We start from the raw sequence: 144,179 nt of genomic DNA, 5'->3' as shown, positions 1-144,179 counted from the left end.
GTCACCGACTGGCTGGTTGTCAGATTCTCCAGTAGTTGGGGGAACCTGATAATCAGCTGTTGGTGACCTGTTAACAAAAGTATTCAAAGGCATCTTTTAAGAGAAAATATTTAAATTCCTTCTTCAATTTCTGATAGGATGATTCCACCCTCAGATACTGTGGTAGGTTGTTCCCTAAGGAAGGGTCCATGACACTGAAAATGACACTATGAATAAAGTCTGGCTTATATGTCTAAATGATTGCACCAATAATAGAGTTTGTAATGAAGAACAAAAACTTTGGGAGGGGACAGCAGACCAAATTAATTTATCTTATATACAAGGGTTAGTGTTTTGAATATGATCCTATGCCTAACTGGAAGCCAGTGCTCCTCTTTCAAAAGAGGAGTAACGTGGTCCCATTTTCTTGCTCCTAAGATCAGTTTTACCACTGCATTTTGAAGCAATTGAAGACGTTGGAGATCAACCGATCGAAGACCTTTGAGTAACGAGTTACAATAGTCAAGATTACTAATCACAGTAGAGTGGATCACAGTTCTGAATGCTTTGCTGGACAGTAAAGGCCATACTGAGTGGATTAGATTCATTTTAAAGAAACATTTTTAAAACAATAAATGCCACATTATTTAAATGAGAATTCATCATTTAGGAGCCACTCCTAGTATTTTTTTTAAGTGCAAGTATTTTTTTTATTGATAATAAAAATGAAAAAGGTAACAGAACAGGCAGGAAAACTTATGTATTCCAAGATGGCCGCGACCTCTGGGCTCACGCTGTAGTTAGCTCCGACAACAGTTAGATTGAAAATTAGCTGAAAACGTGTTACGCAACCCTCAACCCCCTTCAATCCATTCAGAACTCTGCTGCACGTCTTATATTCCACCTGAACCGTTATACTCATATCACCCCTCTCCTCAGGTCACTTCACTGGCTTACGATCAGATACCGCATACAGTTCAAGCTTCTCCTTCTTACCTACAAATGCACTCAGTCTGCAGCCCCTCATTACCTCTTTACCCTCATCTCCCCTTATGTTCCTGCCCGAAACCTCCGCTCACAGGACAAATCCCTCCTCTCAGTACCCTTCTCCACCACCGCCAACTCCAGGCTCCGCCCATTCTGCCTCGCCTCACCCTATGCTTGGAATAAACTTCCTGAGCCCTTACGCCAAGCCCCCTCCCTACCCATCTTCAAATCCTTACTCAAAGCCCACCTCTTCTATGTTGCTTTCAGAACCTAACCTTTATACCTTTCAGGAAATCCTGACTGCCCCAATCTGACGACCCCTACTTGACTATTTGTACATTTGTCCATTAGATTGTAAGCTCTTTGAGCAGGGACTGTCCTTCTATGTTAAATTGTACAGCACTGCGTAACCCTAGTAGCGCTTTAGAAATGTCAAATAGTAATTCAACTGATCCTAGGTCAGTAGAATTAATATCAATTAGAATCTTGATCTGTTGTATGATCTCTGAGAGGTTGAGCACTCTTTTATCGCCAACCGTCTAAATCGCTGTGTTCCACCGAAGGACGTTAACGTCCGCCTCGCATGATCTAAACAGACAGAGAATATCGGTAGATAGCGACTGTTGCTAGACCGACTGACCAATCAATAGTTAAATCTGGAGAATAGTCTGACTGCAGTCACTTGACCAATTGGGTTGTTAAAAACCACGACCTCCTCTGCGGTGAGCGTTTAACCACCTGCTGGGCCTTCATTCCCATTGACGCCATTACCATCGAGTCTATTACTGACCTACCTGTAGGGCTAACCTGTAAACTGGAAGAATAATTCAACAAGCAGATATTCAGAGCAATTCCCTTCGTTGGATCATCATATGTAGCCGCATTCTGCCACAGTTCCTCTGCCTCAGGTATCGTTTCATTGAATCTGACGCTTACATCTATCTCAAAAGCGACAACTGGTTTGCCCACTTTATAAGGATCAGTGAGACTCAGCAGGTTACCGCTATATCGTGTTAAGGGCGATTTTGCCAGTGAGAGGAGTGGGAATTTAATTGAGAACATCATCGGAGCTGCACATAGTTAATGCTGTCTGGTTGCCACTTTTTATCCACCTTTTACCTCTCTCCGTTTTCCCAGCTTCCATGTCTGTCCTGTTTATAACCATACAATTGAATAGCCATATCGTGCTAAGGGCGATTTTGTCAGCGAGAGGAGTGGGAATTTAATTGAGAACATCATCGGAGCTGCACATAGTTAATGCTGTCTGGTTGCCACTTTTTATCCACCTTTTACCTCTCTCCGTTTTCCCAGCTTCCATGTCTGTCCTGTTTATAACCATACAATTGAATAGCCATATCGTGCTAAGGGCGATTTTGTCAGCGAGAGGAGTGGGAATCTAATTGAGAACATCGTCGGAGCTGCACAGAGTTAATGCTGTCTGGAGTGGGAATTTAACCGAGAACATCATTCTGAGCTGCACACAGTTAATGTTGTCTAGTTGCCGCTTTCTATCCACCATTTACCTCTCTCCATTTTCCCAGCTTCCATGTCTGTCCTGTTCATAACCATACAATTGAATAGCCATATCGTGTTAAGTGCGATTTTGCCACCGAGAGGATTGGGATCTTGACTGAGCACATTATCGTAAATACACACAGTTAATGTTGACTGGCTGCTGCTTTCTATCCATTATTTACATCTCACCCTTATCCTAGCTCCCATAATTATCCTGTTTATAGCCATATAACTGAACAGTAAGGAGATCATTAACTTTTATTGCTCTTATTTTTAGTCCTTTGACTTTTTATCAACTCTTACTGTCTTATATTGCTGGTAACTGTCTCTTAACTGCTTCTACTGCATCACATTGCATTATACTGAATCGTATTACTGATTGTTAAAGTCCATCAGCTACTACTGCTTCTATTGCATTATACTGCATTTTACTAAATTGTACTACTGACTGTAAGTTTTCACCAGTTCTACTACTTTGCACTGTTAACCACTGATTTCCATCAGCCCTACTGTATTATACAAAATCAACGCCAAAATGAATATTACCAAATTTCTCTTAATAATCTATTCCCTAGCCCTGATCTCCCACGTACTGACCATCACTCCCACAGACAACAATATATCCACAGTACTTAAACCTTGCAGATTACCTAAATACAATACACCTCACCAGAAGAATAACAGCCAATTAAAAGGAAAATCTACTGCATACGGTTACAATCATCTTAAAGGAAAGAAAGGTTACAATAAGCCAGATTCCAAGAGGACAGACAACTAATAAAAATTAATAGATCTTCGATCCCAACCGAATCCTACCAATCAATCCAACTGGGATATATAAATGCCAGATCGGTAGTCAATAAAACAACAACAATAACAGACTGGATCGCAACAGATAATCTTGATCTTCTTTTTATTAGCGAGACCTGGATTCATGATCTTAAAGACCCCATAATTTTAGACCTTTGCCCCCCAGGGTACAAAATTACCCACTGGACAAGGAATGGAAAAAGAGGAGGAGGTATAGCTGTAATTCACAGATCCCACTTCACTGTTACAACTATAGCCGAATCCATACTCCCCCAACTTGAAATTGCCTCAGTCAGAATTAATCATATAAATCTGCTTGACCACCTAAATGTAGTCCTGTTTTATAGACCACCAGGAAACTGGCTTGATTGTCAAACACACTTTATGGACTTTATATCGAACACATGTATTTCTGTCTCCAACCTTATTATAGTAGGGGATATTAATCTTCACCTTGAAGACCCTAACTCTATAAACGTGCGTGAATGTAGGAACTCTTCCTACTTTGGGATCTTCACTGGCCAAATATGGAATCAACCCACATTAAAGGACATACACTTGACATTATTACATATAAACATTTTAGACAACATAGCACCATTACAAATTAGAACCTCAAGTAGAAAGAACTCAATACCATGGTTTAATGAAGAACTGAAAAACCTAAAAACACAAGTTAGAAGGTTAGAACGAGCATGGAATAAAAAGAAAGACGACTCCACACTCAACGCTTGGAAACATCTACAAAGAAAATACAAATATACTATCAGACAAACCAAAAGATCATACTACAAAACTAAAATTGGGCCAGATTACAAGGATACACATAAACTGTTCCAACTTGTGAGCAAATTATTAGATACCACACTGATTACCTCTAACAGCACAGATACCCCTTCAGCAGATAATCTTGCGAAATACTTCAAAGAGAAAATTGTTAAATTACGACTCACGTTACCAATTAATTCCACAGACTACATAAAATTTCTTGATTGTTTAGATCCAACTTCTGGTGAACATCCAGCAGACTGAACCTGGACTAACTTTGACATACTTTTAGATGATTCCATTTCCCAAGCGCTCAAAAGGTTTGGCAAGTCCCACTGCAAACTAGATATATGCCCTAACAACCTTATAAAATTTGCCCCTCAACAATTCATATCAGACCTCACATTGCATTTGAATTATATGTTACAAAATGGCCTATTCCCAAAGGATAAAGGAAATATTTTACTCACTCCTATACCCAAGGACTCAAAGAAAGGTACAAATGACTTAACCAACTATCGTCCAGTAGCATCTATCCCTCTGGTAACCAAACTAATGGAAGGTATGGTGACCAAACAACTTACTGAATACTTAAATAAATTCTCAATTCTTCATGACTCTCAATCAGGATTTCGGTCTAACCACAGCACCGAAACAGTACTAATTACTCTTCTAACTAAATTTAAACGAGCTGTTGCAACTGGCAACAACATACTCCTCCTACAATTTGACATGTCCAGTGCATTCGACATGATATGCCATAAAATATTATTAAACATTCTTGAATACTTCGGAGTTGGAGGAAACATTCTTAATTGGTTTAGAGGCTTCCTAACTACAAGATCATACCACGTGAAATCTAATTAGAATACGTCAGTTCCATGGATACCAGAATGCGGAGTCCCCCAAGGATCTCCACTTTTCCTGACCCTCTTTAACCTTATTTTTATTTATTTATTTATTTATAGTATTTCAAACATTATACAAGATATACCTTGCAAAAGAAACAGAGATAATATCTAAATTAACAAAAGAAATATTCTAATATAAAGTAACTACAGCTCTCTTCATAGACCACAAATTAAACTAGGGGGGTCAATTAAGTTGAGGAGAACATACATCTTATTAATTCAAACTAAGAAACAAGGCCTGGATTCAATCCACGGGTTATTTCAAAAAATATATCTCAACACTAACCCTGAGAGTTATTTGATAATTCTCTTTAATTCAATAAAACTTTTTAACTGGTCCAGATCATAAAAAATATACTTATTGTCCAAGTATCTTATCAGGCATTTACACGGGTATGCCAGTAAAAAAACTGGCTCCTAGTGACTAGGTTTCTTCCCTCAATGCAAGAAATTTTTTCCGTTTTTCCTGAACCGTTTTTGTAACGTCCGGATAAATCCAGATTCGTGCTCCTAGATATTCTTTTGCAGCATTTTTAAAATACAACTTCATTATTGAATTAACATCTTGCTTGAAGACTAAGGAAACAATCAAAGCGGATCGGGTTTTAATTTCAGTTGTAGATTGTTCTAAGAACGCAGGCTTCAGTAAATGCTTCATTAGATGCTTCAGTAAAGTCCCTGGAAAAGCCGAGATGGATTTTATCTTAATTTTTCAAATAAAAGACATTGAACAACAAGAGTTTTGTTTCCATAATTAGATTGTGTGTTTCTTATAGATTTTAGGATGGTGATCACAATTTTTCTATAATATATATTTTTTCAGAAATGTACAGAAATGTATTAATGCACATAACAATACACAACATCACTAATAAATGAACACGCACAGTTCAGTTTAAATGTATTATGATGTCTTTTAGCAATATTTTTATGTATTGCTTCAGTGCAAAGTTGATGACAAGCTAGTTAGTGCATGAACTGATGATTAATTAATCATGTTACAGAAATGTATTAATAATGCTGATACTTTCTGTTACATTTGAGTTGAGTCCTGTTTGAAGGCACAAAGAAGAGCCATGACTCCACTGATGAAAAAGGATTATGAACTGTATTTTGGACAATCAAGACAAAAGCTGGGCTTCTCATATTTGTTATGCATCATGTGCAGTTAACCTGAGATCTTGGATCAAAGGTTCGTGGCCAGCTATACCATTTTAGCACTCCTTATTCAATCTTTTGGAATTCACTCTTATTCCTATGCAGATGATTTTGCAGTCATTCATTATACAAATCTGCATCAAATTGACTTAAAACCAATTCAGGAGTGTCTCCATGCGGTTGCCTGGTGGCTTAATGACCATTGTCTTGTTCTTAATCCATACAAAATAACTGCTATCTGGATTGCAGGTCCTTTGCCAACACCCTCCTTAAATCCAATTTTATTTGATAGGGAGATGGATCCAGTAGCCTCATTCAAATATATGAAGATTATAATCAGCTCTGCCCTTTCTTTTGGCCCCCAGGTTTCTTTAGTCCTGAAGGTGTCGCGTGCTCGAGGACCTTGGCATACTGTCAGGCTTCTTCCCCGGGAGCACTGGGTTCGTGAGTCCTTGGGCCACTACCGTGGAGCGGCATTGGCAGACAAGATCACCTTCAAGGTAGAGATGAGACAAGACTGGACCGGAACCCCGGACTGGAGTTCTACACAGGAATACACAGAACTGGAACGCACCGGACGGGTGCGCACTGGAGTGGAGCCCGCTGGACTGGAACACACTGGAGCGGAACCCACGGGACCGGAACCCGCTGGACTGGAACACACTGGACCTAGGCTTCACCTACGCTTAGCCGCCTTTCCCCGAGGGTTAAGCCCCCAGGTTCGGGCAGCCGGCAGGACTTACAGGAAAGACTGGAACTGGAACTTGCAATCAGGAACAGCAGGAATAAGGATCCAGAAGTGCCCCCAGGCACCTAGGCGAAAGCAAGGCAGACAGGCAGAGAATGTCCGGGTTCCGGCCGCAGGCAGGTTCAAAGCAATGGTCAGGTCAAGGAACAAGACTATGGCTGGAGCCTCAGTATCAAGGAGTACTGGCAACAGATTGAACAAGGGCTGAAGCTCCAGAAGCAAAAGAAAACACACACGGAAAACCAGCAGGCTAAACACAAGAAGACTAGTCAACTGTACATAAGCTAGTAGGAAAGCTATGCCCAAGCAAACCAGTCATACACAAGAAACATACACTAAGCAAACACAGGAAAGCTGCACACAGGCTGACAAACAAAGCTGTGCCCAAGCTAACAAGTCATACACTGGAAACATACACAGAGCAATCTCAGGAGAACTAGTAAAGCTGTACACAGGCTAACAAGCAAAGCTGTGCCCAAGCTAGCTAGTCAAACACTAGGAACATACACAGAGCAATCTCAAGAGAACTAGTAAAGCTGCACACAGGCTGACAAACAAAGCTGTGCCCAAGCTAATAAGTCATACACTGGAAACATACACAGAGCAAACTCAGGAGAACTAGTAAAGCTGTACACAAGCTAACAAACAAAGCTGTGCCCAAGCTAATAAGTCATACACTGGAAACATACACAGAGCAAACTCAGGAGAACTAGTAAAGCTGTACACAGGCTAACAAGCAAAGCTGTGCCCAAGCTAACAAGTCATACACTAGGAACATACACAGAGAACTAGTAAAGCTGTACACAGGCTAACAAGCAAAGCTGTGCCCAAGCTAGCTAGTCAAACACTAGGAACATACACAGAGCAATCTCAGGAGAACTAGTAAACTGTACACAGGCTAACAAGCAAAGCTGTGCCCAAGCTAGCTAGACAAACATAGAAACTCACACAGAGCAAACAATGTAGCAGTGTACAGAGCACTCTACATACCAGGGCCCTTAGACGAAATGCAAAGGCAAGGGCTGTAGTCTCTAAGTGATTAATAAAGCCCTTCCACACCAGAGGCACAGCTGCAGCAATCACCTTGCATCCAAACAGAGGCTTGACACACAGAGAAGTCACTCCACAGGAAGAACAAGTGGGAGCCATCTTGGATACTGGCATAGAGGAGTCGGCAGCCATCTTGGAAGGGGCAGAGCCCACACAGGTGAGGTTCAGTAGGGCAATCAGCACACAGAGCCAGAGAGAAACTAAGACAGAGACAGACACAGAGACAAGCAGAAGCCAGCACAACCACTGACTCCCAGAAACAGGGTAAGAATGAGGGTGGGCACGGCCACAGACGTGACAATAGGTGGGATAATGTGGGGGTACAAATGCAATAAAATAAATAAATAAATAAATAAATAAATAAAATTTCTGTCAGCAGAGTAGGTTTATCGAGAAATATAGTCTGCTCTTTTGATCATTTAATTTGGGAAGAAACAAAACCCCCTTCCATCAAAATTATAGACATTATAGAATTAATTCTATATATATGGCACCTAAAAAAATTTGGCTCTGAAAAAATCCCCACTTAAGTGATATTCTATAAGCTATGCCTAAAGTTAGGTGTGGTTTATTCATTCATTTATTTGGGTTTACTGCCTTCTTGAAGGAATTCACTCAAGGTGGTATACAGTAAGAATAAGTCAAACATAAGAAATAGACAATTACAGCAGTAAAAATATTCAAACAGCAATACAAAATATGTCGTGTATACTACATTGCAAAAAACAGAGGAAGCCAGTCTTCGCAAAACCGTAAACAGAAAACAAAAAACAGCGAAGATGACCAAAAATTGTATAAAATAGACGACGCTTCAATTAAAAATCCAATGAAACAATTTAATAAACAAAAAATTAAGTTAAAATGAAATACAATAAAATGAACGGTGAGCAAGACTCGACACAGCTGTGTTTCGGCCTATTTGGCCTGCATCAGGAGTCTTTTTGCCATCCAAAGGGTCACTTTTGTGATCTTTCACAGTATAATGTGATAAATATTTTCATCTTCTTAAGGTTCAGCTTGTAGTTGTGCTGTAGCGTGGCTACGAGCAACTTCTTGGATTTCTCTTATCTGGAGTCTAACCACGAGTGTTAGCCTGGATTAATGAATTACATAAGGAAGGTGCCTGTTTGATTCTAGTTGGGCAAAATTGGGGCCAGGCAAAATGAGGCAGTGATTGTTTATAGAGTGGAGAAAACAAGTGGGTGAGTATGGAATGGTAAGAAAGGATAAGTATTGAGGGTGGCCAGTCCTGTGGGCTTTAAATGTGTGTGTCAATAATTTGAAGATTACATGTTGTTGAATGGGAAGCCAATGTTATTTTTGGAGCAATGGAGAGGCATGATCATAGCATTGGGCATGACACAGCAGTCAAATGGCCATGTTTTGCAAAGATTGAAGTCTCTTAATATTGAATCAAGTGCAGCCTAAATAGACAATGTTACAATAGTCTAGTCTAGTTGTTAGTAGTGACAGGATCAGGAAATGAAAGTTGTCAGGGTTGAAATAATGGAGAATCAAAAGAAGCTGGTGGTGAATAAAGAACCCAGTTTTGCACACATTTGAAATTTGGGGTATGAATGTAAGGTGTGAGTCGAGGATAACATTCAAGTACTGGAATGAGTCTATAGGTTCGATAGAGGAACCAAAGAAATTCAGGGCGCTAACTGGTGAACAAAGACCCCCTGTGAACCAGCACCCAACATTTTTTTGTTTTTTGAGGACCAGCCTGTGCCCAATCAACCAATCTGAAATAAGTTTCAAACAATCATGTAGTGGGCCAAGAAAAGGGTTGAACAAATTAGTGGGGAAGAATAATAATATGTCATCCACATAGAAATGGAATGACACATCAGTGGACTGAATCAGTGTGGCAAGAGGGCTGAGGAATAAATTAAAGAGAAGAGGCGAAAGGACATTATAATACCTCTGTATCGCACCTTGAGTATTGCATTCAATTCTAGTTGCTGTATCTCAAAAAAGATATAGCAGAATTAAAAAAGGTTTAAAGAAGCGTGACCAAAATGATAAAGGGGATGGAACTCCTCCCATATGAGGAAAGGCTAACGAGGTTAGGGCTCTTCAGCTTGGAAAAGAGATGGCTGAGGGGGGATATGATTGAGGTCTATAAAATCCTGAGTGGTATAGAATGAGTAGTAGTGAATCGATTATTCACTCTTTCAAAAAGTACAAAGACCATGGGATACTCAATGAAATTACATGGAACTATTTTTAAAACAAATAGGAGGAAATATTTTTTCACTCAAAGAATAGTTAAGCCCTGGAACTCACTGCTGGAGGATGTGGTAACAGCTGTTAGCGTATTTGGGTTTTAAAAAGGTTTGGACAAGTTTCTAGAGGAAAAGTCCATAGGCTGTTATTGAGATGGACATTGGGGAAACCACTGCTTGTCCCAGGATTGGTAGCATAGAATGTTGCTACTAATTGGATTTCTGCCAGGTGCTTGTGACCTGGATTGGCCACTGTTGAAAGCAGGATACTGGGCTAGATGGACCATTGGTCTGACCCAGTATGGCTATTCTTATGACACAGCCTTGGGGCAGGGGCGTAGCCAGCCTTCCATGGGGGAGGGGTCCAGAGCCCGGGGGGAGGGGCACATTTTAGCCCCCCCCCGGCGCCGCCCCCCTCCCCGCCGACATTGCCGCCCCCCCTCCCGCCGCGAACCCGCCGCCGCCTACCTTTACTTTTGCTGGCGGGGGATCCCACTCCCCGCCAGCCGACGTCTTCTTCTCAGTCGCTTCCTGCTCTTCAAACAAACAAATTGAAGAGCAGGAAGGACTGAGAAGAAGACGTCGGCTGGCGGGGAGTGGGATCCCCTGCCAGCAAAAGTAAAGGTAGGTTGCGGCGGGTTCGCCGGGAGGGGGGTCCGGGGGTGAATCTGCCGGGGCCCCGGCCCCCTCAGGCCCCACGTAGCTACGCCACTGCTTGGGGGACCCCACAGGTCATAGGTCAGAGGGGAGCTTTGGAGGAAGGGGTGACTACCGTGTAGGAGTGGTCGGTAAGAAAGGAGGAGAACCAAGGTAGAACTGACCCAGTAAGACCAAGTGAGATGAGAAATTAAGAGATAGTGATCCACTAGGTCACAGGTAGCCGAGAAGTCTAGGAAGATGGCTAGGACTATGTTGTGTTTATCTAAATGAGTGTAGATCTGGAAATAGTGTGCACTACTACAGGTAAATGAATGTAAGCCTTGGCCTGTTGGAGGTCACTCTAAGCAGTCACCTAGTGTTCTCTTCAGAGTGTGAGAGGGCCAGGTACATAATATTTGTTTTCTGGGGTATGAGCCAGGACCAGAGACTCTTCCAGGAGACCAAAAAAGGATGGTAATCTGCACACAGTTCACACACTCTCCTCTTTAAATAACAGATGTGCTCTGAACCACTTCCTTTTTGCTCATATATTTAAATCAAGTCAAACTGGTATTTCTTCAGCAGATGCTGGCATCCAATTTATTTACAAACACAAGAAGAGCTTTTTTCCTTGGTTCAGTCATTAGTAGTTCCGTGTGTTAATGAGGACAGGTTTTAGCTGACATTTTCAGACCAAAATTCTTCTATTTTGCAATTCTTCCATTGAATGTGACAGATTCTAGTTCTAATATAGAGTGAGTTGAACTTTGGACTGAATCCCAGTCTGTGGAATCGCAGCAATCAGGGTAATTCGGGCACTTAATAATTCTTTTTGTGCTCTGGATTCATGTTCTACTGTGATATTTAAGGCTTTGAGATCAGATATTGCAGACTCTATGGTTCTGGTTATTTATCAGATGTTGGCTGAGGCTATTGTTCTTCAGACTTTGAAGAAAGCAGTTGTGCATCCTTTATTGAAGAAGCCATTGTTGTGTATGGATCGGGTTGATAACTTTTGACCTATTTCTAGTTTGAGTTTTCTTGCAAAGTTGCTTGAGAAGATTGTGTTACTTCAGCTCAATGATTTTGTAGAGCAACGTTTTTGTTGGATTCATGCCAGTTTGACTTTCGATCTACGCATAATACAGAAACTTTACGTTTTACAATGACTGATGAAATTCATCTTGGTTTTGAGCAGGGGCAACAGTATTTGATGATATTATTGGATATTGCAGCTGGATATGTTCAATCATTCTATGCTGTTAGAAAGTTCGTTCTTTTGGGATGGCAGTTGGTACAAATGGCTGCATCTAAAGTTATACTAAATATCATAGAAAAGGAGGAGGCAAAAAAGTCCACATCAACAAGCCCAGCTCCACTAAATATTTCTCGCCAATAATCAATTTATAATTACATTACAGAATTACTGTTGGATCCACCAGATATGCATGCTTCAACCATTAGGCTAAATTATTTGAGTCAAGCAAGAATAAGGATCGTCATATAATCATCATTGATCCTTTATCTATATATTTTTTTCATTTTCTTCCCAATTTGTAATATATATCAAGTACTTAGCTTTACTTCTTAAATACTTCATTATGGGATGCATGTAAAATCTTAGGAGACACATCAGACCGACATGAATTCACATTTTGCCGATGGTTGTCTCAAGGTCAGTCTCCTAGGATAATAAAAAGCAGTTATACAACATAATCTTCCTTAAAAATACTCATATATCCAACAGTATAGGCACCAATCATATAGGTTCTCATTCATTGAGTTTGTAAAATGGCTGCCGCGTTTTTTAAGCATTTATAATCAATTAAATCACATGAGTAAATGAGCACCAATCTGAACCTGGGGGTAGGTCAATTTCATCCAATCTTAAGGCAGAATTAAATTAAATCTATTTCACATTTAATCCCCCAGGCATGACAGCATTCAAAGTACAGATCCAGTACTGCTCTCTATAGTTAACTAATTTTTCAATACTTCTACCCTCCCACCCTTCTGTAATATGTTCGATGGTCCACCACTGAAAATCTGAAATTTGATGTACATATTGAATCTAATGCTGGACTAGCGGTGCCTCAATTTTGCCAGTCATAATCTGCGATTTAATGCTCTGTAAGACATACTTTGACAGCTCGTTTACTTCTTCTTACATAGATTTTAACACATGGGTATTGTATTATATATATCACCATTGAAGTGGAGCAATCTGAAACAACATGTGATTTATTTGCTTATTGAGTTTGCGGATCCTCCCATGTAGGTCCTATCATAGATAGAGAACACCATTGGCAATGTCCACAGCTACCATGTTGTGGAGAATCCACTGTCCCAGCATCACATCTTTTTCTCTTAGATAATAATTCACCACTATTTTTTGCTCTTGAGAATGCTATAATGGATTTATTGTTAAAAATCTGGTCCATTTGTAAAATATGCCAGTGAGCCATAACAGAGCGTACTATATACTTAGATAAGGAGGAATATGGTAGCAAACATACTAATTTTTCTTCCTCTTCCTTATAATCCAGCAATAATTCACGTTGAGAAAAGCGTGCTGCTAATTAAGTCTTTCGCATAATTGCTGGAGGATATCCCCGCTCTAAAAATTTCATCGTTAAAACATCTGCTTGATATTTAAACTCATCTAAGGAGGAACATAACCTCCTCAAGCGCAAAAATTGTTCAATATGCTATTTTTCAACTGATATGGATAGAAACTGTTAAAAGTGGAAATAATTATTGTGATCAGTAACTTTTTGATATAAAGTAGTAGTGATCTTATCATCTGATTTTTCAATATGAATATCCAAAAAATTAATGAAGTTTTGATGAAAAGTAGCTGTAAACTTTAAATTCAGATCCAGAGCATTTAACCATTTGGTGAATTCAATCAAAGACTCTTTCAAGTTAGTCGAGAAAAAAATATATATATCATCCAGGAACCACCTTCATACCAAGTGAAACCTGGTGTAAATCCTCGTACCTAAATTAGATACTGATCGTTCTTATTCTGTAACACTGCGCACAAATTCCAAGAACCAGGGGCGTAGCCACGGGTGGGCCTGGGTGGGCCTAGGCCCACCCAGTTTGGGTTCAGGCCCACCCAGCAGTGGAGGCAGCGGAGCGGAAGGAGCAGGCTGAGCTCCGTTCCTGCATCTGCCTCCCTCTCCCAGACGCTGCCTACCGCCGCCATGAACGCAGGATCTACCTCCCTCCGTCTCTCAGCACTGCCACTCATCATCAGCAGCAGCGTCGGTAGCGAATCATACACGCTGCTTTCTTCTAACCCGGAAGCGTCTTCTCTGCCGCGTCCAGCCCCAGCAGAAACAGGAAGTTCTGATAATGGGGGCGGAACGCAGCAGAGAAGACGCTTCCGGGTTAGAAGAAGGCAGCCTTTATGATTCGCTACCGGCGCTGCTCCTGATGAGTGCTGAGAGACGGAGGGAGGTAGATCCTGTGATCATGGCGGCGGTAGGCAGCGTCTGGGAGAGGGAGGCAGATGCAGGAGCTCAGCCTGCTCCCACTGTAAATTTTGGAGGGGAGAAGAGGGCGGGCAGGTGGAATTGAATGGGAGGGAAGGATGGAGCCCAGAGGGAATTGCAGGGGAGAGAGGAGACTCGCTGATGGCTGGAGGGAGGGGACAGGGGAGAAAATAGAATTGCTGGGTATGGATAGATAGAGGGGGGCAGGGGCAAGAACAGAATTGCTGGGTATGGATGGAAAGAAGGGGGCAGGGGCAAGAACAGAAATGCTGGGTATGAATGGATAGGGGCAGGGCAGAGATGAGAATTGTTGGGTATGGATGGATGGAGGGAAGAGGAGAGTTGCTGGACATGGGTGGATAGACGGAAGGGCAGGGGAGAGGAGCGTTGCTGGCATGGATGGATGAAGGGGAGGAAAGAGGAGATAGGAAGGTTGCTGGACATGGGTGGATGGAGGGCAGGGGAGAGGAGGGTTGCTGGACATGGATGGATGGACGAAAGGGCAGGGGAGAGGAGGGTTGCTGGCATGGATGGATGGAGGGAAGGGCAGAGGAGAGGAGGGTTGCTGGACATGGATGGAGGAGAGGGAAGGGAGAGAGAAGAAATGCTGGACATGGATGGAGGGGATGGAAGAGTGAGGAAGGCGAATAGAAGAGATGAGGGAAAAGGAAGAGAGGAGAAAAACTGCACATAGATGAAGAAAATAGGCAGAAGCTGGATCCACTGGACAGTCGTCTGCAGAGGACCCAGCATTTACTTAAGGATGTAGGGCAAGAAATGAAGAAGAAAGGCGGAAAGTAAAGAAATAAATGGAAAGGAAGCCCTGGAAACGGAGTTAAGAGGACAGATAGCAGCAGAATCGGATACTGGGCCAGCATGATCAGAAAAACAGTCACCAGACAACAAAGGTAGAAAAAAAAATCAATTTATTTTCATTTTAGTGTTTGGAATATGTCCATTTTGAGAATCAGGTGCTCAACATTAAAAGTTTATATTTATTTACTTATTTATGGCATTTTATCCCACAATAAACATGAATTAGATTGGAACCTGGGATCATTTAATTTGTTTTTCCTGGAGAGAGTAATGCATTGCCTCCCCCCCCCCCCCCAGGCTCTCTCCCCAGCTATAGCCAGCTCTGCAATTTTGAGGGGAGGTGCACAGGGGGGGGGGGGGGGTGCAGAGGTGGACCGGGGAGAGAGCCTGTTGTTAAACATTTACCAGCACACCACTGTCTAGTGCCCACCCATCCAACCTGTTGGCCCACCCAAAAATTGACTTCTGGCTACGCCACTGCCAAGAACACCCCTGACCCGCCCATGCTGCTCCCATGGCCACACCCCCTTTTTTGAATCCATGCATAAAAATTTATGCAGGCATATTTGTAGAATAGCGACTATACAGATGCATGCATAAATTCTAATTATTGCCAATCAGCGCCGATAAATGATTGTTAGCCACCAACTATCGGTGCTAATTGGCTTGTTATGTAATTAAATTGTGTGCACAATTTTTAGTGCCATATATATAATTAGGGGATGGTGACTGATTATAAACTCTTTCCACATCTGGACTAGCTTGCTACACACATGGGGCTAGATTGTATATATGGTGCCTGAAAAATCTGCGCAGTAAAAAAATATGCCCAGGCGTATTCTCTAAAGTCCACCTAAACTTTATAGAATAGGCTTAAATTTCCACATGGTATATAAAGAGGCATATTTTCAAAGCACTTTGGGAGGCTAAGTTCCATAGGTTTCTATGGAACTTTGGGAGGCTAAGTGCTTTGAAAATGAGCCTGAAAGTACGCCAAGCGCGTCTCCACATGACCCAATTTGGTTGTCTCCCTATAGGCCATGTTTTACTTGGTGTAAATCCTGACGCCTAAATTAGGCGCAAAGTGGGCGTATTCTATGATAATGTGCTTAGATTGTAGAAATGCCCATGACCCACCCATTCCACACCCCCTTTTCAACTATATGATTTGGAATTTATGCACACCACATTACAGAACACACTTAGTAACTTGTGTGCGTAAATCTTAATTAGTGCAAATTAGTGCGATAATTGTTTGTTAACATCCAATTGACAGTGCTGATTAGTTAAACAATTACATTACGCGCATTGTTCTAGAATATGCTACAGTTTCCGCATGGAAATTAGGGCGTAATATATAGAATTTGGGGGATTGTAACTTAGACCAGTCATTTTTATCTGTACAAAGAACTTTCCTTGAGTTTAGCCAACCATCTATTTATCCCAACTGACTCTGTACTACCCATCTTGTCACCATCTATATAAACTGCACATTAATTTATAATCAAAGAATAGCAGGAGGAATATATACAATCGCCATCAAATTCAAATAGACATGAAGGACTATCAGATAAGAAGAAAACAGCTATCAAACCAGTTTTCAAACTGTTCAATTATAACCATTCACACAATTGATTTCCAAAATCACCATCATCAGTCATTTCACACTGCTGTATGATTGTTTCCCAAACATAACTCAACAAACGTGCAATTTATCTGTTCATTATATAAGAAATATATTATTTTGTCCATACGCCCTACTCTAATCTAAATACGGCAACATCACTGAACAAATAATTATCTGCAAACAATGACTCACATTCTTATGCAACAGTCCATAGTACTTATGTTCCCTTATAAAAATATAAAAACAAAAAAGAAAATGCCAAACAAACTACCCATTCAAGGTATTTTAGCAACAATCAAACGTAACATAAACGAGAATGTAATTAGATTAAAAACAAAAAATAAAAAGGAAGGAAAAAGCCTCAGAAAAATAATCAGGCACCCGTCTCACAGTGCTCACTGGCTTTTAATCACAGGCTAAAAATCTCATTTAAAACATCATTTTAGATGATCTTCTTTGTAAAAAAAAAATTCAAATTTTAAAGACTGGACTTATTTTAGCAGGTTGGGTAAAGCACCCCAAATACTTCCAGAGCGATCATAGGAGATAAGAGGAGAGAGATCCATAAGCACAGCTCAGGAGAAAGGCTGTGGGGTGGGGATGGGATGACTTCCATATGAGGAAAGGCTGAAATGGCTTGGGCTATTCAGTTTGGGGAAAAGATAGCTGAGGGGAACTATGATAGAGGTATACAAAATACTGAATGGAGTGGTTTTTATGACTAGCGGTTTTGGTGCCCTTTTAACCTTATGTTTGTAGTTCCTGGATTCACTTTTTTACACTTTTATACATTTTCATACATTCCTTACCTTGTAGCTGCGGTCAAGCTTAGCAATGACCGGTGCCCTCCTTTTAGATGGTCTGTTCATTTTGAATTTAGCAGTTATGTTGACTTACCGGTTATATTCATACTGGTTTGCTCCTGGGTTCATTTTTATACACTTTTTTATACATTTATATATTCCTGATCTACGTAGCTGTGGTCAAGCCTTGCAACGACTAGGAGCCTTCCTTTAGATGGCTATGTTTTAAGTAATTTTCTTTTTGTTTTCTGACGTTTTTGTCTTTAACCGGCCATGTTTATAGCTGCTCACCGGGATAACCAACTTTGGTGACTTAAGCTGCCGGTTTTTGTTTGTAGTTTTTAAAGAGTAGGTTTTTATGTAGTCACAAGGAATGACCTCATGCCTAGTTTTCTTGTTTATAGCAGGACTATTTGTATAGCATCTGGTAGCGCTATACAAATGCTAATAATAATAATATATCTCTTTCCAGCACCAGAATCAACACATAGGTGGATAATCACTCATCACTTTGCATTACAGTCACGTGGCTTTGTGTCCCTCTAATAACCATTGTAAATAATTATCAATATTTACATTTATCCATAAGTTCCCAACTCATATGCGTTTTATGTTCCAGCACTACATGCATATTTTAATCAGTCAGTGCCTGATTTTTATTGATGTTTTTATTGATGTATTTATATGAATCATTGATTCCTACTTTGTATTGTGTTTTATTTGTATTTCTTAATTTTGTGTTAATTTTAAATTTGTACAGTGTGTGTATCAGACCCCTGATGCAGGCGGACTGGCTACTGAAACATGGCCCCGAATCAGGTCTTTATTCGATGCTTCAATAAAGACCTTCTGTTCTCTAAGCACGTGTGGAAGTTGTGAGTCATCCTCTATTTTTTTAGACATTCCCTTTGGACTTACGTAGAGGTTTTTCTTGCTTTCCCTTTGGACTCTATGACAGATGCAGGTATTATGGCCACTCCTAAAGAGCAGCAAGTAAGTGTTAAGAAGTAGCCCAGTGGTCAGTGAAATGAACTTTGAACAATGGGACCTAAATGTAACTCCCAATTTAACTCTTTTATATCTGTACAAATGTGTGACTCCTGAATTTATAAGATACCTGTAAATGTGATGGCTATTGTAGTGATGTACCTTTAGGTACAGTAGATTTTTATCTGTTCCAGGAGGGCTCACAATAACATATAAAGTGGATTTGTATCTCATTGTTTAAAGTCCACTGCACTGACCGGTGGCTGCCCCTCTGTTCTGCAAGGATGTCTGTGTGGTCATTTTTGTACAAATGCTGCCAGACAGATGTTTTTGTGCCTGCTTTTTTGGCGTTCATATTTTGGACGGGTTCAGTGCAAGAACATCCTTCTTATTTAGTTTCAAACAAGAAATCCTGATGTTTTTCCTGTTCAAAAAATGGCTGTGAGAAGGACATCTTTCTGGATGTCCCAATTCTGACCTAGATGTTCTTTTGAAAATGCCACTTCACGTGTCTTTGTAAAATAGGCACATACTTTCTGTTTGAAAATTACCCCATGGAAAATATACACACTTATTTATTTGACTGCTATTCAAACATATGACTTCAGATTTCTATCCAGTCTATTATGGAATATCTTATTTTTTTAAACTTTATTTATGTATTGCAGAAAACACAATAAAACATATATAATCTCAAAAAACATATAACATACTGTAACCCTTCAGCATGTAACATATCGAAAGCAACACCTCCATCCCTCTGAACCCCCTCCCCTCCCTAGAAAAACCCGTCCCCCCAACCCCCCAGCATATAATCTATCCAAACACAGAGAAGGTCACCATCCATCCCAATAACATCAGGGCAGAGCAATTGTGACTCTAGCGGGTAATGTTGTCTTTAACCATGTAGTATAACGATCCCATGTACATTGAAAAGCCAGGAGTTTATTTCTCTTAAGTTCCATCAATTTGGACATCAAATAGATATGATTCAATTTCGCCAATAAGACGGTGCATACCAGGATCTCATGCTGTTTCCACGCTGATGCCAAGACCAGAGGCCCAGCTGTAATAACCTGTTGGCCAAATTTCTGCTTATGAAGTGACAAAGTGGGTGGTCCAAAATTGAGCAAACATCCTGCGCATAATTTCTGACACCAACTGCAGAACTTGATCCCAAAAAACCTGGGCCATGGGACATGTCCAGACATGTCTACCATATATGAAGTGGAGGAGTAGCCTAGATTGGGAACCATCCCGGGACAGAGAAATGCCCAGTATACCCAAATGTAACTCACCTAGGATAAATCAAGGTCAGGTATACATTTAAAGTAGCACATATGAGTTTATCTTGTTGGGCAGACTGGATGGACCATACAGGTCTTTATCTGCCGTCATCTACTATGTTACTATCCAACTCATTTTCGAAAGAGAAGGGTAGCCAAAATGCGACACAAAAGGCACATGGGCGTCCCCGTGAAAAAAGGTCGGCCAAATCCAATAATCAAAACCGGGCCGTAACAGCATCCTCAACGCAAGGACGCCCATCTATGGTTGCCCCCACAGGGGGTGTATTATGGGCGGTGTTATGTGATGTGCGCCCCCAGCATATAACGGCTTGCGAAATGGTTTTGCATGGGTCGGAACATGGGCATTTTTAATTAGACCTGAAATAAAAGCGACCAGAGTAAGGGGGAAGTCGTCTTTAGACCCATTAGCGATTTTGTGGAGTTGGAGCGTGGCGAGATCGTTGTTGGGAAAGAAAGCTAAATTGTTGTTTGCAGAGAAAGCTGAGAGTTTGTTGAGTACCTGTTACCTCTAGCGCCGGCGTTTGCTTTTGATCATCTGCCTATCTGTGTGTTGTGGTTGGAACGTTTTCACCCTCACCTGCCTCATTTGTGTTTTACCTTTTCACTTTTCCCTACCTACCCCTTCTAGCCCCCAAACCCAGACACCACTACTCCTTCCTCTATCTCCCCCATCCCCTCCCCCTATCCCTCTCCATTCACTGTCCCCAAGTTCATATTTCATTCCCTTACCTATTTGTAGTTTCTGTTTGTCTCTTTGTTGTGTGTACTACTGCACCGTGTTTGTGAAGACTGCTTGGAGAGTGATTGGCTAGAGGGTGTGGCAGGAGTGCTTGCAGTGTGGCCAGTGTTGCCAGGTGGGCGGTTTTACCGCCCAATTGGGCGGTTTTCCGCGCCCCGCTGCGGGAAATTTTTGCCCGCGGCGGGTTGCGGTTTTTTGGGCGGTTTTTTAGGCTTCCGGGCGGCTTTTTGGGCGGCTTTTTGATTTTTTTCGGCCGCGGGGGGCGGGGTTAGTGACGTTTTTGGGCGGGGTTAGTGACGTTTTGGGCGGGGCCGATGACGTGGGAGGCGGGGCCGATGACGTGGGAGGCGGGGCCGATGACGGGGAGGCGGGGCTGATGACGGGGAGGCGGGCCCGATGACGTGGGAGGCGGGGCTGATGACAGGGAGGCGGGCCCGATGACGTGGGAGGCAGGGCCGGTGACGGCGGGGGCGGGGCCGGTGACGCGGGGGTGGGGGTGTCAGGGGCGGGGTTTGTGTTTGGGCGGGTTTTGGGCTGGTTTCTGGCCCGGATTGGGCTGGAAAAAAAATTTCTACCTGGCAACCCTGAGTGTGGCTCTGCTGTGTGTGACTGCATAGTTTGTCGGTGGTGGGAGAGTGAGTGTCAGCTTCTGTTTGTTGCTGCTCTGTGGGGAAATGGAGGCACTAAATGCACAGGTGGCTTACATGTTGGAGGAAGAGGGGAGACACCACAGGAGGTACGCATGCCCCAGAGTTTTCAGGCCCCGTAGCAGTTTCCTAGACCTCACTGACCTGCAGAGGTACCGCTTTGGTAGGGCTGCCATTCAGCACCTTTGTGACCTGCTACAACCCGTCCTGCAGCCCAGGACCCATAGGAACAATCCCATCCCTGTGCACCTAAAGATCAATGCTTCTCTCTCTTTTCTGGCCACTGGGAGTTTCCAGTCTGTCCTAGCTGTGAACACGGGTCTCACCCAGCCTTCCATTTCTAACTGCCTCACCCAGTTCCTTGATGCCTTCCTTACCCACACCTCTGAGTACATCACCTTCCCCACCACCCCCCAGGCCCTGCAGAAAAACATGGCTGACTTCTCTGCCATAGCTCGCTTCCCCTCAGTCAAAGGTGCCATTGACTGCACACATGTCGCACTCAGAACCCCCCGGGCACAAGAGGCCACTTATAGGAACAGGAAAGCATTCCACTCCATGAATATCCAAGTTGTGTGTGACGCCCAGGGGGAGATTCTAGACATGTGTGCCCGATACCCAGGTTCCACACATGGATGGCCATGACGCATGGATATTCATGGACTGTCGTCACGCGTGCAGGGCCTACGTGCACAGTTTTCCTTATATGGGAGTTTTCCTTATATGGATCATTATCAAGTGTGCAAAATTCATATATACACAATAAAATATGTATGTTCCTTATATTTCCCATAGCTGCATGTTCTGCAAGTACAGTGCATGTAGTTGCGGACATCCAGGTATGGGGAAAATATAAGGAACATTGAGAAGTATAGTAACAAGGACGCATTTCTCACATAACTGCCATATTTTTCGTATACTTTGGGCGTCTCTGATTTGGGCGTTTTCAACTGCGATACTGGAATGTCTAAGGGCGTCCATATTATTTTTCGATTATACCTACCTGATTTTAGCCAACTTCATGAGGGCGCCCAAATTCAGATTTGGACGACCTTTCGAAAATGCCCCTCCATGAGGCTCATTTTCAAAGCACTTAGCCTTACAAAGTTCTGTAGGTTACAATCAGGCTTATTTTCGAAAGTGATCGCCGGCCATTTTCTGACATAAATTGGGAGATGGCTGGTGATTTCGCAAAAGCAGCAAAATCGGTATAATCGAAAACCGCGTTTTTGACACCATCGCTGCTTTCCCATCGCCGCGCTGGTGAAAGTGCAAGGGGGCGTGTCGGCAGTGAAGCAAAGGCGGGCATGGGCATGGCTACCAGATGGCCGGCTTTCACGGCTAATGAAAAAAAAAGCGGCGTTAAGCAGTATTTCGCCGGGTTTACTTGGTCTGTTAATTTTCACGACCAAGCCTCAAAACGGTGCCCCAATTGACCAGATGACCACCGGAGGGAATGGGGGATGACCTCCCCATACTCCCCCAGTGGTCACCAACCCCCTCCCACACTAAAAAAATAAAAATAAAACACTTTTTCGCCAGCCTGTATGCCAGCCTCAAATGTCATATCCAGCTCCCTGGAGCAGTTTTTAATGGGTGCAGTGCACTTCAGGCAGGCAGACCCAGGTCCATCCCCCCCTACCTGTTACACTTATGGTGCTAAGTGTTGAGCCCTCCAAACCCCCCCAAAACCCACTGTACCCACATGTAGGTGCCCCCCTTCAACCATAAGGGCTATGGTAATGGTGTAGAGTTGTGGGGAGTGGGTTTTGGGGGGATTTGGGGGGCTCAGCACCCAAGGTAAGGGAGCTATGGACCTGGGAGCTATTTGTATATATTTTTTTAATTTTTAGAAGTGCCCCCTAGGGTGCCCGGTTGGTGTCCTGGCATGTCAGGGAGACCAGTGCACTACAAATGCTAGTTCCTCCCATGACCAAATGCCTTGTATTTCGCCGGGTTTGAGATGGCCGGCATTTTTTTTCCATTATCGCTGAAAAACAAAACCGGCCATCTCAAACCCAGCGAACTCTGGCATTTGGCCGGCCTAAACCGTATTATTGAAAAAAAAGATGACCGGCCATCTTTTTTGAAAATACGGTTCCGGCCAGCTGTTGCGCCGCCGCCAAAATAGATCGCCAGCGACCTATTTCGCTGGCGATGTTCGATTATGCACCTCAGTGTAACTTTGTAAGTCTAAGTGCTTTGAAAATACGCCTTATATGTTACCTTGAGCTGCTACTGAAAAAAGGTGTGAGCAAAATCTAAAATAAAAAAATAAATATGTGCAAAAGAGTCCCCTGTTCTCCACAGCCTCACCAACATAAATCATCTCCCCTAATCATACATAGCTTTAAGACAAGTAGATTATAATACCATTGGTACAGCATTTTATAACCATTCTCTACCATACTGGATGCTATAGAAACTCGCAACAGGTGGCATAAATTCTTCTCCCAATCTTTAATCCCAAAATAGTTCCAAAATGTCCTCACAGACTACTGGTAAGGGAATCTGAAGCAATAGGGCTCAACAGAATCTAGTAATACTCCCTCTGTACTGCTCATTCAAGGAGTGTTTCTTCTAATAACAGATCTTTACTGGCCCTATGTTGTACAAAATCTATCACTTGTCTATACGGGAAAAAAAATCCCTCTACGTAAGACCAGATTCCTCCCTTAACTCATAAGGCACTAACACCCCATCTTCAACCAACTGACCCAAGGTACAAAGGCTCCTCCCCACCCAAGTATTATAAGTCTTATCCTGTTGTCCTATTATGGAATTTCTAAGTGGTATACAGAACCATAAAAATATCAGAAGAGAGCGTACAATACTCACTACTGAATGGTGAAAAGGAAGGAGTATAGCACAACCTAAGAAACCCAGATAGGAACAAACAACTGCAATTTTCTCAGTTTATTTTGCACTCATATAAACTTACTTTAAGAAAGTAGAACAGCAATTAGGAATGTACATTCTGCCACCACCTATGTTAAAAAAAAAAGTAGAACGGTAATTAAGGTTGTGTATCCCAAAGTAAAACAGCAATTAGAGATGCATATTCTGACGTACACAAATTTAAAGAAAGTAGAATGGCAATTAGGGATGCACAGTCTGTCAGAGAAAACATAAACAACATTTACCTTAAATATTGTCATTACATTTCAGATTTTATTCACAGTGTAAATAGTTATTAGGCACAAACCTACCTTGAAACTATGACGCTTAGATTAGGAGACAGAGCTGCCTTTAAGGAGGAGATATGCCTGCCTTTGGAAGTCTGGCTGTAGCCAGCCCATTCCTCGCTGTGTCTTGTGTTTCTGGGGGTTCCGGTACTCTTAGTTCCCGTTTCCTGATTGGCCCACCAGGCACCAGCCCAGTGCTTGTTTCCTGTTGCTTCAGTGTTATTTTCTTGTCCAATTGTACATAAAATTCTTGCTTTTGCCTTGCTTCCTGAGAGCACAGGATTTCAGCATTTTGTAGTTTCAGTAATCCTTGTTTGTCCTTTTGTGTTGGATACACAGACATCAAAACTTACCTTGAGCAGTCCTAGTTTTTCTCTTGTTCTAGTCCAATATTCAAGTCTCGGGAGTCCCTACTATGGACTCAGTGACGTGAATGAACCAGCCAAAGTAAATGTACTGAAAGATTGATGCAGTCACCTAAATAAAAAAAGTGACAGAAGAACTCAGTTATACGGATGTGAAAAAATTTCCCCCCCTCCTGATTTCCCCTATTATGCCATATATGTCACACTAACTGATTTCTGATCTTTAGACAAAATGTAATATTAGTCAAAGGAAAATTGAGTAAACACTTTTTAAATTATTACTTCATTTATTTAAGGTACAAAGTTATCTAACACCCAGATCACCCATGTGAAAAAGTAACTGCCCCCTTAGTTACTCAACCAATTGACCAAATTTAATTGCTAATTAGATTCAGCTGATTGAAAATAGCCAGGCTTGAATGCAGCTATATACTGAACTTTACCATGAAAGTGAAGTAGCACAAAATTTCTACAAGAATAATATGCCAAAATCAAAGAAAATTCCAAAGGAAATGAGAAAAAAAGTTGTTAAAATACTGTGACAGAGCAACTGCCTTAATTCTTGAAGAGTTTGACCAGCAGGTAGTGCATGTTTATGCTTAAAGCTGTTACAGAAAAAAAAGACTTGCAGTAATGTGGCCAGTTTTTTTTTTACTTGTTCTAGGCTCTGATTGGCCCAGGAGTTCAAGTTCATTTAGAATGTACTGGCATCACGGTTGCCAGTTGGGCGATTTTCCGCGACCCGCTGCGAGAAATTTTTGCCTGCTGCGGGTCGCGTTTTTTTGGGCTTGTTTTTGTTTTCGCGTTTTTTGTGCGGTTTTTCGGGCCGCGGGGGCGGGGCTAGTGACGTTTTGGGTGGGGCTAGCGACGTTTTGGGTGGGGTTAGATGACATTTTGGGCGGGGCTGATGATGTTTTGGGCGGGGCGATGACGGAGGAGGCGGGGTCGATGGCAGAAGAGGCGGGGCCGATGGCGGCGGGGTTGATGGCGGCGGGGGTGGGGGTGTGAACTTTTTGGGCGGGTTTGGCGACCGGGTACCTGGCAACACTGACTGGCATTTGCCCTAGTCTTAGCCAGGGAGAAGAGAGAGACAGATCTCTTTGCTGAGGACCTGTGATCAGTTATATTTGATAATCTGCGAGCAGCATATTTCATGATCTCCCCAGGTACCTTTTAGAAAGTGTCATGATTGTGACTGTATTCCATGCCTACACTCACCTTGCCCCCGGGTGACCGGGCCCCGTGGTTGCTGTGGACTGTTTTTTTCCTGTTTCTCAGACATCTTCCAGGTTCAATTCCGGTCCTGCTGTTCCAGCACTCCAGACTTGCCCCGGTGTTTCTGCTGCCAAGCCTCACCTGTGACCTCATCTGTAATTGCCTTTATTAAGCTCCTGAGAATTGTCAGACTTGCCTTTGCAACAGAGGTCTTCAGATGTGCTTTCGTCTGTGAGTGCTTGTTGCTGTTCTAGCTCTGCTAGTGCTTATCTTGTGTGTCTTTAGCTTCAGTTCCTTACTGTTTGTATCTGCCTTGTTTGTCTTCTGTCCTAACTTCCGTACTGCTGTCTCTGCCCTGTGTGTCTTTGGCTTTAGTTCCCTTCCTGCTTGTATCACCCTGTCTGTCCTTGCTTCTGCCCTACCCTGCTTATGTCTGCCTTGTCTGGGAATCCTGAATCCAGTCCGGCCAAGCCAAGTCTGTTCCAGCCTTGAGTTCCAGTATAGCCAAGCCAAGTCTGTTCCAGCCTTTGGCTCCAGTCCAGCCAAGCCAAGTCTGTTCCAGCCTTTGGTTCCACTCCAGCCAAGCCAAGTTTGTTCCAGCCTTTGGTTCCAGTCCAGCCAAGCCAAGTCTGTTCCAGCCTTAGCTTCCAGTCCAGCCAAGCCAAGTCTGTTCCAGCCTTTGGTTCAAGTCCACTTCAGAGTGCTGTCCAGCCAAACCTGGTTGAGTCTCGCTTCCAGTTTGGGAGGTTCTCCTGCTGTTGCCGGTCTCTGGCAGCAGCCCTAGGGCTCACTACTCTGGCTCACCCGCAATGGCGTGACAGAAAGTAAACAAATGTTAAGATAGTTTTATAATTGATCCATATTTCAGTTACCTGTTATTGTTTGCTGATTGTACATTTTCTGTTCACTGTTCAAGTTGTGACAATAACATAACATAAATAAACCTTGTTTAGTTTATTTACTCTGCTGTCTGGACTGATAAGGATTGTATTGTAATGTGATCAAACACATTACAATACATTCTATCAAAACCCATATGATAAGGAAAATAAATATGTTTTAAGAGCCTTCTGAACATAGAGTGATGACATAGATCTAATAAATAATGGAAGTTCATTCCAAATTTTGGCTATTTGATACCTATATGAATTTTCATGAAAAGTTTTAGATCGAACCTGCCTTATAGAGGGTAAGCTAATTTCATTTAAATAGTTGAATGTGATCTGGACAGGGGTGTGAAATGTTCAAGTGTTTCTGAGAGAGGGGAAGCTGTCATTTCATCAAAAGATTTGAAAACAGTACAATTAATCTTAAATTGAATATGTGCTCTTATCAGCAACCAATCTAACTCTTTCAGCAGAGGCAAGGCTCTTTCAAATTTATTTTTCCTAAATATCAATCTGGTGGCTGTATTCTGCAGCAACTGTAGATTTACAAGTGGTATTTAGAATACGCTTAGGGGTAATTGCCTAACGCATGTTAATTTCAGGTGCCATATATAGAAAATCGGGCCCTTAGTTCCCTGCATTTTGCCTTTATTTTGGCACCTATTTTTTTGGCACTCTATATTGAGTCAAACCCCTAGAGGACACACAAAAATTTACAGCTGCTTCGGAGCAAGTACAAATTTGTGTGCTGGCCTTTGTTTGTTATTGATGCTGGCTCCAGAATCCTATTTTATAACAGCACATAGGCAGCCATGTTGCCATTATAAAATAGGTACCATATTATACTTCTCGCATAGGCACCCAGTTATAAAATCGGACCTAAGATACAAATAATATCCTCCGATCAATAACTCCCAATGAAAACAACCCTTGTCTCCACCCGAAAAGCATAGAGTTCAATACATCAAAGGCCATAGTGAACAGTCATATTTACACAGCTTTTGATAAGAAGCTTAGTCCATTATGATTTAACTCTAGGGGTCAAATCATTCCACGGTGCTGGGCCTATGCCAGAGAACACTCATATTGGCATCCTTTAATCTGGCTATCCATACAGAGTCAAACAAAGGAAACGTCAATGAACACAGTGTATACTCAGGAACATCATAGCTTAAATTGTATTGCAAAATAGTCCAGTCCACCATTATTCACTGCTTGAAATACTAAGCAACTGTTTCTTAGGTTGGTAGCGGTGTTCAACAGTTGCGTAATGACAACAGCAAAATCCACAAAGTTATGTGGATGTTATGAGGATGTTATAATGCCTTTGTATCGCTCCATGGTGTGACCGCACATTGAATACTGTGTGTAATTCTGGTCACCGCATCTCAAAAAAGATATAGTAGAATTAGAAAAGGTACAGAGAAGAGCGACGAAAATGAAAAAGGGGATGGGACAACATCCCTATGAGGAAAGACTGAAACAGCTTGGGCTCTTCAGCTTGGAGAAAAAACAGCTGAGGGGAGATATGATAGAGGTATATAAAATACTGGGTAGAGTGGAACGGGTAGACATGAATCACTTGTTTACTCTTTCAAAAATACTAGGACTAGGGGGCATGCAATGAAGCTACAAAGTAGTAAATTTAAAATGAATTGGAGAAAATATTTCTTCACTCAACATGTGGTTAAACTTTGGAATTCATTGCTAGAGAACGTGGTAAAAGCGGTTAGCATAGTGGAGTTTAAAAAAGGTTTGGCTGGCTTCCTAAAAGTCCATAAGCCATTATTAAAATGGACTTGGGAAAATCCACTGCTTATTTCTGGGATAAGCAGCATAAAATGTATGGACTGTTTTGGGATCTTGTCAGGTACTTGGAAACAGGATACTGGCTTGATGGACCTTCGGTCTGTCCCAGTATGGCAACATGTACTTATGTCTATCAGTGTATTATTTTCAATCCATAAGGCCAATATGCTAGGGCTTTCCCTTTCTCTCTCTTTCTCTACCATAACATAATCAAATGTACTTTAGTAATGCTGAGGTCAAGATGATTTCCACTCCCCGTTCCCATGATGTCTTCTGGTCTTTCTCCAGGTGACCTCTCTTTTTGTTGGTGCTGCCACTCACTGTGTTTACCAAACAGAATGTTCTAGATGCAGGAGGATGTAATTGTGTTTCTCCAGCTCCTAACATTCCCTCTAGGCATTGGATTCCTTTTTGCAATTGTTCAATCCTAATGGAGATCATCTCTCCTGCTCCTTGCAGCATGAGATTCTATTCTGTTCTATTCAGATACTTATATCCGGCCCAATTTCTTTCAGATTTTGAGCAGTTTACAACCAAGAGTCAACACAATATGTTGAGAATTACAATAAAAGAAACAATTTCCATAATGTCAAATTAAACTTCGTAGTATTTAAAAAATAAAAAAGATTTCAGATTTTTTTTTTTGAAAAAGAACATAAGAAGATGCAGTTCTGATCTGTTCTGAAGTGCATTCCAAATTTTATCCCAGACCTCTCAACATCTTATAAATAATATGTACAGTTTTAAACTCAACACACACCAAAAATGGCAGCCAATGAAGCTAAATCATTAATGGTGTAGCACTACTGAATTTACTACACCTACAGTAAAAATCAATCTGGCCATGTTTTTCTGTAATAGAAAAATTCTGTATTGTAATCTAAAGGAAATTCCTGTATATAACAAATTACAGTAATCAAACTGTGCTAATATAATGGCCTGAGCAAAAACCCTGACATGTTGCATATGAAACAATGACCATATAGAAAGAAATTGTTTTAATCTGGAAAAAAAAACCCTTTTAATTAAACTATTTATTTGAGGCTCTTAAGATAGTGTTGTGTCAAGGTTCACTCCTTATATCCTATTTACTTATTTAAAATATTCATAGACTGCATTATCTCAAGAATCTAAGTGGGTTATACTATAAAGCATACATGAAATAATAGACATAAAATTACATAAAACAACATAAGCAAAGCATTTATATATCATAAAAGTGCAATGTTAATCATTCAGTCACTGGGATGCAGGAAGCTTCAACTCCTGCTCTTAAACTCATACTAACACAGGGACCCTTTTACAAAGGCGCGGTAGGCTCTACGCGCATACAGAGTGCGCCAAAACAAGACTTCCACCAGGATAGCGCGCCCTCTGGTGGTAATTTCGGATTTGGCGCGTGCCCATACCACGGGACAAATTTTAAAAAAATTTACTCCTGCGTACAGCATTTCTGGCATTAATTGGCAGTTGGCATTGTCACGTTTTCAAGGCAGAAACTAGGTTCGTGAGCCCTTGGGCCACTGCCGTGGAGCAGCAGTGGCAAGCAAAACCACCGCACACCATAGACAAGGCAGAACTCTGACAGAACCAGCTAGAATTCACCTGCGCTTGACCGCCCTTCCCCAGGAGTTGAGCCCCTGGGTGCAGGCGGCCAGCAGGACTTACCAGACAGGGCAGGCACTGGATACCAACTAGGCTGAACAGGGACTGAGGGTCAGAGGGGAAAGGAATATACATGGGCAGCAAGGCAGGAAACTGGGCTAGGACTCACAGACAGACAATACTACACAAAGCAGGAAATGGACAAGCTAAAGGACAGGAACTGAAAGCTGCCACGCAACCACTGAAGCAGAGTACAAATACTGACAGACAAGAGACAGGACTGAAAGCTGCAGAGCAGCCACTAAAACAGGTTACACATACTGACAGATAAGAGACAGGACTGAAAGCTGCAGAGCAGCCACTAAGCAAGAGACACAGACTAACAGAAACTAAACAAGGAATACAGACCAGAAACAAGACTAGGGAAATAAACAAATAAACCTAAGCTAAACTCCACACAGACTAACTAGAATCAGACAAGGAACTATACAAGAAACCAGACTAGGCAGAAGTGCAACAAAGCACCAACAAACCAGGGACCTTAGATGATGCAAAGGCAAATTCAGAAGGTTTCCAGGTGGTAATAAACCCATCAGCAGCTGAAACTCAGCTGCAGCAATCATGAGGCAGCTTCGGGTGAGGCTAGCTGCCAAACTTCAAACCAAGTCTGGAGGGCTGGAATATCTGGACCGGACTGGAAAGAAAGTCTGGAAAGTCTATGGCAGCCACCAGTTCTGGCCACCAGAGGGCGAGAGGAACACAAACCAAGACACAGGCAGAAAGCATACTGAAGCACAGAGAGGCTTAACACACACAGATGCAGTATAGTGGAGTAATCAGAGCCATACTGGAAGCAGCCAGCACACAGAGACAGAGACAGAAATAACTCAGAAAGAACAGATAGAAGCCAGCTCAGAAGCTGACTGCTGGAAATAAGGTGAGTCTGAGAGGGGTCACGACCACAGTCGTGACAGGCATACACTGACCGGTAACCACATGTGAGCCCTTACCGCTAGATCAATGGGTGGCGTTAAGGGCTCAGGCTGTAAATAGGCATGGAACAACAAAGAGAGTCCAAATCTCCTGCAAAAAAACACAAAAACAACAAAACAAAGCAGAAGAAATCCAGAAAGACCAGACTGAAACCACAGAGGGTAAGAGCACCAAAAAAGTTTTATTGGGACCCAACACGGACTGTGTAGGGTCCCAATAAAACTTTTTTGGTGCTCTTACCATCTGTGGTTTCAGTCTGGTCTTTCTGGATTTCTTCCACTTTGTTTTGTTGTTTTTGTAAATAGGCATGCTTTGGTTTCAATTTTATCACAGGCCCTTTTCCTGGCCCATTGAAAAAAAAAAACTTTTCCCAGACACGGTAAAAAGTGGCCTGGCGCATGCCAAAAATACGTGTCCACAATACCGCAGGCCACTTTTAGTCACGGCTTAGTAAAAGGACCCCACAGTAATTAATGGCTGATAAAGACCAAAATTGCCCAACTGGGCTCTCCACTTGCACCAACTCCCCTCTCACCCATAGTTTTCTATCTAAAAAAAAAGGGTTATTAACTTGGTTAAAATCACCAGCAAGGATAATATTAGTAAGTAACAGTTGAAAAGCCTCAGTATGTAGTTTCTGAAAAAATTCCATGTCACCCGATGTGGTGCATAAATGTTAATGATAGAGTATTTTGTTTGACCAATTTGGATATTTGGACTTGAGTCTCTGATTCCTGCAATGATTTTACTGCATATTTTGCCAACAAAATTGAAAGTCTCCACCAGGATCTACAGGCAATCCCACCCAGTCCCCAACCAGGGGTGCACAAACTCGTCCCCTCCTGACAGAGACCGGTGGGACACTTTTAACCCAATGACAGAGAGCCTTGACAAAATCCTAAGGGGTCCTTTTACTAAGGTAGGCTGAAAAATGGCCTGTGGTAGTGTAGGCCCATGTTTTGGGCATGCGCAAAATCATTTTTCAGCGCACCTGTAAAAAATGCCTTTTTTTAAATTGCCAAAAATGGACATGCGGCAAAATCAATTACCACCCGGTTAGCACCATGTGGTAGAAAATGAAAAATATTTTGTGCCTTGCATATCGGATGCGTGTAAAAAATGAAATTACCGCCCGGTGCTCGAGTAGCCGGGCTGTAGTTCCAAATTGACGTGCATTGGATGCGTGTAGGCACCTAAGCGCCTTAGTAAAAGGGCCCCTGAGTTAAAATTGGCGTGTGTTCATTTTGGGTCTGAGACCTTACCACCATCCACTGACTTAACGGTAAGGTCTCACGCATTAATCAGGCGGTAATTGTCAGTGCAATGCCAATTACCGTCCGGTTAGCGCTGCGCATTGGAAAATAAAAATTTTTTTGGCATGCGTATCAGACGCATGTAAAAAATGGAATTACCGCCTGGACGACGTGATAGCCGGGTGGTAGTTCCAAATTGGCATGCGTTGGATGCACGAAGGCGCCTACGTGGTTTAGTAAAAGGGCATCTGAGTGTCTGAAGTCTTTCCCTCCCATTTTAGAAAATACTCAGTGGAGTTAAATACATTTATTTACTTGCAGCTTTAAGTTTGGATGTAAATGAATTGGAACCCATCTGCCCCAGCATCACAATAATGTTCATCAATAATCAAAATAGCTGTTTTATTAATCAATATTGCTACTCCTCTTTTTTTGTAATTACATAATATTTTAACTTTGCGTCATTCCATCTTTTAATAAGAAAGGTGATGAGCTTTGGCAAGTATTTTCAACGCTTGCAGGAAGTATAGTATTTCTAAGATGAAAGAGAATGGGCCTCTTTCTTCTCTGAGCAATGAGAGGGGATCCAGTGTGCTCTCTCTACCTCAAATGGATGAATAAAAGTGATATTGAGCAGTTTTGGTATAAAATCTTCAATAAAAGCTACTGGGGCCTGACTCTCAATTCCTTCAGGGAGTACTAGAATCCTTACATTGCATCTGCAACTCCTGTTATTTAGCTTCTTCCAAATCTCTTTGCAGCAACTGATAGGTTCAATGTGGCTTACAATCATCTAAGAGTACAATAGATTATAGGTATTAATGTTCTGTGAGGGTTACATTTATCTTGTAGTAAGCTGGTTGCCATGTGGTTTACAGCTACAGTTATCATTAGAATGAACATTTTACTTGACTTAGAGCCTTCTAGATTGACACAGGCTTGGTTCAGTTCTGTCCATTTTCGTGATGATGGAGTGTATATCAGTGATCTGCTTGTCTACGTTGGGTTGTCTGAGAGGAATTGTCAGAATAAGTGGGCTTTCAGGTGTTTTTGAAAGGATAGTTGTCCATGAATTTTATGTTTTTTTTGATAGTGTTCCAGAGTTTGGTGCATATATAAGAGAAGCCAGTGGTGTATGTGGATTTGTATTTTAGGCCCTTGCATCTAGAGGAATGGAGGGTAAGGTATGACCTCACGCTTTTGGTTGTATTCCGAATTGGAAGGTCTGTATATGGCGCCTGAAAAATCGGCGCCAAAAATATTTCTGCCTAGGTGTATTTCGTAAACCGTGCCTAGATTTAGGCACAATTTATAGAATACGCCTAGCCAGTTTATAGGATACGTCAAATGGCCATGCCTGTGCCTATCTCTAGGCACATCCATTTACAACAAGTGGAACGTGGTGTAAACTACTGGAACCTAAGTTAGGCAAGGAGCAGATGTATTCTATAACCATGCAATTAGATTTTCAGAATACCCACGGTCTGCCCGTGGCCATGCCCCTTTTGGCAGTGCACATGAGAATTTACATGCACCACTTTACAGAATATGCCTAGCTTCAAATGTCAGGTGGGCTTCATCATTAGTCTTCAAAACGTCCTATTAATTTTTCATTATTTGAAGTGTTTTTAGTTAAGCTTTTTAAAATTATTTTTAAAAACTTTTATTCTTTTTTCTGTACCATTTAATTAAAATATGTATGAATGTTTACCCTTTCAGGAACACTATAGCTTAAGGACACTTATCTTAATTTGGTATGGCGTAATGGGTTCGGAAGTTTCAAAAGCGGGTAGGAAATTCATGGAGGTTTCACTTTTAAACCCCTGTTTTTATTCCATTGAGGACATATTATGCAAAGGGATGGTGGTTTGACTCTTGAAGAAGCGAGCCATGAAACAGGCGCTCTGTTGAGCAAACCGAAGAGACCATACCCACATTAAGATAAGTGTCCTTAAGCTATAACATTCCTGAAAGGGAAGACATTCATACATATTTTTAATAAATGGAACAGAAAAAAGAATAAAAGTTAAAAATAATAATAATAATAAAAAAAGATTAACTAAAACTGTAAAAAATGATAAATTAATAGGAGATTTTTAAGACTAATGAGGAAGCCCGCCCGGCGTTTACAGTTGAGAACATACAACAATAAGCCAAGCATCTGAAGTTTTTTCCTCCATCAAGCTGAATGAGAAGTTCAAGTGGGGTAAATTGTACTTGCTCTTTATAGTGATTAAGAGTTTTCTCAACAGCAAGTTTGAGTCATATCATTGATTTAAGAATATGCCTAGCAAATTCTGTGCATAAATTCTAATTAATGACAATTAGTATCAATAATTGCTTGTTAAGTAGCAACTATTGGCAATAATTGGCTTAAGTAATTAAACTGCACGCACAAATACGACCGGATTTTGTGTGCACAATTTCAGTCTCGCTATATAGAATCCGAGGAAAAGCGGTTCATACGGGTCTCTCAGACTACCTAGTATCACTAACCATCCCCTATACACCAACTCGTTGTTGCTTACATTCCTTAAACAACCATAGGCTTGCCCTACCAAATCCCAGGCAAGCCTATTGGAAAGTCATACATAAAAGTGCTTGCAATTTCATGGCTCCACTTCTCTGGAATAATCTTCCTTTTTATTTTAGATTAGAACCTCTTCTAAAAACATTTAAGGCTATCTTAAAAACTTACTTTTTCACCAGACTCTCTTCATAATGGGTTCCTGTGGTGGTGTTTTTTCTTTGATTTGTTTCTGGTGTGAGTGGTTCCTTCCATTTTTAGTAACTGCACTTTTTTTTTTTTTACTGTACATCACTTTGATTTTTATGTTTAAACAAAAGCAATTCATCAAGTTTTAATAAATATAAACATTTCTCATTTTTATTCAAGCTCTGGGTTCTCAAAATCTTTCGTCTCTTTGCGGATGATACCAAATTCTGTAATAAGGTTGACACCCCAGAGGGTGTGACTAGCATGCGGAGAGATTTGGTGAAACTGGAAGAATGGTTGATTGGCAATTCTGATTAAATGCAAAACAAAATGTAGGGTCATGCACTTAGGTTGCAAAACCCCAAGGGAATGGTATAGTATAGGGGTGAAGTACTTCTGTGTACGAAAGAAGAGCGTGACTTGGGGGTGATTGTGTCGGATGATCTCAAGGTGGCCAAACAGGTAGAAAAGGTGACGGTCAAAGCCAGAATGATGCTCGGGTACATAGGGAGAGGAATGGCCAGCAGAAGAATAGAGGTTATAGTGCCCTTATATAAGTCTCTGGTGAGACCCCATTTAGAATACTATTTGCAATTCTGAAGATCACACCTACGAAAAGATATAAACAGGATGGAGTTGGTCCAGAGTAGAGAGTTGCACAGGGACAGAAATAAGACCCATCCCCGCCTGTCCCCGCCGGAATCAAACCCGTCCCCGCTCATCCCCACCAGAATCTAACCCGTCCCCACCCGTCCCCGTGAGTAATCTCCTCCGTCCCCGCCCATCCCCGTGAGTGATCTCCTCCATCCCCGCCCGTCCCCATAAAAAAAGGAAGTATAAAGTACTGAGTGGAGTGGACAGGGGGCACACAGTGCAGAGTAATACATTTAAAACGAATCAGAGAAAATATTTTTTCACTCATTAATATACTGAATCTTAGAAAAAGTGCAATAAATACATAAAACAAACTGAAGTTTTTTCCACACTAAAATAAAGAGAATTATTGGTCAGCTGAGCTCACCTCTGTGCAGTTCTCTTCTGTGGATACCGAGGTCTGGCAGTGCCTGGAAGACTCACTACATACAACTTGAGCAAGTCTCCTGCACGTGTTGAACTTGAGTTGAGACAGAGAGAGACTCGGGTGAAAATGTGCAAGTGCTCGTCAAGGACGTCCTTTTTTTTTAGATTATGGATGAAGGATGTCAAGATGGCGGATGAACCCCAACCCCCGCTAGCTGAAGACTTCGTCCAGCCAACCAGGGGCCCAGTCCACCGTGGCCCCACCTAGCTACACCAGTTTTAAAGTGATCAGAAGCACAAAGAAGAAAAGGAAGGCGAGTCCTCTGGATCCAATATTTTCCACTTTTTAAAAGCCATAAGGGGATCCAGAGGACACTTGGGTATGCTAATAGCACAGAAGAGAGCCAGATCCTGTGAACAACAGTGGTAACAACGACTAAGCACCAAGGTCCTAATTTTTGATCTGGCAAAAAGCCTCCGTCCTGTAGAGAAGGCCAGACGAATTTCCTATTTAATATAAAAAGTTTATTCACTGTTTTAGTTTACAAACTGAATACTATCAATTGGGTATTCAGGAAGCATTTCTGTACTCAAACAAGCAATACACAGCAAAGATATTAGAATGCTTAAGGCAAATCAAAATGCTTACTACCTCTTTGTTCCACACTGTTTTTATACCGTTCTTCTTTGGCATCTGACTAATTCTCACACAACATTCCTGTGCAAGTCTCTGAATACCACAAGCTGTTAATCATAGAACATGCCGCATCTGCTTTCCCTTATCCCACAGACTTTCTGGAGCCGTGCCTTTGGCCGATGTTTTAATGCCCTTTTCTCATGCCTCAGGAGATTTAGTGTTGTAACAGCTTGTTGTAATCATGGAGCTTTCCACTCCCCTTCTTTCATGCTTTTATTCAACATCCTCCCTTTGAGGCCTGGTATTCCAGGACTCAAACATCTGTTTCAGCTCCAGTCTGTTTCCTTACCTCCCTTCTAAATCTCCTCCCCCCTGTTTGTGGCATTCAGTTTCTGCACGCTTTTTCAATATTTTTGGCTGACAGATTAAAGTTCTATTCATTCTTAATTTCAGTTACCATTATCATTTTAAAAGCAGCATCCTGGCACATCTTTGCAAACATGCTAATACACATGTTACACAGCATTAAACAGATTCAATTGTACTAGGGTACAAAATTTATATCTCTTGAGGTATATAATTTATAGGACAGTGAGCTTCATCAAAGGGGAATACACTGTCATTCATTCTTACTTTTCATTAGCTGATGTGGCATTAAAAATTACACAAATTAAAAGCATATTCCAAGGTGTTAACATTCATTGAATCAGTTGTTACATACCATTGAGTTAAAGTCTTATTACAGCTTGTTTTATGGCCACACTTTTCTTTGGCTGTGACATTTACAATCACTGTATTTCCTCCTATAGACCAATTACCTGTTACAACATTGTGCGTGTAATTGCACTTTATCAGGGGAATGTTTCCAGTTGTCATACTATTAATCAGACACCAAAATGATGTCTGTGGGTACTTGTCCATAAGCAAGGCTTGCTTATAAATAGTCTCATTTGTCCAATGAAGTTTCCATCATCCCTTACACAGGTATCATTGGGATAACGGTGCCCACCCAATTTTATCATTGTAGTCCCATACATCATAGCTGGCAAGGACAAGGATGTGGGCACATATGATACAATCAGTCAAATTCAACATCTTGGTCGCTGTAACAAGTCTATATGTGTTCATTGTCCATTAACAAACAACAACATCCCAATACCATCATGTTTAGGGACATGATTGTTTATTCTTTGTCCATTTCAATATTATTAGTTCGTCGAATATCTGATAAATGTATCCAAGAAGTATGACCTTCCAGACGGGCAGCGGTCTGAGTAAGGGCCGTGATAGCAAAAGGCCCTACATACACAGGATCCTTCCATGTTTTATGTGTAAAGTTCTTTCGTAGTACTAAATCACCTACTTTAAAAGCACAAACATCATTAGTAGTCCCTGCCTGTGATGCTACATTTGTTCGGATCATATCACTTGTCAGGTTCAACATCGGTTGTAGCTTTTGCCAGTACTGAGCTGTGCTATCAGTACTTGCTGTCTGCATCGGGAAGAAATGACGTCCTGTCTGAATTTGGAATGGGGACAATTTTGTACGCCCATTAGGTTGGGCCCTTATTGTCATTAATGCTAATGGCAATACATCAAGCCATGTATATAATTTTCCCACCATTTCTTTATTGAGAGATTTTAGTAAGACTCTCAATTTTGTTTTTAAAATGCCATTGTAGCGCTCCACCAAACCATTGGAGGTGGGGCGATACACTGATACTTTCCTGTGTGATAAACCCATAATCGTTTCCATTTCTTTCAAAACACTGTTATTAAAATGTGTCCCGTTATCAGAAATTATTCTAGACGGACACCCATGTCTTGGCATAATATGAGTTACCAGGCATTGTACCACCTCATGTGCTGTCTCCCTTTTACATGGAAATGCTTCTATCCACCTTGAAAAAGCATCCACCCAAACTAACAAATATCTTTTCCCCTGCACTGGAACAATCATATCAGTGAAATCAATATACCATTCTTTTGCTGGGCCTTCTGGTATTGGAAGTGTCCCAGGTGATATTTTAGGACCTCTTTTAGGTATGTTAATATTACATACCATGCAATTCTGCACAACCTGTTGAATCAGGTTATCAATTTTTAAAGTCCAAAATCTTTGCTCAAATTGTTGTTTCATTGTTTCCTTATTCCAATGCATGGTTGCATGCCACCCAGTTAATACCTTAATCGCCTGACTCATTGGCATGCAAGGCAATCCTTCTTCTGCATTAAACCATTCACTTCCCAATTTCATACATCCTCTCTTCAACCATTTTTGACTTTCCTGTCCCTCTGGCTGCCACATTTCAATCTTATCTACATTCGTAAGTGGCCCTTCCTGTGTCTGTCTAGTATTATACAAAATCTTTTCACTTTGCTTAACCACCTCCGTTGCTGCTGCATCAGCCATTGCATTACCTAGTGCCTCAAAGGTTGGCCTTTCAGTGTGGGCCGGGGTCCACACAACTGCAGTTTTTCTACCTTCACGTTCCCTTTTTGCCAAAATTTCAAACAGCAATTTCCAATATGTGTAATGTTGTAGATTTTTACCTGCGCTGGTTATCATCCCCCTACGCTGCCATTTTAATATATGATACTGTAGTGAACTTGCAACGTAACCACTATCAGTATATATAGTGACATTTTGAGTCATATCAGTGTGTTGTAAGGCCGTAATAACGGCCAAAAGTTCAGCATGCTGTGCAGTATGGTCAGGAGGGGTTTTATATTGTACTTGCATTATCTTTCTTAGATTCTCATCTACCTGCACGCAGGCAAAGCCTGCAACAGTCCTCTCACAAGCTCCATCTGTAAACCATACCAACCCATCAGACAAGGGTTCAAAAGTAAGACAGTGAAATGTAGGGATTTCTATAGTATCGATCTCACCCTCTTGATCGACAGGAAAAAGCAGATCTATCTTATTTCTCTGTTCTTTAGTTAATGGTATTATTCTTATATCTTGTCCTAAAAGTACTGCTTGATATTTTCCAAATCTAGTGGCTGTCAATGCCGTCTGGCTAGGGCTCAACAGCGTTTTAATCGTGTGGTTGGTATGTATTACAATAGGAACAAAAGGCATTTGTGCTCTCCATTTGCCTACTGCTGCCACAATAGCTGTCAATAACTTTGGTATCTCTTTCATTCCCTTTTCCACATGATTAAAAGAGCCTGATAAAAAAGCTACTGGTGTATTTACTTCATTATTTTGATTAATCATAGCTGCCCAACTTTGAGAAATACTGATACCTGATGCTGCACATAAAGCTTTAAAATCCCCAATAGTCAATTGAGTTCCTGCTTTTGTCAAATTCTGTACATCCTCAAGTGATGTAGGTCCTCCCTTGTCACGGGGGAAGGGGAGATGTTTAACTTCCAACAGGTTTTTAGTAACTCCCCACATTTGATTTTATCCATTCTCACAAGCTCTGCAGCTACATGGGTTTCCCTAAAAATTGCCTTTGACGGTCTGGGTGTCAATTTGAACAGGATTACCTTTGGTTTTTGTTGAGGTCTCGGGACTAACCCGTAGCCGTCCCTCAGCCTCAAATTATGTTGACAAATCATATTGTTCAGAGGTTATTAGAGATTTTAAATCACCTCTTTCACCTATTAGCCCTACACACAAAACTAGCTAGGACTGTGCCTAATTCAAACCAGATGATCTCTTAAAACTGCAGAAATCTCACTTAAAAAGGGTCAGACAAAGTTTCCACATAGAGAAATAGAACTTATTAATTAAACAGAATAACACATATTTTAAAATAAACAGAGATCAGAATTCCCTATAAGACAAAGAACTTATTTAAATCTAATCTAAAACAATCTTTTAAAAGGAACAAAACAAATTTCAGTTCTTCCTGACCTTTCTAACCTGTACACCCGAGAAATCAAAACCAGATGACATTCCTCAACATTCAGGCTGAACCAAAGGCTGCTTTTCCTGTTCTTGCTGTATTTTTTCAAACGATCCATACTGAGACCAGCTCAAAAAAGAATCCTTTGCATCATATTTGATCCATTTCTCATGTGTTTTTTCAATCTGTTTTTTTTCTAACGGGAATAATTCTATGACATGCTGCAAAGGGGTGCATTTTTTTGAACTATCTAAATCTAAATACAAAGTATATACAGGGGTTTTTTCTTTCTTATCTGCCCCTTTCCCTTCCATTTTATTCTGACTATTACAATTTCTCCTATAGAGCCACAACCTACAAAAATATACTAGTGCACTTAAACAAAGAAAATATACAAAAAAGAAAACTACAAAGCTAAACAAATATACCACTAATAAGTCCACAATGTAAGCTTACTCACGCGTCTTCTTATTTCTCTTTAGCAAGCCCAGGAGTCGTCGCCCGTATGTCCACGTCAGTAGGTTGATCACTCCCAAATTAGTGGTACACAGAAATCAGGCTTAAAACAACGCTTGCTCTCAAAATCCAATCCTGTAAAAAACTTCCTTAACAACAAACACTTAATTTGTCATTCGTCTCGCCTTCTCTTTTCCGTGTGCGGCATAAATCTTCTGTCCTGCCGCGGTCGCCACTTTTGTAGAGAAGGCCAGACGAATTTCCTATTTAATATAAAAAGTTTATTCACTGTTTTAGTTTACAAACTGAATACTATCAATTGGGTATTCAGGAAGCATTTCTGTACTCAAACAAGCAATACACAGCAAAGATATTAGAATGCTTAAGGCAAATCAAAATGCTTACTACCTCTTTGTTCCACACTGTTTTTATACCGTTCTTCTTTGGCATCTGACTAATTCTCACACAACATTCCTGTGCAAGTCTCTGAATACCACAAGCTGTTAATCATAGAACATGCCGCATCTGCTTTCCCTTATCCCACAGACTTTCTGGAGCCGTGCCTTTGGCCGATGTTTTAATGCCCTTTTCTCATGCCTCAGGAGATTTAGTGTTGTAACAGCTTGTTGTAATCATGGAGCTTTCCACTCCCCTTCTTTCATGCTTTTATTCAACAGTCCGTTTAGACTTCTAACCAGATACCATTGCAAAACTAAAAGCCGCATGCTCTGGATCTGCCAATAGTCAGGCCCAATTTAAGATGGAATGCATAGGGTCCAGAGAATCCAGCCCTTATCTATTCCCAGCGCAAGGAGAAAAGAACACTGATGTGAAGATCAGATTAAAATAACATCCAAGACAGAAACTGGGTTGAATATAGATTCAGAAAGTATAACATAACATTTGATGCCCTCCTGGGAAATACCTCCTGGATCTCGTACACAGCCTTCAGGGCTGCGCAGGAAAAGGATATCAAATATTTCATGGTCATCTATTTTATCTGGGATATCCTCATCTTCATCCTGAGCTGTCACCTGCCAGTCCCCAGAGCGCTGGTAAATCAGAGGATTGGCATTTTCCAGCTGGTTGCCTCCCACCATGTTCTCCAGCTAGACCCTCCTAAGAAGGAAAAAAGCCCCCAGTCTTACACAGATCTCTCAAAAGCCCCTGCAAGACACCTTCCATTAGCTGCAAACTTCATATTGCACTTTTTTTTTATTTTTAATACTAGATCCCTACAGAGCTCCCTCCTATATTCAGGTTCATTGAGTCTTCACCAACCCCCATCTCCAGTCTCACACATAATCCGTACTATTTGTTTCCATAGCATTACTAGACTGCAGTATATACATAAAAGACTGAGTTCTTCCCTACTATCCCATATTCCCCTCAGAGATACCAAATCCTCTCTTCATACGCATGCAGGAAGATGACCAAACCGTTCCAGTCCCCGCGGTCTGCCATCTTTCCCTCTCTCTTCAGCTCTCCCCAATTCAGAACGCCCCCCCCCGATCCTCTTTGTCAATTTCAAACTCCCCCACATCCTACCTTCAAACTCATTCAAGATGTCACCCACACTACAACAGGAAGAGTTGGTTGGGTTAGAGGTTCCTCTTCCGGCGCCCCGCCCCTTAGTTCAGACACAATTCTTTCCCTCCTCGACCTCAATCCGCTGTGCCGTAAACAGGAAGTTGTGTTAAAGAGGGGGTGGAACCAAGGAGGTTGAAGAAAAACAGGAGACGGGATGACATCAAAACGTTGGCGCCACTTAGGATCGCCTTTGTTTCCTTTTCCCCCTGCACACACAGCCATCAGCGTCATCTATAGCCAGATTTTGGGCAGCTTTTTTTTTGGGCCAGCCGCGATTTTTGCCAGCCTCGATCCCCGCAGCACTCCCGCTGACCAGGATTCCATTCCCGCAGCACTCCCGCTGACCAGGGGGGGAAACCCGCGGGATTCCCACGGACTCTGCGGGATCCCCGCAAACCCCGTTCCCGTGCAGACCTCTAGTCCAGAGGGTGGCTACAAAATTGGTCAGTGCTCTTTGTTAAAAACGTGTGTGGACAGACTTAAGGCTTTCAATATGCATACATTAGAAGAAAGGTGGGAGAGAGAGGATATGATAGAGACATTTAAATACCTCTGTGGCATTAATGTATAGGAGGTAAGCCTCTTTCAAATGAAGAAAAATTCAGGAATGAGGGGGCATAGGATGATGTTAAGAGGTTATAGGCTCAGTACGTAATCTAAGGAAATACTTTTTCAAGCAAAGGGTGTTGGATGCATGGAATCGTCTCCCGTTGGAAGTGGTGGAGTTGAGGACTGTGTCTGAATTTAAGAAAGCATGGGACGAGCACATGGGATCCCTTAGGGAGAGGAGGAGATAGCGATTGCCATGGATGGGAAGACTAGATGGACCATTTGGCAATTATCTGCCATCAGGTGAGCTATTTATGCACGTCAGCAGTGGGTTGAGATCCTGGGGAGCCAGGTTCAATTCCCTCTACAGCTCGGTGTGACCCTAGGCAAGTCACTTAGCCCTCCATTGCCCCAGGTACTACTACTACTACTACTTGACATTTCTAAAGCGCTACTAGGGTTATGCAGCGCTGTACAATTTAACATAGAAGGACAGTCCCTGCTCAAAGGAGCTTACAATCTAAAGGACAAATGTACAGTCAGTCAAATAGGGGCAGTCTAGATTTCCTGAAAGGTATAAAGGTTAGGTGCCGAAAGCAACATTGAAGAGGTGGGCTTTGAGCAAGGATTTGAAGATGTGTAGGGAGGGGGCTTGGTACAATGTATACTACTTATATACTATACTACTTAGATTGTGAGCCCATTAGGGACAGCACTGGTACCTGTATAGAAAATTGTACTTATTAACTGCTGTGGGCCAGATTCTATATATGGCACTTAAAAAATCCACGTGGAAAACATTTCTTCATAAGCGTATTCTATAAGATCTAGGCATGGTATATAGAATATACTTAGTTGATATTCCAGCACCTAAAACTACGTGCCACCATTTACACCAACGAAAATGTGGTACAAATCCCTGGGCATAGATTTACGTACACTGGGCCATATTCTGTAACAGTGCACATAAATATTGGAACACCCATTTATCTGCCCATGACAACACCCCTTTTGAACTGCACGCTTTAGAATTTAGGCGCAGTTCATTACAGAATAAGCTTACCAAGTTGTGCATGTAAATTCTAATTATTGCCAGTTAGTACTCATTATTGCTGTTATCAACACTAATTAGCTTGTTAAGCCAATTAAGCTCGCTGTTATAGAATATGCTTAGATTTCAGCGTAGAATGCTAGCGCGCTATATAGAATCCGGCAGTGTATACCTATGTGAAGGTCTCAGCGGTACATCAAATGTGCTAAATAAAAAAAATATTCAGGGCCAGTTTAACCATTGGATCAACTAGGCAGTTGTCTGTGTGGAAAGTTGGAGGCAGGCAGCAACAGAGGGACTCCGGGAGGCGGGGGGAATGGGTAAGGCAGGGAAAGGGCGAATCTATATGCCTTTAAAGTGGGCACCACCAGCCACAACACCCCTGCTCAACTGACAAAGCACAGGAGCCACCCCAGGCAGTCTGAAATCCAGGAGCTGATCAAACTACGTCCACACCTGCTGGGAGATAGAGAAATACTGAAGGCAATTGGGGCTAGCCGTCCAAGAGGCACTATGGTTTTTCAGTGTTCTCTATCTCCACCTGCTGGTAGGCGGATACAACCCATCAGTTAATGGATTCATCTGCTGCTGATGACAAGGAAGTGGCTTTTGGAAATTGCTTTCATTACGGGCTCCTTTTACTAAGCTGCAGAAAGCACTAGTGCATGCTTACCACAGAATAAAAGGACTTACCATGTAACGTGCTGAGACATCCCATGGTAAGTTCTGAATGTGCATGTGCAAACTGTGTGCTAAATAATTTTCAGCATTTTTCTGGGAAGGGGCGTGTCTGGGGTGGCGGAGAGTGGGCGTGACAGCGCAAATCAGTTCATGCAGCTACACTGCTGTTCACCTGCTAATTTTTGGTAATGACCATGCGCTAATAAAAGTGTGTGGCCATTAATTTGGAAAATCAGCCATTATTCAGCAGTGGTAAAAATGGCCTTAGCGTGTGGGAAGGATCCGTGTAACAGCCCTCTAAGGCCACTTTTTAGCCCGGCTTGGTAAAAGGCCCCCTACATTGTGTACACCCAAAACAAAGCTCAATATTATAAAGCGTGATGCCCATCTCTGCATTTTTCCAGGATTGTTCACTTTAATTCTACTGGATTCTACTGCCTTAGACTTCTATATAAGCTAAGTTCAACTTTCAATTCCCTTTTGATGGGTTATATTAATATCACTATATACATTTTTGTTGATGAAATTTGTTTACACCATTAGAAAAAAATTTTTCTGATAAAATTTGCTCATTGGTTTGGTTGGGGGGGGGGGTTATGATCGATCATAGAAGCTGTGAACTGCGGCTTGGATTCTGTAATATTACATTATTGGACATCTTCAAGGGTACCGCAGTCATTTGAGGTCTTCCCCCCCCATTCCTTTATGGTGTTAGATTGAACAGAGGTTTTTCCTTGTTGAGTTTGTGACATTTATTGAGTGAGTTACTTTTGTTTTTGTTACCTCACTTTAATTATGAAAATCTCAGAGGGGTCATGACAGATAAGTGAAGGGGGCACCAGGCTGAAAATTCATCTAGGACATGTAATACCCTTGTCCTTGCCCTGACTCTATCAGAATCATTGATCTAACATTCTACAATTATTTTAGAGGTATGTATTTGGCTATGGAGGTACTCCACATGGACTCAATGATAGTAGGTTTTAGGTTCCATGAGGTGGTTCAAAATACAACGAAGGCAAAAAAGGAGGTAAAAAATCCTCACGACACCGTGAAGATGAAACAAAAAAGTGAGGAGAATGGATGAGGATACCAACTGTTTTATATTTATTCACTTAAAAAATTACATGTGCATAACAGCGACCCGACACGGCCGTGTTTCGGCACAATGGCCTGCTTCAGGGGTCTTTATAACCTAAATTAAACAATAAAATATATTAAAAATATATTAAAAAATATATTGATTTAACAAATATTTAATAAACATAAATATAATAGACTTAACATTATCTAAAATGATAGCATGGATTGTACAAACTTGTGAATTATCTTTGACTCGTTCAAATAATAACATGTTTAAATATATATAAAGTTAAAAAAGTAATTTTTTAAGTGAATAAATATAAAACAGTTGGTATCCTCATCCATTCTCCTCACTTTGTGGTTCAAAATACATCATCGTAAGTGGCTGATGTCCTTCTATTTTTTTCCAATCCCAAAATGTTAGCTTTTGATCTGTTGTATTGTATATCCTGTAATGTGAGTTTGTGAAAACATAAAAGTAGCATAAAGCTTTGATCCTGAATCCAATGTCCTCAGGGTATTCATGTCTCATTTTAAAAATAACTAGGCAGGATTCAAATATTTAGGCAGTAACATAACAACACAATTAAAGACTCTGCAGACTTCTAAACTATGCAAACCAATGCTGACTTAAAGAAAAACTGAGTTGTGGGAAGAAAGTTCTGGAAGTCAAATACAGACATTCAAAGTAGCTTTCTCAGAAATACTGCACATTCCATGCACAGGACCCAAGAGGCAGGCAGAGCTCTAGAGCAGTGGCGTAGCCAGACAGCTGACTGAGGATGGGCTTGAGCCCAAAGAAGATGGGCCCAAAAATTCATCTCTTCCCCCACCTTCCTAACCCCTCTTGTGCCCCCCAAACCAAATGAAACACCCGAACTGGCAGGGATTCACAAGCCCCACCAGCCAAAGGTCTTCTCCTAGCAGAAGGAACAGTTATACCCTGTGCAGCTGGCGACAATGTCCCCAAGTCGCTGATGTGGCTATCCTCTGTGCATGCATGCAAACTGAGTATGCGTGAGGGGTGGGTGGCAGTGGCTCAGGGACACTGCTGCTAGCTGGTATTAGGTTATTAAATAAAATATTTTCTGAAATGGCCGTGGGTTTGAGGTGTGCCAGGGGGCGGAGCCATATAGAGTAGGTGGAGCCAAGGCAAAGTGGGGCAGGGCTGGGTCGTGTACTAAAATTTCACTCTCAAAAATTGGGGCCCCTTGGCAGCTAAAATTGGGGCCCCTTGGCAGCTCTGGTAATCTAGTCTGGAAATCAGAAGTGTACTTGGAAAGTACACAAGAGAATGAAAGGGGGTAGATTCTGGACACAGGCAATGATAGGACACAGAAACATCGTACTGGATGTGAGAGAAAGAATAGGGGCGATTCTGAACACAGGGAGGGACAGGACACAGGAGGGCATGCTGGACATGAAAGAATAATGGGGGGCAGTTCTGGTCATAGGCAGGGGCACGTCACAGAGAGGGAATGCTGGGCCTGAGGGAAGAATTGGGGAGATTCTGGTCACAGAGACGGACAGGACACAGAGAGGACATGCTGAATATGAAGGAAGGAATTAGAAAGAGATTCTGGATACAAGGGATAGGACATATCGAGAGCATTCTAGAAGGAAAGAATGGGGGTGGGGGGAGAGATTCTGGTCACAAAACCACCCTGAAATCCTAATTTGGTTTAGTTTGGGTTTTGACCAAAAATGTGTGTTTTTGGCTGAAACCGAAGTGCAGCCCCATGATTGCCTATCCATGCCGACTTCAATCTCAAAATGGCTGCTATGACCTCTGGTGGCAGTCTCACGAGACTGCCACTTGAAGTCACAGCAACCATTTTGACAAAGGAGCTGGCAGGGGCAGGAGGAAGTGGTAATTTCTCTTGCCCCAACTGCACTGCTGGACCATCAATGGTTGTAAGGTAAGTCCTAGGGGGCATGTGTGATGATGGTGGTGGTGACCAGGAGGGGGTTGCTTTTTTTTTCCAGGGAGAGAGGGGAAGAACCAGAAGGGAGTTGCTCCTGTATAGGGAGGGGAAAGGTGGAGAGCAGCTTCAGTCATGGTTTTGGTGTCAGTTGAAACCGAGTGATGAAATTTGGTGGCAGGTTCGGTTTCAGCCAAAACCAAAAATGATCTTGGTTGTCCTCTACCTTGAGGACCACCAATTCTGTGAGGTACCAACCCACAGAACAGTAGATAAACAGTCACTAACATCCCTTTGCTCCCTTCTCTGCAGGTGACATAGGCTATCCCCTATAGCTCCCCTTATTGTCAACTCCAAAGGGGGCACCTGAAGAGAGGTACTACAAGGCACACAGGAAAATTAGGGTGCATGATCGAAAGGACATTTGGCATTTGAAGTTATAATTCAGGTACCTGGGCCTGCAAGGGGGAAAATTGCTGTACACACCAGCTAAAGTTTGTGACGTCTTTACAACCTGCTGCATGCTCCACAACCTAGCCTTTATTCACAGGATGTCAGACCCAGAGGGACCAGTGCTACCAGGCACAGATAGCAATAAGGAGCAGGCAGCTATGAAACATCAGAACCTCATACCCTATGGCATACCAGCATGCAGTGGCTGCAAGAAATGAATTAATTCAGACACATTTCTTGTGCATAAGTGAATTTATTAAAAGTGACCTCATGTACAATAATTCTCCCTCCCTCCATTTCTCAGTGTGATACTGTCTACAATATGCGTCTAATAACAATTTTTCCTCCTACCAAATGTGTCCTTATGTGAACAGATATGCACAATGCCTATACACGTGCCCTGTGTGAACCCATGAAACTCTTCCTAGGCCCTATTTTCTCCCTCTGACGCTGCCACGGCCACGAAATACCTGCCCACCCATGTTAATGCCAAAAGATTGATGAGGTATTACGGGGTGCCCTGAAGAGGCATGTCCACCATGAACCACCCCAGAGTCATGCTTGGCCTCCCCATGGAAGTCAGGGAAGACCAAAGTTTGGAATTTCACACTAGGAGGGCCAGAATCTAGGGTGGGGCGAGGTGGATTGAAGAATAGTGTGGAGCGTGGTGGGGCAGAGGTGGATGGTGAGGTTGTCCTTGTATTTGATGAATGCACCACCAGCTGGGGGAGCAGGGAGGACAGGGTCTGATTTACGGTTTGAAGCTCCGATGCAATGACCCTAAGACCTCCACCAATGTTACTTAGTCCCTCTTGTACCGTGGCTGTCAGACTCTGAACATCGCTGCGGAGACCACAGACCTCTGCTTTGAGCAGGGAATGTTGCTGCCTGACATCACCTGCAAGCATTGATATTATTTTCTCTTCCTGCCCAGGGCTGCTGATAGAAGATGCTACTGTGTCCTCTGCCTTAACCTCCTCCTGATGTTCTGGGCTGTCCTTCACTGGCTCCTCTGCACATTCTTCCTCATTCCCCAGTCCCTCTACCTCTGGTTGCTTCTCCTCTGTTTCCTCCACCGCAGCTTTGATGTTCTCACCCAACTCTTTGTTGTCATCTTCATCTCCAGGAAAACCAGCTAGAAGTCTAGATGCCACTTCCTCCAGCCTTGAGTCCTCAATTTTGACAGGCAATGGTGATGACAGCTGCCTGTTGGACTCCCGAGAATAGAGGGAACCAGCGTCCTCCTCCCTGCTGCCATCCTCACCAGTGGGATGCACTGCTGTAGCCCCTGCAGGATAAAGATAAGTGGGACATTTGTAACAACAAAGTTGGCCAAGGAAAGGTCCAGAGTGGATTCTCAACAGCAGATTACAGACATTGGCTATAACGTTGTTACTTATGGTATTGTTGTTGGAAAGCAGGATCCTTAGCACAATATCTACCTGGACCTCATGACACCATGACTGTGTTCATAAGAGGCTTCCCAGCAGAGAGAAGCAAACACTACATTGTGTCACCATATAAGTACATGAATGTCCATATGCAATGTCCCATGAGTACACCATTCAGCTGAACTGGCAAAATGACTATATTTATCTTACTATGCTATCTTCACAAATTAGCGCTTTAGAAAAACCCAGGCAGAGTAAGGGGAGGGTGGTTGGATAGAGGATGGCGGAACCCCATGATTACAATGTGCAAATCATCATGTTGTCACCAATACACATAGGCCCATATAGTGAGGGAAATACACACCATGCTAACACTAAGTACCCTTTCCTACAGTAGATGAGGGTCCTCATTTCCAGATGTCAGTGTTGTTCAAAGTACTTACGGTAAGTTAAAAAAAAGTAATTTCATGTTTTAATACTTAAGTAAGAACAGGGAGGCATAGATAAATACATTTACTTAGAAAAAAAAATAACCTCTCAATATTCAAAGCTGTTTAACCAGTCAGAAACAGCTGCTGACCAGTTAAATAGTATTTTTGCAGCTAACCGTGAATATTTAGTGGGAGATAACCAGTTATCACCCGTTGAATATGTGCGGTTAGAGCCTATTACTAAACTGACTATGTGGTGTGGTTTATCTGGTTAGGTGCAGATATTCACCATCAGACCACATAAGACTAGTGGTTAAATCAGACCACATAATTTGCAGTCCTATCTTTAACCACTATAATTTAATTAGTCAGCAGCTGAATATTGGCTTAACAAGGTAAGTGTTTAGTGGCCAAAAAATCATACCAGATATTCAATTCCGGTCGCCAGAATTGCCCTGGCATTGAATATCTGGGTTTAACATTGGTGATGGGCAGTCAAAGCGCTGCCCACTGCTGGCTAAATATCAGATCCTAAGTGCCTATTATGAAACTTTTTGAATACAAATACTGAAACTACAATGAATGCAACTACTGATAACGTACATTGGGGTCACTGCCCACCGGATTGATATAGTCTTTCGAGAGGAAGTCTGCTTGTCTGATCTTAAGAGGATTGAGGGGTTGCTTCAGTTCTTGAAGATATTCATATGGAGTTCGCCATCAGATGAAAATTGTTAGAACAAAACAGACAATGGTTCCAACTTTGTGAAAGCCTTTTCAGTATTTGGACAGCATGAAAATGATAACAAAGATGAAGATGCATGTGATGAGTTCATGGCAAAGAAATAAGTTACGTGGCAAAGAAGTTGAAGCACTGGTCTGGACGTCTGTGGAACTTTTAGCTCCAGTGGTAATCATGTCTTCCAGCTTCCTTGTAATCAACAATGTGACTGTCATACCTTAAACCTTGCACCTACTACTAATGCCAACAAAGCTAAAATTGGTTTGGTCTAAAAGAATCCCCATTCTCACCTAAAGAAACTACAATCTCTACAGAATACTGCCATCAGACTGCCACATGTGATGATATGACAATGTTTCTCTTCTCCTTCAAGTGCTTCCAGCTGAACAACATATAATATTTAAAGCTCTTATGCTCACCTTCAAAGCCTTCTAGGATAGATCTCCTCTTTATATGTCATCTCTCACGATTCAATAGTCCCATGCTCGCTTGCTCTGCTCTTTCATTGACCATCGCCTCGTTCTACCAAGCCCTAAACAAGTTCAACTAGAATTCATCAGACACCGTGCTTTCTTTCTTGAGGCCCCATTTTTATAGAACTCCCTACCTCTCCCCCCTCCAAGCTGAATTGTCTTCTAAGAAATTTAAATCTGCAGTAAAGACTTGGCTTTTAACTTTGCGTTCACTCTCTCTTAGAAAGAATGTGGTTCTTCCTACTGGGCACATGCCAGTCCTTCCTCTCTTCTTTCTCCCACCCCTCTTCTGCTTTCTCTCTTTGTCTTTGCTCTAGGGTTAACTTACGGTATGTGGTATGAATGGAATCTGCACTTTCCTGTCAAGTATTTGTAGTTCTTTCCCTTAAAAAGTTTTTTGTTTTTTTAGATTGAAAAACCACTTTGAACTGCTAGTTAGCAAAGATAGTATAGCAAATGTGAATAAACTATAAACAAGAACATATCTTGTGCATTTACTAAATGCCATGGATTTGGAATAAATATGGACAATCTCAAATTGGCTGCTAATGAAGTAATTGATTTATTTGTACTGCATCTCAAGAAACCAAGTCAGATACGATATTATTCCTTATGAGCAGGCCTTATCATTGACTCTGACAGGGTGGTCACGCATGTACAGCCCCTTCCAGGTACGAGTCTGTAAAGTGCAAGCCCAGTCTTATGCACAGATTGAACTGAGGAACCTGAAGCAGATCAGAGCCTCCAACCTCCTCTCTCATTCTTTACTCTTTTGAACTTGCTGATACCAGATACCATGTGTTGACTTCTATAACAAATAGAAAGTGCAGGGCCTTCAGCTCACGCTCAAGTGGAAGACTCAGCCATGTCTTGCCTCATAAAGTACAAAGTCTAGGGGACACGCAATAAAATTACATGGAAATACTTTTAAAACAAATAGGAGGACATATTTTTTCACTCAAACAATAGTTAAGCTCAAGAACTCATTGCCGGAGGCTGCGGTAACAGTGGTTAGCATATAGGTTTTAAAAAGGTTTGGACAGGTTCCTGAAGGTAAAGTTCATAATCTGCTATTGAGACAGACATGGGGAAGCCACTGCTTGCCCTGGGATTGGTAGCATGGAATGTTGCTACTATTTGCGTTTCTGCCAGGTACTTGTGACCTGGATTGGCCACAGTTGGAAACAGGACACTGGGCTTATGTTCTAATGTTCTTATGAAGATAATAGAAATCAACATAAGGAATGGCAAGTCAAATGTAAAGCGCTGATAAGTAAAAGCAAGGAGACTTTAAAAAGAAAGTTGCCCTGGAAACAAAAACACATAATAAAATCTTTTTTAGTTTTGTTCTGAGTTAATAAAGATGTAATAAAAAAAAAAAAAAAGAAGCAAGAAGCCGGTAAAAGAATCAGTTGAACAGCTAGATGACCAAGGGATAAAAAAGGCATTGAGGGAGGACAAGGCCATAGCGGAGAGACTAAATTTCAGCCATCTGCTTGGTCCAGGAGCCAGCAATATACCCAGACATCCTTCCAGTTGAACAAGTACTGGGAAACACTGAATAGCTCTAATGCCATACAGAAGTGACAGAGGAGGATGACAAAGAGGGAGTGGGGAAAAAGGTCATCCACCTGCATGACAAACATGCAATGAAATATCAGAACCCTGCCCTAGAGGTGGGAAGTTGCTGTCAGTAGCCTAGAAATACAGAGCAGAATAGATTAACGGGGAGCACATATGCTCACAGGAGCAAGGCATGGCTACAGCATCCCATCACCCCCCTCCCCCATCTTGCACCACAATACCTTCTGTCCCCATCACATGTAAGTGGTGTACTTACAGCTCACATAACAGCACAACACACTGAGGGCGACGGACGAGGAGGTGCAAATGGGTGAAATTTAGCAGGACAGGGTTGGCATATCAGTGCTCTATGAGCAGCCTAGTGCTCTATGGGTGCCAAATATGCACCAATGAACCTCCAGAAGACAGCAATAGGAGACTGAGGCTATTCGCATGCTATGGTGGGAAGCAGGTCCTGTCTTTCCAGAGTTTATGGTGATCCCAGCAAAGGAAACAAAAGAGCCACACAAGGTGGAGGAATAACACAACAACAACAACAAAAAACAAACAAACAAATGAATGTATATGTAATGGTGACCATAAATTGTCCAACCAAGCATAAAAAATGCTAGGTGCAGAGGCGCAGCTAGGTGGGTCACCAGAGGAGCGACTGCTCCCCCAAACACATTTCCAATGGTTCCAATGGTGACAGCGCCATCGGCAGTTCACTCTCCACTCCCCTGATGCCTCAACCTGGTTACGCTTCTGGCTAGGTGAAGCCAAAAACATTGACTGGTTTTTACTCTAAGTACAGCATTGTGACCTAGCATTTTGTATGCATGACTAGACATCTTATGGTCACCATTACATATACATTCAGGGCTGACACATCAAAGACTCCTGACTCAGGCGGAAACGCCGAAACACGGCACTGTGTCGAGTCAAGTAGTGTCCAGCTTTTGTGATCATTTGTCTACAATAAAAGACTTTTTAACATCACCTTGTGTTGGAAGTTCCATCAGTCCCTCTACTTTTTTGTTGTTTCCGAGTCCAGCAGGGGAGCATAAATGAACCTCTGAGGGGCAATAGTGACTCAGCCTCTCTCTTTCCCACTTTCTCTTTTTCCATGAGGGTTAAGGACCTGAAGAAAAGAATCAGAATATCTTCAGAGTGCCATGTCCAGATGCAGGAGGATGCAGGTCAGCAACAAGAACTCACATATGCTGCTACATCGAGAGTATCCATACGTGACTGCTGCAATCACAGCAGACCTAACCTTAGCGCCAGCTGTCACATTGACCAGTGATCTGCCACAGTGACAGCCCCATCCAGTGTATGCCAACTGAAAGCACATGCACACAGCAGGCACACCACTACTCTATGCTACCACCTCACCCCACAGCCCTCTCTAGGGTTCTCTCCAGGGCCGCCAAGGGGGGGGGGGGGGGCAAAATTCCCCAGGCCTGGTCTCCAAGAGGGGGGGGGGGGCCTGGCACAGGCAAGCTTCTTCCTGCTTCTGGGTCTGTGCCTATCCTGCTGCTCCTGCATGCCGGGACCTCCATGATTGAATTAACACTATTATTGCGTTAATACAATCATGTGGGTCCTGGCACACAGGAGCAGAAGATGACAGACCAAGGAAGATAAGGGGGCAGGGTTGACAGCCCAAATGTGTGTGTGTGTGGGGGGGGGGGGGGGGGGTAGAGGGGGTAGCACGAGTGTGTTGGGGGGGGGGGGGGCAGCGCGGTGGCGGCCCAGGTGAGGGGCGGTCTTGCCCAAGGCCTGGCTGTGTGTCTTAGCAGCCCTGGTTCCCTCAACACAGTTCCTCTCACTGCTGTCTCTGAAGGTGTGTTTGGCAATATCCTGAGAGAGTGATGGTCCTTGTGCTCAACACCATTCCATGTCAGATCCTCATTTTCAAACCATTAGCGCTGCTAGTCAGTAAATATCGTGGAAAACAGCTTACCTCTATTGTGAGCTAGGCTCCACAGAAGCTGTTAGCATTGCATACCTACTTCACGCTCACACTTTATCCTATCCCTAACCCCCATATCTTAAGGCCTTCCAGGAACACCTTTTCCAAGCTTCCTGAAAGTCCAGGGGATTTCTGACTAGTGAGAGCTCATAATACCGCAGGCCCCTCATGTTTCTGTCATTGAAATGTGCACATCCCTCTCTTAGGCTGTTGCCACCTGTACAGCAGCTCTAAACTTGAGAGACTATGATGACATTCTGATTGCATCTCATGGATCTAACAACAGCTGCCATTCTTGCTCATTTCCACAGTCAACCAGCAAGCTGCCAGACTCTCTGGAGAAGATGGCAGAGGACTGGTCCCATGGAAGAAGTGGAGGATCTGACAGGGGCAGAGCTCAAGGCTGCTGGGGTCCCTTCAACCCTCTGTCCCAACCATCCCTCACAGCTCCCTCTGGCTTCCCATCCCATCCACCCATCCCTGGCCATCTTGCTATGCTACCCCATGATATATTATATAATATTTGTATTTGGCCAACTCCTTAAAAAGGTTCAAAGCGGATCGAGAGAAACGGTGAGCTACATTAAAAATCTTTGGAACAAATAGGTTTGCAAATTTTTCCGAAACACATGATAAGATTTTATAGACTTTAATTCTTCCAGTAGCGATTGCCATATTTGTAAAAAAGACCTCCAATATTTTCTTAGAATGAATCCCTGAAAAGGAAAGAAAATGAAGTGACTCAAAAATCAATAACTCAGAGGCAATGATAAAAGACCAGGCAATAACTCAGGGACCATACCATCAAAAACTTTGAAAATTTAGATAAGCTAATTTAAAAGAAACATGGGCCTGAAAAAGCAATCAGTGTAACTTTTCGTTTATAGTTTATTGAATTTACTATACCACTTTTGCTGCAGGCAAATTAAAGAGGGACTAGCATGATCCAAATTTTGTTAATCGAAAAATTAGTTTGGCAGCCATGTTATGAAGAGTCTGTAACCTACAAAATAATTTTATAGAAAGGGAGCAGTATAAAGTATTGCACAAAGATGAGGAGGTGATATCTCAGTCAGTGAGGAGGTCCAAGGCCTCCAGCTGCTTCCATCTCCTCCCCTTCATACAACCAATGCTCCAGGTCTTGTGGCATCTGGGTCTCCACCTCAGTCTGCGACCTCAGGTACTGCAGGAGATGGAGCACTAGCTGCATTGGTGCAGGAGATGGCCTGGCAGTACGAGGTTCTGGACTGGAGGCTAAGGGTTTATCATGGTTTATGAGCACCGAGGATGAAGCATGCTTTAGGGCATATGCTGGGTGGAGCACTGGAAGGCTGCTGTAGTCATAGAGACTGTGGATTGGATCTAGCCAATGGGAAGACTGTGGGGGCGGAGCACTGGAAGGCTGCTCTTGTCACAAAAAAGGATGTGGTGAGCCCTGTGAAGAAGTCAAGATTCAAATAGTACTTACATGTTGAATACTGTGCCAAACCTATAACTGGGTTTTTTTTAACACTTTTGCAACGCAGTTATACATATAATACTCTGACCCTTATTTTAGAAGATCTATTTGTGATTTATATGTGTAAATACCTTCATTTATACGTATATATCACCTACAAAACATTTTGGTGGTAGCCTATAAGGCTTTCCATTCAGGCCAACCAGAATACATAATCAATTCACTTATTCCCTACTGCCCATTGTAAACATTAAGGGTCCTGTTTACTAAGCAGTGCTAAGGGTGCGCTAGTGTTTTTAGCACGTACTAAATGCTAAAGACACCCATAGGAATATATGGGTGTCCCTAGCATTTAACGCATGCTAATTTTAGGCTCTCGCTAAAAACACTAGCGCATCTTGGTAAACAGGGCCCTAAGATCATTAAACCAAAACTGTTTAGTTCTTCCACCTCTTGCATGTGTAAGACTAAATTCTACCCATGCCTCTGCATTTTATTATCTCAGCCCGGCCTTATGGAACTCTCTCCCAATTTAGTAACAGTATGAAAGCCAGGTTGATTTTTGTTTTGTCACAGCTTTTTCTCCCTGTGCGATTGGTAATTTTGAAGAAGCCTAATGGGGAAAACTTAAGATAAGTTATGCAGAATTTTTTCCCCTCCACTTTTTCTTTGTTTCTCTTTTGATATATTGATAGTGGACTGGCACAGTACTTATTGAACTGTGGTTTGCTTTTCTGATTTCAATTACCCCAATACTGACTGGATAAATGTAATATCAGGGCATGCTAGGGAAGTGAAGTTCCTAGATGAAATCATTGCCGGAAAATGTGGTGAAGGCGGTTAGCTTAGCAGAGTTTAAAAAGGGGTTGGACGGTTTCCTAAAGGACAAGTCCATAAACCGCTACTAAACGGACTTGGAAAAATCCAAAATCCCAGGAATAACATGTATAGATTGTTTGTACGTTGGGAAGCTTGCCAGGTGCCCTTGGCCTGGATTAGCCGCTGTCGTGGACAGGATGCTGGGCTCGATGGACCCTTGGTCTTTTCCCAGTATGGCATTACTTATGTACTTATGCATAACCTGCCTCGGATTAGAGCAATATCAATCACAGGTCATAAAAACAAACTTCATTCTTGATCTTTCTTGCAATAATTTAAGAAATTCATACTTGGCAATAAAAATATCAGTATTTCAAATATGTGATATTCAATACAGAAAACTAATGCTGGAAAGCAGTTTACTCTGAGAAGAAAGCACCCTCTTTGGTACACAATTTCATTCATGCTTCTCTCCCTGCGAGGACAGTTGTTGAGGATGTCCAAAATATGGACGTTTGTGAGAAGGATGTCCATGCCTGGATGTTTCTGTGAGAAGGATGTCCATACCTGCTATGCCTCTGACACCCCCTTTATTTATTTGGATTACAAGTAGCAGCAGTGGGATTTGAAGAGGCCACCTCCGGATTGCAAGACCAGTGCTCTAACCACTAGGCCATTCCTCCACTCCCTTGAAATTTGGCCATTCCTGTGGGGGGGGGGGGGGCAGTATGCAGGCCCCTGGGGGGGTATGTGTGTGTCAGCGGAGGCATAACGAGGGTGTGGACATCCTTCTTTCAAACATTTTGGACGTTCTCAACTGCCCCCCCCCCCCCACAGGGATGGCCAAATTTCAAGGGAGTGGAGTGGAGTGGAGGAGTGGCCTAGTGGTTAGAGCACTGGTCTTGCAATCCAGAGGTGGCCAGGTCAAATCCCACTGTTGCTACTTGTGATCCAAAATCCAAATAAATAAAGGGGGTGGAGTCATAGCAGGCATGGACATCCTTCTCACAAACATCCACATTTTGGACATCCTCAACAACTGCCCTCGCAGGGAGTGAAGCATATCAAAGGACATCCTCAACTGCTGTTGCAGGGACGGAGGCATAGAAATATCCAGTATACCTGAATGTAACTCACCTTGAGCTACTACTGAAAAAGGTGTGAGCAAAATCCAAATAAATAAATAAATAGCGAAGGACGTCCTCAACTGCCATCACGGAGGCATAGCGAAGGACATCCTTCACCCATACTCTAAAAAAAGACAAAAGTTTTTAAAGTTGTTTTTTTCGGGGTGAGAGGTGGTTAGTGACCACTGCATGCCTTTTTCCATTCTGTTAGTGCATCAGTTAGTCCACTGCAGTGTCCCCTAGGGTGCCCGGTTGGTGTCCTCAGGGGGACCAGTGCACTACGAATGCTGGCTCCTCCCATGACCAAATGACTTGGATTTGGTCGTTTTTGAGATGTGCGTCCTCGGTTTCCATTATCGACGCGAAACCGGGGATGATCATCTCTAAGGTCGACCTAAATGTTGAGATTTGGCCATCCCCGACCGTATTATCGAAACGAAAGATGGACGCCCATCTTGTTTCGATAATACAGGTTTCCCCGCCCCTTCACCGGGATGTCCTTAGAGATGGGCGCCCTTAGAGATGGTCGTCCCCGTTCGATTAAGCCCTCCATGTAAACTAAGATTCCCCTTTATCAAGCCGCACTAGCAGCTGCTGGTGTGGTAATGCTGACAAAACCCATTCACTTTGAATGGACTCTGTCAGCAGTGCTGAGTGGCAACTACTAGCATGGTTGATAAAAGGGAGTCTAAGATTGCTAGTTACATGCTAGACTATGCTAATATTTAGGATTTGTTTTTTAATGATTCCACGTTTCCAGGTTTACCAGTGAGCTGGATATATCACTCAAGAGAACCCTATTAGAGCAATGTACAATATAAATTCAATAATTAGCAACAGAAACAGAAAGGAACTCCATAAAAATATTTTTGTTAGGTATATAGAGGGAAACCTACATATAAGTAGATTCTGTTTCTAAGAGCTAATTACCATTTTATAGAAATAGTCTAATTAATCCTGCTAGCCTCTTAGTTGGTTGAAAGGCCTATAGATTAGAGATCAAAGATCAGTCCAGAGGTGGGAGGGAGAGACTTAAACTCTACACAGAGGTAGACTATTAGCTGTGGTCTACACTGATGGTATGGTAAATTCTAATATAGTACCTTTAAATGTTAGCCTATGAAACTGTGAAAGACTTTAAATGCTAACAAACAAAAACAATTTCCTACAGTGCCTTTGCTAAATAAACAGAGCAACCTATTTAACTCTACGTCTAACTTCCCCCAAGTTTTGAAAGCAATTTCCCAGCAGGTAACTTCACCAGTTAAGTTCTCTCCCTCTCTGGAGCTGCCTCACCACCCTGCAAACTCATCTGCCACTTTCCCCCATAGTCAAAATACTCCAATGCAACTGCCACACCATCTCACAAAGCATCCACACCCTCAGAAAACTACCACCTGCAACTGCCCCATCACCCTGCATACTACTCCACCCCCAAAACTATCCTTTGCCATTGTTTCACCACCCCACGGTGGTTAATAGATTATTATTATTATTAACATTTGTATAGCGCTACCAGACGCACGCAGTGCTGAACATCCAAATTAGAGAGAGACAGTCCCTGCTCAAAAGAGCTTACAATCGGCCAAGGGAACACATGTACATTTAGGCGCAGCCTTTTATGCTACTGAAAACCTAGTGTAAATACCCATGCCTAGGTGTTTGCGTGTTCCCCTGAATTCTATAAAAATGTGCGTAAATTTGATTGACGCCTCTGACACACCTACACTCCTCCTGTGGCTGTGTCCTCTTTTCAGCTAAGTGCATTGGAATTTGCTCGTGCCTGTTTTTAGAATATGCCTAAAAAAGCACGCATAAATTTCAATTATTGCCAATTGGTGATGATAATTGTTTATTATGGACCAATTATCATCACTAATTAGTTCGTTATTTAATTTGAGTAGCATACATAAATTGACTGCATGCACAATTTAACGCATGCTACTCACCGCACCTTATACAGAATCTGGCTCTCGGTGCGCAACACTCTGGATGATAATGCCTGCACCACACTTCTTCACTCACTAGTTACTACAGATCTGGATTATTGTAATATCATTTATGCCGGATTGCCCAATACTATCTTGAAGCACCTCCAAACTGTTCAGAACACGGCTATTCAGCTTCCCATGCTCACCAGTTCGACTATGCTACCCCCACTCCCAGCATGATACCATTAGCTCTCCATTCCTTTGGGTTTTGAGCATAAAGTCCTCACTCTAGCACATACGGTTCTCCACGCTTATATCCTATCTTTCCTTACATATTACCCCTTAAAAACCAGTCTGGATTCTGAACTCTACTTCTGCACATCGCCTCTCTCTTTCCCCCATCCTATTTGGAATCCACTTGTCACTCTGCCTTTTTCTACATCGCCTCTTCCTTCTGGAATTCCCTCCCTATAGGTCTTCGTGCTGAACAGTCCTACCTAAAATTTAGGTCCATCCTAAAAACTTACCACCATGTTTTAACCTTTCCTGGAACCTGATGAGGCCAGGCAGGTCAGCACCAGCAATGTGCTTCTTTCTCCTACCTTCGCTATTCTTGTATTCTCTCTTTCTGTCTCTCCCTCCTTTGCGTTATGGAGTTTGTTTCCTAGTTCCATTAATTTTTGACATTGTAAACCACTCTGATTTTTGTTGGAAAGACGATAAAGCTAAACTAAACTAAAAACCACCCCTACAAACCTTTCCTAGTCCACAGCTGCCCCATCACCCTGCAAACTGCCCCACCCCGAACAGTACCCCTGCAATTACCCTACCCCCTCACAAAGTGTTTCATCTCCAAATATTTTCTCCCCATAACTGCCCCATATCCTGGAAATTGTTCAAACCCCCCCTCCACCCAAAAAATACCCCCTAGAACTAGCCCAAGTCTTCCCTCCTACCACTGAACCAGCACCTTTGTAAACTTTCCCATTTCCCAAAACAGAAACTGTCCTCACTCCAAAATGCCTCCCCACTTCCAAAAGCTGGCCCCAATGACTGCACCAACACTCCCAGCTAACCACCACAGATGAAACTCATGCAGGTCACACAACAGAGATACACACATGCTCATACAGTATATTTACACCACACAAAGACACACACACGTGCACACAGTGAGATTAGAAATAATTCCTTACTTGAATCGATTAGGAGGATTTTAAGTTCTTCTGCTGTATTTGTCATTTTCTTTGTTGTTATTTCTGAAATGAAATTTTTGGACTCAATTAAACTGCTTGCTTATTGGTTGCCATGTGCACTGCCAAACTAATACTTGTTGCTGTGGGCAGGGCTAGATTAAGGCATTGGCTATCTAGGAACATACCTGGGGTCCAAAGATTAGGGGGCCCTATTCTGATCAGGACATAGGAGTTTAGGATTGCCAGCTATCTGACTTTTTGCAGGATTCTACTGATTTTTTTTATATTCATATCCAGAAGCTTGAAGGATGGCTAACATGTCTGGAAATGTTCCAAGTTTAAAAACTCTCAGCTTTATTCAATCCTCCATCCTGTGCGATTGAGCTTGTCTACCTGTTTCCAGGGTAACTAGCAGCAGACACTGTGGGTAGGATCCAGCCAATGGGAAGGCAGTGGATGGGTGGAGCACTGGAAGGCTGCTGTAGTCATAGAGACTGTGGATTGGATCTAGCCAATGGGAAGACTGTGGGGGCGGAGCACTGGAAGGCTGCTCTTGTCACAAAAAAGGATGTGGTGAGCCCTGTGAAGAAGTCAAGATTCAAATAGTACTTACATGTTGAATACTGTGCCAAACCTATAACTGGTTTTTTTTTTACACTTTTGCAATGCAGTTATACGTTTAATACTCTGACCCTTATTTTAGAAGATCTATTTGTGATTTATATGTGTAAATGCCTTCATTTATACGTATATATCACCTACAAAACGTTTTGGTGGTAGCCTATAAGGCTTTCCATTCAGGCCAACCAGAATACATAATCAATTCACTTATTCCCTACTGCCCATTGTAAACATTAAGGGTCCTGTTTACTAAGCAGTGCTAAGGGTGCGCTAGTGTTTTTAGCACGTACTAAACGCTAAAGACACCCATAGGAATATATGGGTGTCCCTAGCATTTAACGTATGCTAATTTTAGGCTCTCGCTAAAAACACTAGTGCATCTTGGTAAACAGGGCCCTAAGATCATTAAACCAAAACTGTTTAGTTCTTCCACCTCTTGCATGTGTAAGACTAAATTCTACCCATGCCTCTGCATTTTATTATCTCAGCCCGGCCTTATGGAACTCTCTCCCAATTTAGTAACGGTATGAAAGCCAGGTTGATTTTTGTTTTGTCACAGCTTTTTCTCCCTGTGCGATTGGTAATTTTGATTTTATTTTGTAGAGTCATGGCTGAATGGGTGTGCAGTAGACTTTATTTCTCCCCTGAAGAAGCCTAATGGGGAAGACTTACGACTTAAGATAAGTGCTGCCAATTTATACAGATGTTACCCTGTTTGACAAATTCTGCATGACCATCCTTTGAAAATATGGTTGGGACTCTGAATTGGGGAGTTTTTATAACCTATGATTGAAATAAGGCAACATATTGACTGAAGAGCCAGTTGGTCTTCCAGCTATTATGCTGGAGGTCTTTTCTTCCTGGACATTTAATATAATATGCTGTGAGCTGTGCATTCCACTGTTTTTGTTGATAAATTTGGATTGCTGTTTGAATGTGGGGGGTTTTCCATCTGATTTTTGATTGCACAGAGTTATTATTATGTACACACAAGCAAGTCCCACATTTAAGGTTACCAGTTTCTTGGTGGTGGTGGGAGGAGGGAAATCTGGGGCTCTTGGACAGAAGGTGGTATTTTGAATTTTTGGTACTGAGCGGGAGTGGGGGTGGGGGATCTGAAGAAATCAAGCCCATCTGTCACACGACACCTAAATCAATTCTAGACCTCTGAGACACATAAAGCAGCCACAAGATATACTCATTGACTACAATATTTTATAGAAAACAAAGAGGTTATGATCACCTGGGACATCCTCATCTCACTGATAAAAAGCTGGATGCCAGAAAACCAGATGTAGTGGTAAAAGAGAAAAACACCAGAATTACATTGATTATAGGGATGTCGGTCCCAAGTGATTACTCGATGAATCGCTTGGAGAGAAGGAAGATCTCAATTTCAAAGAAATGCAATCCAAGACCAAGAAAATGTGGCAGAAAGATACAGAAATATTTCCCCTTTGTTTTGGGTGCCACAGGCTTGATCTAAAAGTACTTCCAAGTGCACATAGATAAGTTGTCTATACATGTTACATCGTCTGAACTCCAGGAAGAAGCTCTGTTTGGCATAATGCAAGTACTACAGTAAATGTTAGCAGTACATTTGAGAGGCTGAGATCATACTCAATGTCTAGTTCTCATCTCCCAATACAATACAAACAACTACCCTACAATAACCACACCCTACTGCACACTTCCTATCTCAGAAAATCTGAAAATCCTTGGAGTCACCATTGACCGAAACCTCACTCTCAACACCCACGCGAAGAACACGACGAAAAAAATGTTCCAATCGATGTGGAAACTCAAAAGAATAAAACCTTTCTTCCCAAGAAACATCTTCCACACCCTAGTACAGTCACTAGTAATAAGCCACTTGGACTACTGTAATGCTCTGTACGCAGGCTGCAAAGAACAGACCATCAAGAAACTCCAGACAGCCCAGAACACCGCAGCCAGACTCATTTTTGGAACACCTAAATATGAAAGTGCGAAACCCCTCAGAGAGAAACTGCACTGGCTCCCGCTCAAGGAACGAATTGAGTTCAAGATCTGCACGACTGTACACAAAATCATTCATGCAGATGCCCCACTCTATATGCTAAACCTAGTGGACTTACCGCCCAGGAATGCCAAAAGATCAGCCCGCAAATTCCTCAACCTGAACTTCCCCAGCTGTAAAGGAATGAAATACAAACAGGCTTATGCTACTACCTTTGCGTACAAAAGCACACAGTATTGGAACGCACTACCCATGGCCCTGAAAACCATAACCAATCTAACAAGCTTTCACAAAGCTCTGAAAACACATCTCTTCAACAGAGCCTACAAAAGTCACCCTCAATGAAACATATCATTCCTTAAACTACATAAGGCACCTAAAACACCTCTCACACGACCTTACCTAACACCTTTCTATCTGAATTCCTCTTTCACCTCAGCTTATGATTGACTGTTTTTTTTTTCTTTTCTTTTTAAATCATGTAACGACGTTTTCATTTCCATACTCTGTAAGCCACATTGAGCCTGCAAAAAGGTGGGATAATGTGGGGTACAAATACAATAAATAAATACTCCACATACCCTGGCTTAAGAGTGAGGTTCATTCCTGTCATTAAATGGTTTGTCATACGTGGTGGATCGAACAATGATTGTGCGTAGTGGAGTACAGGTATCTGATGTTGTTAAGTTAGATCGAGGAGTCCCACAGGGATCAAATCTTTCAGCATTGTTATTTAATCTATATATGGCTTTCTTGAGTGAATTATTTGAGTCTTTAGGGGTCCAATATCATTTTTACACAGATGATGTCTAGTTTTTCTTCCCTATAACATCTTGGGGGGGGGGGGGGATGGTTTAAATCTTCAGTTGTGTGATTGTACGGAAAAGGTGGGACAATGGATGGTGAATAATGGGCATGTCTTAAATGTATCTAAGATGGAGGTTATGAACTTGGGAATGGAGGCAACTGCTGCTTGGCCTATTACTGTCTCTTTAGGTGGTCTCTTTACAGGTTAAGGAAGAGATGAAGTTGTTGGGGGTGACCTTAGATTGTAGACTCAATATTGTATTTATTTATTTATTGCATTTGTATCCCACATTTTCCCACCTCTTTGCAGGCTCAATGTGGCTTACAATAATCATGAATAGTGGAAATACATTAGAAAATAGACATTTAGTGTTACAGAAGGATCTTGGGTAACATGATAATGATAAGACATGATAGTGGTATAACAAGCATATATTGTAAAACAGCTCTGAATATATGTGGAGGAGTTGTGTATATTCACATTGGTTGATCTTTGTGGTATGCCTTGTTAAAGAGATGGGTCTTCAGTAGTTTGCAGAAGTTCGTTAATTCGTAAATCGTTTTTAAGTTACGCGGCAATGCATTCCATAACTGTGTGCTCATGTAGGTAAAGTTTGACGCGTGCATTAGTTTGTATTTCAGATCTTTGCAGTTAGGGAAGTGCAGATTAAGGAATGTGCGGGATAATCTTTCGGCATTCCTGGGTGGTAAGTCAATCAGGTCTGACATGTAGGCTGATGCATCTCCGTGAATGATTTTGTGAACTAGGGAGCATATTTTGAACGTGATGCGTTCTTTAAGTGGGAGCCAGTGTAGTTTTTCTCGTAGGGGTTTAGCACTTTCATATTTTGTTTTGCCAAATATGAGTCTAGCTGCAGTGTTCTGGGCTGTCTGAAGTTTCTTGATTATTTGCTCTTTACAGCCGGCATAGAGTGCATTGCAGTAATCTACACGACTGAGTACCATTGATTGTACCAGGTAATGGAAAACATTCCTTGGGAAGAAAGGTCTTACTCTTTTTAATTTCCACATGGAGTGGAACATCTTCTTGGTTGTATTTTTCGCGTGGTTCTCGAGTGTTAGGTGTCAATCGATGGTAACTCCAAGAATTTTTAGGGTGTCCGAAATTGGAAGGTTCAGATTTGGTGTAGTGATGGCGGTGAATTTGTTCTTGTTATGTTGAGAGGTATTAGGCATTGGGGTTTTTCTGCATTGAGTTTCAGCCAAAATGCATCCGCCCATGTATGCATGATATGGAGACTTTGATGTCATTAGAAATTTCCTTTAGGTCTTGTTTGAATGGGATGTAGATCATTACATCGTCTGCGTATATGTATGGGTTGAGGTTTTGGTTTGATAATAATTTGGCCAAAGGTATCATCATTAAGTTGAATAGTGTCGGTGAGAGGGGGGATCCCTGTGGGACTCCGCATTCAGGTATCCATGTGGCTGAAGTAGTCGAGTTAGATGTCACTTGGTATGATCGTGTGGTTAGGAATCCCTTGAACCAATTGAGAACGTTTCCTCTGATTCCGAAGTACTCAAGGATATGTAGTAGTATTTCATGATCAACCATGTCGAAAGCGCTTGACATGTCAAATTGTAGAAGTGACAAGTGTGTAATTTATTTATTTATTTGTTGCATTTGTACCCCACATTTTCCCACCTATTTGCAGGCTCAATGTGGCTTACATGGTACTGGAGAGGTGTTGATAGACTCCAGGGTAAAACAAATACAAATAATGGTTAAGTTGTGGTAGGAAGGTTCATGTGGTAGGAACCACATAAAGGAATATGTGGTGGGACCACATAGAGGAAAACAAGAACAGATGAGATTGTTTGGTGATCAATACGAACTGTGGTGTTGTAGTGTCGCTGAGTTCAGGCATTTATGTTAGATCGTGGGGGGGGGGGGGGGGGGAGCCTTTTGAAACAGGTGGGTTTTTAGTTTTTTCCTGAATTGGAGGTGGTCGTACGTGGTTTTCACGGTTTTTGGTAGTGCATTCCATAGTTGTGTGCTGATGTAGGAAAAACTGGATACGTAAGTTGATTTGTATTTTAGTCCTTTGCAGCTTGGGTAGTTGAGGTTTAGGTGTTGTTGTGCTGATGCGGATGTGTTTCTGGTTGGTAGGTCGATCAAGTTCGCCATGTATCCCAGTGCTTCGCCATAAATGATCTTGTGAACCATAGTGCAGATTTTGAAGGCGATGCGTTCTTTGATTGGGAGCCAATGTAGTTTTCCGCAAAGAGGTGCTGCGCTTTCAAATCGTGTTTTTCCGAAGATGAGTCTTGCTGCCGTGTTTTGAGTGGTCTGAAGTTTCCTTAAGATTTGTTCTTTGCATCCCGCGTAGATTCTATTGCAATAGTCAGCATGGCTTAGCACCATTGATTGTATCAGGTTGAGAAATATTTCCCTCGGGAAGAATTGTTTCACTCGTTTGAGTATCCACATTGTGAAGAACATTCTCTTTGTTGTGGATTTTACTTGGCTTTCTAGTGTTAGTTAACAGTCCAATGTTACACCGAGGATTTTCAGGCTGTCTGAGACTGGGAGGGTGTGGTCCGGGATGCTGATGGTTGTGGGGTTGTCAGTGCTGTACTGGGATGAGAGGATGAGACAGTGTGTTTTTTCATTGTTGAGTTTTAGTTGGAATGCCTTTGCCCATGCGTCCATGATGTGTAAGCCGGCCTTGATTTCATTAGTGATTTGTCAGGAATGCATATAGTAACATTGTCTGCATAGATGAAAGGGTTAAGGCCATGGTTGGATAAGGTCTTAGCTAATGGGGTCATCATTAGGTTGAAGAAGATCGGCGATAGTGGTGATCCTTGTGTACTCCACAGCTTGCTTTCCATGGTGATGATATGCTTGATTTTGAATTTACTTGATAGGTTCTTGTGGTTAGGAAACCTTCAAGCCATTTGAGTATGTTTCCTCTGATCCTGATCTTGTCGAGTAGTCTCATTAATATGTTATGGAGATATTTTCATGGGTCAATATGAAAAACAATTTGTATATACGGCACAAGGATATGAGAAAGTCAAATACTGGGGTAGATATATTGACGATGTTTTCCTTCTTTGGCAAGGTTCACAAAGGGAACTGGAGGATTTTGTCATTTGCTTAAATAGATGTCATGCAACGATTAAATTTGAAAGTAATAGTCATCCAGAGTCGATTAATTTTTTGGATGTACTCATCAAAAAAGACTTGGGGTCTTTAAGAACAGATGTTTTTGTTAAGAGTACAGACAGAAATTCATTGTTGAGATACGATAGCATGCATCCTTACCACCTTAAACAAAGTTTACCGTTTTCCCAGTTCCTCCGTTACCGAAGGATTTGTGACACGACAGAGCAATATCGGGAATCCTCTAAGAAATTGCAGATGAAATTTAAAGAGAGAGGGTATCCCGATAAATTGATTAGACATTCTTTCAAACGTGCTCTATATAATCATAGAGAATCTTTATTATCTTCAGAAACACAAAACCAGGTAGATACACAACAACAAGGAGATTCACAAGTCACGACTTGTGTTTTAAAATTTACTAATCGTTCCCCTCAGATTGCGGCTATCTTAAGAAAACACTGGAATATTATGTCTACACAACCAGCATTTCTTGATCATCATTTAATGATGTCTTTTTCACGCAATAGAAATCTTCAAGATCAATTCAGTTACGCAGATGTGTGGACACAAAAACATCATATAGTAGGTCGCCATCAAAAATGTGGTCACTGCTCGATTTGCTCAATAACTAAGGAAGGTTCTATGTTTACTTCTACAACTGGTAGAGACTTTCAGCTAAGACACAACACCACATGTGAATCTACCAATGTGGTGTATGTGTTCTGGTGCCCATGTGGCTTAATGTATGTGGGACATACTATACGCCAGTTTAAAACTAGGGTCATCGAACACAGACATTGTATTACCAAACTTAAGTTGGAGGCACCTATGACTAGACATTGTGTGCATTGCCAACACCAATTTGATCAATTAACCTGCATGGTCATTGACCAAGTGATATTGGGTAAGAGAGGGGGGGATATTAAAACCATATTATGGAGAAAAGAACAGTTTTGGATCTATCTTTTACAAACAGTGGAACCGCAAGGTTTGAATCGCAATATAGAGTGGAACGCCTACTATTAAAGCTCATAGGCCACCTTTCAGTCATGGAACATTTTGATTGGAGCAGCCCTTAAGGAGGCGGGGCGTTTCCAGTCTGTAGTTGTTACGAGGCAGGATTTAAACTTCCGGGTAGCGATCTGCTTCTTTGCGCCAGTCTGAGAATTCAAATTGTGAATAAGTTCGGTTTTTTTCTAGGTCCTGAGTAGGATCCCGGTTACGAAATTTTCCTGAAGCAGCCAGATTTTGGCGAAACAAGGCGCACTTGTCGGAAGAGGGATTACAACGATAACTGGAAGAGTAATCGTTAAAGAGACACGGAAGGTGTTTATGTAACTGAACAATTAAGTACTAGTACCAGCTCCACGTTCAACTATCTACAGCCTGAATTTAGTATTTCTAAGGAGTCCTGCGTCAACAGCAAGCAGATAAGTGACTGTTGAACTATTTGAACTAACAAGGAATATTTGTATATAAAAAAGAACAATTGAGAATTAGTTCTATGTTATGTGATATGATTAAATAGTTGCTAGAGACCGCTTCAGGTTAGTGATATAATAGCAGGCAGAGAGGTATTTGTTCAGGTGGTTGTTTAGGAGTAGTAGTGGGGGGTCTATATGTTAGGGGAGGTGCACCTATCTTAACTGTTGATAATAGTGGAGAGGCAAGGAGTTTTTAGACCATCCGGTTTTCTCAATTATATTTGAGTTTTTTCGGGTGGCTTTTTTTCTCCAATCCTCCCCACCTGAACCAATGATAGTAATTTACTCCTCATTTGAATGGCAAACCAAGCTTGAATAGCAATGGGTGTCCATGAGGTGGTTTGAGGTTCCTTTGTTAAAGTATAATCCAGGTTTTTGATTTGGATTTCAAAGTTAAGAGTGGTGATACACCTTTTTCATGATTAAGTTTTCCAAACCTCTTGATAATTATGGTTTACCATGTCAAATGCACTAGACATGTCGAATTGGAGGAGGTAGATGTTATTACCTATTGACCACAAGTTAGGTCATTTTGATCGCCAGTAGCTCAGTAGACTGTTGGTCAGGAGCTCCTTGAGGCTTTTCCTTATTTACAGGAGAACTTGCAGTGTTTTCACATACACCCATTTTTCAATATAGTTGGTCCTGTGATGCATGTGTAGGTATGTTTTGATTTTTAAGCATGATTTTATCTGTTTTATAGAATTCTTTTAGAAGGCATGACTCGATGTCTATTAATTAGTTGTTTTGTCTTTATATGTTTTTATCATATGTATGAATTTATCATTTGGATTTGTTTTATGTTTTTTATGATTATTAATTTATTTTCATATGTTTGTATTATAGTATTACCCTTGACACAGCCTTTGGGCGAAAAACATGGCCATGTCAGGTCCTTGTTCTAATAAACCATGAATTTATCATTTGGATTTGTTTTATGTTTATTATGATTTTAACTTATTTCCATATGTTTGTATTGTAGTATTACCCCGATGCAGCCTTTGGGTGAAATGTGGGCACGTTGGGTTCTTGTTTTAAAAAACCACCTTGTTCTTCAGAATGCTGGTCTGCTCTTTATTTTGCACCTATTCTAATAATCTACGCTAAATCAGATGCTGAAGTTCAAGATGACTCATTCAAATTATCTATGTATGCTGATAACATTACCTCTACTTCAGGAAGCAGGTGAAAGCTTGGTTCTTCAACCAAGCTTTAATGGAAGAAGTAACTAATGTGTTAGTCTCATTCACACACACAAGGATTGACTTGGGCTGCACTTACTGCAGCAGGACATGTTTATCCACTCCTACCTTAGCTGAGATAATATTTAACCATCTCTCTGACCTCACGTACAACTTTCTTCAAACCAATCACCTTACTTTCTAATTCTTCCTACTTTCTTACTCATCTATATGTTACAACTTTGCCTTACTCCTCACTACCAATTATAATGTTCTAGTACATATTGTGTTGTCATTGCAAGTAGTATACCATGCCATACTTTGTATTGTTGTTCGAATATTTTTACTGCTCATGTTTGATCTATTCTTACTGTACACCACCTTGAGTGAATTCCTTCAAAAAGGCTGTAAATAAATCCTAATAAATAAATAAATAATTACACACAAGTATCCATTCACTTCCAGCCTTACTTCAATCCTTTCCTTCAATATCCAGCTACAAAATCAAAATTAAATAACTGGGGATATGGTATAACAACTCTCCTGAACAAACAATAAAATAAATATAGATGTCATTAATCAGCTGATCACCAATATTTTAGATAAATGGTCTCCTTTATTCCTAAACTGGTGGGGCAGAACAGAAGACAATAAAAATTATACTTGCTCCAAAACTCAATTATATATTTAGTATGATTCCAAATCAACAACTCTCAGCAAGCTTTTACTAAACATTAGAAAGTAAAATCAATCAATCAATCAGTTTATATGGAAAAATAAAACCCCAAGGCTAGCTCTCGCCAAACTGAAACTACCGAATCAAAAAGGTGGTATCAATTTCCCAGATTTTAAATTGTACCATCAGGCAATGGTTCATGCCCACAAATTCGTCCGACCTTCCAAGATGGGTCACATTTGAAGCAAATAAATTAAAACCATATCCATTACATCTCACTCCTTCAGTGGGAAATCTTTACTTTCCAAGTGGCTCAGGTATAATGAAAGAGATTCTAAGTTAAATCAAACTAAAAGACAAACATCCCATAGATATATTGCTATGGAGAAACCCTTCTATCAAATAAAATTAATCCAGTTGGTGAACAAGGCAAAAAGCAGGACTCTGGTCCATTTCTTAACTGTTGCAAAATAACACAATTATCCCTTTTAACACCATCAATGTCACATAATTTGCGACAATCTGAACTATCTAGATGGACACGTCTTACATTTGATATCTCTAAATTCATAAATCTCTCTGATTTTAACCCAACATCATCTGAGTTTTCAGCTTGGATTTATTCTTTCATCTAAAATCTACTAAAACTTTACAGATGCATAACAATAATTCATGTAACACTTTAGAGAAAGAATGGGAAAGCAGCTTGTTCGCCAACCCAGGCAACATAGATTGGCACAACCTGTAGTCTAGGAGTGGCCTAGTGGTTAGGGTGGTGGACTTTAGTCCTGAGGAACTGAGTTCAATTCCTACTTCAAGCACAGGCAGCTCCTTGTGACTCTGGTCAAGTCACTTAACCCTCCATTGCCCCAGGTACAAATAAGTACCTGTATACAATATGTAAGCCACATTGAGCCTGCCAGGAGTGGGAAAGCATGGGGTACAAACGTAACAAAAATAAATCAGCAACCATTACACAATCTTCCTTCTTTATTCTTCATGAAGCATACTGGACTCCTTCAAAACTGTCAGGACCCTTCTCACAAAAATTCTTGGTCATGTTCTAAGGAAACAAGAATTTTATCCCATATTGCTGTTTCAATGTGTCAACATAAAATCCTATTGGAAAGACATTTGGGAAAGAATTACAAGCATAATTTCGCTGGACAAGAATATTCCCATTTCACATAAAATAGTAACTTTGAGATCTACAAATTCCAGACAAATATTACACACTTTTCGATTTGATGATAGCGCTGGCTACTCACATAATTGTCCAGCACTAAAAAGACAATACAAATTTGAACTTTCTCGAATGGTGGAACTTGTTGGGCCCGAAATTCAGCCACCACTGGGCAGCGTGTTTGCTGTCCACCGCTGACAATAACCCAGAAATTCAGGGGCCCTTTTACTAAGGTGGGCTGAAAAATGGCCTGTGGTAGTGTAGATGTGTGTTTTGGGCACTCACAGAATCATTTTTCAGTGCACCTGTAAAAAATGTTTTTTTTCATTTTTGCCAAAAATGGACGTGCGGCAAAATGAAAATTACCGCGTGTCCATTTTGGGTCTGAAACCTTACTGCCAGCCATTGACCTAGCAGTAAGATCTCACGCAGTAACTGGGCGGTAATGGCCTACGCGTGTAAAATACCAAATACCGCCCGTGCACCAGAAAAATAAAAATATTTTCTGGTGCACTTAGCGGTCGCTCGTAAACAATGAAATTACCGCATGGGCACGCGGTAGCCGGGCGGTAACTCAGAATTGCCGTGCATTGGGCACGCATAGGCACACAGCTTACTAAAAGGGCCCCCCAACAACCAGCTTTGACTATCCAGGTTTATTTTGGCCGCTAAAACGTTAACCAGCTATGCCAATATTCAGCGCTAGCTGGTTAACTTTTCAACTGTCAAAAATAGGCCTGCTAACTAAGTGGCTTATTTTGACCACTCAACATAGCCAGTTAAGGGCTGAATATCTGTGTCTAACTGGCTATGTCATGAGATATAACTGGTTAGCAGCTAGCTGCTAACTGGGATATTCAGCGGGAGATTGTAGAATATGAGCACAGCCATGAGCCTTAAGATCAGGGCCTAAAAGAGTTAAAGGTTAACTAACCCTTGTGACCTTGAAACTTATGAGATGATGAGACACCCTTTGTTCTGGGAAATGGAAAATACCAAAAAGGGTGCAGGTATTTAAGAGAAAAGAGAAGTCATAAAAACCTCATAAACAAGATGACGTGATTTAACAACCAAATGGGAATAACATATGGGAAATGGATCCAGGGAAAAAGAGAATTGTATGGACCTGTGGAAAGTACCTTGTAACACAGTGGAAAATACCTCACAGACTGATGTAATATGTTAGCTTGTTAATTTAGTATATAAGCAGCTTGAACCTGTGTATTACTGGGAAGCAACAAGAGCGGCTAACACTATTGAGTAGTAGTTCCTTTCTTCCCTGAGAAAATAATAATTGTATCTGTATTTGGTAAGTAAAACGAAGATACATACCTGTAGCAGGTATTCTCCGAGGACAGCAGGCTGATTGTTCTCACATGTGGGTCGACGCCTGCATCGGCCCGGGAATCGGCAATTTTGCAGGCAAAAAATTTAAAAAATTTGCCAGAACCTTCTGGCGCGCGAACCGCACACATCGCGCATGTGTGGACAACTTCTCGCCCGTCACACGAGCGTTCCCGCTCAGTTTAATCAAAAAGCAAATAATAAACAAACAACAACTCCAAAGGGGAGGTAGGCGGGTTTGTGAGAACAATCAGCCTGCTGTCCTTGGAGAATACCTGCTACAGGTATGTATCTTCGCTTTCTCCGAGGACAAGCAGGCTGCTTGTTCTCACATGTGGGGTATCCCTAGCAACCAGGCTCACTCAAAACAATGAACATTGGTCAATTGGGCCTCGCAACGGCGAGGACATAACATAGATTGACCTGAAACCATAAACAACTAACTGAGAGTGCAGCCTGGAACAGAACAAAAATGGGTCTAGGAGGCTGAAGTTGGATTCTAAACCCCGAACAGATTCTGCAGCACCGACTGCCAAAACCGACTGTCGTGTCGGGTATCCTGCTAAAGGCAGTAGTGAGATGTGAATGTGTGGACTGATGACCACGTTGCAGCCTTGCAAATCTCTTCAATGGAGGCTGACTTTAAGTGAGCCACTGACGCCGCCATGGCTCTAACATTGTGAGCCGTGACATGGCCCTCCAGAGTCAGCCCAGCTTGGGCGTAAGTGAAGGAAATGCAATCTGCTAGCCAATTGGAGATTGTGCATTTTCTGATGGTAACTCCCCTCCTGTTTGGATCAAAAGAAACAAAGAACTGGGCGGATTGTCTAAAGGGTTTTGTCCGCTCCACATAAAAGGCCAATGCTCTCTTACAATCCAAGGTGTGCAAACTGCTTTCGCCAGGGCAGGTATGAGGACGGGGAAGACTTTTGGCAAGACAATTGACTGGTTAAGATGGAACTCCGACACCACCTTTGGCAGGAACTTAGGGTGCGTGCGGAGCACTACTCTGTTGTGATGAAACTTGATATAAGGTGCGTGCACTACCAAGGCCTGAAGCTCACTGACCCTACGAGCTGAAGTAACAGCCACCAAGAAAACAACCTTCCAGGTCAAGTACTTCAGATGGCAGGAATTCGGTGGCTCAAAAGGAGCTTTCATCAGCTGGGTGAGAACGATGTTGAGATCCCATGACACTGGTGGAGGTTTGACAGGGGGCTTTGACAAAAGCAAATCTCTCATGAGCGAACAGCTAAAGGCTGCCCAGAAATAGGCTTACCCTCTACACGACAATGAAAAGCACTAATCGCACTAAGGTGAACCATTATGGAGTTGGTCTTGAGACCAGACTCTGACAAGTGTAGAAGGTATTCAAGCAGGGTCTGTGTAGGACAAGAAAGAGGATCTAGGGCCTTGCTGTCATACCAGACAGCAAACCTCCTCCATTTAAAAGAGTAACACCTCTTTGTGGAATCTTTCCTAGAAGCAAGCAAGACTGGGGAGACACCCTCTGAAAGACCCAAGGAGGCGAATTCTAAGCTCTCAACATCCAGCCAGAGACTGGAGGTTGGGATGTAGAAGTGACGCCTCATTCTGAGTGATGAGGGTTGGAAAACAGTCCAATCTCCATGGTTCTTCGGAGGACAACTCCAGAAGAAAACCAAATCTGACGTGCCCAGAAGGGTGTAATCAGGATCATGGTTCCGCAGTCTTGCTTGAGTTTCAACAAAGTCTTCCCTACTAGAGGTATGGGAGGATATGCATATAGAAGGCCTGTCCCCCAATGTAGGAGAAAGGCATCAGACGCTAGTTTGTCGTGGGCCTGAAGTCTACAACGGAACTGAGGGACCTTGTGATTGATCTGAGTGGCAAAAAGATCCATTGAGGGGTGCCCCACCCTCGGAAAATCTTGCGGACTACGCCCATGTTCAGAGACCACTTGTGAGGTTACGTTATGCTGCTCAAGCTGTCGGCCAGACTGTTGTTTACGCCTGCCAGATAAGCAGCTTGAAGAAACATGCCATGACGACAAGCCCAAAGTCACATCTGGACGGCTTCCTGACACAGAGGGTGAGATCCGGTGCCCCCCTGCTTGTTGGTGTAGCACATGGCAACCTGATTGTCTGTTTGAAATAAGATTACGTGGTTGGACAGCATATCTCTGAAAGCTTTTAGAGCATTCCAGATTGTTCTTAATTCCAGGAGGTTGATCTGCAGACCTTTTTCCTGAAAGGACTAGGCTCCCTGAGTGTGGTGCCCATCTACATGAGCTCCCCACCCCAGGAGAGATGCATCCGTTGTCAGCACTTTTCGTGGCTGAGGAACTTGGAATGGTCGCCCCAAAGTCAAATTGGATCGAATCATCCACCATTGAAGAGAATTCCGAAAGTCGGTGGACAGCTGGATTACATCCTCTAGATCCCCCGCAGCTTGAAACCACTGGGAAGCTAGGGTCCATTGAGCTGATCTCATATGTAGACGTGCCATGAGTGTTACACGAACTGTGGAGGCCATGTGCCCCAGAAGTCTCAACATCTGCCGAACTGTGACCTGCTGAGACGCTCGAACCATGGACACCAGGGACAGAAGGCTGTCCGCCCTTGCCTCGGGAAGATAAGCTCGAGCTGTCTGAGTGTTCAACAGGGCTCCAATGAATTCAAATATTTGGACTGGGGTGAGATGGGACTTGGGATAATTTATGATGAACCCCAGTAGCTCTAGCACCCGAATAATCATTTGCATGGACTCCAGAGCACCCTCCTTCGAGGTGCTCTTCACCAGCTAATCATCAAGATAAGGAAACACATGCACCCACAGTCTGCGTAGAGACGCTGCGACTACAGCTAGGCATTTGGTAAACACTCTGGGCGCAGACGCCAGGCCAAAAGGCAGTACAAGGTACTGAAAGTGCTGTGTTCCCAGCTGAAATTGAAGATACTTCCTATGAGCTGGAAGTATCGAGATGTGGGTGTAAGCATCCTTTAAGTCCAGAGAGCATAGCCAATCGTTTTCCTGAATCATGGGAAGAAGGGTGCCCAGGGAAACCATCCTGAACTTTTCTCGGATAAGAAATTTGTTCAGGGCCCTTAGGTGTAGGATGGGACGCATCCACCCTGTTTTCTTTTGCACAAGGAAGTACCTGGAATAGAATCCCAGCCCTTCTTCCCCTGGTGGAACGATTTGACTCTTGGGCCTGTAGAAGGGTGGAGAGTTCCTTTGCAAGTACCTGTTTGTGCTGGGAACTGTAAGAATGAGCTCCCGGTGGACAATTTGGAGGTTTGGATTCCAGAATGAGGTTGTATCCTGACTGGACTATTTGAAGAACCCACCAATTGGAGGTTATGAGAGGCCACCTTTGGTGAAAAAATATCAACCTCCCCCCAACCGGCAAGTCGTCCGGCACGGACACTTTTTCTGAGGCTATGCAGAACTGGAGGCAGTCAAAAGCCCGTCCCTTGCTTTTGCTGGGAAGCTGCAGAGGCCTTAGGCGCACGCTGTTGACGAGAATGAGCGCGCTGGGGCTGAGCCTGGACAGGCTGCTGAGAAGCAGGAGTGTACCTACGCCTAGCATAGGAATAGGGAGCACTTCTCTTCCCTCCAAAAAACCTCCTAGATGAGAAGGTAGTAGCAGAAGACGCCCGGTGGGAGAGAGAATACATAGCATCATTGTGCTTTTTGAGCTGGTCAACTAGATCCTCTACTTTCTCACCAAAAAGGTTATCCCCCCGGCAAGGAACATCCGCCATCCACTGCTGGACTGAATGATCCAGGTCAAAGACACGCAGCCATGAGAGTCTGCGCATCACTATACCTTGGGCAGCGATCCTGGATGTTACATCAAAAGTGTCGAACGTACCCCTGGCCAGGAATTTTCGACATGCCTTCTGCTGCCTGACCATCTGGTAAAAAGGCTCGGCCTGCTCCAGAGGGCGCGCATCAACCAAGTTAGACAGGTGCCGCACTGAGTTCTGCAAGTGGATGCTCGTGAAGAGCTGGTATGTCTGGAATTTGGCAGCGAGCATAGCGGCCTAATACGCCTTCCTCCCAAAAGAGTCCAAGGCTCTAGATTCTCTGCCTGGGGTCACCGAGGCATAGTCCCTAGTACTCTTGGCTCTTTTAAGAGCGGAGTCCTCCACCATGGAATTGTGAGGTAGCTGAGACTTCATCAATCCAGGTTCCCTGTGGATCCGATACTGGGATTCAGTTCTTTTCGGGATCACGGGGTTAGACAGAAAGAACGGCCAGTTTCGCATAAGGACTTCCTTCAGTACATTATGGAAAGGAGCCGTTGCAGCCTCTCTAAGTGGAGAAGGATAATCCAGGACCTCGAGCATCTCAGCCCTGGGCTCATCCTCAACCTCCATAGGGAAGGGAATAGCCGCAGCCATTTCCCGGACAAAGGAGGTAAAGGATAGACTCTCCGGTGGAGACAGTCTCCTTTCTGTTGGAGGGGAAGGTTCAGAAGGAATCCCATAGGACTCATCAGATGAAAAGTACCTGGGATCCTCCTCTTCCTCCCACGAACACTTATTCAGTATCGGACAAGACATCTCTCAGAGAAGTCCGAAACTGAGCCTGCCGAGACATCCTCGATGACGGTGCCGAGAAGTCGACGCCTGGCTGGACTCCAGTGAAGCTTCCTCCACCGATGTCGAAGGGGAGTTGACCTGGGTGGCAGCTGACACCGATGCCGCAGGCGGCACCGAGGTCGGGGACCTCACCACAGGCGAAGAGCCAGATACCGCTGCAGCAGATGGTATAGAAGGCGCAAGCACCCCTACACTGAAGCAGACTGGCGCAGTAACCCTTCCAGAAGCTCTGGAAGCAGGGCCCTGATGCACTCGTCGAGAGCCGCCGTCGGATAAGGTTGCGGAGTTGGTAAAGGAGCCGGTGGCAGAATCTGTTGAGGCTCGGGAGCAGGTAACGGGCTGCTAGACCGACGCATCGGCACCTCCTGAATAGAGGGAGAGTGATCCTCTCGGCGCCGACGCTTCCTCGGGTGCCGATTCCCTCGATGTCTGGGAGCTCCTGGCACCATGTGTCGAAGGAGAACGATGACGGTGCTTCTTAGCCTTCACTTGGCGCCCGTCTTCGAGACTCCTCAGTACTGATGAGGAAGACGTGGAATCCTCACGTCTCCTCGGGAACGGGTCTGACGAAGGTCGGTCCCGGGGGACCTGCATAACAGGAGGCCTCGAGACAGGTGGAGACCCACTCGATGCCTCATTGCTCCCAGCACGAGTTGGTCGTTCCGCAGCCATTACCTTCACTCCCGATTTCGATGCGTCCCTCGATGTCGATGCCGCCGACCTCGGTACCGAAGTCAATGTCGAAGTCGAAGGACCAGACCGAGCCCCAAAAAGCTTCTCTCGTTGGGCCTCTCCAAACACTTGAGTCTGTTTCTTCTTGCGAAGACACAGACTACAAGCGGCTGGGCTATGGTCGGGCCCAAGGCACTGGATACACCAGATGTGGGTATCGGTAACCGAGATGGTCCAGTTGCACTGAGTACAACGCTTGAAGCCACTGGGTGTCTTCGATGACATGGAAGGAAAAACAGCTTTGGCGAAATCAAAAGACGCGATCGTGCCTGTTAAAAGAAAAAAGGGCACGAAATAAAGAGAACAACCCAACCACGCAGCCTAAGCAGGCCGCGTCAAAAAAGAAAGGAAACTTTAAAAGGGGCAAAAAATAAAGAAACTATGGGTAAAGTTTTTTTTTTTTAAACTATAAATTTCTACAAGAAAAAAGAAATAACGCAAAAAGCCTCAAAAATGAAGGATCTCTTTCCCGGACTTGAAAGGAGTGGGGAAAAACTCGACCGCACCTCACAGTGGAGAAGAAATAACTGAGAGGGAATGCTCGCATGATGGGCGGGAAGTTGTCTGCGCATGCGCGGTGTGAGCGGTTCGCACGCCAGAAGGTTCTGGCAAACTTTTTAAATTTTTTGCATGCAAAATAGCTAATTCCCGGGCCGATGCGTAGTTCAACCCACATGGGAACAAGCAGCCTGCTTGTCCTCGGAGAATAATAAAAACAATTGATTTTCTCATACGTGGCCTTGGGTCTCTCTATCATTCCAGATTATGGGTGACTGGTACATAATAATCTTGGGGTGGTAGACAGGGCCCTAAAAACAAGATAACCGGTTATCTCCCACTGAATATCCACAGGTTAGGTGCTTAAATTTCTGACTGGCTAAATAGTTTTGAATATTGGGGGGGGGGGGGGGGGGGTATTTTTAATTAAGAAATATGAAACAGATACAGCACTACAATTGCATAATGTCTCAAATGACCTAAAAACTTGGGTATCATTGGACAACTCCATAACCGCAACTCCAGCTCAGCACACCAGAGAGGCTACCAAGGCATTGCTGCGCCCGGAGGACGAGAGAAGGGAGACGTCGACCGCGTGGCCCGAGGAGACGGAACGAGGAGCCGCGCATCCGAACAGACACCGACTGCCACCCGACTGCCAATTCCCCAAGCCATCCGAGAATGCAAAGAACCCCCCTCCGGATATAATCCCCGAAAGTGCCGTTGACCGGAGCAGGGAGCCTGTGGTGTGACAGAGAGGCCATACACGAGTGGAACAGCAGCGACCTCATCGAAACACTGGACTGACCCGACTCACGATCAACCAACACAACACCAGGCAGGACGAGAAAGCCCACAAAGGTTAACTCTTTGCTGTCTGTCTGCTGCCAACGCTGTAGCAAGGAACGCCAATGATAATTGCATGCCTGCACAGTTTAACTCTCTTTCTTTTGCTTGTTTATCTGCTACAACATTATAGCAAGAACTCCTTTGACAAATTGCATGCATAGACACTCTAATACATGGCTGCCATGATTGCTAAATCACTGTAATAAGAATGCTTCTGGGACTTGCTTATAACTGATCCTAAGTGCATTGCTTTTAGTGCCCGCTTATAAATTGCTTCTAAGTGCATTGCTTTTAGTGCCTGCTACAATTGTTGCCGAATGCATTGCTTTACAAATGTTTTACTCCATTTAAACATGTAATGCCAATATAAACGTATTAACTGTTCCGTTACCGTGAAACACATGCCAAAACCTCTCCATCGGCCAATGTCCTAACATTCTTGAAATCAGACCTTTTAAAGTTCTATATACGACCCACCAAACATTTAATAACAACATAAAAAGACACGAACTAATAACAACATAAAGAGACAAGAACTATCACCCGCTACACAAATTGAACTATCACCTGCTACACAAATTGAAATACATACTACGGACCCAGAATAACAGCCAAAATGAACACCAACATACTGATCATGATAATTTACTTACTCCCCCTAATACATCACGTATGGACCATTCCAAACACACACACCAACCTGCCCACAACATACGCACCCCATATACAATCTACATATAACCCACCAGAACAAAAGAATAGCAAACAACTAAAAGGAAAAACAAATACATACGGAAACAACCACCAGAAAGGGAAGAAAGGACAGAACAAAACTAGACATCTGGAAAGCAGACAACTAATACAAATTAAGACATCAACGCCCCGAATCGAACCCTACCATTCAATCCAAATGGGATACGTAAACGCTAGATCAGTAGTATCCAAAACAGAAACCATAACAGACTGGATTACTGCAGACAATCTCGACCTCCTATTTATCACTGAAACCTGGGTCCATAACCTTCAAGACCCTATAATCTTAGAAATATGTCCACCAGGATACAGAATTACACACTGGACAAGAAACGGAAAAAGAGGAGGAGGAATAGCCATAATATACAAATCTGAATTCAACATCACAAACACAGCGGAATCCATACTGCCACAACTTGAAATCACTTCCATAAGAATAAATCACCCAAACTTACAGGAACACCTTAACGCAGTTATACTCTACAGACCTCCAGGAAACTGGCGAGATAGCCAAACACACCTCATGGACTTTATCTCGAACACCTGTATCTCCTCCTCTAACCTTATCATAATAGGAGATATCAACTTACACCTGGAAGATCTCACTACAACAAGCACCCAAGACTGCAAAGAATTCCTACAGCTCTGGAACCTACAAGAACCAAATACACAACCGACACACAAAAAAGGACACACACTAGACATTATAACACATAAATTTGATCACAACGCAGACTTTATACTAACTAATACCAATTGGTCACCTGTACCATGGTCAGACCATTACATAGCAAACATCACCCTCCAATGGAGAAGGAAAGACCTACCTAACAAACAACTATGAAAAACTTACACCACAAGAGGAAAAATAGACCCAACTGAATTTTGGCAACAGATCTACACTGACGGATGGACAACAAAGACAAACACAATCCAATTCCTCTCTAATTGGGATAATAGATGCAAATTGATACTAGACAACATTGCCCCAATTCAAACCAGAACCTCGCACAGGAAAAACTCAATACCATGGTTCAATGAAGAACTGAAAAAACTCAAAACACAAGTTAGGAAACTGGAACGTACGTGGAACAAAAAAAAAGATGACCCCACTCTAAACGCGTGGAAACTACTCCGATGAAATACAAATATGCCATAAGACAAACCAAAAGACAATACTACAAAACTGAAGTCGGGCCAAATTACAAAGACACACACAAACTCTCCCAACTCGTGAACAAACTACTAGATACAACCCCAGTCACCAACAACAACAAAGACACTCCAGGAGCCGACGACTTGGTGAGATACTTCAACGAGAAAATAATAAAACTACGACTCAAAATACCAGCCAGCCCAATCAAATATACCACACTCCTAGAATGCCTAGACCCAGAACCCGGAATCCACCCAGCAGACAGGATCTGGACTGAATTCACCATACTACCAGAAGATCTTATCTCACAGACACTTAAAAGATTCGCCAAATCTCGCTGTAAATTAGATATATGCCCAAACAACCTCATGAAGTCGGCCCCCCAACAATTTATAACGGACCTAACTAACCATATGAATTTCATGCTACAAAATGGACTCTTCCCAAAGGAGAAGGGTAATATTCTACTCACCCCGATACCCAAGGATGCAAAGAAAAACACTAACGAACTAAAGAACTATAGACCAGTAGCATCAATTCCCCTATTCACCAAAATAACAGAAGGCATGGTGACCAAACAACTCACAGAGTATCTAAACAAGTTCTCGTTACTGCATGATTCCCAGTCAGGATTTCGATCTAATCACAGCACGGAAACCGTACTAGTCACGCTTATGTCCAAACTCAAACAACTGATAGCAAACGGCAACAACATACTACTGCTACAATTCGACATGTCAAGCGCATTCGATATGGTCGACCATGGAATTTTATTACACATCCTAGAATACTTCGGAGGTAACGTTCTCAGATGGTTCAAGGGTTTCCTAACCACCCACTCATATCAAGTGACATCAAACTTGACAACATCAGTCACATGGACACCTGAATGCGGAGTCCCACAGGGATCCCCCCTCTCACCGACCATATTCAACCTAATGATGACACCCTTGGCTAAGCTATTATCGAATCAGAATCTAAACCCATACATATATGCTGATGATGTAACAATCTTTATCCCATTCAAACACGATCTAAGAGAAATTTCTGACGAAATCAACCAAAGCCTACATATTATGAACTCCTGGGCAGATGCATTTCGACTGAAACTAAATGCCGAGAAAACCCAATGCCTAGTACTCACCTCACAATACAACAAGAAGGAATTCACCACCATCAACACACCCAATCTAAGTCTACCAGTCTCAGATACCCTAAAAATCCTTGGAGTCACTATTGACCGACACTTAACACTTGAGAACCATGCAAAAAACATAACTAAAAAAATGTTCCACTCAATGTGGAAACTAAAACGAGTCAGACCATTTTTCCCAAGGAATGTCTTCCGACACCTGGTACAATCACTGGTACTTAGTCATCTGGACTATTGTAACTCACTCTACGCCGGTTGTAAAGAGCAAATAATCAAAAAACTCCAGACAGCCCAGAACACGGCAGCCAGACTTATATTCGGCAAACCAAAATACGAAAGCGCAACACCCCTCCGCGAAAAACTACACTGGCTCCCACTCAAAGAACGCATCACGTTCAAACTCTGTACCTTGGTCCATAAATCATCCATGGTGACGCCCCAGCCTACATGTCGGATCTTATAGAACTACCACCCAGAAATGCAAAAAATCCTCCCGCACATTCCTCAATCTTCATCCTCCCAAATGCAAAGGCTTGAAATACAGATCGATGCATGCATCAACCTTTTCCTATACAAGCATACAGCTCTGGAACTCACTGCCACGTAACCTGAAATCGGTCTACGAAGTGACTACCTTCCGCAAACTTCTGAAGACTTATCTTCGACAAAATATATCATAAAGAACAACATGCGTAACTCCACCTTCTTCAAGATATCCAGGAATGTTCTTTAATGTCTTTTGCTCTCACACCTTCTTGTACCAATGCCTTTGACTCTAACACTATCATGTATTTCACCATCATGCAACCAAAACTTCTGCTAAAACAAATGTATACTCTTTTCTATTCCCAATATTATGTATTTCACCATCATGTACCCAAAACTTGCTGTAATCCAAATGTACATTCTTTTCTATTTCCAGTATCCACGATGAATTGTAAGCCACATTGAGCCTGCAAAAAGGTGGGATAATGTGGGATACAAATGTAATAATAATAATAATAATAACTATTGCAAAACCTCTTCATAACCTACATATCATTCACATATCCTATATAATAATTTGCATCTCCAACGTTCTATCGCTGTCTGGCTGCCTGGGTTCGTAACATCTGATGACGTCAGCCAGCCTTCAGCATTCCATTCCCTCTCACTGCCCCGTCCTCGCGTCAAAACATAATGACGTCAGAGGGCAGAACAGTGAAAGGGAAGGGAACGCTGGAGGCGAGCTGACATCAGGATGTTACCAACGAAAGGGAAGCCAGCCAGGCCAGCCAAAAACGATGAGGTACAAAGGAAGAGAGAATCACGGCACATCGAGGAGAGGGCTGGGCAGAGCAGAGCAGAATCGATGGACATGGATGGGATGGGATGGGAGGAGAGGACAGGAGAGAAGAGAATCGTGAGACACGGATGGGAGGGCAGGGAAGAGGAGACTAGGTGGACATGGAGGGGAGGGGAGGGAAGGGAAGAATCGCTGGACATGGAGGGGAGGGGAGGGCAGGGGAGAGACAAAAATCGCTTACAAGAGAGCCTTTCTAGGGCCCGTTTCATTGTTGAGGAAATGGGCTGGGTTCCACTAGTTGATCATATCATCATAATGCGCCTATTATGAAACTTGAAACCTTCTTTTCATACTTCAACAGGTTTTTATTTTATGGTCCTACTGCACAGTGCATTCATCCATCCAGTTGACATCACTATTAATATATTGTAATTTATTCAAATCCATTCTTATATTTTTCTAATGAACTGTTATTTGTTTAAAAATCTTTCATAGAAAGATTTTATTTTTAATTAACTTTGCTGGCGGGGTTGCCCAAGCCCCGCCATCTGAAGAGCTCCGCAGCCCAAACCTCCCCTGGTACGAAGATGTCGGCGAGCATGCTTTCCAGCCGCCGACACTGGCACTCCTCTCTCATGCTCCGTCAATGCATGCGAACTGAGTTTGCACGAGGAATACCAGTGTTGGTGGTTGGAAAGCAAGCTGCCAACTTCCTTGTACCACAGTAACACAGTAAATGGCAGCAGATAAAGACCTGCAAGGTGGCCAGAGCCATGCCTGCCACTCTGTGCGGGCCCCAGTCACCCATGCTTAAACAAAATATCATTGGGGGTGGGGGTTCTGAAAAATAATTGAACTAGTTGGGGGAAGCAGTGCAAGGCTGAAGACTTACTCAGGGTGTCTGAGCGGGATCCTTCTATTCTCAGGTTCAGCTCCTGGGTAAAGAACAGGAAAGCAAACCCCACCTAATTAGTGAGGAATGTGAAATCTTACCATCTTCTTGCTGTTGCACCTCTATTGTTTGAATGCCTGTTAAGTAATCCTGTAAACTTCCCTGACAAATTGTTTGCTTATAGCATTAGGCTGAAATTGGAAAACCTGTGTCATTTTACAGAATACCTTAGTGCAGGTCATGCAGCTGGAGTTGGGCAGTGAGCTCAGAGCCTTATATGCAGAAGAAAAGAGCAGCTTCTCATGGGGTACATATACATGTATATAGCACCACTGTTCCCTCTAAGTTGAGTGCTAGTCCTCCAATGCATTCCTGCCAGTGGGAGGTGGTGCTTTATTGTGTTTTCTGTGGCTAGATACAAGCAGGTTCCCTGGAATCCTGCAGAGCTTGCCTGTCTCTCACTGTTGGAAATGTGCTAGTGAAACAGTACCACCTGCTGGCAGGACTGTAGGTGGAGGACTATCTATATGGTACCATCGCAGTGGCGATGTAGGGGAGGGGGAGCCAGTGGGCAAGTCACACAGGGCACACTTTTGTTGAACTGCATGGAAGTTTGCCTGATTTGAATATGAATTTCAAATCTTTCTTTTAGTCCTGCCACTCTACAACTGGCAGTGGAGTTGATTATTTCAAATTCTTTGTCACTGGAAGATGAACAGTCGACTGGGTCAGGGCAATTTTTGAAAAATGTTCAACACCTTGGCATTTAAGTTTAGATTGTACTGAAAAAAAATCTTTCCTTGCTACCTTAAATGAATTTAATCACATCCAGGGTGAGAACGAAAGGGTGGAGATAGCACTGTACTCTCTTTTGTGAATAACTTTCATATTTCAGTGTCTATATACTGTAAATTCTGCAGCTGTGCTTGACTATGAAGGGCGTGGTAAGAGCAACCTTATCTGAATCTACAACTTTAAGATCTGGCTAATCAAATTCCACATCCTGAATTCACATCCTGAATCTGTGGCTCCCCAGCTACAATCTTCTTTACTTTGGGATTATCTTTTTTAAATTATGAAAACTCCTCCGAGTCCTCAACCCCTGCTTCCCAATGGTCAATAAATGTAAACCATCCTATATGAAATGAGGCTGGGTATGTCTTGTCTGCTGTTAACTCTGCTAATGCCATTTAAGTGACCGAGGGTAATTCATTCTTTTCTTTTTGTCCCTGGAAAAAATTACACAGTAACACACAGAGTGACACAGTAACACAGTAAATGATGGCAGATAAAGTGAAGATACTTACCCGTAGCAGGTATTCTCCGAGGACAGCAGGCTGATTGTTCTCACATGTGGGTCGACGTCTGCGTTGACCCAGGAATTGGCATTTTGCAAGCAAAATATAAGCAAAGTTTTGCCAGAGTGTGCAGCGTACATGGTGCATGCGCAGACTGATTTCCCACCCACCGCGTGTGCGTGTCTCCTCAGTTTAATCAAAAAGCATATAAAGAAATAAATAACAACTCCAAAGGGGAGGTGGACGGGTTTGTGAGAACAATCAGCCTGCTGTCCTCAAAGAATACCTGCTACAGATAAGTATCTTCGCTTTCTCCGAGGACAAGCAGGCTGCTTGTTCTCACATGTGGGGTATCCCTAGCAACCAGGCTCACTCAAAACAATGAACATTGGTCAATTGGGCCTCGCAATGGTGAGGACATAACATATATTGACCTGAAACCATAAACAACTAACTGAGAGTGCAGCCTGGAACAGAACAAAAATGGGTCTAGGGGGCTGGAGTTGGATTCTAAACCCCGAACAGATTCTGCAGCACTGACTGCCCAAACCGACTGTCGCGTCAGGTATCCTGCTGAAGGCAGTAGTGAGATGTGAATATGTGTACTGATGACCACGTTGCAGCCTTGGAGGCTGACTTCAAGTGAGCCACTGACACAGCCATGGCTCTAACATTATGACCTGTGACATGGCCATCCAGAGTCAGCCCAGCTTCGGCATGTGAAGCAAATGCAATCTGCTAGCCAATTTGAGATTGTGCGTTTTCCGATGGCAACTCCCCTCCTGTTGGAATCGAAAGAAACAAACAACTGGGCGGACTGTATAAAGGGCTTTGTCTAGGCCACATAAAAGGCCAATGCTCTCTTACAGTCCAAAGTATGCAAACTGCTTTCGCCAGGGTGGGTATGAGGACGGGGAAAGACTGTTGGCAAGACAATTGACTGGTTCAGATGGAACTCCGACACCACCTTTGGCAGGAACTTAGGGTGCGTGCGGAGGACTACTCTGTTGTGATGAAACTTGATATAAGGTGCATGTACTACCAAGGCCTGAAGTTCACTGACCCTACGAGCTCAAGTAACAGCCACCAAGAAAATGACCTTCCAGGTCAAGTACTTCAGATGGCAAATATTCAGTGACTCAAAAGGAGCTTTCATCAGCTGAGTGAGAATGACGTTGAGATCCCATGACACTGGTGGAGGTTTGAAAGGGGGCTTTGACAAAAGCAAACCTCTCATAAAGCGAACAACTAAAGGCTGTCCAGAAATAGGCTTACCCTCTACACGACAATGAAAAGCACTAATAGCACTAAGGTGAACTCTTACGGAGTTGGTCTTGAGACCAGACTCTGACAAGTGTAGAAGGTATTCAAGCAGGGTCTGTGTAGGACAAGAAAGAGGATTTAGGGCCTTGCTGTCACACCAGACAGCAAACCTCCTCCATTTGAAAGAATAACACCTTTTTGTGGAATCTTTCCTGGAAGCAAGCAAGACTCGGGAAACACCCTCTGAAAGACCCAAGGAGGCGAATTCTAAGCTCTCAACATCCAGGCCATGAGAGCCAGAGACTGGAGGTTGGGATGTAGAAGTGACCCCTTGTTCTGGGTGATGAGGGTTGGAAAACACTCCAATCTCCACGGTTCCTCGGAGGACAACTCCAGAAGAAGAGGGAACCAAATCTTGTGTGGCCATAAGGGAGCAAAGAGAATCATGGTTCCCCGGTTTTGCTTCAGTTTCAGCAAAGTCTTCCCTACCAGAGGTATGGGAGGATACGCATATAGAAGGCCTGTTCCCCAATGAAGGAAAAAGGCATCTGATGCTAGTCTGCCGTGGGCCTGAAGCCTGGAACAGAACTGAGGGATCTTGTGATTGATCTGAGTGGCAAAAAGATCCACCGAGGAGAAGGGGACAGATAAGAGAGATTTATCTACAGAACGGAGTACCCGAGGGGGGGTGTAGGGAGAGCCAAGAGTGGAGAGGTACTGGGGAGTGGAACAGTGAATGCATTTATAGGTCAGTAAGAGAAGTTTGAATTGAATACGGAAAAGAAAAAGAATGGCCAATGAACCACATCAATCAAATATGTCAGAGGTAAATGAAAGTGATCGTGAAGAATGGTTCAAAAATGTGTTTTATGTTTTGGTTGATTGTGTTATTGCAAATGTAACGGTGCGATATGAAGTGTGTGTGAAACTTCATGAAACGTTCAGCTTCCTTTGGATGTATCTCCTTTTATCTGATGAAGAAATAGAAGCAAAGGTTAGAACCTTTGGCACCAAATATAGCATTGATGTTTCTTCTTCAGCATTGTCTGAAGAAATAAAACACTTAAAAGCAATTCACGCAGCCAATATTGGAAATGACCCAATGGAGCCACTTGAACTATTGAACAAATCAAAGTGTTTGAATCTGTCCTCACTGTTTCCTAATGTCTGTATTGCTTTACGCATATTTTGTACTCTACCAGTATCTGTGGCTCAAACTGAACGATCATTCAGCACCTTGAAAACAGTAAAAAGTGTCCTTCGATCAACAATGGGGCAGCAGAGACTCAGTAGTTTAGGATTGCTTGCCATTGAGGCTGAATTAGGAAGATGCATGAACTTTGACACTGTCATAGAAACATTTGTCAACAAAAAAGCTCGCAAAGCATACCTCCACTAGAATACAACCAGAGTCTACTTAAGTATTCTGTATAATTACTGCAATATCTCTCTTTAAATGATCTAAATGCACTAAAAGCTTCATTTAAACGCTTTAATTGCTTTTTATGCTTCATAGCTTGTTTGAAAAACTTCCTTTAAATGACTATCCAGCTTATAATCGAAAGTAATCGCCGGCTATTTCCCGACACAAATCGGGATATGGCCGGCGATTTCGCAAAAGCGGCGAAAAGCGTATAATCGAAAGCTACATTTGTGATAGCTTCGCCGCTTTCCCTTCGCCTCGCCGGAGAAAGTTAAAAGGGGCGTGTTGGCGGCGAAGCGAAGGCGGGACATGGGCAGGCTTAGGCGTGGCTACCAGATGGCTGGCTTTTGCGGATAATGGAGAAATAAAACCCGGCGATAAGCAGTATTTCGCCGGGTTTACTTGGTCCTTTTATTTTCACGACCAAGCCTCAAAAAGGTGCCCCAACTGACCAGATGACCACCGGAGGGAATGGGGGATGACCTCCCCTTACTCCCCCAGTGGTCGCCAACCCCCTCCCACACTAAAATTATTAAATACAAACCTTTTTTGCCAGCCTGTATGCCAGCCTCAAATGTCATACCCAGCACCCTGACAGCAGTATGCAGGTCCCTGGAACAGTTGTTGTTGGTTGCCTTGGACTGCAGAAAGGCAGAGCCAGGCCCATCCCCCCCCTACCTGTTCCACTTGTGGTGGGTAATGTTGAGCCCTCCCAAACCCCCCAAAACCCACTGTACCCACATGTAGGTGCCCCCCTTCAGCCCTTAGGGCTAGGGTAATGGTGCACACTTGTGGGCAGTGGGTTTTGGGGGGGATTTGGGGGACTCAGCACACAAGGGAAGGGTGCTATTCACCTGGAAGCTAATTTGGGTTGTTTATAAAAGATGTTTGAAGTGCCCCCTAGGGTGCCCGGTTGGTGTCCTGCATGTGAGGGGGACCATTGCAACACAAATGCTGGCTCCTCCCACGGCCAAATGCCTTGGATTTCGCCGGGTTTGAGATCGCCGGCAGTTTTTTCCATTATCGCGGAAAAACAAAACTGGCGATCTCAAACCCAGCGAAATCCAAGGCATTTCGCCGGCCCACACCGTATTATCGAAAAAAAATATGGCCGGCTATCTTTTTTGAAAATATGGTTCTGGCCAGCTGTTGCGCCGCTGCCAAAATAGATCGCCGGCGACGTTCGATTATTCCCCTCTAAATGCGTTAGATGCGTTACCCACACCTATGTTTGTAGCACGCTGAAAGCCTTTCTGTAAATGCTCTAAATGCTCTAAAAGATTTAGCTAAACGCTTTAATTAACTGCTTCATACGCTTTATAGCATGTTTGATAGACTTCCTTTAAATGAACAAGTGTCCTATATGCTCTAAATGCTTTATTTATGCTTCAAAACATACTAAAATCCTTCCTATAAATGCAAAATATTTCACAGTATCTTTGCTCTAAATACACAAACTATTACTCAAACTAACACTGATGTGTACTCTAACAAACTACTTATATCTACTGTCTCACCCTAATCCAACACACACACAGAAGCCCTACCATAGACAACAACAATCCCATAATTCACAAAACACTTACGCAACCCATATACAACATGCCAACCCAAAAAATCAACAAAGGTCAAGAAAAATCTACTATCCACGAACACCAGCAACAGAAAGGAAAGAAAGAACTTAACAAACCCACATATCAAGAAGATAGACAACTGATAGAAATTACCACTACCCCGACCCCAAATGAACACCACAAACTAATACAAATAGGATACATTAATGCCAGATCGGCAGTAAATAAAACCACAATAATCACTGACTGGATTAGCGAAACTTGGATCCATGACTCCAAAGATCCAATAATCTTAGAACTCTGTCCACCAGGATACAAAATCACCCACTGGACAAGAGAAGGAAAAAGAGGAGGAGGCATAGCAATAATCTATAAATCTCAATTCACAGTCACAACAACAGCAGAATCTATGCTTTCTCAACTTGAAATAGCTTCAGTAAGAATCAACCACCCCAACCTATGTGATCAACTAAACCTAATCCTATTTTACAGACCCCCGGGCAATTGGCAAGAGTCACAAACGCACTTCATGGATTTCATATTGAATACCTGCGTTTCCACCCAGGACCTTCTCATAGCAGGAGACATCAGTCTTCACCTTGAAGATAACAACTCAAGCAATGCACTTGAATGTAAGGACTTCCTCCAACTATGGGAACTCAACTGGCCAAATATGCAACCCACCCATAACAAAGGTCACTCACTAGATATTATCACCCACAAATTCTCAACAGAACCCACTCTCACACTTATAGATACAAAATGGACACCCGCACCATGGTCCGATCAATACAAAGCAAACCTTTCCCTCCACTGGAGAACAAAAAAGGCACAACAAAAACAAGAGAAAAAAACCTATACTACAAGAGGCAAAATAGACCCACTAACATTCTGGCAACAATTCTACACCAACGAATGGACAACACCTACAGACTCGCCCCAATTTCTCCAAGAATGGGACAACAGATGCAGAACAGTACTAGACAACATAGCACCTCTTCAAACCAGAATCTCACATAGAAAAAACTCAATACCATGGTTCAATGAAGAACTAAAAGAACTAAAAACACAGGTCAGAAGACTTGAAAGAGCATGGAGCAAAAAAGCCAAACAAACACACATTCAAAGAATGGAAACAACTACAAAGAAAATACAAATACACTATCAGACAAACTAAAAGAACATACTACAAAACCAAACTACAAGGATACACACAAACTCTTCTCACTCGTAAACAAACTCCTAAATACTACACCGGTTACCTCTAATAATACAGACACCCCATCCGCAACCAATCTCGTGAAATACTTCAGGAAAAAATCATAAAGCTCCGAGTCAAGATACCTACCAACAGCACTGAGTACACAAACATCCTTGAATGTCTAGACCCAAAACCCGGGGAATGCCCAGCAGACTGATCATGGACCAACTTTGATACGCTATCGTCAAAGGAAATCTCAGATTGGCTCGGAAAATACGCTAAGTCACAATGCAAATTAGACATCTGCCCTACTAGCCTAATAAGATCCGCCCCCCAAACAATTAAAAAAAGACCTCACGAATCATGTAAACCACAGGCTTCAAAATGGTCTCTTTCCCACGGACAAAGGGAACATCCTACTTACTCCGCTGCCAAAAGATGCTAAGAAAAGCACAATGGACTTAACTAATTATCGCCCAGTAGCATCGATTCCACTCATAACCAAACTCATGGAGGGCATAGTAACGAAACAACTCACTGAATACCTAAATAAACACTCAATTCTGCATGAGTCTCAATCAGGATTTCGGTCAAATCACAGCACCAAAACTGTACTAGTATTCGCAATGAACTCATTCAAACAAGCAATAGCAACTGGCAACAACATACTCCTACTACAATTTGACATGTCCAGCGCATTCGACATGGTTAGTCATGAAATACTATTACATATACTAGAATACTTCGGAATAGGAGACACAGTTCTCAAATGGCTCAAAGGATTCCTAACCACAAGATCATACCAAGTAACAACAAACGCGGACATATCACTCCCATGGACACCTGAATGTGGAGTTCCCCAAGGATCCCCCCTCTCTCCAACTCTCTTCAACCTAATGATGATACCTCTAGCCAAACTGCTAGCCAATCAAAACCTCAACCCCTACATATACGCAGATGATGTCACGATCTACATACCATTCAAACAAGATCTAAACGAAATCACCAACAAGATCAACCAAAGCCTTCAAATCATGCACTCCTGGGTTGATGCATTCCAGCTAAATTTCAACACAGAAAAAACACAATGCCTTGTACTCACCTCACCTCACAACACAACACAAACAAATACTCCACCATAACCACACCATACTGCTCACTTCCCGTCTCACAAAATCTGAAAATTCTTGGAGTTACCATTGATCGAAACCTCACACTCGATGCCCATGTGAAGAATACAACGAAAAAGATGTTTCACTCCATGTGGAAACTCAAAAGAGTAAAACCTTTCTTCCCGAGATACATCTTCTGTACCCTGGTACAATCAATGGTAATAAGTCATCTGGACTACTGCAACGCACTATACGCGGGATGCAAAGAACAAACTATCAAAAAACTCCAAACAGCCCAGAACACCGCCGCAAGACTCATATTTGGAAAAACTAAATATGAAAGTGCAAAACCCCTAAGAGAGAAACTTCACTGGCTCCCACTCAAGGAACGCATTGCGTTCAAGATCTGCATGATGGTACACAAAATCATTCACACAGACGCACCAATCTACATGCTAAACCTCGTGGACCTTCCTCCCAGAAATGCCAAAAGATCATCCCGCAAATTTCTGAACCTACACTTTCCCAGCTGTAAAGGACTAAAATACAAGCTGATACACTCCACCACCTTCTCTTACATGAGCACGCAGCTGTAGAATGCATTACCAACTGCCTTGAAAACTACTGCCAAATAACGAACTTTCGCAAATCTCTGAAGACACATCTCTTCAACAAGGCATACAAAGAGAACCCATACCCTCAAAATACCTACGAATCCATCAGCTTGACAGTTCACCTTCTATACTATCCTTCCTAAAACCTTCCTTATCTTTTCCTTTACTTAACCCTGACTTAACCTTTGTATACTACCAATTGTATCTGGTATCCTATAATGAATATGCCATAACAAAACTCTGTACACTACCAATTATATCTGACATCTAGTAATGACTATGACATAACAAAACTCTGTAAGCCACATTGAGCCTGCAAATAGGTGGGAAAATGTAGGATACAAATGCAATAAATAAATAAATAAATATATTAAATTATATAAATACTATCAAAATTTTGACTTTTGCTTTATGTGTGGTGCACTGGGGGAGGGGGCCCTTAAGATGGTTTGTCCCGGGCCCAGTGTTGTCTCTCGGCGGCCCTGCAGTGATGAACTCTGGAATTCTCTCACTCCATTATGTAACAGTCAGAGGATTCTGTTCTCACAATATGGAGCAATGTCAAATGTCCTCTAGCATGACAGATATTGTGCAACTTCTTCAAGGTGTATTTTGGCTTGGAAAAGAATCGTCACAGAAAAATAAATGTCAACAGAGTTATGATAGCACACAACCAACACTATTGTTAGAGAACAATATTTTAACAATTAAGACTATCATGGAAATTCTTGAGTAAACAGCTGAACTAAAGCATAGTGCAATTTACTGCATTGGTCCCTGAGACTCTGAATAAGAGAAGAGACCAGGGCCAGCTTACCCACTGGACCAGGAGAGGCACTGGCTCAGGGCACCAGCGATAAACGGGGCCAAAGTCCCCAGCCTCTGACATCAATCTAATAATTAAGCCTTATCATCCCTCTCCTCCCCTTTGTTCCGGCATCTCTACCTCCCTCGGTCCAGTCTCTCCCCTTATCTGCCCACTCCTCCCAGCTCTGTCTCTCTCCCCCTCCTGCACCCACCTCCGCACATGTCTGCTATTGCTTCATCTCATCTCTCCCTCTCCTCCACACACAGGAAATTGCATTAGAGGAGGCAGTATGTCGCAGAGGGAGGCCTATAGGGCCCTGTTTAAGAGACTTGGTGAGGTTAAGCCTCCCCTGCTGCAAGCCTGACCTTCACAACAGAATCCCTGACTGACCAACTCTAACTCCACGCACTGTCCTGGGCTGCCAGCAACTCTCCCTCTTTCCCTTCCTCCTACTCCCTGCAAACCACTGATGCTGCTAACCTGCCTTGATCTCTGCCAGTAGAGGCAACTCAGCGATTGAAAAGAGCAGCCTTGGGGCCTCGGTTCTTCCCTGTGATGCACCCTCCCATACAGAATAGGAAGTTGTGTCAGAGAAGATGGGATGTGTCACAGGGAGGAACTAAAATCTCAAGGCTGCTCCATTCAATCACTGCAATGCCTCTACCAGCAGTGATCAAGGCACCTTAGCAGCGGACCGCAGTGGAGACAGGGCAGAAATGCTGGACCTGCAAGCAAGAGGGATGTAGAGAAAGGTGATTGACCTGAACGGGGGGGGGGGGGGGGGGGGAGGGGAGAGAGAACTAAATGCTGCTCTGATGATCCCGGTCCGGGGGGGGGGTAGGAGAGGAGGGAGGAAGTGAGGAACAAACAAACAAACAAACAAACAGGAAGAGGTTCTGAATGGGAAGGAGTGTAAAGGTATAGATGTAGGACCAGCTTGGAGGGGGAGATAGAGAAGGAAAGAGACAGAGAGAGAGACAGAGAATGGGGACGGGGAGAAGGGTGGAAAGATGCTGGATGGATGAGAGGGGAAGAGACACTGGAGGTCCGGGAGGGAGCCATACTGAACTGTGAGGGGGCTGTGGGTGGGAAGAGACAGGGAGAGATACTGGCCCCAGGGTGGAGGGTGTAGGTGGGAAGCAACAGGGAGAGATACTGGCCCCAGAGTAGGGGGTGTGGGAAGATGACAAGAGGGGAGGGGCAGGGAGACAGAGAAGGGATGCTAGGTATGGAGGGAGTACTATTACTACTTACCATTTCTATAGCACTATGAGATGTGCGCAGTGCTGTACACTGAACATGTAAGAGACAGTCCCTGCTTGACAGAGCTTATAATCTAATCAAGACAGACAAACAGGACAAATAAGGAATAAGGGAAATACTTAAGGTGGGAATGATAAAACAGACATGGTACTGAACAAGTGAATAGGAGTTAGGAATTAACAGCAGTATCAAGGGCTTTTAGCCTAGATTTGAAGAAAACCAGAGCTGGAGCTTGATGTACTGATTCAGGAAGTCTATACCCAGTGTAGGGTGCAGCAAGATAACAGGAACGGAGTCTGGAGTTGGCAGTGGAGGAGAAGGGCACAGATAAAGAGAGATTTACCCGATGAATGGAATTATCGCAGAGGAGTGTAGGGAGTGATAAGAATGGAGAGGTACTGAGGAGCTGCAGAGTGAATGCACTTGTAAGTCAGTAAGAGGAGTTTGAACTGTATGTGGAAACGGATAGGGAGCCAATGAAGAGACACGGAGAGGGCTAATATGAGCATAGCAAGACTGGCGGAATATAAGTCGTGCAGCAGAATTTTGAACAGATTGACAGGGAGAGAGATGGCTTAGTGTGAGACCTGTGAGAAGCAAGACAGAGCCCTGAGGTACACCAACTGATAGTGGGATAGAAGTGGAGGCGGACCCACCAAAAGTGTGATAACAAAGATAAGAAGAAAACCAAGAAAGAACAAGGCCCTGAAATCCAAGTGAGGACAGCGTATCAAGGAGTAGGTGGTGACCAATAGTGTCATAACCAGCAGATAAATCAAGAAGGATGAGGATAGAATAGAAAACTTTGGATCTGGCCAGGACCAGGTCATTGGAGACTTTAGCAAGGGCTGTTTCTCTTGAATGTAAATGGCAAATGTCAGATTGAAATGGATCAAGAATAGCTTGAGATGAAAAAAAGTCAAGAAAACAGCAGTGAACAGCATGTTCAAGTAGCTTGTATAGAAAAGGGAGGAAGGATATGAGATGATAGTTGGAAGGGCAGGTAGGGTTCAATGAAGGTTTTTTGAGGAGACGTGTAACTATAGAATGCTTGAAGGCATCAATGGAAAGTGAAAGATTGAAGATATGACAGATAGAAGGGATAGAGACACAGAGGGGCAATGCTGGACATAGGGGAGGAATAGGGTCACAGAGGGGCAATGATCACAGGGGGAGGTATAGGGATATAAAGGGAAAATGCAGGACAAAGCAAGAAAGAGACACAGGTGGGAAATTCTGCATATAAGGACTGGATCAGGACACTGAGAGGGCAGAAGCTGAAAATGGAGGAAGGTAAGGGACAGGGACACAGAGGGGAGATGTTGGACAGGATGGATGCAGGAGGAGGATGATGGACATGGAGAAAGAAGAAATGTCAAATGGACAAGAGACATTGCACAGACAAGAAAAAAACAGAAAAGTGCAGAAAAGAGACACCAGGACCAAAGCGAATAGAAAACCAAAATGCTCAGACAACAAAGGTAGAAAAAAGTATTTTATTCTGAATTTATTACTTGGAATCTGTCAGTCTTTGGAAATGCACATTTTTGGTATTTTGCATTTCAGTTTCAAATTTCTCCATTATTGCTGTACGCAGGCCAGCGTTGGGAGGGGAGGGGGGCAAACAGGACAGCTGCCCTGGACCCCACAACTTCAGGGGGCCCTCGTGGGCCAGCATGTCTTCCCCATCTCTCCGCCCCTGTCCGGCATCTCCCTCACCTTCCTGGTCTAACTTTAAAATGTATTTTTTCTAGGCACAGGGTTGCCTTCTGCGAAATTCAGCCTTCTGGGCACTGTTTCTCTGCTGCTGCGGTCCACTTAGCAGAAACAGGAAGTAGTTGTGTTAAAGGTGGGGTGGACTGCAGAGGAAGTGTGTTGAGGATGCCAAATTTCACCGAAAGCAGCATGTTTCAATCACTCCCACATCGGAAGCCCTCTGCCTAGAAAAAAAAAATTTAAGTTAGACTGGGAAGGTGAGGGAGACGTCGGACCGGGGTGGAGAGAAGAGGAAGGCATGCATCCCATGGGGTCACCCTGGAGCAGCTGGTTTTAAACTAACCTGGGAGGGGGGAGGGTTCAAAGAGAGGGAGAGATGCTGGAATGAGGGTGATGGGGGAAGGTGAAAGGGAAGAAATAATGGGTTTGGAAACAGAAGAGAGGGAGAGAGATGGCGGACAGTACCACCAAGAGAAAGGGAGAAAAGTTGGATCTGAGGTGTGGAGGGAGGGGGACAGAGATGGTGAATAGGAGGGCAGTTGGGAAGAGGCCTGGGGGTGGTGTGGAGGGAGGGAGAGAGAAAGAGTAGATGGGAGGGTAGTTGCGAACAGAAATGGAGAGATGGTGGACCAGGGGTAGTGGGGAAGGAAGGAGAGGTATTGAATGGGAGGGCATTCTGGAAGAAAGAGAAAGGTGCTGGAACCGGAGATGGGACGGAGGAAAGAGAGAGAGAGGGAGACATATCGAGTCTGGGGTGGAAGGGAGAGATAGATGCTGAACAATAGGATGGAGGGAGGGAAAAGATGTACATCAAGGGGGGGGAGGGAAGAAGAACAGAAAAGAGAGGGAGAAATATTGGACCATGGGGTGGGTCAAGAGAGGAGGAGAAGTGGATCCGCAGGAAGGAAAGAAAACAGATGGGAGAGAAAGATGCTAGGGGGGTGGAGGGAAAGGGACAGGTAGATGTCAGGCAATGAGATTGGGGTGGGCTACAAGAGTGGCGAGAGGGAGAGGAGATTCTGGCAATGGTAGAACCATATGGGAGAAGTCAAAAGGGGGAGACAAGAAGATGAGTGAGAGGAGAGTAGTGAGTACAGAAGTAGGAATGTGATAATGGGGAGTAGATGGAAGGAAATAGAAGGGTGGGAAAGGAATGAGATAGAAAATGGGAGAGCTAGGGACTGAGAAGAGATGGAGAATTGATGGGTAGCTGAAAATTGAAATTGAAAATTAAAAAGAAGAAGGGTGTGAGAGAAAGTGAAATTTGAGTGGACAGAAGTAGAAAAGGAAAAAAAGGGAGGAAATAGCTGAAAGGGAAAAATCAATATGTTAGAGACAGTTACAGTGAGGGAATGGAATGAGAGAGAAGAGAGGAGAAAATAAAAATGGACAGCAGACACTGGAAAGAGAATTAGCAGAAGACAGACAAGAAAGCAGAAAGAGAAATTGGGACCAAGATGATGAAAAAACAAAATGTTCAGACAACAAAGGTAGAAAAAGTGTTTTATTTTGAATGTATTAACTGGAATATGTTAGCTTTGGGATATGTGCATCACAGATGGTTTCTGTATTGTATTCTGTGCTTCAGTCCAAAATGGGTGGGCACCAAATTTTCTCCCCACCTGAGTGCAAAATATAAATGCTTGAGCTGGCAGGGATCCCCCAAGCCCTGTCAACTGAAACCTTCTACTCCAGTCTGGCAGGCAGAAATCTCCAAGCTCTACAGTTGGTGGCAGTATCCCCAAATTACCACTGCCCCTACCACCACCACGCATGTCCAGATTTCATAAATGTGTGGAAGATGAGCAGGTGTTTGGGGGGGGGGGGGGAAGGGGCAGCATCATCATCTCTGAAATACTGCTGCTAGCTACAGAGCTTGGAGACCTCACCAGCTCACAACAAGGGAGATGTTAATTTGGGGTGGTCAAGTCCTCTCCCCCTTGGCAGTTAAGTCACTGATTGTTCAGTAGAAAGTGAAGTGCATTTCTATTTCTCCAGTGTGACAGTACTTGCCGAATTTTAACTTCTTAGGGTTCCCAGTTCCGTTTTGGTGTTCATATTTCTAATCTGTGGTCCCTTGTTCTGTATTTGATGAAGGTCTGTCTGTGCTTTGTGCGTGAAGAAGGCATTTAAGGTTGTTTTATGTGTGGTAGTAATGATGGGCAGGGAAATAGAGGGAGGGGGCAGGGAAGACAGGGATTGGGAGCCCCTTCCTTAATTTCTGCCCTGGGCCCCAGCATGTCTAACACCAGCCCTGGCTGTAAGCTAGATCTGACTATTTATTTTCCTTACATTTGTACCCCGCGCTTTCCCACTCATAGCAGGTTCAATGCTGCTTACATATTATATACAGGTACTTATTTGTACCTGGGGCAATGGAGGGTTAAGTGACTTGCCCAGAGTCACAAAGAGCTGCCTGTGCCTGCAGTGGGAATCAAACCCAGTTCCCCAGGACCAAAGTCCACCACTCTAACCACTAGGCCACTCCTCCACAAGTTCAGTTTTTTGCCTTCATATCTCTTATTGATCTGTGGTCCCTTTTGTCCTATTTGTTGTGTCGTGTTTTTCTTGTGTGAACAAGGTGCAATATTCTGCTAGCATGTAGTATCTGCAAACAGATCTTGTTTGTTTTGCAGGCCCAGAGTAGTATTTACAGTGCTTCCTTTTCATGCACCAGGTTGTAGCTTTTCGTGTTCTGGGAGTTAGTGCTATTATGGAACGATAATGATCTGAGTATGTTTTTGTCCAAGTTTGTGTATAATGTTTTGCAGTGCAGGGATTGTGTGTTTGCCTTACTGAGGTGACATCAAAACTTGAATATTATTTTAGTTTGTCATAACACCAGACAGGGATTTAGGGTTTATATTATGAGACATTACCTCTTGAGGGATCTTTAAATACAGTTGAATCATTTCCATAGGTGTGTTGGCTGAGGGCTAGTGGGATGTGTAAGAGAGAAGAGAGGAAGATTGGCTGCAGGCCTCTATGGAGGTGTAGGCATCATTTATGACCACTTTTTAAATCTACTTTAATGTAATTGCCTAAGAGACCTATATATACCTCTATTGAAGTTTACACTGTTCAATTTGTTTCTCCATTCTATTCTTTGGAATTTGATACATATTTATAGACACAGGCTTCACCCCCCAACTCCGCCCACTTTAGCCTCCCCAAACAGTTGAGCCACTGACCGCCTATGGGGAAGATCCAGGGCCTGGGTGAAGGCAGCCTGTCTTCAGGTTGCTGCTGCTGGCAACTCACACAGTGTTTAAAAGACTGTGGGAGGTGGAGGAGAGAAGGAGTGATACCAGTCACACTGGGAGGGGAGGTGCGGAGGGGGGGAGAGAGGGACTGGGTCATAGTAGGGGAGGAGAGAGCCGCTAGACCAAAGGAGGGAGGGAGAGATGCTGGACCTGCGGGGGGGGGGGGGGGGGGGGGAGTGATGCTGGGCAGGGCGCCAGTTGGCTCTGGGTGCCAAAATCCCACAGAGTATCAGAGTGAGACAGCATTCAAATGACTCGTAATGAGTGAGATTTGGCATGTCTGCATTAACCAGGGGCAACGAAAATGATAAAGGGGATGGGACAACTTTCCTATGAAGAAAGGCTAAAGCAGCTTGGGCTCTTCAACCTGGAGAAAAGACGGCTGAGGAGAGATATGATAGAGGTCTATAAAATAATGAGTGGAGTGGAATGGGTAGATGTGAATCGCTTGTTTACTCTTTCCAAAAATACTAGGACTAAGGGGCATGCAATGAAGCTAGAAAGTAGTACATTTAAAATGAATTGGAGAAAATATTTCTTCACTCAACATGTAATTAAACTCTGGAATTCGTTGCCAGAGAATGTAGTAAAAGCAGTTAGCTTAGAAGGGTTTAAAAAAGGGTTTGGATGGCTTCCTAAAGGAAACGTCCATAGATCATTATTAAAATGGACTTGGAGAAAATCCACTGCTTATTTCTGGGATAAGCAACATAAAATGTATTGTACTTTTTGGGATGTTACCAGGTACTTGTGACCTGGATTGGCCACTGTTGGAAACAGGATGCTGGGCTTGATGGATCTTCAGTCTGTCCCAGTATGGCAATACTTATGTACTTAAAAGTTTTCTCCTGGAAGTCAAATATGTTGTTTCTTTATATATCTTCCTCTGTCTCTCCTTCCTGCATTGATACCCTCTTGTTTTCCAGTCTTCTCCTAACTCTGTTGAGGTTGAACCACACCATACTTCCTTGACAATGGCACAGCAAAGAGCAAGGAAACAATTTTTTGTGCCAGGCTCTTGCTTTCAATCACAAACTCATGCTTCTGTGACATTTAAACAGCGATATCTCAATTTCTTTCCTCATCAAGCTTTCAATGGCTGTTCTGGATATACAATATTGGATTATGTTTTTTATAAAGCAGGTTATATTGTTCAAAGAAAATGTTTCTCTTAAGCCAAGCCAAGGTGATGAAGGATAGATACATTTTGTATGGTGACATTTATTGGGATGGGTTCCCGATAACATGCCTTTCAGCTGATACTTTTTCTTCATAACTGGGATCATGCGTAAATATGGTCTCAAAAAGCAGCAGAGAGCTTGGAGACCTGTAACAGAACAATGCTGTTTGCAAATGGCAAAGAACAATAAACTAATTTTTTTATCTGTCATCAATCCAGCAAATTGCTCAACCCCCCTCCCCCACTTCAATTTATCTCTGAGTATCAAATCTAATTCTTTGTCAAGTCAGTATGTTCCTCTCATTAATCAGCTTCCCCTTTCATCAGATTTCACTCTCACACTTTCCAGGCTGGAATTTGGTCAAAAGCAACATAGTAACACAATAACATAGTAGATGACAGCAGATAAAAACCTGTATGGTCCATCCAGTCTGTCCAACAAAATAAACTTTTAGCATAAGGTATAATGTGATACTACATATGTATTCTTGATCTTGATTTGTCCTTGCCATTTTCAGGGTACAAACGGTAAAAGTCTGCCTTGCAATGGCTTTGTTCTTCAACTACTAAATCTGTCATCGAAACCCCGCCCCAGTCCATCCAAATCTGTCCAGCCAGAATCAGAGCACAGAATGTAGAAGTCTGCCCAGCACTGGCTTTGCTTCCCAATTTCTGGAGTTACCATTTAGTCACCACTAAGCTTGTTTAGTTCCAGGCTTTCCATACAGGATTCCTTTGTGTTTCTCCAATGCATTTTTGAATTCCGTTACTGTTTTCATCACCACCTCCTGAAAGAGGGCGTTCCAGGTATCCACCACCCTCTCCATGAAAAAGTACTTCCTGACGTCATTCCTGAGTAAGCCACCCTGCAATCTAAATTCATGTCCTCTAGTTCTACCACCTTCCCATCTCTGGAAAAGGTTTGTTTGTATATTCAAATATTTCAAATGTTTGAATGTCTGTATCATATCACCCCTCTCTGTTCTTTCCTTCAGGGTATACATCTTCAGGTCATGAAGTCTCTCTTCATATGTCTTGCAGTGCAAACCCCATACCATTTCTGTCTCCAGTACCAGCTTCTAATAGGCACTGGAGAGTCACCGCCACTGCCATGTCTCAGTCCGGGCTACTGCTGCTGTCTTATTCAGTTGCTCAGTCCTTAAGCAGAAGCAGCACAGAATTTGCTTCCAAAATTCAGTGGAGGGCCTGAACACCGTCATGCTCTGATAGGTCCTGCAGTGCCTTGCTCCCTCCTTTCACATATATAGAAAACTGTGATAATCACTCTGGGTCCCACTCACCTTCCTGAGGGATTACAAACTCTATTGCAGCTTCCTTTATGATTCCTTGCTTGAGCCATCCCATACTGGCTGACCAGAATGCACCAGAGTTCAGCTTGAACTTCCCAAGGGTCTTTGAACAGAGATACACCTTCTCAGTTCCCCAAACCTATTCAGGGATACTGAAACTAACATGCACTCTTTGTCCTACAGCCAAACCCTGGTTGGGTTCATCCAAACTTCCATGACAAAACAGCTGCTTCAAAATTCAGCCAAATATAATCCAATAGTAGGGTCCTTTTTGATCAATATGCTAACTACTGTGGGAGTCCACTCAAAATAAAATCCACAATAAATTTGTGTGTGACCATCAGTCACGTCAGATCAATGTTAAGTAGATGATACCACTCATGCATGACATTGAAAAGAAAGGGGACGTCATTTGATCACTAATGGGGTCTTTTACAAAGCCGCACTAGCATTTTTAGCTCATGGTAAAAATCAGCTGGTGATAAACAATGAGACGTGCAATAACCAGAGAGGGGAAACAGTATACACAAATAGCAAACAAAAAAAAAAGCACAGCTGGGCCTTCAAGACTGAGACAACAGGAGTCCTTTATTAAGATCAGACCCGACACGGGCCGTGTTTCAGCGTCAACAACGCCTGCCTCAGGGGTCCAAATTTCCAATATAAAAATACAATTAAATATTAAATGGAGCAAATAACCCTCTCAATAATAAATTATTGGATTACTAAGGAGGAAAAGACTTCAGATGCTCAACCTTCTCTGTTAACGGTTAGATTAACTTTACATGGTTGGTGCCTACAATATCCGTCATAGAAGGAGATTTATTCTTGAAGTGGATATCGGGTGAGCTCCTCATCAGTCAGAAAAACCCCTCTTGACACTCCCTTCTTACTTTTATGGGGAACTTATATAATCTGATGTATACAGAAATATTAGCTGCACTTATCTGAGCTTGTAGCGGCAATCTGGCTGGAGACGCTCTACAGCAAGCCTCTGTTTCGCTATGAGCTTCTTTAGGAGCAAAGTCCTCCGCCTTGCTAGGTGCTCTGAAATGGCATATAAATCTGTAAGCATTGAGAGGCAATAAGGAAGTGGCTACAGAGTAAGGTCATACATTCTTAAAGTTGCTTACCTAATAGTGCTCAGCTTGAGTCTAGATCAGAATCAAGCTGCAAAATGGCCGCAAGTATTTAAACCTGTGAACCTTAAACTCCTCCTTCTGAAGGGTTGGGCTTGAATTTCTTAAAGACGCCTACCTATAAACCCTTCTTTAGTTTAAAGGAAAGCGTTCCATTCTATTCTGTTGTTAAGACCTCCGGGGGTTAAAGAGTTTAATTTGTATATCTTTCGCTGCTCTATTTGATGTAATTTTCTGTCACAGTCTCCTCTTCGTATAGATATAGCTACATGATCTATTGCCACACATTTGAAATTGTCAAATGTGTGGGACTTCGCTTGACTATGTGCTACGAGGGGAGCTTCCAGTCTTTGATGCGAGAGATTAAATTTGTGGTCACTCAGCCATTGTTTTAGCTGTCTAGTGGTCTTCTCCACATAAATTTTGCCACATGGGCAACTCAATACATAAACTACATGTGTAGTTTCACAATTTGTGTGTTATCTTAGTTGGTATTTTTTCTGATCTTGAGGATTGCAAAAGACTCCTGTATGTATCATGTTAGGGCAAAAAATACATTTGCTGCAAGCTTCATGTCCCAGAATGATATCTGATTCTTGATGTTGTGTTTTTGATTGTAGTATGTCTCTTAAGTTTGGCCCTCGAGAGTAGGCTATTCTTAGATGATTATTGCGAAATGTAGGGTGAGTTTGTAAAATTCTTCAGTGTTGTCTGAGAATGTTGGCCATCTTTTTGGAACCTTGTGTGTAACGGAGAACACAGGTTTGTGCATTTGTATCTTCTTTTATGGTGTTCGGTAATAACAAAGTCTGCCTGTGGTTATACTTGGCTCTGGTATAGGACTTTTGTAAAACTTTATTTGGATATGCCCGCGTTTTAAATTTATTCAATAAGGTTCTTGCTTGTGTTTTAAATCTATGGTTCTTGCTGCAAATCCTACGGTATCTCAAAAGTTGAGAGAATGGTAGGCTATCCGTGGTTGCTCCGGATGGTTGCTTTGATAATGTAGTAAGCTATTGCGATCTGTTGGTTTAACATATACCTCTGTTTTAAATGATGATTGCGTTTGAGTGATGAGTATGTCTAAAAAATTTATTTGAATAGCTGATTGTTGCATGGTAAATTGTATGTGGATATCCCTGGTGTTTAGCCAATTGAAGAACTGTTGTAGTTGTTCCTGGGTTCCTTTCCATAGCATGAACACATCATCTATGTATCTATGCCATGTGTATATAGACTGTTCCCAAGTGTTATTAAATAACCATTTGTCTTCATAATAAATCATATATAGGCAAGCTATCGACGGGGTGCACGTGGCGCCCGTCACCACCCCTTGGTTTTGTTGATAAAATTGTTTTTGAAACAAAAAGTAATTTTTTGTTAATGCTGTTCATGCCAGCATCATCAAAAATGAGGTGGTTATCTGATGTGGACGAAGTCTTTTTTCTAAACAGTCTTCAATTATTTCTAAGCAATCCGCCTGAGGTAGGGTGTATAAAGCTGAAACATCTAAGGTGACCAATGTCAGAGGATGAGCTTCAGGAGGTGTTGTCTCTAGGATTGTCAAAAAATGGGTGCTGTCTCTTAAATAAGTCCCGCTGTTTTGTACTATGGGGCTGAGAAACCAATCAATGTATTGTGAAAGTGGTTCTAGTACTGAGTCAATGGAAGGCACTATGGGCCTGCCCGGAAGGGCCACTGGATTTTTATGTACCTTAGGAACAGTGTAAAATAATGGAACCTGAGGATGTTTTTTTATTTAGAAAGGCAAATTCGTGTTTGGTCAAGAATCCTTCCTCTAAACCTTTGCATGTGATATCTAAAAGCATTTGCTGTATCTCCTTTTTTGGGTCTTTTTTGCAGAAGGGTATATGTAGACCTGTCTGCTAATTGCTGTAAAGCTTCTTTGGTGTAATATTCTTTATCAAGGACTACTAAAGCCCCTCCTTTGTCTGCCCTCTGAATGATAATTTTTTTTTTTTTTTGTTTGTTACATTTGTACCCCGTGCTTTCCCACTCATGGCAGGCTCAATGCGGCTTACATGGGGCAATGGAGGGTTAAGTGACTTGCCCAGAGTCACAAGGAGCTGCCTATGCCTGAAGTGGGAATCAAACTCAGTTCTTCAGTTCCCCAGGACCAAAGTCCACCACCCTAACCACTAGGCCACTCCTCCACTCCACATCACGTCACCCGTTTTTAATGCTGTTAAGACTGTCCATTCTTCTCTTGTCATGTTATGGCTTCGGCCAGGTTTGTTCATAATGTGTGATGCATCATCTAGGACCAGTTTTTTGAAAGATACTACTAAGGGATCCACCGGTCCTGGGGGATGGAACGGTCTAGTATTTCATCCTTGTCTGCAAAATAAACCTTAAGGTTTAGCACTCTGGTGAATCTTTCAATGTCGATGTAAAATTGAAAAAGATCAGTTTGTGGAATAAAGAAAAGACCAGATAAGTGCAGCTAATATTTCTGTATACATCAGCTTATATAAATTCCCCATAAAAGTAAGAATGGAGTATCAAGAGGAGGTTTTTTGACTGACGAGGCGCTCGCCTGATATCCACTTCGAGAAGAAATCTCCTTCTATGACGGATATTGTAGGCACCAACCACGTAAAGTTAATCTAACCGTTAACAGAGAAGGTTGAGCATCTGAAGTCTTTTCCTCCTTAGTAATCCAGTAATATATTATTGAGAGGGTCATTTGCTCTGTTTAATATTTAACTGTGGTTAACTAGCAATACACCATCTGTTATCTAAATTAAGCAATATAAAAATACACAAGCAGGGAGTTCATTAAAGAACAAATCTTCTGGACAAGTATGTACAGTGGGGGAAATAAGTATTTGATCCCTTGCTGATTTTGTAAGTTTGCCCACTGACAAAGACATGAGCAGCCCATAATTGAAGGGTAGGTTATTGGTAACAGTGAGAGATAGCACATCACAAATTAAATCCGGAAAATCACATTGTGGAAAGTATATGAATTTATTTGCATTCTGCAGAGGGAAATAAGTATTTAATCCCTCTGGCAAACAAGACCTAATACTTGGTGGCAAAACCCTTGTTGGCAAGCACAGCGGTCAGACGTCTTCTGTAGTTGATGATGAGGTTTGCACACATGTCAGGAGGAATTTTGGTCCACTCCTCTTTGCAGATCATCTCTAAATCATTAAGAGTTCTGGGCTGTCGCTTGGCAACTCGCAGCTTCAGCTCCCTCCATAAGTTTTCAATGGGATTAAGGTCTGGTGACTGGCTAGGCCACTCCATGACCCTAATGTGCTTCTTCCTGAGCCACTCCTTTGTTGCCTTGGCTGTATGTTTTGGGTCATTGTCGTGCTGGAAGACCCAGCCACGACCCATTTTTAAGGCCCTGGCGGAGGGAAGGAGGTTGTCACTCAGAATTGTACGGTACATGGCCCCATCCATTCTCCCATTGATGCGGTGAAGTAGTCCTGTGCCCTTAGCAGAGAAACACCCCCAAAACATAACATTTCCACCTCCATGCTTGACAGTGGGGACGGTGTTCTTTGGGTCATAGGCAGCATTTCTCTTCCTCCAAACACGGCGAGTTGAGTTCATGCCAAAGAGCTCAATTTTTGTCTCATCTGACCACAGCACCTTCTCCCAATCACTCTCGGCATCATCCAGGTGTTCACTGGCAAACTTCAGACGGGCCGTCACATGTGCCTTCCGGAGCAGGGGGACCTTGCGGGCACTGCAGGATTGCAATCCGTTATGTCGTAATGTGTTACCAATGGTTTTCGTGGTGACAGTGGTCCCAGCTGCCTTGAGATCATTGACAAGTTCCCCCCTTGTAGTTGTAGGCTGATTTCTAACCTTCCTCATGATCAAGGATACCCCACGAGGTGAGATTTTGCGTGGAGCCCCAGATCTTTGTCGACTGACAGTCATTTTGTACTTCTTCCATTTTCTTACTATGGCACCAACAGTTGTCTCCTTCTCGCCCAGCGTCTTACTGATGGTTTTGTAGCCCATTCCAGCCTTGTGCAGGTGTATGATCTTGTCCCTGACATCCTTAGACAGCTCCTTGCTCTTGGCCATTTTGTAGAGGTTAGAGTCTGACTGATTCACTGAGTCTGTGGACAGGTGTCTTTCATATAGGTGACCATTGCCGACAGCTGTCTGTCATGCAGGTAACGAGTTGATTTGGAGCATCTACCTGGTCTGTAGGGGCCAGATCTCTTACTGGTTGGTGGGGGATCAAATACTTATTTCCCTCTGCAGAATGCAAATAAATTCATATACTTTCCACAATGTGATTTTCCGGATTTAATTTGTGATGTGCTATCTCTCACTGTTACCAATAACCTACCCTTCAATTATGGGCTGCTCATGTCTTTGTCAGTGGGCAAACTTACAAAATCAGCAAGGGATCAAATACTTATTTCCCCCACTGTAACTCCCTAGAAGATAGTAAAAGCTCCTGTTTAACACCGTCATTGTCTCAGTCTTGAAGGCCCAGCTGTGCTTTTTTCTTTCATTGGTAAACAATGAGGCGCCATGGGCATCTCAGCATTTACCGTCAGCAGATTTTTACCGCGAGCTAAAAACGCTAGCACAGCTTTGTAAAATGCCCCCTAAACCCCCTTCTGTTGTGCTTATAAATATGGAAAAAACATTTTTGTGCTCCAGAAAACCATATGCAATATCAAGAAATATAAATTTAAACTTTTCTTGGTGCTGAAGAGTTCCTCAAACAGCATCGATGCTGCTGGCCATCACAAGCAGCACCCTAAAAAAACAATTTTAAACAGCGTTACAATTCTAAAAGTTCAAATTCCTCCTTAGGGCACTTTAATTTTTTGGTCATTTGAACTTTAGAGCTGCAGCATGTTTAAGATTGTTTTTTAGGGTGTTGCTTGTGGTGACCAGCATCATCGACATTGTTTGAGGAGCTCTTCAGCACCAGAAAAGGTTGCCAACTGGATCCAGATTTGCCTGACAGGGTTAATCCAGTCTTGCTTTTCCTAGGGAAAAATCAGAACTACAAGTCCCAGCATGCAATGAGGTAAACCCAGGACTGGATCAATCCTGTCGGGTGAATCTGGATCCAGCTGGCAACACTATATAGAACTGATTAGGAAACTAATATCTCCACCACATTACTTTGGGCCATGGGTGTAGCCAGACCTCGCGCTGGGAGGGGGCCAGAGCCTGAAGTGAGGGGGCACATTTTAGTCTGCCGCCCCCCTGCCGCCTCGCTGCTCCCCACCCACTGCTGCAGCAAAGTGAGTGTTCCTTTATTTATTTTACTTAATAAAGTTTTTTTTGGAGCATCTTACCCCTTATCTTGGATTGGTCTCTTGAAGTTATTTTTCCACCTTTTTTGGCCTGGACGGGGGCGACATTGAATATCCAGGAATACAACTGGCGATGGACATAAAAACACTGACTGTCATTGGCTGAATATCAACCAGAGAGTTCTTATGACTTATGCCTGCTAAACTATGGACGGCTCGTATCAAAGGAGATGGCAGCTCCCTGAGCTCTGTGACTATCTGCTTTACATCCCAGAATTTACCAGAGAACAGACAGTATTCAACATCAAACAACTTTGCTGGCATATACTTAGCAACTGTACTGTATCTGTACCCAGCAACCTAGCAAAATAGTTACAAGACTATAAAAAATTAGTTGGATGATGAAATTGACATTAACATAAAGCGGTTGGCGGTATATCAAGCTTCTGAAATATATTAAAAGTTTTTTTTTTTTTTGGAGCATCTTACCCCTTATCTTGGATTGGTCTCTTGAAGTTATTTTTCCACCTTTTTTTTGTGTTGGACTTTTGTGGAAATTTTGGACCTTTCTTGTTTTTGCCCCCGTCCAGGCACCAGCATTGAATAATATGGTTTTAGGTTGGCTTCTAAAGTTGTTGTTTTTTTAAGGGTTTTTTTTCAGGTTTATTCAAAACTTAGGGGCCCTTTTACAAAAACGCAGGAGGGCTAATGCGTAGGTAGCGTGTGCCAAATCAGCACTACCACCACGGTAGCGCATGATCCCAGCAATAATTCCGAGTTTGGCACGCGCCGAATCCCGCGGTAGAAAATATTTTTCTGTTTTCTACCGCTGGGGGGGGGGGGGGGGGGGCATTCCCGGCAGTAATCTGCAGCATAGCCACATTGACGCATATTGCACGGTTACTGCGCAGGTAGCACACGTGAGCCCTTATTGCTAGGTCAGTGGCTGGCGATAAGGGCTCAGGCCGTAAATAGGTGTGCGCTAGTTTTAATTTTTGCACACATGCCCATGTCCTGGCCCATTAAAAAATGGCCTTTTTCCCAGCCGCGGTAAAAAGTGGCTCAGCACGCGCCAAAAAGATGCGCCCACACTACTGGGGTTTTGTAAAAGGACCACTTAGTAATCCGCACATCAATAAAAATGTCTATTCGGCTTGCAATACTAAAATATATTTGCAAGAGAGAAACTAGAAATTAAGAATAAGAGGGAATAGGTCAGGGAGGGGTGGAAAAGGAACTCCATTATCAAATAGTAAAGAAAGTAAAGATGAGTTCAAAGGGATAGGGGGGCAAGTTTAGTTTGATCCAACAGACTCAACTGTAGGACAGCGTCTAGGCTAACAAAAAAGCATCCTGAAATAATGTTTTAAGATCTATCTTAAACTGTGTTAAGGAAGTTTGCGATCTAAGAGATGATGGTAATTCCATAGGGAGGGACCAGTAACAGAGAAAATAGTGTCCCCGGTAGCCTCATGTTTAATGTGCCGAAAAGATGGAACAACCAAAAGGTGCTGTTGACTTGATCGAAGGGCACACGCAGGAGCATAAGGAGTTAGCAGTCTTGCTAGAAAGGAAGGGGATCCAGAGTTTATTATTTTGAAACCAGAGGGAGAATTTTATAGGTAACTAGAGAAAAAGGCCCGCTTCTCTTAGAAATGAAACGGGCGCTAGCAAGGTAATCTGATTTTGCCATGAATGTTTTTAATGAAAGTGTTTTTAGATATTTCCTGTGATGCTAATGAATAATTTCCCAGATTGTTTTATGACTAATCTGATGCATGACAATGAGATGTGTTTTTTGTGTTATGTATTTCTGTTGTTTTCATTCTTTGTGTTTGTGAGTGAGTTGTATGTATTGGTTTTTGTAAGAGGGAAAGAGTATGCAGATTTTAGTAAATTTTTAATGCGTACATAATGTTTTCCTACATTTTAAAGATTTCATCATAAACAATATTTTTTGTGAACAGTAAATTACAATGAGGTAAAAGCTTTCCTTGATCAGGACCATCAATTACTTTAACAATCACATCCGAACAGTTGCGAACTCGTGAAAATGCAACATAGAGTTGTCCATGTGTAAACACAGGTTCGGGGAGAGAATGATTGAGCATGATTGAGTGTGGCCATCCATCCCTATCCTGCAATCTCCCTGTTTGCCCTGTCCAAGACAGTTTTTTGTTTTTGTTTTTAAATTCTTCCCTTGTATCCCCTTCAAACTGTTTTTTTTTCTGGAAAGTATAACTGTTCAGCGTTGTTCCTAAGAGTGCATCCATCCATGTCCTGCAGTATTCTTCTATCCCCTGCTCTCCCCTTTTTTTGTTTTTTTTTTGTGTACCTGGTCAGCACTGGTGCCCAGAGTACTTAGGTCGCGCCAATTGTGTTTCACATTTGACAATTGAAACGCTGCCCTCCCTGTTTTTTTGTGTACCTGGGCAGCGCTGGTGCCCAGATTACTTAGGTCACCAGGTTATTGTATTCTGCGCTGTATTCGCCGTTTGTTTTGAATTTTGGTGGCTTCTGCTTCTGTGAAGAGCGGCGCGTGAGCGAGTAGCACGTTAGTGTGCATGTCACTGCGACGTCAAGGGCAGCCACACATCCTTGATAGAACATTAGGCATGGCTGTTGATGTTCTGGCCCCCTCTCTGTGAGGGTTTGTGCGGGCGGCATCCAGGACTCACCTGCTGCTGCTTTTCGGTTTCAATCCATTTGCGCCTCGGCCTTGAGACGCGTTATGATCGTTTCCTTTACAACATAGTGACGTATGGGGGGGTGGGGGCGGACTGCTGAACTAGGAGGGGATGGAGATGGTGGTGCGAACTCGTAGCGCCCATGCTTGAGACGCGTTGCAGTTTCCCAGACAACACGGTGACGTCACCGGAAGGCTTCAGACATTACGAACCGGGCTTCAACTTCCTGGCAGTCAGCTTCAGAACATTGCAGGTGCAAATTATTATAGTAGATATGATGTGTGAACGGTAGCCAATGTGCAATTTTAAGAAGAGGTGGGACATGATCAAACTTTCATGAACCTGAAATTAATTTAATTGAAGTGTTTTGTATCATTTGTAAATGCTGTAGATTTTTAGATACCAACAAAAAGAAGTGGAAAAAGAAACCAACTTCAAGAGATCAGTCCAAACACCAGGATAAGATGCTCCAAATATAGCTTTATTTGGACCCTACATTGTCCGTGTTTCAGCTTTAAAAAGCCTTCATCAGGGGTCCTCTTGGTAACCACTCACAGTGCTTATACTCCTCACTGTCTTTGAGCCAGTGCAGAGTCTCTGGCTCAAAAACAGTGAGGTCTTTGAGCCAGAGACTCTGCCCTGGCTCAAAGACAGTGAGGAGTATAAGCACTGTGAGTGGTTACCAAGAGGACCCCTGATGAAGGCTTTTTAAAGCTGAAACACGGACTGTGTAGGGTCCAAATAAAGCTGTATTTGGAGCATCTTATCCTGGTGTTTGAACTGATCTCTTGAAGTTGGTTTCTTTTTCCACTTCTTTTTGTTGGTATTGTTTTCTTGTGGAAAGTGTGAACCCCATCTTGTTCTTCCACAGCACCAGGGTGAAGGTTGATCAGCAGCAACACAATAAGACCTATCACTGAATTTCAATACGTCTGCTCAGATAAGTGAATCCATCTATATACTATTAAGACTGAAGTTAACAATAGTAGAAGTTTTTCAACATGGAAGGTAGGCAGGCAGGAATAGTGCTCTGTGATGGTTGAGTGCTGCTGGCTGACACCGTATCATATGGTTATTTGGCACAACAGCAAATACTGAGCACTGCATATTAAAAAATAAAAATAAAATACAAATCATTTATAGAGGAGTAAATACTGGTGCAATTGTTATAACTCACAATTGTTATAACTCATTTAAAATTTAATGCCGAGGAGTGTAGAGTGATGCACTTGGGGTGCATAAACCCTAAAGAGAGATACCGAATAGGAGAGGAGAGATTAGTTAGCTCGACTCAGGAGACAGACCTTGGGGTGTTGGTGTCTGAGGATATGAAGGTGAAGAAAGAATACGACAAGGCGACGGCCGTGGCCAGAAGGATGCTAGGCTGCATAGAGTGGGGCATAACCAGCAAAAGAAAGGAGGTGTTGATGCCTCTCTACAAGTCGTTGGTGAGGCCCCACTTGGAGTATTGTGTTGTTTTGGAGACCATATCTTGCTAAAGATGTAAAAAGACTTGAAGCGGTGCAAAGAAAAGCTACAAAAATGGTATGCGATTTGCGTTGCAAACAGTATGAGAAGAGACTTGCTGACCTGATATGATACAGACATTCAAATATTTGAAAAGTATTAATCCGCAAACAAACCTTTTCTGAAGACAGGAAGGCGGTAGAACTAGAGGACATGAATTGAGGTTGAAGGGGGGCAGACTCAGGAGTAATGTCAGGAAGTATTTTTTCACGGAGAGGGTGGTGGATATGTGGAATGCCCTTCCACGAGAGGTGTTGGAGATGAAAACGGTAATGGAATTCAAACATGCGTGGGATAAACACAAAGGAATCCTGTTTTGAAGGAATGGATCCATGGAATCTTAGTGGAGATTAGGTGGCGACGCTGGTAGTTGGGAAACAAAACTGGTGCTGAGCAGACTTCTACGGTCTATGTCTTGATTGTGACTGAATAGATAGGGATGGGCTGGAGTGTAAATTTTAAGGGACTTCAACGTTAGCTTCAGAACTTAGTACAAGAAGAGTGCTGGGCACAGTTCTACGGTCTGTGCCCTGAGAATGGCAAGGATAAATCTAACTCGGGTATACATATAAAGTATCACATACCACATAAAAAGAGTTTATCTTGTTGGGCAGACTGGATGGACCGTACAGGTCTTTATCTGCCATCATTTACTATGTTACAAGTTAGCCAGTTTTGGTAAAGGCAAATCTGAATATCGATGGCTACCAAAAGCAGTGAAAACAACCTACGACCACTTAAACTTCCGGAAGATACTAAAAACCACCCTGTTCAAAAAGGCATACCATCCCGACCCAACTTAAAAGACAGACCTTGGCTACACAAGAAAACCAAAGCAAATATGATCACAACACTACTCCTCCTCATCAGGACTATTCTGTGGCTTTGCCACATAAACTTCATCTTACCACAACAGCACAATGTATTTGTTCACACCGGAAACAGCAAATGTCATTCCAGCACTGTGTAAGCCACATTGAGCCTGCAAATAGGTGGGGAAAATGTGGGATACAAATGTAACAAATAAAATAAATAAATGGTTAGCCACAGACAAGCAGTTTTAGTGAGCAGGAGCCTCTCCTGCCCACTTTAATCATTTGAATATCAGCCGATCTGATTCTAGTTACTGGAGAGCTCCACATAGTGGATTAGAAATGGCACAGAGAAGTATGACAAAAATGATAAAGGGGATGGGAAGATTTCTCCATGAGGAAAGGTTGAAGCAGCTAGGGCTCTTCAGCTTAGAGAAAAGACGGCTGAGGGGAGATATGATAGAGGTCTATAAAATAATGAGTGGAATGGAACGGGTTGACGTGAATCATTTGTTTACCCTTTCAAAAAATACTAGGACTAGGGGGCACACAATGAAGCTAGAAAGTGGTAAATTTAAAACGAATCAGAGAAAATATTTCTTCACTCAACGTGTAATTAAACTATGGAATTTGTTGCCAGAAAATGTAGTAAAAGCAGTTAGCTTAGCGGGGGTTAAAAAAGGTTTGGATGGCTTCCCAAAAGGAAAAGTCCACAGACTATTATTAAAATGGACTTGTGTAAAATCCACTGCCTATTTCTAGAATAGGCAGCATAAAATGTATTGTACTTTTTTGGGATCTTGCCAGGTACTTGTGACCTAGAGTGTCCACTGCTGGAAACGGTTGCTGGGCTTGATGGATCTTCAGTCGGTCCCAGTATGGCAATACTTCTGTACTTATGTCCCACATAACCAACCTCTGGAGACATGAAGGTGTACTGTGTTCTTCCTACTGCATGGCATCAGTGGGGTTTACACTAGCACCGGTCATTTCAATACCACAGCTAGCCTTTAAAACAAACCCTGACAGCAGCATTTGAATATTACTAGGCTTCCCAGCTCAATTTACAATAGGTTCCTCTATTTAAAGCTCTCTCTCTGTTTAATTTCGTTCTCATAGAATCTGAGGCCAGACATTACTACTATTTAGCATTTCTATAGCGCTACAAGGCGTACGCAGCGCTGCACAAACATAGAAGAAACTAACTTTATTTCCGGTGCAACCTATAATGTATACAATAATGTCATTAAAAAAGTGTAGAATGATAAGAGGGATGTGGAAACATGTATCAGTGGTAAAATAAATAGTACTACCGTGGATGCAACTACTACTACTACTACTACTATTTAGCATTTCTATAGCGCTACAAAGCGTACGCAGCGCTGCACAAACATAGAAGAAAGACAGTCCCTGCTCAAAGAGCTTACAATCTAGTAGACAAAAAATAAAGCAAACAAATCAATTAATGTGTAGAGGAAAGAAGAGAGGAGGGTAGGTGGAGGCGAGTGGATACAAGTGGTTACGAGTCAAAAGCAATGTTAAAGAGGTGGGCTTTCAGTCTAGATTTAAAGGTGGTCAAGGATGGGGCAAGACGTAGGGGCTCAGGAAGTCTATTCCAGGCATAGGGCACAGCAAGACAGAAGGAGCGAAGTCTGGAGTTGGCAGTAGTGGAGAAGGGAACAGATAAGAAGGATTTATCCAGGGAACGGAGTGCACGGGAAGGGGTGTAGGGAAGGACGAGTGTGGAGAGATACTGGGGAGCAGCAGAGTGAGTACATTTATAGGTTAGTAGAAGAAGTTTTAACAGGATGCGAAAACAGATAGGGAGCCAGAGATGCGACTTGAGGAGAGGAGTAGTATGAGTAAAGCGACCCTGGCGGAAGACGAGACGGGCAGCAGAGTTTTGAACCAATTGGAGAGGGGAGAGGTGACTAAGTGGGAGGCCAGCAAGAAGCAGATTACAGTAGTCCAAATGAGAGGTGACAAGGGTGTGGATGAGGGTTTTGGTAGAGTGCTTGGAAAGAAAGCGGCGGATTTTACGGATGTTGTAAAGAAAGAAACGACAGGTCTTGGCAGTCTGCTGGATATGAGCAGAGAAGGAGAGAGAAGAGTCAAAGATAACCCCAAGGTTTCGAGCTGAGGAGACAGGGAGAATGAGAGAGTCATCAACAGAAATAGAAAACCTGCCTTGATAAGAAGAGAGTTACTACTCTCTTAGGAATGTTCTCAGCTAGGTTTAACATCCGTATAAATACAGGAACTAGGTAAATCAAACATCATCAGTTTTATGCGATTTGGAAACACTTCAGTTTTTCTATTTTGGGTTAATGACTTGCCTTTCCAAACTCAAACTGAAGGCAAGTTACAAGTCGGGTGCAGCAGGTAGCTGCCTACCCTGAAAGGCATGCAGTCTAAGACATGCAATCTATCCTTTAGTGAAGGTTTACTCCTCATTTTCCTGCACTAATTCCAATGCAGCTAAGAAATTTTAGCATGGGAAAATCATCAGTATAATTTTTTTAAAATTATTATTACATTTGTACCCTGCGCTTTCCCACTCATGGCAGGCTCAATGCGGCTTACATGGGGCAATGGAGGGTTAAGTGACTTACCCAGAGTCACAAGGAGCTGCCTGTGCCTGAAGTGGGAATAGAACTCAGCTCCTCAGTTCCCCAGGACCAAAGTTCACCACCCTAACCACTAGGCCACTTCTCACTAAAGGGTAGTGCAGTGAGTGATACAAAACAATAAATAACAGATTGTTTCTAATGTTTGAAAAACAACTGCGCTAAAATCTCATGCCCTTTTTGAGTCTTCTAATACTGAATCTTCTTGTTGGCACAGGGCTGGAATAAAGGTGCATCACAGAAGCAAAAGAGTAATCTGACGTGAAATACAGAACTTAACTCAGATCGCCCAAGAGTCCCTGGACTCCCACCCCTTTCTCCAAACCCTGCACAAGAGCCCCCGGTAGCCGAAATGGATCACGGACCCCTCTCATCCTAACCCAGGGTGGGCAATCTCAGTCCTCAAGGGCTGCAGCCCACATGGGTTGTCAGGATTTCCCCAATGAATATGCATGAGATCTATTTGCATGCACTGCCTCCAATAGATCTCATGCATATTCATTGGGGAAATCCTGAAAACCTCACTGGATTGCAGCCCTCGAGGCAAAGAATGCCCACCCATGTCCTAACCCTACAAAATAAGTCCCAGGTAGCCCAAATTCCTCTACAATTTCTCTTTTAAACCCAATCTTTAAGTTACCAAGCACAGAATAAAATAATGTCACTTACCCACAGAAATGTTCTCTTCTCTCAGAACTTATTAGAAAAAACGTTAAGTGGGACCTTTAATCTCTATATAGTTTCGATTCTAAGCATACTGTTTCAAACAAACTCTTTGAAGCTAGCCCAGCAATCAGATTGCCCTTAGTAACCTTAGCAACTATTCTACTTCCTCACACCCAAAGTTACCAGGTCTGCGGGTTTCCCGTCCAATTGGGCGGCTTTCCGCGACAGGTTGTGGGCAATTTTTGCCAGCTGTGGGCTGCAGGAAATTGGGCGGCTTTTAAAAAGCCGCGGTACGGATTTGGGTGCTTTTCTGGGGCTTCTACTGGTCCAATTTGGTCCAATAGAAGCCCTGCAGAGGCTGGGTTAATGACGTCGGGGGGCGGGGTTAGTGACTTCGGTAGCTACGTCGGGGGCGGGGTTAATGACGTTGGAGGGTACGTCGGGGGCGGGGTTAAAGACATCGGAGGCAGGGTTGATGACATCAGGGGCGGGGTTTAACTTTGCGGGTTTTGGGCGAGTTTTGGGCTGCTTTTGGGTGGGGAAAATTTTTTCAATCTGGTAACATTGCTTACACCTTAATTAACACCTAATCAGGTCAGTAGCAGTGCTCTCTTTCCAGCAGGCAAAAAAAGAAAATAACTTTCTTTTAGGACAGTTTAAGCCTTGTTACTATCCTTTTTATACTCTTGGCTGTTAAGTTTCTACCTACAGAGAAAGTTTCAGTTTAAAACTATGGGGGAAAGGGTTGTACACTATGGAAACTAGTTAATAATGCTTATTTCTCTCTTTTATTTTCAATTTTTTTGTAAGACTGAACTAGGCCCTACTGTGACTTCTATAGACTATCTGTTAATGCTGTGGCAGAAAATTCAAGTTTTAAAACTATGGGGAAAAGGGTATGGAGACTAGCTAATAAAGTTTGCTTCTTCTTTTTTTTTTACATTCTAAGTTTATTTATCAATATCCTACAATTCCTCTTTTAACCCCAATTTTTAAATTATCAAGCACAGAATAAAATAATATCACTTAACCACAGAAATGTCCTTTCTATCAGAACTTCTCAGAAAGAAAGTTAAGTGGGACCTTTCCTCTCTATATAGTTTGGATTTTAAGGACACTGTTCCAAACAAACCCTTTGAAGCTGGCCCAGTAATCACATTGCCTTCGTAACCTTTGCAAATATTGTACTTCCTCACACCTTAATTAACACCTAATTCAGGTCAGTAGTTGTGCTACCTCTCCAGCAAGTCCCAAATGCGCTCAGCCCATTTTCTAATGCATTTTAGTAAAAGAGCACCTAAGTTAGTTCTTGAGGCAGTGGAGGGTGAAGGGGTCCTTTACAAAGCAGTGGGAAGCCCAATGCGAGCTTATTGCTTGTTAAAAGGGAAGTACAATCATAGTAACATAGTAAATGACGGCAGAAAAAGATCTGCATGGTCCATCCAGTCTGCCCTACAAGATAAACTCATATGTGCTACTTTTTGTGTATACCTTACCTTGATTTGTACTTGTCCTTTTCAGGGCACAGACCGTGTAAGTCTGCCCAGCACTATCCCCGCCTCCCACCACCGGTTCTGCCACCCAATCTCGGCTAAGCTCCTTAGGATCCATTCCTTCTGAACAGGATTCCTTTATGTTTATCCCACGCGTGTTTGAATTCTGTTACCGTTTTCATTTCCACCACCTCCCGTGGGAGGGCATTCCAAGCATCCACTACTCTCTCCGTGAAAAAATACTTCCTGACATTTTTCTTGAGTCTGCCCCCCTTCAATCTCATTTCATGTCCTCTCGTTCTACCGCCTTCGCACCTCCGGAAAAGGTTTGTTTGCGGATTAATACTTTTGAAATATTTGAACGTCTGTATCATATCACCCCTGTTTCTCCTTTCTTCCAGAGTATACATGTTCAGGTCATCAAGTTCAGAAGGAATGGATCCTAAGGAGCTTAGCCAAGATTAGGTGGCAGAGCCGGTGGCGGGAGGTGGGGATAGTGCTGGGCAGACTTACACCTAGCGCATGTCATATCCAGTACTACAAAAATCATTTTATTTTTGTAGCGCCAGTGTGTACCAATCAGTAATCAGTCAGTGCCGCACGCTGCCTGGTTACCACTGGGTTAGCACAGGAGCCCTTACCGCCACTTCAACGGGTGGTGGTAAGTGCTCCCCTTCAAAATGGCTGCACAGCAAGTGCTTCACTTGCCGCATGGCCATTTTCTGAAAAAAAAAACCAGACCTGCCTTTTACCCGCTGCAGTAAAAGGAGGGCCTCGGCATATATCAAAAACACATGCTGACACCAGCAGAGGCCCCCTTTTGCCGCAGCTTTGTAAAAGGGGCCTGAAGTGACTTGCCCAAGATCACAAGGAGCAGCAGTGGGATCTGAACATGGTTTTCCTGCTTCTGAAGTTTATTGTTGGATATTCAAAACATATCATGTAATGCCAGTATGTGCCAGTGACAATGAATTAGCTTAGCTGATAAGAGTGGTTAGGTAAATTGTCAGGATGGCAGAGTAGTCTAAAGTGTTATGTCCAAGTTGTAGGCTCCCCTGGAGGCATGGATTCAAATCCTGCTCCTGACAATATAGTTCATTAGATGGCAACACCAGTATTTGGGAAGTAAAGCCAGTGCTGGGCAAACCTCTATGGTCTGTGCCCTGATCATGGCTGGACAGATTCAGCTTTATTAACTGGAGAACAAGGCTAGTGCCAGGCAGAATTCTATGGTCTGTGCCCCGAAAATGGCAAGGCCAAATCAAGATCAAATGCAGGTTTTTATCTGCCATCATCCACTATGGTCTGTTGATGTTTATTTATTTTTATTTATTTGTTACATTTCTATCCCACATTTTCCCACTTATTTTCAGGCTCAATGTGGCTTACATAGTACTGTAAAGGTGTTCCCAATTCCGGTATGAACAAATACAAAGTGATATTGTGGTAGAGTAAGGTTCGTGTGTAACCAACACATTAGGGAATCGTGGAGAGGAAGAGTTATTTTATGTCCATTACGAGCTTTGGTTTCGTTGTGTTGCAGGGTTCAGGCATTTAAGTTGGGTCAGTAGGCTATGCCTTTTTGATCAGGTTAGTTTTTAGTGATTTCCGGAAGTTTAGGTGGTCATACGTTGTTTTCGCGGCTTTTGGAAGTGCGTTCCATTGTTGTGTGCTTATGTAGGAAAAGCTGGATGCATAAGTTGATTTGTATTTCGGTGATATGTTTGAGCTTGATTTCACTTGATATGTTCTAGTGGTTAGGAAACCCTTGATCCAACAAAGTATATTTCCGCCAATCCCGAAGTAATCTAGGAGTCTTAGTAGTATTTTGTGGTTTACCATGTCGAATGCACTAGACATGTCAAATTGGAGGAGAAGTATGCTTTTACCTGTTTCTATTTCCTGCTTGAATTTGGCTAGGAGAGTAATTAGTAGTTTCAGTGCTATGGAGGGGGCAAAATCCTGATTGTGATTCATGTAATATTGTGAATTTGTTTATGTTATCAGTAAGTTGTTTGGTTACCATGCTTTCCATCAGTTTGACTGCCAGTGGGATGGATGCTACTGGGCGGTAGTTTTTCATTTATTTTTTCTTGGTATCTCTTGGTATTGGGGTGAGTAGGATGTTGCCATTTTCCTTAGGGAAGAGACCTTGTTGAAGCATGTAGTTTAAGTGGGATGTGAGGTCTGCTATGAAGCGCTGGGGGGCGGATTTTATTAGGTACCTGGGGCAGGTATCCAATTTACAGTGAGTGTTGGAGAACTTATTAATCGCCTGGGTAACTGTTTTGACGGTGAGGAGAGCGAAGATTGACCACGTTCGGTCCACTGGGTATTCACCAGGGGTTGGGTCCAAACCATTGATGAAGTTTTCGATGTTGGTGTTATCCTGAGGTAACGAGTTACGTAGGTTTGCAATTTTTTCATTGAAGTATTTAGCAAGATTGTCTGTAGATGGGATGTCTGTATTGGTTGTGGTGACCAAGGTGATGTCTAGTAGTTTGTTCACGAGTTGGTATAGTTTCTTCATGTCTTTGTAATCTGGCCCTATTTTAGTTTTATAGTATGATCTTTTGGTCTGCTTTATTGCGTATTTGTATTTTCTTTGTATTTGTTTCCATGCGTTGAGTGTGTGTTCGTCTTTTATTTTTTTCAAAGCTCGTTCGAGTTTCCTGGATTGTTTTTATTTTTTTCAGTTCTTCGTTGAACCACGGTATCGAGTTATGCCTACGTGAGGTTCTTGTTCATAAGGGTGCTGTTTCGTTCAGTGTGCTTCTGCATCTTTTATCCTATTCTGAGAGGTAGTAGATGGAGTCCGTTCGTGCTGTCCATTTGTTCTTGTATATCTGTTGCCAGAATGTATCCGAGTCTATTTGGCCTCTTGTGCTATAGGTTGTGTGTTCTTGTGTATGGTGTGAACCCTTTTTCCACCATTTTAGAGATAGGTTTAGTTTGTAGTGGTCGGTCCAAGGGGTTTCTGTCCATTTAATTTCTGTTATTATTAGGTTCTGGTCTGTGGACAGTTTGTGTGAGATGAGGTCGAGTGTGTGCCCTTTGACATGGGTTGCTTGCATGTGTGGCCACTTAAGATCCCATAAGTGGAGGAATTCTTTGCATTCACGTGCATTGGTAGAGTTTGGGTCTTCTAGGTGAAGGTTAATGTCTCCTAATACTAGTATATTGGAGTTGGTTACACAAGTGTTTGAAATGAAGTCCATGAAGTTTGACTGGCTTTCGTTCCAGTTATCTGGTGGTCTTTTTTCTCCACTTATATATAAAAATTGTGGTTTAGGCTGCTTCTTCTATGCGATTTCCACGATATTGTTACACAGGCAATGTGAGCCAGTGTTGGATCTTCAGTCATTTAATTGATAAGCTTGAGTTGGTCTATAAAACAGGACACAGTTTAGGTGATCAAGCAGGGTTTTGTGGTGGATTCTAGTTGAGGCAATTTCAAGTTGGGTTGTTATGGACTCGACAGTGGTTTCGGTGTTAAAGTGGGATTGATGGATTAGTGCTATGCCTCCTCCTCTTTTTTTCCTTTCTGGTCCAATGAGTAATTTTGTATCCTGGAGGGCAAAGGTTATCATGGATCCAGGTTTCATTGATGAAAAGTAGGTCAAGGTTTTCTGACATGATCCAGTCTGTTACTATTGTTGTTTTGTTTACTACGGATCTGGCGTTGATGTAATCAGTGGTGTGCTAGAGCCGGCTCGCACCGGCTCGCAAGAGCTGGTTGTTAAATTTTCTTCCGGCTTGCGAGCCGGTTGTTGAAAATAGTGAGCCAGCTCTGGCTCTCCTCCCTCCCTCCGGATCCGCCTCACCGCCCGCTTGTTTTTTGAATTCTTCGGGGCAGGCAGTCTTGCCTGCCCGCTTCCAGCGCTGACTGTCCTCCCTTGCCGATTTGCGCTTTAAAAATGGCCGCCGAGACTTCCAGAGGCGGCCTCGCGAGACTTCGGCTGAAGTCTCAGTGGCCAGTTTGAAGCGCGAATCGGCAAGGGAGGACAGTCGGCGCTGGAAGCGGGCAGGCAAGACTGCCTGCCCTGAAGAATTCAAAAAACAAGCGGGTGGTGAGGGACCGGATCGGGAGGGAGGGAGGAGAAGAATTCGCGAAACAACTTGGGAGGGGGTGGCAGGGGGGAAAAGGGAGTCACTGCTGGGCATGGGTGGATGGAGGGGGTCGCTGGGTATGGGTGCATGCAGGGCAGGGGAGAGGAGGGTACACTGCTGGACATGGGTGCATGCAGGGCAGGGGAAAGGAGGGTCACTGCTGGACATCTGGGTGCATGCAGGGCAGGGAAGATGAGGGTATGGGTGCATGCAGGGCAGGGGAGAGGAGGGTCACTGCTGGACATGGGTGCATGCAGGGCAGGGGAGAGGAGGGGAGAGAGAAGAAATGCTGGACATGGATGGAGGGAGGGGAGAGAAGAGTGAGGAAGGAGATGAGATGAGGGAAAAGGAAGAGAGGAGAAAAACTGCACATGGATGAAGAAAATAGGCAGAAGATGAGGACCAGAAATGAAGAAGAAAGGAGGAAAGGAGGAAAGGAAAGAAATAAATGGAAAGGAAGCCCTGGAAACGGAGTTAAGAGGACAGATAGCAGCAGAATCGGATACTGGGCCAGCATGATCAGAAAAACAGTCACCAGACAACAAAGGTAGAAAAAAAAATCATTTTATTTTCATTATAGTGTTTGGAATATGTTCACTTTGAGAATCAGGTGCTCAATATTAAAAGTTTATATTTATTTACTTATTTATGGCATTTTATCCCACATTAAACATGAAATAGATTGGAACCTGGGATCATTTAATTTTTTTCCTGGAGAGAGTAATGCATTGCCCCCCCCCCCCCCCCCCCCGGCTATAGCCAGCTCTGCAATTTTGGGGGGGCGCAGAGGTGGACGGGGGGGGGGGGGGGGGCGCCCAGGTGGACCGGGGAGAGAGCCTGTTGTTAAAAATTTATCAGCACACCACTGGATGTAACGCACTTGGATTTTTTGGTATGGGTCTTCTGTGTTTGGTGTTGTGTGGATTTTTGTCAGTTGTCGTTTCTGTGTTAGTGTGGGTTTATTATGACCTTTCTTTCCCTTCTGTTGAGGTTGTCCGCATGTTGGTGTTCTTCCTTTGTTTTGGTTGTCAGTTTGATGAGGTGTGGTATATCTGATCAGTCTTTCATGATTGTGTAGTATGGGTACTATGCTAATTTCTGCGAGTGGGGTGGTTAGTGTTAGGTGGATCAGAGATAAGGACTAGATTGCTAGGAGTAGTTTGACAGTATTCATTATGGTATCGGTTCACTTTGGGCTGCTGGTATGCCGTGTTTGATAGGGTGCGTGATAGGGCTTTGTCCTTTGTGAAGGAATCTTGTGTACTGGTCTTGTGTGTTTTATGTATTTTCGACTTGCCTTTTAGCTATTGAGATCAGTAGTTGCTCCGGGTCCTGTATAATGGTAGTGTGCAGAGGAGGTTGGGGGGGGGGGGGGGAATAGTTCTGGGATAGGGTTCTTCTTTAATTTGTCTCCTGTTTGCTAGTTACTTCCACTGTAAGGCTCAGTATCTTAAAGTGTTGTCCCAGGGCAGAGGGACTCCGTAGTTCTGAGAGCTGTATTAGTGGTTGGAGGTAGGAATCACAGGAGAGACATCTATATTGTAGGGGTGAGTAAGTAGTCGAACAGGTTGAAGTCTTTCAGGGCTAGGTGACTGGAGAGTGCAATATCTCGTTGGGAGGCTATAGGACACATGGGTTCCTTAGCTATGAGCGCCACATCGGTGGCTGGGGGTAGAAAACGGAGGGCAGGTGGCAGCCCCGGTCGCCACTGCTACTGTGCACTGGGTCCTATGGAGCCCGTTTCTGGGGGCACCTCCGCCACGCCACTCCCATTCTACTCGTCACTACCACCATTTCAGGCAATCCGGCCATGTGGCACCATTGACTGGGCTCCGGTGGTCGTGCGTCTTCATACCTCTCGCTCCACCTAGGCGGCTCCGCCTGGCATGGCGGGCGGACGGGGAGGCAATGCCGGGCGTGCGACCATCGCCATGCAAACCCCACGCAGTTTGGCCATCCCTCCACGCTCTGGGGGCGGCAGCTGAGCCGCTCGCCGACTCCGCCGGTTACCGTCTCGGCTGGGGGCACTGTTCGCTTCTCCGCTCGTCCCTGCCTTCTCGAGCCCAGAGCATCCGCAGGCACGTCCCGCTCAGAAAGGGAGCACCGTCCACTGCCCACCTCAGGCTTCGGCCCCCTGGCCTGGAGCTCCCCTGGTGCGCCTCACCTAGGTCAGGGCGCTGTCCGCTGCCTGGTTCGGCTTTGTCCTCCAGGCCTTGGGCTCCTGCCGGCGTGTCTCGCTCGGCGGGGAGTCGTCTGCCCGGCTTCACCCTCGAAGCCTGGAGCTCCCGCCGGCAGTCGCATCTTGCTTGGGCCAGGAGCCGTCCGCCGTTTCGCCCGACCGCCCTGGAAGTATGGAGCTCCCCCTGGCGTGTCTTACTCGGACGCCATCTTAGTAGCTTGGTTAAGCCTTTCATGTGAATCGCAGCTGACTCCACAATCTGCTCCAAAACATGCTGGGAACTCCCCCTGGGAAAGTCAGTGGTTGTGAGGGCAGATTACTTTGCCCAAAATGTGGGCTAAAGTACCCAGTTTTCTTGGGAATGAGATTTCTAATTCAACATACGCATCAGGCACATAGGATCTCTAAGGGAAAAGTGTCTGTAGCACTCAGAGGTTGGTGTGGCAGGGAAAATTGGATAATTCATCTGCCATTATTTCTCTGTTTCTATGTAACAGATGTTTTCAGTTAGAACATGTTGTCTATCAATAAACTGTTTTGAGAGCGCATGCTGGATAACCCCTCAATAAAAATCCTTTTCATAAAACAACAGCCCATACATTCAAATCTTCTAGTGAGGAACAAACACACCTTAGCCATAAAAGTTGATTCATATGCAATCTTCACGTCAGCATGAACAGATTACAGCTGTCAAAAAACAGATAGCTATTATGAGCTGTAGGGTGGTGTTTCTTTTTTTAAAATAAAACCTGGTTTTAATGTGATCACATTCATTACAAATAAGGATACTCAAAAATGGTAACTGCTTGTAATCACGAGTATTTCTTTCTGAAATTTACAAAATACATATAAAATCATGCAAAAAACATGGTTTCATGCAGGGCCGCCGAGAGGGGGGGCAGGGGGGGACAAAATTCCACAGGCCCGGGCAAGGGTGAGACACGGAAGTAAGGAGTGGTCTGCTGCTGCTTGCTGCGCTTTCGAAGGTGAGGCGCTTAAGGTGTGTGCAGAGGGCCCGGGGGTGGAGAGAGGGCTTGGTGGCGGGTGGAGGGGGGGCCCAGCGACCTCGGGTGGGGAGGCCCTGGGGGCAGCCTTGTCCCGGGCCTGGCCCAGTCTCTCGTCGGCCTTGGCCTATTCTATAAAGTATGCCTTCATTTAGGCATACTTTATAGACTAAGCCGGGTAAGCGCCAAGCGGTAGAAAATAGAAAATATTTTCTACCACATGTTTTGGACACGCGTCAAAAATGGAATTGCCATCCAGATCCAGGGCAAGTGGTAGCTGAGCAGTAGTTCCAATTTGACATGCATTGGACGCTCATAGGTGCCTATGCGCCTTAGTAAAAAGACCCCTAAATTGGTTAGCATGCAGCAATGTAGCTGCGCAAAGTAATTAGCACAGAATCGCCCACTCTCCAACCCCTGACATGCCCACGCACCAAAACAAAATTGGGAGGGGGGGTCCTTTTACTAACAAGTACCAATGGATTTAGCATGTGCTAAATGATAACACACCCATTATATTCCTATGGGCATCTTATCATTTAGCACACACTAAGGGGTACTTTTACGAAACTGAGGCAAGGCATGGGTAGCATACGACAAAATAGCACTTCCACGGGGCTCGACTCATTCTATATACCGTGTGGAAATTTAAGCCTATGCTATAAAATTTAGGCATACTTTAGGGAATATGTCTAGGCGTATTTTTTTCTGCGTAGACTTTTTATTGCCATAAATAGAATATAGCCATGTGTGTGTCTGTGTCTGTGTGTGTGTGTGTGTTCTCATTCAAAATAGATTTTCTAAATGTTATACATCCATAGCTATCCCAGTATGTTTATGATACTGTATTGTAAATTTGGATTCTTACAACAAATTACTTTCTTATGCATTATTCTTTGTTATGTGTCCTATACTGTTTTTTGTAAGCCACATTGAACTCAAATTTGTTGTATAAATGAAGGTAAAACAAATTCTGGATAAGGTGAAGACTTCACCCTGTAATCCTTTCCATATTTCAGGTGATCAAAACCATCATCTTGTACAGTATAGAAGAAAAATCATAATTTCAGAAGAAATGGAGAAAGCATACAAAAGCACAATATCACTAGTACCAAACCTTAATACATTTAATTATTGGTCTATAGAGCAGCACCCAACCCATATTCATGAAACCAGGGCCACCGAGAGACAGAGTCGGGCCCAGGACATGGCCACTGTCACCAGGCCCTCCCCCACTCGGGACGCAGCTGCTGGGCCCCCCCCCCCCAACCCGGAATGTAGCTGCCGCTGCTGCCCCTCACTCATTCTTGGGCTGCCACCAGATCCCGGTGCTGGGCCCCCCCCCCCTGGAGGCCGGGGAGGAGCAGACGCACTGATGTGGCGCCACGGTCTGTCTCATTTATTGCATTGTGCCAAAAACGGTTCAGACCCCGGGGCCCGGGGAATTTTGCCCCCCACCCGGTGGCCCTGGCGCTAGTGATTCCCACGTGGCAAATGAGAGGAAACCCATAGGAATTGAATGGGTTTCTTCTCATTTGCCGCATCGAGAATTGGCAGCGAGGCTTTGTAAAAGAGGCCCTCAGTCTTTTATAAAACAATATTGTAATTTGGCACACATAGATCTATTTTCACAACCTTGACACTCTTTAGAAAGTTATTCTCCCTAACTCCTGTGCTTCATACCTAATCCCAGGCACTTCCTCTGAGGCTCTAGATGTGACAGCAGCAAATTAGCTTATCTATAAACACGGCAGGTAACTAATTAAGTTGTAAACTCTTCAGGGTGTGGATCCATTGTGAAATCTAATAAAATATATTGCCAGGAGTGTCACAAATTTTCAGAAGATGAATAGTTTTATTGGAGAGAGAATGGGATGACCTCAGTCCCAATCCTCCCTCAACTCCATGCAAAGTGGTTCAGTCTTCTCCTGGGGCAGATTTTGTATCTACTCTCTCCTTTGACCTAGTTTCAGACTTCTGGACTTCTTTCATCCTGGAGTTTGTGAAGCAAAACCAAGTTCAGGTTCAAGAACTACTACTACTACTACTATTTAGCATTTCTATAGCACTACAAGGTGTACGCAGCGCTGCACAAACATAGAAGAAAGACAGTCCAAGCAAGTAAATCAATCAATGTGTATAGGAAGGAGGAGAGGAGGGTAGGTGGAGGCGAGTGGATACAAGTGGTTACGAGTCAAAAGCAATGTTAAAGAGATGGGCTTTCAGTCTAGATTTAAAGGTGGCCAAGGATGGGGCAAGACGTAGGGGCTCAGGAAGTTTATTCCAGGCGTAGGGTGCAGCGAGACAGAAGGCGCGAAGTCTGGAGTTGGCAGTAGTGGAGAAGGGAACAGATAAAAAGGATTTATCCATGGAGCGGAGTGCAAGGGAAGGGGTGTAGGGAAGGACGAGTGTAGAGAGATACTGAGGAGCAGCAGAGTGAGTACATTTATAGGTTAGTAGAAGAAGTTTGAACAGGATGCGAACTGATGTGTGACCCTCCCTTCCACACTTTAATTGGACAAGAGGACATGTGAGGGAGCTGTAGGACTACTATGCACCCCATGAAACTCAGAGGGTTTCCACTGATTTGGGGAGGGGTGGGACTTGCTCTAAGGTTCTTGGGACACTTTTGGAGGGTCCAAGAACAAGATACTTTAATTTTCAACTTTTGTAGGTGCTTCTCCAAAACTGAAATGTTTTTCTGAAGTGCTTGGTGAGCAGTCGGCTCCTGGTACAATTTCGAATTCAGTTCAAGATTTTAGTTTTAACTTTTAGGGCCCTCTGTGATGGAATTCCCAACTATCTATCTCATCTTACTTCATCTTTTGTCCCTGCAAGACTCCTGCGATCTCTCAGTGATCATAGATTAGTACTTCCCTCACTTTCTCAGGCAGGTTGGTAAATTACATGATCTTCTGCTTTCTATTTTCTTGCATCATACCTTTAGAATAATCTACCCCTAATCTTGCAATCTGAGTCTTCCCTGAAACAATTTAAAATTAACCTGTAGAACACATCTTTTCACTCTAGCCTTTGATCTGGGTTGGCACTAGCAATGGAAAATCAGAATTAGAATTGATAAACTTTTTTTGTTTTGCTATATTTTCTAGTTTTTTACTTGATATTAGCATGAATTTTGTATGAGGTAGTATGCTCGTAGCATTCCTTTCAAGTGACTGTGTTCTGTCCTTTTTTTTTTTTGTTACATTTGTACCCTGTGCTTTCCCACTCATGGCAGGCTCAATGCGGCTTACATATTGTATACAGGTACTTATTTGTACCTGGGGCAATGGAGGGTTAAGTGACTTGCCCAGAGTCACAAGGAGCTGCCTGTGCCTGAAGTGGGAATTGAACTCAGTTCCTCAATTCCCCAGGACCAAAGTCCACCACCCTAACCACTAGGCCACTCCTCCACTCCACTCATTTTAAGTATGTTCCTTTCCTGTTTCTCTTATAATTTTGTAAATCACTGAGATTTGGCTCCACCATGAATTGGTGATCAATCAAAATCCAAATAAACATAAAGTCTAATTTTTACATTTTTCAGATCATTTTAAATACCAGAAGGTTAAGCAAAGTTTCCTCTTCAATTCCTCCTCGGAATCTGAGGTCGAAACAAGCAGTTCTCACTTATGAGTAACTCAGAGATGGTGCAGAAGCCAATGTGGAAATTTTTGTGATATACTTGCATTCTAATAGAAAATCAAAAATTCATGTATATGTTTTGCTGTATCCCAAAACACACCCAGAACATACCCCCTTAGAAGCGGCACTGCAAACTTTACATGTACAACTTCATGCAACTGTTCTAAAATGACCTCTATTACCAAGATTTTTTAAATGGGGTTATTATTCAGCATGGTTGAAACAGGAAAAGCTAATGTCTGCTTAAACCATGCTGAAAGGCCATCCCAGGATTTTTAATGCATTTATGATTATTGGTTTACTATCAGGCTTATTTTTGAAAGTGATCGCCGGCCATTTCCCGACATAAATCGGGAGATGGCCGGCGATTTCCCAAAAGCGGCGAAATCGGTATAATCGAAAGCGGCTTTTTTGACAGCCTCACTGCTTTCCCGTTGCCTTGCCAGCGAAAGTTCAAGGGGGCGTGTTGGCGGCATTGCGAAGGCAGGACATGGGCGGGCATGGGCGTGGCTACCAGATGGCCGACTTTCGCGGATAATGGAAAAAAAAAGTGGCGTTAAGCAGTATTTCACCGGGTTTACTTGGTCCTTTTATTTTCACGACCAAGCCTCAAAAAGGTGCCCCAACTCACCAGATGACCACCGGAGGGAATGGGGGATGACCTCCTCATGGTCCCCCAGTGGTCACCAACCCCCCTCCCACACTAAAAAAATAAAAATAAAAACCTTTTTTTACCAGCCTGTATGCCAGCCTCAAATATCATACCCAGCTCCCTGACAGCAGTATGCAAGTCCCTGGAGCAGTTTTTAATGGGTGCAGTGCACTTCAGGCAGGCAGACCCAGGTCCACCCCCCCCCCCCACCTGTTACACTTGTGGTGCTAAGTGTTGACCCTCCAACCTCCCCAAAACTCACTGTACCCACATGTAGGTGCCCCCCTTCACCCATAAGGGCTATGGTAATGGTGTAGAGTTGTGGGGAGTGGGTTTGGGGGGGATTTGGGGGGCTCAGCACCCAAGGTAAGGGAGCTATGCACCTGGGAGCTATTTGTATATTTTTTAAAACATTTTTAGAAGTGCCCCCTAGGGTGCCCGGTTGGTGTCCTGGCATGTCAAGGGGACCAGTGCACTACAAATGCTGGCTCCTCCCATGACCAAATGCCTTGGATTTCACTGGGTTTGAGATGGCTGGCATTTTTTTCCATTATCGCTGAAAAACAAAACCGGCGATCTCAAACCCGGTGAACTCTGGCATTTGGCTGGGCTAAACCGTATTATCGAAAAAAAAAGATGGCTGGCCATCTTTTTCGATAATACGGTTCCGGCCAGCTGTAGCGCCGCCACCAAAATAGATCGCCGGCCATCTATTTTGCCGGCAACATTCGATTATGCCTCTCTGTACCACCTCTATTGAGAACAAATCGAAGCGCTTTACAATTTAAAAATAGTTAAAAGACAAGGAAAAGAACTCCATAAATTAATAGGAAAGGCCAGCCAACCCATCAAAAGAGAAGATAGACATACTCGTTCATATCCCTTATTGCCTACAAGGCTATCTCTCCCATTACAGGAACAACCTAACAGTACTACTACTACTACTTAACATTTCTAGAGCACTACTAGGGTTACGCAGCGCTGTACAAATTAACAAGGAAGGACGGTCCTTCCTTAATATTAACAGAATATGGAATATAACAGAATATAACAGAATATGGAATAATTTGCCTTTAATTCTTTGTGGTATTTCCTCATTGAAAGAATTTAAAAATGTGCTAAAAACGCAGCTTTTTGGTCAGGCGTTTGGTACTGACCAGGGAGTTGGGTGAGGGTCTTTCCCGGGGCCAGTCTAAGTAATTGCGGGACCCTGCGCAGACCAGTTCTGCCGAGCCCAGAGCCTCCTCGCTGCTGTATCTTACCCTTGCGGAAGCAGGAATTGACATCAAAAGGGGATGGGATGCAGCAGCGAGGAGGCTCTGGGATCGGCAGCTGACAGGATATGAAAATCGCTGCCGCTGCCTGATGCTCTTTACTAACATGTGGATGCACATTAAGGTACGAAGCAGGGAGGTGTTCCGAGACAGGAGGACAGTTGTGCCAGAAATGCAGGGCCCCTAGGAGTGCGAGGCCCTGTGTAACCGCCCCTGTCACCCCTGCCTAAGACTGGCCCTGGTCTTTCCTTTCATCAGCGGCTTCCCAGTGAAATAGTTATCGATTTAATTTTTATTCTCTTTTCTTTTCTTTACTGTGGTTTGGATGTTTTCTGTTCCCTTGTGAGTATGTTTTCTCTCCTATCACAAATTTGTAGTTCTTTTTGAATTTTAGTGATTGTACACTTCCCAGTTCTGTTAGTTTGGGCGGTATAAAAAGTTCAAATAAACCATAAACCATAATGCCAGCTGGAAAAGATAAGTCTTCAGGGATGTACGAAATAGAGAGTATGACCTTTCTAGCCAAAGATGTAGCGAGAGAATTCAATAGAGCAGGTGAAAGGAAGTGGAAGGCAGTAGATCAGGTTGATTCCCATTTTGCTGTAGAGGGATGTGGTATAATTAGCCTATTATCATTTAGAGACTGGAATGAGTGAGATGGTATATAGAGGCAAGGCATGGGAGAATAAGAGAACCTTATGCATTAAAATACGGTATATTTTATACCCATTGAATTTTGAGTACTTCCATTTTCAGTCTTTATCAAATTAGGGGTTTGTAACAATAGACTTTTATGAAAATAGCATAGCTGCCCACAGGTCTTTATATAATAGACACCCAGACCCAGGCCCAATAGCGCAAAAATTCTTCCATTTAAATGTTCATCGGTTTTAAAGAAGATGTAAATATATTTGTGTATTCTCTGTGTTTACTTATATAAAGGTCCTTATATGAGTATACACACGTGCTTACTGCAGTAAAAAAAGGGCTCACTGTTGGATGCCTCAGGGAGGCCTTACTAGGGTTTCAACACACCACTGTGCCTTCCCAACTCCAGATCGCTAGAATGCCTTCCTTCTCACAAGGCGCATATACTGAATCTAACCCATACTGGCCGCATCCAGTTATACAGATGGTTCTAAAACTGCCTACATAACTTTTTACGTCTAACCACCAAATATCACTGCTTAAATGAATAAGTTCAATAACTATGTGTCACCACCCTTGGAGTGCCCTAAACGCCACCATTTAGATGTCTAGAGTTGTAAGTTTAACCCCTCGAGGATATATTATTTTTAATTAGTACATCTACTGCCAGTCTGCAGTACACCTCAACATGAAGAACTGGATAAATTAAATCCTAGCAAAGACACAGATAACATAAAAACAAATAAAAGCTCTGGTGAAACCGGCTGAACGTTCCGACCAGGAAAATGGCCCGGATAAAACAAGTAAACCAATTTGAAACCTAGCGCCTGTTTCAGCTAGTCATGGATCTAGAGCCAATGAGGCTACCAGCAGCTGGCTGACTGCATAAGGGACTATTTGTGCACAATAATTATAATTGAGGTCATTATTTTATATATTTTGTTCAGAAAATAGGGAGCACTATTATTGAATCCAGAGTCAAAACAATACAATATTTAACACTATCACTCCAGACAATTATGATGTTACATCAAATATACACTTTATTAAACATCAGTACTAATCCAATATGTGCCTAAATTACTTAATCCTCTAACAGCTACCATTCATCCATCCCATATTCATCCAACACATAATCTCTAACCATGCTATTTCATTCCACACCACTCTGTGCCGAATCACTTCCTGTTCCCAAAACAATCACTATTACATGAATTGATAAACACAAAATAACTAAACAGTTAATTTTCCATTTGTTTTATCAATGCTCATTAGTTTGATCTTTCCATAGTTGGGAAACATTTTTTCAACTCCAAAAAGTATCTTGGGCAGACTGGATGGACCATTCAGGTCATTATCTGCCGTCATTTACCATGTTACTATGGTACGATAGGAAGCTCAAATAGTTTCTGTAGTCAGGGTGTACAACAAAATAGTAGAACATTTGCGGTATGTCAGCTGCTGTTGCAAGTGACTGGTTTCTGAAGTGGATTAGAACCCCTAATAGGCTGTTGATCATGTCAGGGCCCAGAGAGTACATTGTTGAGTGAGATTCCTTGAAACTGAGCACTGGAATCCATCACAGTTCTGATCTGGCCTTGTTTTCTGTGAGTGGTATACACCCGAATGTGCGCAGGTATCAGGGGTGGGCAATGATGATAAATTATAATCAAAGCTAATCGTGGTATTAAAAATTTTAATCACACAATCGCACCTCTGGGCTGAATGGCTTGGTACTAGCACATTTCCACTGTGCAGGCAATTTTTTTTAAAACTGCTAAATATAATGAAAAGTTGCATACACACACTTCCTTCCCAAAGCACATTGCTCCCCCTCCCCTGCATTTACCTTAACATTTATCTGGCTCTTCATAGGGTCTACGGCAGCGATTCCCACATACTACTTGCAACTGACACCGATGCCTTCCCTCTTATAAGGCTTGAACGCTGCTTTAATCTTTTGGTTGTTGAAGATTAAGAACTGAGTTGATTCAATCTGAACTGTTGAACGGAGTTGAAGATCAGTTCTGGGCTTTCCTTCTCGCCGTGGGTTGAGCTGATCCACAGCGTTAATTGATGCTCAGCAGCTACTTTGTTAGATTATCACAGAGTGGCTGCAGAATGACTTTAAGACTCTGGAATAACTTTAAGATTTTTTACAATAACAGATCCAGCGTTAATCAACAACCAAGAGATTAAAGCAGCATTCAAGCCTTATAAGAACTTTATTGTTCAGCATTTTGGAGTTGAAAAAACGTTTCCCAATTATGGAAAGATCAAACTAACGAGCATTGATAAAACAAATGGAAATGTAACTGTTTAGTTATTTTGTGTTTATCAATTCATGTAATAGTGATTGATTTGGGAACAGGAAGTGATTCAGCAGACAGTGGTGTGGAATGAAATAGCATGGTTAGAGAATATGTGTTGGATGAATATAGGATGGATGAATGGTAGCTGTTAGAGGATTAAGTAATTTAGGCACATATTGGATTAGTACTGATGTTCATTATTTTATATAAACACTAGGAAAAAAAAGCCCGTTTCTGACAGAAATGAAACTGGCGCTAGCAAGGTTTTCCTCGGAGTGTGTGTGTTTTACAGTGTGTGTGAGATTGAGTGTGTGATACAGAAAGAGTGAATGTGTGTGTGTGACAGAGCGAGAGTGAATGTGTGAGTGTGTGTGCCAGAAAGAGTGAGAATGTGTGCGAGAGTGTGTGTGTGAGTGAGAATGAGCGTTTGTGCCAGGGGCCCCCTCCCTCCCAGTTTCAGGGTCCACCCCCCTGCAAGGTCCAGTGTCCACTCTCCCTCCCTCCCACCCACCCAGTTCCAGGGTCGTTCCCCCCCCCCCCCCAGTTTCAGGGTCCCCCTCCCAGTTTCTGGGTCCGCCTGACCCCCCTCTAAGTTCCAGGGATTGGCCCTCCTCTAAGTTCAAGGGTCCGCCCCCCTCCAAGTTCCAGTGTCCGCTGTCCCTTCCTTCCACCCACCTGTTCCAGGGTCGTTTCCCCCCCCCCTCCCTGGGTCCCCCCTCCCTCCATCCCAGTTACTGTGTCCGTCTGGCCCCCCTCCAAGTTAGTTTCAGCGTTGTTGCTCCCCCTCTCTCCCTCCCTCCCTGTTCCAGGGTAGTTGCCCCCTCTCTTTCCCTCCCCTCCAGCCGCCCACCTGCAACGTGGTGAAGCTGACTCCATGGCTGAAATGAAGGGGTTTTTTTTTCTTCATGTTCGTCGCTCTGTAACCATCTCTGTCGGCCCCACCCTCGTGCCTCTGATAGGTCCGCCGCCCTCGACGTCAAAACGTGATGACATCGAGGGCGGCGGACCTATCAGAGGCGCAAGGGCGGGGCCGAGAGAGATGGTGATTGAACGACTAACCTAACGATCCTAACGAACCCTTCACTTGAAGCCACGGAGTGAGCTTCAGAACGTTGAAGGTGCCTTTTATTATAGTAGAGATATCCAGAGGTAAACAGCAGCACTTACATGTGTACATTACATATGTGTCTGGGGGGGAATGTCCCAGTCACAGGGTAGTCCATGGTTGGAGTTGCACCCCAGAGTCCCCACAGAATATAGCCATATTCCATACATTACTAAACAGTTAGCCCAACCTATAAAAGGAAGACTTTTTGTGATTTCCAGCTGTTTATTTCAAATAAGTAAACGAATTTACTGCCTGCAGGGAGTTGAAACAAGAGTTCTGCCCAGGATGGATGAGTTTTCGGAACTAGATGCTGACAGACTGAAGAGGTGGATGTTGAGTGATCCATTACTTCTAGTCCCATTGAGATCTTCCTGGCTTCATGCCGTAATCCAAGGTGTGACCTTCGATCCTATTGGCCATCTTTAGAAAACCCTAGTGCAGGGGTTCTCAAATCCAGTCCCTGAGGTCCACAAACCAGCCTCGTTTTCAGGATTTCTACAATGAATATGTATGAGATTTATTTACATTCACTGCTTCCATTGCATGAAAGTAGATCTTGTGGAAATCCTGAAGATCAGGCTGGGTTGTGGGCCCCAGTTCTAGTGTTTATAATCTATTATACCCTTTTTACTAAGGCAAAAATCTCCATCTTAAACACAGTCAGCCTGATACGCAGCTCTATTTAACCGGCAAGGAACAAACTCCTGGCCAATTAAATAGTGTTTAACCAGCTATCCGTGAATATTCAGCAGGAGATAGCCGCTTATTTCCCAATGAATATTTGCAGTCAGCGCTTAGTGGATAACTGGCTATAACACGTGATATAGCCAGCTGCTAATATTCAGCGCTTCGCCGGCTACGTTTGGTGGCCAAATTCAGTCTCTGAAATATCTGGTCTATCTTTGGCCAGTTTCCACTTAACTGGCCAGCACTGAATATTTATTTATTTATTTTTATTGGGATTTATGAAGAGATTCATCCAAGGTGGTGTACAATTTTGTTCATAGCATAACAATAGTAAAATAGCCAAGAATAAACTATATACAATAAATAAGGTAAACTTGAAAAGAGTAAATTGAAACCTAACAATAGAACTACCGTGAAACAGGATCAAATATATACACATTTAACATCACTGGAATTCAAATACCAGAGATATAATACAAAGTTAGTATAATACCAATGACACACCTAATAAGCATGCGTTAGAGCATTCAACTAACGTAGATATGATGCTAAAGATTTTCTACAATCCGGCCTACCATATAGCTGAGGGACCACAAGCAGATATACGATGGGAACAAGATGCACGGTACAGAGTCAGTTGGGATAATTTGATGATTAGCTAAAATCAAGACAAGTTCTTTGCATAGTTTAGCAAGAGATAAGGTTATCAATAGAAATCAAACAAAATAAAACATGGAAAAGAAAATAAGATGATACCTTTTTTATTGGACATAACTTAATACATTTCTTGATTAGCCTTCAAAGGTTGCCCTTCTTCGTCAGATCGGAAATAAGCAAATGTGGTAGCAGATAGTATATATAAGAGAAACATCAAAGCATTACTTTGACAGTCTGACAGAGTGGGAGGGTGGGGGTATGAATGGGGACATCAAAGGATTTCATTGATATTCTAACAGAATGGGTGTTGGTAGGTGAGAGGAGTGTAATAAACAGAGAAATAAACAGAGAAATACAGCTTATGGTTTATAATGGGTTAGAAAACCCAGATCCTTATTAAGTCCTGTTTGTTGTGTGTCAAAATATTCAATCATTCTTATTTCAAAGGTCTTACGTTCCTGTATTGTTTTAAAATTACCTTTCAGTATTCTTACTGTGAAATCACTGATGCAGTGTTCTGGTCTTGTGAAGTGTTGGCCCACAGGGGGGGGGCTTGACTGACTTCCAACACAGATGGAAAAAGAAAAGGGCACGTTTCCGTGTAACACAGCCAGCTGCAAACTATGCCAAAACATTTCACAAGACCCCACAGTCATTCACAAAGGAAAAATATTCAACATAAAGGACTATTTTACATGCTCATCTTCCAATGTGGTATATATCATTCAGTGTAAAAAATGTAACGAAGGATGCTATATTGGAGAAACAGGCCAGATGCTTAAGACAAGATTCAATCTGCACAGACATCACATGAAAATAGCCGGTGCCAGTCAAGCCCCCACCCCTGTGGGCCAACACTTCACAAGACCAGAACACTGCACCAGTGATTTCACAGTAAGAATACTGAAAGGTAATTTTAAAACACTACAGGAACGTAAGACTTTTGAAATAAGAATGATTGAATATTTTGACACACAACAAACAGGACTTAATAAGGATTCTAACCCTTTATAAACCAAAAGCTGTATTTCTTTGTTTATTTCTCTGTTTATTACCTTCCTCTCACCTACCAACACCCATTCTGAATTGATTTTTGCATGATCCTTGCAGGTAGCTGATTAGATCTGACAGGACCTCAATGAGGAGTAGCCTAGTGGTTAGAGCACTGGATTGACCAACAGGGAAACTTGGTTCAAATCTTGCTGCTGCATTTTGTGACCATGGGCCAATCACTTAGGGGCCCTTTTTAAAAGGCGCGGTAGGCTCTATGTGCATGCAGCACATGGCAAAATGAGACTACTGCCAGGCTAGCACACCCCCTGGCAGTAATTCTGGATTTGGTACTCGCCGACCTGTCATCGTGCATGTAGCTTGTGAGTCCTTACTGCTAGATCAATGGGTGGTGTTAAGGGCTCAGGCCGTAAATAGATGATCTGGTTTCAATTTTACCGTAGGCCCTTTTCCCGGCCCATTGAAAAAAAAATGCCCTTTTCCCCACATGCGGTAAAAACCGGCCCTCCGTTGTCTCGGGTACAAACTTATGAATCAATATTCAAAGCAGTTTAACCAGCCAGAAATAGCTCCTGGCTGGTTAAATCGCTTGTTCAAAGTTAGTGCCACTGAAAATGACTGGTTAGCACTTAAAGCAAAACCAGCTATTTTGGGGGTGATCCGCGGGCAGAGTTGGCACTTTGCCAGTTAAGTGTCAATATTCATCACTTAACCAGCCAAAGTTCCCACATAAAAGTCAGTCCTCTCCTTATGTGATAACCCATAGCTGGTTAAGTGCCAGCTCCAGAAACCTGGAAATTCAGTGCTGAAACCCGGACATGGCTCGGCATTAAAGTTCCGGGGCATAATGCTGAAAGAACTCAGCAAAATGGTGAGCGCTGTTGGCTGCATATCAACTCCTTAGATTGTAAGCCCTCTGGGGACAAAAATATACCTAATGAAGATGCATATAACTCATCTGAGAAAAGGTGTAAGCAAGTCTAAATAGATAAAAACAAAAGATACTGCAAAAATGCAAGCACAACTGTGTGGGCAGAGGGCAGAAAAAGCAAAAACCTGTATCCAAAAGACCTGGAAACATTTTAGTGGGAGAACGGCATAGAAGTGGGACTGGTGTCGGAGGAGGACAAAGGTTCAGACCAGATACAAGACAATGGTGAAAATGGGGTTGCAAGGTTTGGTCAAAAGACATGGGAGCAGTGGCGTACCAAGGGGGGGTGGTGGGGGCGGTCCGCCCTGGGTGCATGCCGCTGGGGGGGGGGGGTGCCACGCGCCTGTTGGCCGAGTCCGCTCGTTCCCTCCCTGCTGCTCCCTCTGCGCGGAACAGGTTACTTCCTGTTCTGAGGCAGAGGCAGCAGCAGGGAACGAGTGGACTTGGAGCCGACAGGCGCGCAGCCCCCCTCCCCCAGCAGGTAAACATGCACCCGGGGGGTGTAATTTCAGAGGGCAGGGGGAGGGTTGTGCTGCATCTGGGGGGGGAGTGTAATTTCACCGGGGGGGGGGGGAGCCATGCTGCACCCGGGAGGGGGGGGGGGCGCATCAGCGATCCGCCCCGGGTATCAGCCAGCCTAGGAACGCCACTGCATGGGAGTGAGCTTACGTTAGTTGAAGTATAAGAATTTGTACATCATCTGCCCAAAGTGGTAGAGAACCAGAAAGGAAGACAATTGAGCAGACTGGAGGGTTAATTACAGGGCGAAATGTAAAACTCTATGGGGTTCTTTAACTAAAGTGCGCTGAAAATGGGCTGCGCTAGTGTAGGTGAGTGTTTTGGGTGCGTGCAGATCCATTTTTCAGTGCGGCTATAAAAAAGGCCTTTTTAAAAGTTTTGCTGAAAATGGATTTGCGGCAAAATAAAATTTGGGTCTGAGACCTTACCTCCACCCATTGACTTAGCAGTAAGGTCTCTTGCGGTAACCATGCGGTAATCGTCTACACACGTAGAATGACGATTACCGGCTGTGTAGCAGACGCGCGTAAAAAACCCAAATTACCGCTGGGCCACGTGGTAGCCGGACAGTAACTCCAAACTGACGTGCATAGGACGCGTGTACGTACCTACGCGGCTTAGTAAAAGGGCACCTATATTTGATTTTTTAAGGCCCTCAGATAAAATGGGCCAGAGCACTTACACGGGGATGATCAAAAGCAAACACCAGCACTAGAGGCTGTTAGCGCCATACTAGCCAAAAAGCCAAATGGGGTTCACACTCTCCACAAAAGCGAAACGCAACAGTAATGGGGTGGAAAGGACCCAATATCAGGTAATCAGTCACCACACCAGGGTAAGATGCTCCAAAGAAAACCTTTATTAAGACCCATACTAGCGCCAGCGTTTGCTACCGCCCAATGATCAGAGTCTCCGAGCGCGTGAAACAACATGCTTGAGGGCTCTGAACGCAACTAGCATGCAAATGCATGCAAAACAGGGCTAAACATATTCATCCCTAATGATCAGCCACCAGTGCGCCAAAGATTGGGTCGCTGGGCGCGGCAAACCCTACGCCAGCTGCGAGCTGGTGTTAGGGTTTGCAGATCATTGGGGAGGAATGGTGAGCCCTGTCCAGCATGCATTTGCATGATAGCAGGCCCCCATTCCCCCCAACAAAGCAAACCTGGACCCCCCCCCATGACAGGGGGCTGGAGGTCCGGTGGACCTCCGGTCCCCCCAATGATCCCCCCCCAGGTTCAGGGAGGGCTGGAGATCTGGTGGGTCTCCAGCCCCCCCTAATCCCCTCAACATTTCCCAAACAGTCTCTGGTGGCCCAGTGGGTGACCAACCCCCCCTCCCCCGAGCGACAGTGGGGCTGGAGGTCCGCTGGACCTCTGGTCCCCCCCTAGGTTCAGGGAGAGCTAGAAATCCGGTGGGTCTCCAGCCCCCCCTAACCCCCCAGCAAAGGGTCCCTGTTGGTTCAGTGATCAATCCGCCCCTTCCTCCCTACCCCCCACCCCCCTACCTTGTGGAGGAGGGAGTTTTTCCCTTATATGGTTTATAGCTCCGCCCAGCGCATCCCAGGATACACTGGGCAAGGCTGGGCGCTGCCATTTTGCGGTGTCGAAGGAAGAGGAGGGAGGCAGGCTACCTCCCTCCTCCAACCCACAAGGTAGGGGGGTGGGTAGGGGGGGTAAGTAGGGAAGGGACAGATTGATCACTGGACCACCAGGGACCCTTTCATGGGGGGGGGGGGTTAGGGGGGCTGGAGACCCACCAGATCTCCAGCCCTCCCTGAACCTGGGGGGGATGGTCGGGGAGGGGGGACTAGAGGTCCCACGGACCTCCAGCCCCCCTGTCGCTCGAGGGGGGGTTGGTTGCCCACTGGGCCACCAGGGACTGTTTTGGAAATGTTGAGGGAAGTTGGGGGGGGGGGCTGGAGATCCACTGGATATCCAGCCCTCCCTGAACCTGGGGGGGGGGGGATCGTCGGGGGGACCGGAGGTCCGCCGGACCTCCAACCCCCTTACTTGGGGCAGGGGTAGTTGGGTCCTGGTGGTCCCATGGACCTCAAGCCCCTGTGTTTGACAGGTTTGGGCTTTTGACAGCCCAGACCTGTCAAACAAGTGCGGGAGGATTATGCTGAGTGCATGCTCAGGCACAATTCTCCCGCACTTCTACCCCATGATCAGAGATAATTGCGTGCTTAAATTTACATGCAATTATCTCTGATCATAGGTCTAATAACACCCTGCGCTGTTCCAGCGCTATTTTTTGAGCGCCGTTTGGAACAGTGCGGGGTTTTGATCATCTGCTTGTTAAAGAATAAGTTAGCTCTTTACACACTTTTGAGACCTCTAAGATCCTCTCAATTAGCATGACTATCTGTCCCCTCATCAAAGGAAATTGTACAGTGTGATACCCGCTGCGAGCCTTCTCAGAAGTAGACCTCAAGCAGTGGAACTTACTCCCAGAGGGCTACGTATAACTCGAGACCAGTGGCGTACCAAGGGTGGGGCGGTGGGGGCGGTCTGCCCCGGGTGTCAGCAGATGGGGGGGGGGGGTGCTCCGCTGGTGCCGTAGTCCCCACCTGCCTACCACCAGCTCCGTCGACAGACAACCCTCTTCTCCTGCCACCCAGCCAGCACCCAACCTTTAAAAAAAATCAGTGAAGCGCCTCGCGTCTGCTCTGCTGTAAATGAAGCAAATCGCCTCATCGCATTGGCCCTTCCCTCACTGTGTCCCCACCCTCTTATGTAACTTCCTATTTCCGCGAGGGCGGGACACAGTGAGGGAAGGGCTGACGCGACGAGGCGATTTGCTTCATTTACAGCAGAGCAGACACGAGGCGCTTCACTGATTTTTTTAAAGGTTGGGTGCCGGCTGGGTGGCAGGAGAAGAGGGTTGTCTGTCGACGGAGCTGGTAGGCAGGTGGGGACTGGGTCGGGGAGGGGGGAGGCTCAGATGGGAGAAGGGGACTGGGTCTGGGGGGGCTCAGATGGGAGAAAGGGACTGGGACTGGGTAGGGGGCTCAGATGGGCGATGGGGACTGGGACTGGGACTGGGTCTGCGGGGGGCTCAGATGGGAGAAGGGGACTGGGTCTGGGGGGGGCTGATGGGAGAAAGGGACTGGGACTGTGTGGGGGGCTAAGATGGGAGAAGGGGACTGGGACAGGGTCTGGGGGGCTCAGATGGGAGAAGGGGACTGGAATTGGGTCTGGGG

The 144,179-nt window shown here is 43.4% G+C and overlaps 1 protein-coding gene across 3 annotated transcripts; it reads right to left on the bottom strand.

Moving 5' to 3' along the window:
- Positions 1–48,822: 48,822 nt before the first annotated feature.
- On the bottom strand, positions 48,823–135,849 carry LOC115464971. 3 transcript variants are annotated; one of them, XM_030195365.1, is made up of 4 exons: positions 62,053–62,210; positions 61,660–61,722; positions 54,153–54,293; positions 48,823–49,840 (listed from the first exon to the last, which is right to left on the bottom strand). In XM_030195365.1, exons 3-4 carry the CDS (start codon positions 54,169–54,171, stop codon positions 48,984–48,986), a joined length of 876 nt encoding a protein of 291 aa, XP_030051225.1. In that variant the 5' UTR covers positions 54,172–54,293; positions 61,660–61,722; positions 62,053–62,210; the 3' UTR covers positions 48,823–48,983. The 3 variants fall into 3 exon arrangements, with proteins under 3 accessions (XP_030051225.1, XP_030051226.1, XP_030051224.1); XM_030195366.1 differs by lacking the exons at positions 61,660–61,722; positions 62,053–62,210 and adding an exon at positions 135,599–135,849; XM_030195364.1 differs by lacking the exon at positions 62,053–62,210 and having other exon boundaries at positions 61,660–61,783.
- Positions 135,850–144,179: the final 8,330 nt, after the last annotated feature.

Source organism: Microcaecilia unicolor, chromosome 3 (genome assembly GCF_901765095.1).
Source record: "Microcaecilia unicolor chromosome 3, aMicUni1.1, whole genome shotgun sequence".
NCBI lineage: Eukaryota > Metazoa > Chordata > Amphibia > Gymnophiona > Siphonopidae > Microcaecilia > Microcaecilia unicolor.
This window is presented reverse-complemented; position numbering and strand designations above follow the sequence as displayed.